The sequence below is a fragment of the Melospiza melodia genome, chromosome 2, assembly GCF_035770615.1.
Source record: "Melospiza melodia melodia isolate bMelMel2 chromosome 2, bMelMel2.pri, whole genome shotgun sequence".
In the NCBI taxonomy this organism is placed as follows: Eukaryota; Metazoa; Chordata; class Aves; order Passeriformes; family Passerellidae; genus Melospiza; species Melospiza melodia.
The window spans coordinates 104,061,691-104,205,869 of NC_086195.1; the positions used below are offsets into that span (position 1 = coordinate 104,061,691).

At 37.6% G+C, this 144,179-nt stretch overlaps 2 protein-coding genes across 5 annotated transcripts in view; one reads left to right on the plus strand and one right to left on the minus strand.

Moving 5' to 3' along the window:
• Positions 1-15,906: 15,906 nt before the first annotated feature.
• Positions 15,907-64,307, minus strand: RBM26 (RNA binding motif protein 26). Of its 3 annotated transcripts, none has more exons than XM_063149509.1 (22): positions 64,168-64,307; positions 53,292-53,410; positions 52,456-52,592; positions 51,454-51,542; positions 50,692-50,903; positions 48,575-48,835; positions 46,196-46,435; positions 44,565-44,705; positions 44,042-44,182; positions 42,904-43,015; positions 41,952-42,111; positions 40,402-40,566; positions 36,680-36,811; positions 35,618-35,689; positions 32,358-32,486; positions 30,133-30,207; positions 29,313-29,483; positions 28,544-28,648; positions 25,880-26,089; positions 24,116-24,202; positions 21,196-21,309; positions 15,907-18,094 (listed from the first exon to the last, which is right to left on the minus strand). In XM_063149509.1, the coding sequence occupies exons 1-22, from the start codon at positions 64,236-64,238 to the stop codon at positions 18,005-18,007; spliced, it is 3,033 nt and encodes a 1,010-aa protein (XP_063005579.1). In that variant the 5' UTR covers positions 64,239-64,307; the 3' UTR covers positions 15,907-18,004. The 3 variants fall into 3 exon arrangements, with proteins under 3 accessions (XP_063005579.1, XP_063005578.1, XP_063005580.1); XM_063149508.1 differs by having other exon boundaries at positions 44,538-44,705; XM_063149510.1 differs by lacking the exon at positions 32,358-32,486 and having other exon boundaries at positions 44,538-44,705.
• Positions 64,308-105,253: 40,946 nt separating this feature from the next.
• The window catches only part of NDFIP2 (Nedd4 family interacting protein 2), a 45,098-nt gene continuing 6,172 nt past the window's right edge, over positions 105,254-144,179 (plus strand). The window contains exons 1-7 of one of the 2 annotated variants that reach the window (XM_063149511.1): positions 105,254-105,401; positions 123,557-123,713; positions 125,053-125,180; positions 128,916-128,975; positions 132,005-132,092; positions 140,489-140,613; positions 143,653-143,719. In XM_063149511.1, the coding sequence (XP_063005581.1) occupies positions 105,366-105,401; positions 123,557-123,713; positions 125,053-125,180; positions 128,916-128,975; positions 132,005-132,092; positions 140,489-140,613; positions 143,653-143,719 (661 nt within the window). In that variant the 5' untranslated portion in view covers positions 105,254-105,365. The remainder of the gene's footprint in view (positions 105,402-123,556; positions 123,714-125,052; positions 125,181-128,915; positions 128,976-132,004; positions 132,093-140,488; positions 140,614-143,652; positions 143,720-144,179) is intronic. The other variant, XM_063149512.1, reaches the window with a different exon arrangement.

Sequence of the window (144,179 nt, forward strand, 5' to 3'; positions counted from 1 at the left end):
GTTTTCCTATTTTGTGTTATTGATGGCAGCTAACTAATCACATTTTTAATGTTGTCTTTGGGGAGGGCTGTTTGAGTGAATGTGCAAACTAAACTACCCAGAATAAATCTACCTTATTAAATGCTTGAAATTATGTGTCTTTTACGATAAAGAAACTCTCGAGCATTGTTACATCTGCTAACCTTCTTTTTTGTAGAAATCAAAAGACTGGGATTAATTAAAATAATACATCAAAACAGGAGTTTGTACAGAATGTGTCTGCATGTGAGAAAGGCCAAGAAAAATTGGTTAATTGGTCTCTTCATCCCTTCTCTCTTTCCCTCCATTGAAATATATTTTAAAATTGCTTTAAAACTAACCTTTGTTAGCTAAATGTTGCCATTATTTATGCTTTTGGAGAATTTACTAGTGAACAAATCAAAATGCAAACCTTGAGACACAGTCTTTCTGCAGTTGTCACAAGAGTTTTTCAAAGCTCCTGCATAGCAAGGAGACTCCCTGAACAAAGCATTTCAGATGTTACTAAATCTGGTTATTTTACTAATATTTTACTGATTATTTTACTGAATTTCTGGAGGTTTCTGTTAAGTGATACATTTAGTAATCTATCTGGTTTTCTAAGGCATACTTGTTTGTATGCCTTTAAATTTGTACAATTTTAGAGAAGACTGGGAGAGGAAGGGACTGATCTGAATGGCACAGACTTTTCTAGAAGATAATGTTTAAAATCCTCTAATACACACAGATAAATATCCTTGACCAATAAATTCAAGATGTTTTATCTCATCATTCTTAACATTTAACAAAAAGATATAATTACTTTGATAGCCTTTACTACTTTGCTAAAAGACTGGTTAAATAATTTTAACCAATGATCAGTAGAAATGCTAATTGCTTTTTCATTACTCTCTTCCAGCAGCAAATACAAGTCTGCTTGATATCTGGATTCTCAACTTTAAAAATAAGGCCTATTGTCTGATTCAAAGATTTGAGCAATGAAGCTGGTTTGGTTTGTTGAGGACCTCTAGAACTGCTAAGTGTAGTACATTTCATTACTGACTCCTACAGAAAAGGCAGAGAACATTTTATAACTTTCCAGGTAGATAGGAAATGAAACTGAGAGCCAATAGTGATAGTTTTAGAAAGCAAGGCAGAGAATTTAATTCAGTTTGCTTTACATATATAACAGTCCAGTGCCTACTTCTGCCCTACTCACCATTTAAATTCAGATTTCATTTGTAACAGATGTTTTATAGAAGGGGTTCCATAAAAATTAAAATTATGCACCACAGTTCTTGATATCAATCCAAAGAGAAAAGATATTCAACACAAGACAAGAGAAGCCTTGTGAAAGCTGTACAGATCTAGCCTTAGTTATCTCTATTTTTGTTAAAATACTCCTCTTGGTGCAATGGACCAGTCGGAAATTATTTTTCTTTTCTTAATGTTAGACCTCAGATTCTACAGTGCTTAGCAATTAATAAATTATCTGGATTTCTTATATCAACTTTGTTTTTACATTAGTATTTTGTTTTGCAGTTCATTTTGCAAGAAATTTGCTTATTGGATGAGGTGATATTTTTAGCAAATTCCTTGAAATTTTGTATGATTTTTTTTGTGTTATTAATATGTACCAACAAAGAACCCTGTAGATAACACTACAGTAGGAAAATTATCCAGCAGAATTTCAGAGCAATGAATATTCTGCCATTTCAATACAATATATATCCTATAAATAGCACTCTAATGGATATGAAATTACAAATACTGTTATGTTGTCGAAACCCTATGGCTTGTGCTATAGAGGAGGTCAGGCAAGATGATCATAATGGTCCCATTTGGCCTTACGATCTATGAATTTCCAAGAGTTATAGGTCTAGTTTAAGTGCACCCTCAGCATGAGTTGCCTTATTATTTAGCAGAAAGGGGGAAAAAGTAACCTTGTTCGTGCTTATTCTGTAATGCAGTAGGTCAACACGCATTTTACCCATAGGGTAAATAAGTTTACTTTTTTATATAAAAATAACAGGCAATTTAATATATGTCTTTCCTTGTATGTGCCCCAGACCAGAGAGATGTGTAACCTGCTAATCATGTCTGTCTGTGCTTATTCTTTTGCATTTAGCTATGGTCAAGAGCTGAGCTCAGGGGAAGATCATCCTTGTATAATAAAATATCTAGGGAAAGATGGACCAGTTGTCTCTCTTACATGCTGATAAAGTTACTTGCAATCTAAAGCAAAACAAAAAGCAAGTTAATGGAAGTTTGTTTATTCTAACATCCAACCTAAGAGACTGAGGCAAGGAGAAACCTTTATTTACCCAAGCAGACCTGGGAAAATGAGAAAATCCCCATGAATTACACAAAGGTACTTAGAGAAGCAGGGAAGACTTTTTTTAATCAAGTATCAATGGATATCTAGCAGAAGGATAAATGAGAAGTGCACATTTTATTACAGCTGAGGGAATATGGCAAAACATCTTTCACTAGTACTTGTTCAAAATTTTAAACACATTTATTTCCCTCACTCTTTCACATTTCTCTCACTTGCCTAGCAAAGCATTTTATGGATAAGGATATTGATGGATATAGAACTTAAAGAAAATCTATAAATTAGTTTCTGAAATGATAAATCAGATATCTATACCAAGAACCAAGTTCGAAGACCTGCATATTCTCATTTACTTAGGAGACAGATTACCGTAATGAAGGAAGTTCAGAACCTAATTTCCCTTTTCAGAAACTGCCTTTAATCCCTACTGTCATAGGTATTTTGACTGTAAAACTCACCCTTAGAGGTGATATTTTGTTTTCTGGCTGTTTCATTTGCTCCCTTCCATTCTCTGTTTCTCACACTACTTCAGAATAAATATAATAATACACATAACTAAGTTCAGAGAAAGGCAGAGGAGGTAAAACAAGGGATGAGGATTATTTTTTTTTAATGAACAAAAAAATTCCAGGATTTAGCAATAAAATTTCTATGCCTCAAGAAGTTCCATCAGAAACAAAGCAAGACATTATTTTGTGTTATTTTCTGGTTAAAAACTGAGAAAGGAATCTTATCCCTACGCATAGTTTTTTATTCTTAATTCAGTTCTACCAGGTTTAACATATCTATGGGATTTTCAGATCAAGTCATTGCATGGTAAGATGAGATAACAGTTTAGCAATAAATATTAGCCCCGCTGCTGAGGAATAGGGGAACAAAATTTTTTATTCTTCTCTTTATATGAAGAAAATTTACTTTAAAAACACAACCTATTCCCTTGAGTAGATAAATTTTCTTCTGCCTCTTTGGTCACAAAGATACCTCAGGATATTTCAGCTATTGGGATGTATTTTGTAAATGGGAGGAAGCTGGGAGGGAATATTAGGCTCACTCTGGAATATCTTGTTGAAGGTTACTCAGAGTAAAAGATGCAACAACATTCTGGAAATTTGCCAGCGATATTTTTGTTCTGGACCAGGAGCTGCTACTTCACTGATTTTCAGAATCAAACCTGTTGGCAGCATAGCTGCAATTTTTCAAGTACAGAATGAAATTTTTTGTTAATTAACGTACATTAATTTCTTGAATTTTTCCTTTTCTCAGTTAGATGCTGTGGGTTTGATATGCTAATGAATAGCCTCTTCCAAACATCTGTATTCCTCTTTTCCAAACATTTTATTTTGCAAATATGATTTATGTATTTAGTGTAACTCATTGGCAAACTTGAGAAAGAGGGCAGGAAAGGAGGTCAACTGTAAAAAGCTGTTAAGGAGGAAGGGGATAAAGTAGACTGATGTGGAGGAAGGATGAGAAAAGGAAACTGATAGTATTCTAGTGATCACAAGCCAAATGTAGGAGCACAGAGTACAGCACAAGTAATTTCTGCTGGTACATTTTTAATTACAATAGAATTCAGTCTCAAAAATGAGGAGAAGGACAGTGTTCTCCAACATACTGATTTGTGAATGCTACAATCTGATATTGCTGCAGTTAAATATACTGAGCTTTGTCAAAGGTCTTCAAGAGTTCAGTCCATTTAGCCTTGTGAAATGAAGGCTGCGACAATGTGACAGCTTTTGACAAACATATCAAGGAAGTAAACATCAGGAAGGGAGAAAAGCCATTTAAAACAAACGACACCTAACTACAGATAACCTGGATGAAAGTCAGTTTAGGTACAAACTTACCAGAGAAACAGTTGGGAATATCTTACAGTTTTAAGATATATCCTTGATCAGTTATAGATTACATTCTATCCTTTCACAGTCACAATAAAATGAAATTAAAAAGGATTTTAAGCAAAATAATTTCAATTTTATTTTCTTCCAACAGTATTTCAGCCATAGATGCTGATAAATACTTTTTTCAATTGAAAACAATTATTTTGATATTTTAGAACTTCTAGAAAAAATATAGATTTTTGTTATACATCTAAATAACAGTTTTTCTTACTAAGTTGTTTTTAGAAGCCTTCAGTGGTCCTGATAGATTTATATTCTCTATGCCCATGTTATCATACACGTTCCTAAATGATGACAGTTATGGGCATTCAGAGTATAACCAGGCAATGACAGTACCAAAGGGATGGATGATTTGGTTTTGTAGATGATTCTGTTATTTTAATAGATAATTGTTTGGCTCTCCCCTAGCAAAAAAGCAACATGATATTCAACTATTTTAATTGGTGATCTCTTGGTATAAATCATAAGAAGCGTTTACAGCTAAGTAAAGAGAAAGTATTCTGAATTAGAAATACAACAGCAGTTGTAAGTACATTGGAAAGCAAAGTCAAACCCCAGAATTTTGAAAAATCACAATAATTTGAACAATACTTCATCCATGATCTTTCAATGGCAGTTCAAAAATGGGTCTTAATTTCAAATGAATACAGAACCTCTGTAATAAGCTGCCATCAAGAACCCAGAAATAAGATTGTGGGATTTTTTACTATTTCAATTTCAGGATAAAGTATTAGCTTTCATTTTGAAATAATATATCTCCCTCCTCTATACAATCAAAAGCAAAGACATTCTCCAGGTTTACAGAAGGACAAGATAAAAATGGCAAAATGCAAAGGCATATACCAGTAATAGACTGCAAAATCAATTTAAGAAGTGCAACTGCAGTTGTCTTTCCCAGGTTTTTAATTATGTGTTTGTTTGCCATGGTGGCCTAATTTAGTCAAGTAGATGAGCCAACATTAAAAGCTGGTAGGAGAGGTAAGTAATCCCCAGGGTGGGCTGCTTGTGTAGAGAGTTTAAAAGCTACATGTACAGAAGCAGAAGCCAAGGCAAATTTGAGAAGGGGGTCCACATGATAAACAGTGAAAAGCCAGCAAATCAAATTTTTCACAATTAGTTGAACAACAACTGTGACAGGTTCAGCGCTTAGCATTTTCATTTGTGTGCTCAAATTTGGTTATCCGTCCTCTTTTATGCAAATGTGATGTGACAGGAGAAGCTGGGAGCACTCAAGCAGGCCGATCACTCACAACAGGAGCTGGGTCTGTACAGCTGAGAGGTCTGGATTAAATGGACTGAGCGCTGATGGATAAATGACATAACCCAGGCTGAAAGCCTCATGAAGTGATTTAGAACTTTCACAAGATGATGCCCAGAATATAAATTGCATTTTATTCTCAAATGTAAAAATAAAGGAGATAAAAATATCAGCTTCTGCTAGTAAATAACCGTACTTATAATCTAGCTAAATCCAACATGTTTGTTGCCTATTACAATAAGGAACTTGGGAAAACTCTAATAGGTATCTCTAATAATTGCTTATACACCAACCTTGTAACTCTACAACTCACAGTGATGTTTTTGTGCTTGCATGGGAGACTTGGAAAGCTGATTAGGCAATTAAATAATTCAGTCTACTTTGACAGATGGGAGCATGGCTGATGAAATACATGCATGGACACAGAAAATATTTTTACAATGTACTTGCAAGTAATTTGGCAGCAGAAATTATCAGGTCAGTGAATTCCATCCTACTGCAGAAAGTATAATACTTAAGGTGATGTATTGTGCCAAAAGCATACTTACACATGAAGGGCTAAAGGAAGAATTATCTGTGTAGAGCTCCCCCTCTGCCAGTATATAGGAAACTGAAATTCTAGAGGAAAGCGTGCCAGAAAAGTATTGCAGCTTGGCCCTTTGACTACACCACTGCATTATTATTAGGTTAATTTTCAAGACTGTTGGTAATACTCAGAGATTGTTCAAGAGACCTTCAAACTTTACTAATGACAGGAAAGTTTGAATAAATCACCTACATGAATTTCAGCTTGAAGATTACTATTAATTTTCTTTAATAAGGTTTTTTCTAATTTTGTATCTCACAAGACCGCTATTTTATACCTTTCATTAAATCCAGTAGTTATGGTCTACAAAATTTAAATTGTTAATTGCATTTATCCATTAGCTAAAGTACTAGAATTTTTATTTTTTTAGTACCCATTCCCTGTTTCAGTTAGTGACATTTATCTCTGGAGAAGATGAATTCCTTGAAGAATATTGTGGACAATTGTCACTGCTTTTGAAAAGAACAGATTTTCCTTAAGGCTCCTTCATCTACCAGTGGAAACAAATCATATTACCTACTGTTAGACTAAGCTTGGCAACTCAATCACACATCTGAATCTTGAAACATTTAGTGAAACAAACAGGTCCAACATATATCATAGGCACCAGAACCCTGTTGTGGGTGCCACAGCTATGTTGCTAGGCCATAGCACCTCAGAGGCCCAGATTAGCTATCCCAAGTCAGACCTTTTCTAGCAGAGAACACGGACATGGTTGTCCTGGTTTGAAACCTAATAGTGTGTGTGAGACTTGTTCCATGCCAGTTGGCCTCAGTGTCAGAGAATGGTCCCAGCCATGTTTAATTTACTAGTATTTATGTAGACCAGGAGGCTGAGTACCAGCATTCCGACAGGGAACAAGACACTGAAATAACCTATGTCTCTAGTGAGTTCTACTAAAAGCAAAAGCCATGAAAACATACTGAAATGTGATAGTGATGGATATGCAGGAACTAAACCACAGCATTATTCCATGACATGAAATTATTTGGAAGCCCCCACAGTCTACCACCTTGCAAGATCTTTAGGCAAGCTACTATAGGCAGAAGTTGGTGTTGCAAGTATGTTCATGGGCTTTTCTCACCAATTATGTGGTTGTTGGGGTGGAAGAAAAATTCAGGAAGTCCCACATCAATCTAAAATACCATTTAAAATTCATGCAGAGGATTCCTAATACATTGTTCCCATAACCACTAACCAATACTAAATAGAGTGGTTAGAGAAGACTATTCATTCTTTGTCCAGACATTTGGAGGAAAACAAACAAAATGCTGAGTTCTTCAAAAGTCAATGTGTTACTTTTGCAAGTAACAGATATACAGTATTTGGGGATATTTTCAAGATTTGAATGTGGATCCATGGAGATAAAAGTAGATAATTACTTTTCATTGTGATTCTGGACTCCGATTATGACTATGAAAATTACAGTCTACCTTTCCTTTCACATAAATATTTTAATTTTGAATGGTTTTGATTATCTGATTTTGATTATCTGATTTTAGAAAGCAGACATCAAAGCACACACAACCTCTCTCAGCTAAGGCAGTACTAGGGATGGCTCCTAACAGTTTTAAGGTCCAGAACAGTTACAAAGCAGTTCAGAGAAAGATGGTCATGACAAGACCATTTGTTCTTTGTGCAACTGGAGAGATATGTGAAAGTAGTTAGGTACTGAAATTCTTTGCACTGCAGAAGTGTCCACTTCAAAGGCTGAATTGACAAGTTTCTGTTAAAGTAACCACAAGAGCTTAGACCAGTACTTTTCATCTTACTCTACAGCCAGGATAATGAAAGAGGATTCCCTTGTTCCATGACAATAACTCAACATTGTACCATTTGTTCACTCAGCCAACAAGTTAAACAGCTTAACAAACAGGAAAGTTCCATTAACTGACTTGTTGATGTTATCCTACCTAACTTGGATGAACAGGTTTGAACACACAAACACCCATTGGCTGGATAAGTAGTCTTTCAAAAGAGTAACTGATTGTTGACACAACCTACTCCACAGGGACTCATAACAAGGAACACTGAATTCTGCAAACACGCTGCCATGCAGAAATAATCACTAAAGTGAGGCTTCTCTTTACTTCTAGGTATCTTGGATGATAGTCTAAAGTGCCAAATGAAAGCTTCTTTGAAAGTACTAGTCAGAATCAGTATTTCCTGGCCCTATTGTCCAGATTTAGCAGTATTTCCCAAATCTTTTACAGCATGGCTTGTCTGCAACAAACTAGGCTACCCACAGGTGCGGCAGAGAGAGGGTAGATTGCAGGAAAGGAAACCTGCAGACAAAAAATTCTTTGGCCAAGAACTTGAAACCTCAGCTTCCATCTGCCTCACTGTAGGAATTTACAAAATTAGAGGGTTTTAAGAAAGCTGCAAAATACAGGCACCAAAGACTGCAGAACTGTAATTAGAGCTAAGCATAGTCATGAGATAGGTCAGCAGAAAAATTATTTAAACTGTAGAAAAGCAAGGACAAATAGAACAATTGTCCTTGTTAGAGAGCTTGTTAAGAATAGCTCTCCAAGCTACAGAAAAGTTTATCTAGCAAGATATTAGGAAGGTTAAAGCTTACTAGTGGAGCTCTGTGCGTTGTGTTTTAAGGCTTACAAGTAGGTATTGTATTCTAAATAAGCAAGCATTGTTTTAACCAAAGGTAGGTGTGCTCATGGTGATTGGATAGAACTACTGTCAATATGCTTTTGCTTTGTGTGATTGGTTAAGAAGCTTATAAAATAAGTTGTAACTTGAAGTTCTTTGTCTGCTGCCTAGAATGTCAGCTGCTGGCATCTTCCCATTGTCATAATCATGTAATGACACTGATGCTGAAAAATAAAACAGCTCAAGGCACGTTCCACAGCAGTCTCGTCCTGTTTGTGGTCTGTAAATAGCCCCCCTGCCGGCGATAAGCACCTCCTTCTAGAATTTTAATATTGGTAGTTTATTTCATTAACACCCAACAAATTTAAACAAAGCCAGCCTTTCTACCATCTAACCTAATTTCAAGTCCTACAGTGCATGGTACAGGCCTACACTTAGTTTTCTTCTCACCTTCTGGGTTCCCTGACTAAGGTACCTAAATGCTGTCAGAATTGCTTTTGTTCCCTGCCAATGGTTTAGCTTTTCTACACAGATCCATTCGAGAAAATGATCTCCTCCTGCTCCAACCTAGCTTCAAGGCTGCTTCACCCAGCAGGCAAAGCTGAGTTCTAGGAAGTGCAAGTGCAAGCACATTGGTTCTGCTGCACCATGGTGAGTAGAGGAGGAAACCCTGCTGCGGCTGGATTAGCACTGCACTAACATAGGGCCACACAGCCTTTTACACAAAGCTACCATACTCACAATAACCTAAATGAAGTTCCTAAAAATCAGACAAAAATCAAGGTTTCTCACAATCTTTTGGAGGTGATCGTTGACTGATCCGAGACTGCCTTCCTCACATCAGAACCACTGAAGGATGTGCCAAAAGGAGTCAGCAAAATCCCAGTTTGTAAGGCTATGGAGAACACAAATGGGTCCAGAGAGTCAGCTCACATGCAGGGCTATGCAGCTTTCAATTCAGTGGATCACGGCTGATGCACAGCATGTTCTGTGCTTGTCCTGAGTCCTGTGCAAAGTTCAAGGCTTCTGTTCTCAACTGCTCTTCTGATCTTCTGTGGAAGCACTTCAGCTTCCACATTCTGCTCACTAAAGTTTTTATTGAATGTTTTGTTCTGGCTCCTGTAAATCAGGGCAAGAGAAGAGACAAACCAAGAGTTGAAGCCAAACACAGGTAACCAAGAAGAGCACAGTGGTGTGGGTTCTTTCAGTGAATGTAGCATGGCTTGAAACAGAATCATGGGATGAAGAGGTCTACTGATATCACCTCCTCACTCCTGTCCCAGCATCCCCCACCAGTAATATCTTTTCAGTCACCAGACAGACTAGGAAGGTAATTCATTTGTACTATCCCGTTTTAAATTACTACATTATCACTTAAGTAACCTGCAGTGTCAAGCACAGAGCACGGGCAGGAATGATCAGCCATGGTCCTCTCTGATCCTGGTGCAGAACAAGGCTATTTATGAGAACATTTTTCACAACTTAGTCCGGGCCATCAAAGAGTTAATACTGCTTTATATAGAAAATTAATTCTTGAAAAACAGAAATTATTTCACAGAAAGATTCAAATGCTAAAAACTAGCTCAGTATTTGTTAATTCAGGGTGACTCCAGAGAGTAATTCATAAGCTTCTAAATTAATATTTTTAAGGAGGTCATAAAATGTGAACTTTAGTAACTGCTACAGCCAATCAAGGTGCCATCAATCTTGCCTTAGACTACTAACACACTAGTAATTACCTACTCAAATTACTTTAAAAGTTTAACAAAAGCTTATCTACAGATAGTATTGTAGCATGATATACTGCCATTTTAAAAATGGTAGTGTACTGAATTCTCCTGGTTAATCTTTATAGTTACTTCAGGTTCAAATTTCTGTAACTTACTCTCTATTTATTCTGTGTTTTCCTGGTAAACTGTCTTCAAAAAATTCAATATATGGTAGATTTGCAGAGAAAAGCCACTAAAGAGCAAAGACCTCAGTCTTTGCTCAAAGACTCAAAGACCCAAAGACCTCAGTCCTTTTTAGTAGAGAAAGGATTACAGAAAACAAGGATGGAAAAGAAATAGTACTTACTTTAAATTCACTTGAAAGGATGTTTGGACACAGCTCAACACAGAAACTGAAGAAATAAATATATTTTAAATTATTTTAATATTCTAGTTATTAGAACATAAATTTAGTGAAGACATGCAAATAATATTGTGAGAATTCACCAGTACAAAACTGCATGTACAAAGAGAACTAACCTATTGAAACTTAACAAGGTCTAATATGACTTACATTCCTTAATTTTCCATTATATATTGACAGGAAAAAGTGCTCTATATCATTCTGTTCTACTGCCAACATCCTTACATTACTTCTAATAGAAAACTTATTTTGTAATTCGGGTCAGGCACCAAGTCTGCTGACCAGCACTTTGCTTATTCCACCATATAGGCTACAGCTATTGCTTTTTGCTCTTTAATCTCACATTTTCAGTAACAGAATACTCTCACAGATAAATTTGGCTACATCACATTAATACATATAAATACACAATACACAGGGAATTGCTTCTGGGAACAAAGAATTCCAAATCCTAAACAATAAAAGTTTTCTAAAGTAAATCATTATCACAAAGCAAGCAGATAGAAAAATATAATTAAAAACTGTATTAAAAATACTCTTTGATTTCCTATTTAATGGGTAGAAAGATCACACAGGGGATGTATGATTTTAAACATTACCCAATATCTCTCTCAGAGCAGCAGTGGATAAATGTTAATAATCTATCAGATCAGAAAGCAAAGAAATATTCATGATAAATAAAACCAAGTAATTTTTACAACCAGAATTCCTCTTCTCTCAATCACTTCTGGTAAGTAAGGTTTCCTTCTTTAGGTGAATTCAAAGACACTGACTCCTTGGAAGTCTTGCAGCATTTTGTGATGTTTATCCACAGGTGCTGATACAGCGGCCCCTTTCAAGAAAAAAGGAGAGAATATAATCATCTCCACATAGCTGATTTTGTGAGTTAGGAGGAGTGTAACAAAATCTGTGGTGCCTCAGCACTTTTTGACATTGCACTAATGACTGAAAGGGAATAGAAAACAACACAGAATGAGTTACATACATGTCCTGCATGGTGTTGGCCTATATATGATTTGTGTGCATGGGCATTGCACTCTGAGCTCCAAGTGCTCCACTGCACACTCAGTGTTCCAATGCATGGGCTACCAGCAGCTTCCTGGTGCACCCAGGCAAGACTGCAGGAGACAGTGAATGGGTGCAGAAGGATCAGCAAGTATTCCACATCACAGCTGAAAAATTGTTTTGGGTAATTACAGCGCACCAGTTGGAGGAGCTACAGTAGTAATTATTTGATGTATTTCAGATGAGTCTACCATAAAGCAAGTATAACTGGCTACAGTGGTGGAGTTTATTCAAACTATGTTAGGCTGGTGATTTCTTTTGTAGTTTGTATGAAAACTCAATGTTTGCCATTTCTGTCCACCTCCACTTTCCAGCAATAAGTTTTAGCTTTCCCTATGCCAGAGCACAAACAAACACATGCTTAAAAGATTAATTCTTACAAAAATCTTTGACAAACAGGATGAAGCTACCCAAAGTTTTCTATAAGTTCAAATGTAGTCTATCAAACCTAATTCAACTCCCAGAGCAGAAAAGGCAAAAGATACATGCCTTTTGCAACACAGAAACATTCTTCTGTTTTATTCAGATTTAAACACCCGGAGTCATGTTTTATCATTGGTACCTAAATCCAGAGAGATACTTTGTTTCAGTTCACACACACAGGATTTCTGCTGACATAGTAGAGATGTATACAGGTTTTTGCAAGAAATGCAAATATTAGCATGAGAACTGAAACAGGAAAAATATCACTGAAGTGTTAAAATGGGAGCACTTCCCAGCTTTTGTTTCACTTGTGTAGCCATAGTGCCCTCTAGCAGCCGAAAGAGAAAATACAAGGCTTTACCTCCAGAAAAAAACCCAAAAAAACCAAAAACCATACACACGAAATCAAAAGTGATTTTGTTTTTTGGGGGTTTTTATCTTTTTTGGGTTTTTTTTGAGCAGAAAAAGGACAGTTTGCAAATGAGAGGAAGAACTTTGCTTCATGTAAAAACAAGGTACTTTAATGGAAAGGACACTTATCTTGGCTTCTATGTAACAGAGCTCTGCAGAACGGGGAAGCTCTATAAAAATGAGGGGTTTTACCCTAAAGGCATTTCTGTGCCTCAGCAGATCTCAGCTACACTATACAAGCACTAGCAACATGCACCTGACTTTAGCAAAAGGATACAGATTCTTACCTGCATAGAGCAACACACATTTCTGCGAAGTCTTTTTTCTCTTTGGCTCAAATATCTTTATTACACAAAATTTTGTGCAAGACAAAGAACAAATTATGACCTTTAAAAGCTAAAAAAGTTGTCATTTCCCTAGAGAGCAAATTATTGCTTAGAGTTCATGGGTCATAGAGCTGGGACATATCCTGTCTGGCTGCAGACTATCACAAAAACATTTTTGAGAAGCTAGTGTTTCTGTTCCTTTCAAACTAGGTTTAAGAAACCGAAGCCATTCTTCAGCAACTAGGAAAAGAACATCTGCACTGCTGAAGTTTTCAGGCTTGTAAACAACATTTCCGATTTCCAGTAATCTTCTGAGCTTGTCAGGAAATTACTTTCTCCTGGGAGAGAAAGTGCTTTTCTCCCTTTTCTTTGCAGATAAAGAGTGTACATTAGATGATATCAGAAAATCTTTTTAAAGAAAATTTTTACCCATCAAATTACTACCAAAAATTTATGTACATCTGCAAGACAGAAAAAAAAAATAGTGTAAAAGAGTAAAAAGGCTATTCTACCCTCTCTGTTTCCAAGAGGTCAAAATGAAAGAAACAGGTCTACTGCAGATGTTTTTCAGAAAAATGAATTTTGAAGAGTATATGTCTCAAACTTTTTTCTTTTATTTGCTGATAAGAAAATATTAAAATCCAGTTCATCAACTAGACCAGACAGATTTGCTAAATATGGTATTCCACTCTTTGGCAGAGAAAGGTGAGAAACTGAATTAATCTGTTCTGCTAACAAAGCAAGAAGAATATTGGAATTCAAGAATTAAAACTATAATATCAAAATTACTACACTATACCACAGGGTCAGATGAGATGATTTTCAAAGACATCAACTGGTCTCAGGATTACAAGCTTACTGCAAGAAGAAGAAAAAAACGTTAATCTTCACTCAAGCCAAGAACAAAGAACAACCATTAAGTTTTAGCATTAACACATATAGAAGGATTTTAAAAATAATTATCTATTAGGAAAAATAGATTGTATGGGTAGTATAGGTGGTATGTCCTTGAAATCCTTCTCATTAGATTTCCCACTAGATCTCAACAGAATTCAAATAAAGATTGAAATCACCGAAGTCTATTTTTGTTGTATTTTTGATGTCCTCAGAGTAAAAACATGGTTCAGAATAAAACATGCAGAGGCATATTTAAATAAAAAAACTTAAAAGACTGCAGTATTTAGAAACCTACGCAACAAGCACACTAGTGCATTTAAAAAGGTCTACACTGACCTCTTTACAGAGTCCACAAAAACTAAAGGTTCATCTGCCCCAAGGATAAGTTTACAGACATATTTGCTCATTATAGAAAGATGAAGTTTTCTTCTTTTATCTTGATCAAGAACTTTTACTTTGTCTGACTTAACAGGTTCATTTGAAAGTAATCAAGTGCTGTAACACCAATACAGTAAGATACAGCTCCAGTCAGACCACTGTGATGAATAATAAAATTTTTTTCAAATATCACTTGTTTTCCCAGAAACCCCTCAAATTTCTGTTATTTGTTCCAGTTGCTCTAATTTTTTTCATTGTAACTTACTGTCTTAGTTGTAATAAATATAAGTAATACAGGATTAAATCTGACTTTATCTTCATTAGTTGCAACATAAAATAAAAAGCAAATTTGAATTAGTCAATGAGGTGTTTCATTGAAGGTCTCTACCCCTTTATATTACTTCGTGTGTTTGTACAACTGTAGTGCATGACTGGTCTTAAGAGAAGGAAAAATATGAACAGTTCTGGCCATAAATATTGTTTCAAAGATTTATTCTTGTTAACCTACTGTTCTGTAGAGATTGTAATATAGTCTGAATTACTGATTCTCTTTACTTCAAATGTTTTGTAGTTCAACCAAATCTAGTTTTAAACAATATTGCCATTGAACTGCATGTCAGCTCACATCTTACCTAAGTCCTTTAGCATCCAAGTGGAAAATCACATACCTTCTTAAATGTTACCTTTTATTCCATGGAAATTTTGAAAAGCTGTATTGAGGAAAACCAAGCCAGCAGGATGTCTGGTTTGTTAACTGAAACAAGGATGCTGCTCCAGGTGACAAAAGATTTCACTATAAGCTATGTTAATAAGGATCTGACTGAACTGAAGTGACAAGCATTGGCTAAGGTAGCAGCAAAAAGATGGAGGGAAGAGCAGGGCTAGTCAAGGAAGACAGAGCAAGCCAACAAGAAATCAAATGAAGAAAATAATTTGACAGTGATAGAAATCTGTATAGAATTCATTCAGACTGTAACTGGGACACTGTATTCTTATACTGAATGTCACACAGCCACAGATTGGTTTTGACTGGGGTTGGTTTTAAAATGAGAATAAGCCAAGCCATTCTGATCCAGGTGTTTTTCAACCACTCAGAATGTCACAAGGTAACAGCAGGGAACAAAATACACAGCAGTAGAAAGTTTGCAGAAGGAAGGTGATAAAAAGAATTTTAAAAGGTTTCCTCCTTTGCAGGGTGTAAAGTTTCAGTGAAATGAATCTTGGATGGATGCATTACTAGGCTGAATTCAAAACAAGCATGCAAACTTGGAACCCAAGTTTTCAAATTATAAGATACAGCAACTTCAGGTGATTTGTAAGAAGCACCTGTGTAGTAAACACACTTATAGTTGGTGGTAGCTTGTGTTGAGTGACTGCATTGAAAAGGCAGGTCTGAACAACAAAACATGCCATACAAACACTTTATGTAGGATGGACAGTGTTTCACTGTGCTGTCCAAGTTCTGTAAGACAACACACAAAAAAATCTCCACATTGTGGATTGTCAATTTGGCCCCCTCCAAATGTACTAAATTAATTAAATAAGTAGGAAAGCTTGCACTTAATTCAGTGAATTAGAACAGCTCATTCAGAGCACTGGATAAAAACTTCCTTAAAATATTTTATTTTGCCTGAAATTCAGTGTAAAAGGAAATCAATATCCCAAATACAATTCCTTACGGCAAAATTTAGAACTTAGTGTAACAAGCACGGCAGTCAATTGTGACATTTCAATGTGAAACTAGGACTGTACAAAAATTTAAGTGCATGTTTTTTGCAACAAGATATGCATACACATTCTGACAGAGGGGAAAATCAAACAAAAAGCTCAACAAAAAAAAACAAACAGGATCCAGTTCTTGAAATCCCTTCAAATAACTGAAAAGCACAAACAAAAATTCTACAGCTGGAGCTCTTGTCTCTAGAATGCTACTACATCTACTTTCCTCCATTCTACTTTGGAATTGGAAAAAAAAAAAAAAAAAAAAAAAGAAGGACATGACTAATACCCATTCTACCCCTCTTTCCAGCAAAAGACAAAAATATGGACTAAAGAAAACACCCTATTAACTGAAGTACTACCACAAAATCACAAAATATTCCAAGTTGGAAGGGACTCACAAGGATTATCGAGTCCAACACTGAAGTGAATGACGGTACAGGCTCATATCCATCTATCTGATAAGTAAGACAGTGGTATTATGATGCACTCGTTAATGAATTAATGAGGGGGAAAAGATTAAATCAAAACAACACCCCACCCACTCCCTTCAGAAAAAAAAAACAAAACCCAAGAATTTAATACTTAACATGGGTTTCCTTTTGAAACCAGTCCAGTAAAATGCCACTAAGTAGAAATAAGACCAAGTCTTCCTGAGAAGTCCTTTACTTGCAAAAGAGTAGGCAGTTCCCCTTCCTAAGAAGCAACTTCAGACCTCACATACCAGAAAGACCAGCTAGAAAGAGCCAATGAAGACTTTCTGTAGAGTACACTAACGTTTCACCTATTTTTGAATGGTGAATATGTGCTATAGTGTGAATACAGGATTTTCCATGTGCTTCATTTGAAATGAAAAAAAGTAATCATAAAAACACAAGAATATTAAAAAATGCATAAGTTGTGTACCCAAATGTTTAGACTATTACCTACTAAGTACTGAGATTCTCCTCACATATTTTTCTACATTGTATTTCAGTACTGCATGTAATTTTTGTGGCATCAAACTTTCTTCTAGAGTTGCCCAGTGCAAGATATATAACAAAAATTCCTTATTGTTGAGGGTACTATTCTATTTAAGATTTGACTTGCATCACTTCAACTTCAGAACATCCAAAAGTTTTTATGAAGAGTACACCATGGGTTAATGTAGATAAAACACGATTGAGATTGGTTTCATATATTCACTATTATTTTAGTGTAAGTGATAGTGATTCAAGCTCCTTTTGTGAACATGGGGGTGGGGGTTGCCATCTGGAATGGTCTTTTCTCTTTTTTTTCTTTTTTTTTTTTTTTTTTTTTCATCATGAAGGACCATTGCCTTAGCTTTTTTGGTTATTGCTTTTTTTTTTCTTTTTCTTTTTTTTTTTTAAGACCATTCCATTTCTTTATTTTTTTAACATCTTAAAGTCATAAGGACTTATATGCAAAGCAGTCATACACTTTATCATTAAAACCCATAGGTAAAATACGTACACAAATCCAACAAAAGGCTAGTACATAGTAAAGCCTAAGCATACTACTATGCAATATTATGAATACATAACTTTAGAGACTTCAGTTTAGTACTGTTATCTATTCATTTCTGAAAACATTCACAAAGATTTTAAATGCAAATTTTCATTCCGTATCTGGAATAGAACAAAAATTATCTATGTTATAACAACTTCTGGTCATTTGTGTTTGACCAATTCAGTAAATTACAAAGAACCCAAAGAATTCTGTAACTTTCTGTAGAACTATGTAATAAAAACATTGCATATGTTCCTAGTATGATGTCTTTAGCAATCATTTACAGAAATGTAACTCAAACATCAATCTCTCAAAATGTATAACCGACCAGCTGCTTTTTAATCTATATCTGAATCCAACTTCATCACAAAACCCCTTTTAATACAAAGATGCAGAAGTACATTAGGTAATACTAATGCAACACAGGCGCAGCTCTAGCATTGTCGTTGATCAGTTGAATCATCTTCTCCATGAACGAGATTCATTCTCCTCTTCCTCTTCATCATCATCTTGAAGCAGTGAGTCATCCACCAAAGATTCTTCCTGAAACTTCAAGAGAAAAATGTGATAACCATTATATCAAAAAATGTTAAAAATCAAAAGGCAAAATACGAACCTCTGGCACTTGCACTTTAATACAGAAGAAAATTTGGTTGTGAATAGGTAAACATTAATGCTTTCAATAAAGTACACTGATATATGTCTTATGTAGATATATTACTAAATGGCAAATGAAACCTTTTTCAATAGACTTCAAGATGACCATGACACATGCACCTCATCCTTAAACAGCTCTTCTGATTCTTCAGCATATCATTCATGTCCAAGCTGCTATATTCCCACGAAACTTAATATGCTATAGTGAAAACTAATGTTTTTTTGCATGTTCACAGTATCTACATCTGTTTACATCCAAGAGCTTAAATGCACATGTTCCACAATATCAAAAAGGCTGAATCTGGGATTTTTTTATTTTGACAGCTTAATCAAGATTGAAATCAATATAAAAATTTAAACTAGGCAGGGAGACAGGTATTCAGAGAAATTCTGAATACCTGTATACACTGTATTAATACACTGTATTAGTATATTCTCAATTCTGTTCCGTAAGATAGTAACTTGACAGACTTCAAAGCCTTTGAATGTAAGTTGATTTAATTTCTGTCTACATATAGACATAAAGGTGTATTTAAACTATCCTGTCTTGGAAATTTTTTGACCATCACCCCCTAACACAGCAAACTCTGCTATTGCTAAAGAAAGGAATAAAACACAAGGATGTCTTTCCCTAGCAAAACTGCCCAGCTGTTAGACAGCTGCTGTGTTCTTATTTATTCTTTGTGTCTAAGGAACGGTAGGTTTTTTGCTACAGTATTTCCAAATTTAGCAAGAGGTGTGAAGGTTGATTTGAAAAATTATGAAGTCTTCTGAGAGAGAAACTACTATCTTCATTAGTCTTGCATATGGAAAGCACAGTTTCAAAAGGAGCTCTGTTAACTCCTTACCTGTCTATCGATGTATGCCTGCATAGTCTGACCCTGACTAAAACACAGAAGCTTTCTGAGGACTTAGATTCTTTCCCGGTATTCCCCGATGTTCATTGAGCTAAAATACAACACTGCAACAGTCAAAGAGGAGTAGTCCTGGGCAGTGCACAGCGCAGAACTCTACAGAGCACAAGAATGAGTGTAGTACAGATGATCAAAAAGCCAGGCTTCCATAGAGGGGAACAACTACAGGGAGATATAGTAACTGAGGGGAACTATGACAGTGTCCCTGCATGTTAAGTATCATGAAGTGAAGAGAGAACATGTAGGTGGCAGATCCAATAGAACAATATTTATTCAGGGTAGACATAGTTGAACACTAGCATTTCTTAATACAGGACATTACAGATGATACTCAGATTCTAAAGAAACCAGCTAAATTAATACAATAAACACATGTCAGGGCCTTTTAACTATGAGGACATCATATCTCTGACTCAAGAGGTCCCTCAACTGCAAACCGCTGACGATTAAAAGTTTATCTCTACTTACACATTTTATACTCTTCTTAGGAGTCAACTGTTGACTCAGCAGAGTCAACTTTTTTGTTAGGCACCCAGGTGTAGAACATAAGGCATCTAGGAATACCAGATGCTTTTATAATTAGCTGCCTAATCACCAGGGATTTTCTAAAGTGCTCAAGTCCAAAAGACTGAAGCAAAACTTTTTCATGCTCTTACAACTGCTGCTATAAAACAAATTAAGTAAGTAGCAAGCAGACAAAACCCATGAAGAGCTAAGGGTTTTCATCCAAGTTCAACTCCTAGGTATTTTCCACAAGAATAATTAGCTAAGGGAGTTAAAAGACAGATCTCTCTGTAGTTCACCTACCAATGAATCTGTACATTCCTTCCTTTACTCTGCTGAAATGTTTGCATATCCCTGCATGCCCTTCCTTCACTACAAAAAAAGTCTCAGTGAAGTGGCTACTAAAAGAGACCTCTCAAAAATGCAGACTCCTTGCATCAACACACCGCTGTTGATCTTCCAAGGCAGTACTTCCCTGAAGGAGATGTGACAAAATACCTACAATGCTCTGAAGATTCCATAATATAGTCTCTTGTTCACTCACAGCTCATCACCATCTGACAACGCTTGAGGTTTGTGTACATGAGGAAAGTAGCACTCAGTAAACTGGAGCGCACAAATGCATCTATCTTCAACTGCCACACAAAAAACAAACTGGCATTTTTGGAGACAGGAAGCCAGCAGACAAAGTGGCTTTCTTTGGGAAAAAAACAGAAAATGAACACCACCAATGTAAGAAAACTAACCAAATTTGGTTGTATCAAAGCAAACCTGTGAAGCTGCTTCTAAGGTAGATCCACCAAAAGGCCACAGGAAAAAGATGCGGACAAAATACTGTCATCAAGTAAGTCAAAGTGCACTTCCACTTCAACTTTTCTGTGCCAATTATGTGGATACAGTTAACTGACAGTAAATAAATTTGGAAAAAGATTGCTTGACTTTATACCCAGGTGACATTTATTTTTCTGAATTCACAAACATAGGTATTTTGAGTGTAATGAGTTAGACTGCATCAATACATATTGCCCCACTATTCCTACCTTAATCAATTAGGATTATTTGGACAAGGCTTTAGTATCTCTTATGGACCATGATGAAGATTAACACTCAGCAAAGGTACTTCAGATCACTTCACTTTCAGTGAAGTCAAAAAATGCTCTGAATTACTCCTTCACCTGTATCCTCTGAGCCATATCCATAAAGTAAAATTAGAGTCTAAAATATGATCCTCTAAGAAATTAGTGCCAAAAGTAGATGGCACAAATCCATGTTTTGGACAAAATCATCAATCTCATGCAAGTTCAAACTTGCGCCTTCCATTTTCTAGCTATATCCTCTAAAATTTTTTGTTATGTAAGAAATTAAATATTTCTGCAAGCACAAGCAAAGTATCTAGACTTCCAACACCCTAAACCCCAAGAAATATACAGAAATCTACTTTCAGATATCAAAACGTGAGTTAGATTAAAAAATACAAGTATGAATCCACAGATAAATTTTAGTTTTGAAAAAGCTGTATTATTTCATCTTAAAAAAGAAAAATTAAAATAAAAAATAAAGAAAAAGCAAGCTTACTTCTTCTTCATCAGGTTCAGCTTCTTCTGTTTCAACAGCTGACATACTAGCAACAGGCTTGTTCCATGCCAACTTTAGCTCTTGTCCTTTGAAACGAGATCCATGAATTGCAGCCTAAAACAAGTTTAACTATCTTAGTTACACATGACTACAAAAGAAAGTCTAAGTTGCAATATGTTCATAGTGAAGTACTGTTAATAGGTTAAATGAAACAACTTGATTCACTGCACATGCAATTCATACATTCTTTGAGGAAAATGATGAAAATACATTCAGAAGAAAATAAGCTTGGAAAACCATAAATCATTTCGTAATGCAGGTAACATACTGAACCAACACCTTCCTGGTTTTTAAGTATTATTTTGCTGGGTTCCTCACCTTTCAAAGACAGACACAAAACTGTTAATGCATAACTTACTGGAAGAAGTAAGACATCCCTACAAATGATTTAACATATTTTTAAGAACCCAACAACCAAACAACTGAAAAAAAAGCCCCTCTGTGATTACAATTTAATCTACTGGAAAACGTTCCTGTAAAGCTGTTGTAATTGAAATGTAAAAATTTTTAACTTATGGGATATTCATGTCTTTCTAAGCACCAGCTGCATTAAGTGTCTGCTTTAGAAATAGTATGTTCAAATTAAAGTAACATGAATGAGCATAAATCAGCGTTAGCAACATTCCGAAATAACCGTCATGGTCACAAAAGATTTATAGTACAATCTGAAAGTACAGCATAATGTGAAATGTAGAAACAATTACATGTTCAATGACATCTGAACATGAATTGTGTGATATTAAAGTCCCCAGGTATAAATTTTAAATCTGTACATATAAATTTATGATAAATTTAAAAGATTCTATGCTTATTAAAATGCAGCTCAGGAGCTTTTTGTCCATGGTCTCATCACAATGTCACACAACTACAATTTTTAAAAGTACTTATAAGAGACATTTAGGTCCAAAAACAACTTGTAATCTTTGGAAGAAATTACTACTACATAAAAATGCAACGTTTTACAACAGGGAATCTTCCTCTTCCTTCTAGGCTATAACATACATGATCATAAAGTCTAGGTCTATTTTCATTTAATAAGGTAAAATATTAGGTGCATTTACTTCACAATTTGCCTCAGCAGATGTTTTTAATGATTACCTTCTACAAATTCCCAAATTACCAGCCTTAATGCATTAGTTGTAAACACAGATATTCCAATGGAAATACATTGAATTGAATATGTAAGAAAATCTTAAAGAAAATACAAATTTTCCTACATTTGATTGAATCTAGTCTTCATAAAATCTTCCTTTAAAAATGAAGGTGAAATTAGACACAAAGTCTAATCAAGCACAAAGCTGACAGTTAAATGTTTTAATGCTCACTAAAACATGGACATCTCAAACACTGATCATGAGTCCTGATCCTGATCCTTGCACTGAATCATACTTCATCTGGGAGAAGTAAAGACTTTATTGGGATAGTCCACAAAAACAAATTATTGTTCTAGGTGACCTATTTTTATTTTCAGGGAAGCAGAACTTTCTCTCCACACTTAAGAGTATTTCTTATGTAAACTACAATGTCAAAGAATATGAAACTGCAAAAGGAAGTACCCAAAACCAGGAAGCACCAGAACTAAAATCCCAAGTTTAATTCAATTCATGTATGAATATACTAATTACAGTAGCTTTTATCTTTGAACAGAACTTCTGTTCACTGTTGAACTGTGTTCCTTCAATACAGCTGTACCATACTAGCTTTCCTCTATCAGTCAGTATCCACCATGTACCATTAATTGTACCTCCTTTTTTATATAAATACTATCTCCATACAGTTAGTGCTCATCATTCCTATAGCTAAGAGTTTGACAAACAAAACTAATTCTGTGTTTTTCTAAAACATCTTTGGCACATGGATATCAAAATATCTAACCATAAATGATACTCTGAGCGTTCAAAGCTATTGTCCCCAGTGGTTAATGTGCATTGTAAATAGCAGTTTTTTCTGTCAATCACCTCACTGGTGTCTCAAGATGAAAAGAGAATAGTCTGGCCAGGTATGAAAACTGTGTTCAGGTAAACTCCACAAGATAAAATTTGTACAAAATATAAACCTAAACTGAAATCTTTTCATACAGCAACACTGCAAATATGAATTCACTCTTGCTGTAGTCCCTACTATTTTCAGGATTACTCCATCCCAACAATGACACAAGGATTTTGAAGGAAAAAAAGCTTTTGTAGAACAAATATGTTCATTAATTTGTTCAGGATCACATAATATACCTATATTATATGCCTATACCATGGACCAAGTAATGCAGCAGTCCTGCTGAGCCAAATGTATAAAGTTCTAATGGTCCAAATGTAATGATAGCAAATTATAATCTAAGTCAACTCTAGATTTTAGTTTCTAAAAGTTACTTCTGCAAACCTATGCTTCTGTAATTCCACAAATTTCTAAAAATACGCTAAAAGGGGGGAAAAAATATCAGATCAAATCCCATTTACAGAACCAGAGGTTTTTAGACAAAGGTAAACCAAACTGATCCCCAAATAAATATATAGGTTGACTCTGCAGGATGTCAGTGAAAATTACAGGTAGACTATGAGGGTACCAAGTCTTCAGGTGAAAAAACCTGCCAATTAAATGAAGATAAACCAAGACATCTAAATATAAATTCCTAAGTGTTTCTCTTAATTTCCCTCTTACATCCTGCACCTTGCTTTGCTATAAACTTAATTTTTTAAGTATTTCAGTGCCATAAGTTCTGACATTTGTGTTTAATTTACACTTTTCAATAGTGTCAATAGTTTTAAAATAGTTAACAGCATTACATTTAATCAAATACAGAAGTGTAACATAAACAGAAAGTATGTGAATGCTGCAGTGTACTATCAAGAAAGACTATACTCACAGCTTCAGCTTCTGCTCTTGTTTTAAAAGTAATCACCGCATGGAGAGAAGAGTCATCTATCTGGCAATCTTCAATTTCACCATATTGCTTTTGAGAAATAAACAACAAAAAAACAGTTTAGTAAAATAGTTCTCCCACCCCTAAAAATACAGTCCTAAATAAAATGTCATTAAAAAACCGCAGAAAACTAGAACAGTGTACACTTCAGTCTAAATGCCAGAGTACTAGATCTAGACAAGAATAGAGTTACTCGTACTTGCACTTCTAAACCATCAAAGTGCTTTTGTCTCTGGATTTCCCAATTCCTATAGGTATGAGGTAAAAATATTATAGAAACAGGCCGCTCTGCTTCGGTATTTCTCTTCTGATTAGAAAGATGGGATCTTGAAATGATTACATAAGTCTATTATGAAATTATTCCACAGAAATATTTCTACAGGAGCTGCAGAAAAAGTTTGAAAACTTTACTGTATTTCAGCTTCTTAATAAAATGACTTAGCTATTAATGGTCACAATGGTACTGCTAACTTTGATACTGCCATCACTGTAAGCTGCAAAGACCAACAAAAGAACACATCTGTGCAAGTGGACTGCATTGCTGACGTGCAGAGGATTGTGGTTTCACATCACAAAATCAGCAATACAGCTCAGAGCATTCCAATGGAATTTTAAGCAAGTTTAAAACATCAAACTAGCAACCTGCAAAACTGAGTAATTAATTTTTTTTCTCAGTTATCCTACTAACACTGAATGGATTTGTCTTTGTTCATGTTACTAAGATTCTTTTTGATTAATATTTTTGCTTGTTAAAGACAATAAGGTTCCTATACAAAGAGAAACAGGTCCTTGTTTGATTTTTTTTTCAAAGCTTCTTGCATGACTGCCTGACAAGAAATATTAAGAACACTGACTGGAGTAGAATTTAGGGACTAACTGGCTCCTAGACTTCTCCCTTCAGAAAGGACCACTGCAATTGAATGCTGGGGAAAAAACCCCAAACAAATAAAGAGGGTTGCACAGATGGAGATTCACATGATATTCTTAGCATTTATTCCACAAAATAAACAAATTTGCTTTTGTTGTACTCTTTTTTTCAATTGGAGGAGAAGTGGTTTTATAAATTTATGTTGAGTTTTCACTATTCCATTTGCAAACAAAAATTTGCTAAAAAATTATGTATGCCAATTTATCATTTTTTAGACTGAAAATAGAAAAGTAGGAAAATATCTGACTTCTTAAGCTCAAGTATATGATCAGACAGAAATATTTCGACGCCTTTTCAAGATGTACACAATTTTTACTCTGACTCTTAAACTCAGAAATTTGGGCAAAGGTATGGAAAACGTTTGAAGAAAATTTCTGTTAAGCACCTGTTAAGGTACTCCAACAAAGACAGACTGACTTCAGGTACTGAAAGTTTGCCAACAAATCTTTGTTCTCACCATCCCTTCAATTATTTTATCTTTTTGTACCTAAAAAAATGTAAAAAATTTACATTTGTAAATAAATGTAAATAAATATTACAAGCCATTTGTCTTTGTAAGAAAAAAAAAGCCTTGTAAATGCTATGTGATTAGAGCTATAACTAGTTGAAGCAATCGTGTATTTTTCCTGTTTTACCTTTTCCTACTGCTTCCTCTGCATATCATGCTAAAGATTCATTCCTAGACAATATTTCCAGATGAAGTGAATCAGGTGAAAATAAGCGATTCAATGGAAAGACGTTATCCAAAGGAGAAAGAAAAGAGCGCAGTTATGACATACCGCAAAATGCGGCAGAAGATCTTCCCTGTCGCTCTCGGTGAAGGCGGAGATCTCCAGCGCCCGGGGCCGATGATCCACCACGGCGTGCACAGGAACGCCCCTGCCCCTGCCGCGGCCCCGGATCCCTCTGCCTCTGCTGCGCGCCGCGCCCCGGCCTCTGGCGTGAACCCCTCTGCCGCGCACTGAGGAGAGAATGCCCCGCTTGGCAGCCTGCGGTGTGCACACGTAACAGTGACGGGTTAAAATTCACACTCTGCATGTTTAGACAGAATTAACAAACACATATATACTGACGTTTCCTAAAAACACATCCCTAAGAAAGCCCCGGAAAGAACAGTTTGCAGGTCTGAAAATAACAGAAGGTGAACATTTAAGTAACATTCAAAAGCTAATTATCTGAGGGTCAATTATTACCAGACCAATAATAGGATGGAAATAGGAAACAAGAACCAGGTATCAAAAGAGCCCTTATCTGTGAAGATTAATTCCTCATAGGAAAAAAACAACTGCTGCATAACTGAAATTTCATTATCAAAATTTCTTGTTATGGGGTCTAGCTACTTAATTAGTCTCTTTATTTTATTCATTTGTCTCTGAAGTTTAAGCAAGATCTTTATTCTGACCAGAATTATTGCAGCTTAAGAGCTTTTGGCCACAGGACTGTGAGATGCAAAACAAAGGCTTCTAAAGGGGCACCTCCAAGGACAAAGTATTCAATGAACACTTGGCTCTAGGTACTCAAAAATTTCCATTTCCACAGTACCTGTGTACCCCTTCTAAAGAACTAGCATAGCCTCTTCAAGAACTATCAAAAGGCTAATGACAGGGACAGCCATTTAAAAAAATAATTTTAAAAAGTTACTTTAAGCTTTGAAAGATCACTTTCAGGTATCTAATTTCAATGTTTACAGCAAGAAAATACACCTTTTTGAACCCGAATACATCTGCCATGGGAATCAAATGTTAAATGAAATCACCACACTTCTAATAAATCCTACAGTGTTTACAAACTCAAGCAGTGATGGCACTACTTTAATCCATGTCAGTGATGCCATCCATGAAGAGATAATTTTCTTATGGCTTTATTCGTTAAATTATTCAGATAATTTTACAATAGTTTGCTTTTTAGTTTTTTATAAGCATAATCCTGAGGCGTTTGGGTTTTTTCAGTTTTGTTCTTTGTTTGGGGTTTTTTAAGCATTTTAAAATGTTTAAGTGAGTAACTCAGGGCATGCTGACTCAACAAACAAGCTGTAAACTACTTAGATTTTTTTTCAGTAAAGTCAGGGTCACCTGGAACAGAAAAACAGGTTATGAGTCAAAGAAACAACACATTAAATATTGTGGGAGTCAAAGCCACGAGCATAATGTGTAAATAAAAGTTTTTAGAAGAATTTTTAAGAATACTTAAAAATCAAACAAACATCAAGGGAAAAAAACCCCATATGCCTCTTGTAATCTGGGCAAGGGATATATTTCATGCTGTTCCCTGAAACATAAGTGTGCATTACTGATGAGCCTGTTTTTCTTCTGTTGGTATTTGCTAAAGGCTTCAGAAAATTCATTTAAATATTACTGTCCTGAAAGAGCTCTTTTTTACCTAACTCAAACTACAAACAGACTTAGATACAGAGTAAGGTTAGTGCACTCAGCTATGATGTAACTTTATCTTAAACGTGTACCCACTTTTCCTAATTTATATGTCATTCAATTCACTTGTTTTATGAGATGCAGAATTTATAAACAAGCTTTCAGTACACTTATACAGCATTACTCACATAAGCTTTTGTACCATCTCTATTCAATTGTCTTGACTTATTAGCAAAACTATTTTCACAATTACCAAAGCTGCACAACAACTTAGTTTTAAAGGATTTAATGCAACTTGGCCACACATATGTGCACTGTATTCATGTGCAGTAATACACAAACTTCATTAAGACAAGAGCGTTTTAAGTGACACAGCAGCCCTGCTTAACAGCAAAAAGAAATAAGATTATCAAGTGATTTCAAGTAGATACTGCAAGAAAGTGCAATGTAACTATAAATACCACTCACAGTACTTATAGTGTCTCAAAACTAGACACACATATAAAGAATTTTGTACAGCCATCTCAATTTTTTTTCAAATTAAATACTTGAAGAAAAAATTGTGTGTTTACACAATGAATACTTCTTCAAACACTTCTGTTAACTTCTGTTAAGTTCTCCTCTTGAAACCAACACTGTAATAATATTATTTTTGGCATCTCGGGCTTTTTGATTAATCTCATTAAAAGGATGCTAACACTTAGGAACAGAAGATTAGGCAGCATTTCTTAACTTGTCTGGGTCAAACACAAAACGACCTTCAGGCAACAATTTAAAAACACTCCACATTCTCAAGAAAGCATTAATACCCACAAATCTATAAACTATCATGTCATCTAAATAGTTACAGAATTTAAACAGATTAGCAATTGCAATTAGAGACAATACTATTTCTCAATTCCACTGCAATAGAGAAAGTGTGTTTTTAAAACATTATTGCTAAATGTCTCCATCTACATGCAACTTAATAGTGCACTCTGGATAAAACAGTTCATGATACAATATGCAAGCTAATAAACATAAAGGAAAATATTAGATTAGAAGTTAATTGCTACAAAAGAAACACAAACATACTTCCAGCTGCAGCTCTGTATATTTTCGCCTTAATTCAGTAACTTCCTCCCCAGCTTGCATCTTCTTGTATAAATCCAGTTCAGTATCTAGTAATTCCTTCTGCATCTAAGAAATTGTTATGGTAAATTATTAGTTCCACAGTTCACATTCTGTACTAAGGAAACAATTGTTAAGTAAAAAGCTGTAACTTGGCAGGTATTCTGCTCATTACACTGGGTTTCCACCTCCAAAAACAAACAAAGCACAAGCTTAGGAGCCTTCATGGCAAGGTGAAACTTCATCTGAGCTTTGTGATGTCAAACCTTTTAGACTACCAAGCAAAGCCAAAGCTAATGGAATTTTTTCTGAAGACACATACAATAAAAATTCAAGATGTTACGGTGATGAGATGAACTAAAATAAGCCAAGGGAAAAGTACTTCTCACAGATAAAATCTAAATATGGGCACCCAGATCAAAAGAAAATTGAGCAGTATAATCTTCAATCTTAAAAGATTACCATATTAACAAATTTCCGTGACACAAAGAGTCACAGGAAATTACATACCAGTACAGTTTGTTTTGTGTATAAAGCCTGACCAGAAGATATTTGTGCTGCCTAACTATACTATGATCCTTTGATAAGAAGGCAAAATTAGTCTCACTTCAAAGAGAACTTAAAAACTAAACCAGTTTGGGTTTTAAAAACTGCTGATGGGACTATTTATTTTTATTCTTCTGAAACAAACATGTGAATTGATCTATTAAAAAGCTGACCAAAACTTGAGTACCTGAGTTTTAGTTTTCATGCTTTTTAAAGGAGGCCCTCCTCCTGGTGATACACCTTTTAATTCATCCTTTAACTTGGTAATGCTATTAGTCAAAATTTCCAGTGTTTTCATGATTTCTGCCTTGTCTTCTGACTTCATGGCTTTATTCTTCTCCAGCTTTGAAATCAGCATCTGTCCAGTTCAGAAAAAGAAAAGTCTTTTTACTCAGCAACTACTAATACAGACCTGTTTTCCAGTGGTCATTATAACCAATGGAAAAAACAAATACTGCATTTCTTTTGCTTTGACCTACAAATCAACACATAGAACTTTTAACAGTTTGTATAAATGGAAATCTTTGTCTGAATCTCTGATTCATTTCCAAATGAACATCTGATATTTCCAATTCACTTGGACAGATTTGCTTAACTTAACACTTGAATTATTTCAAAATTTTATTCAACTTAAACGACACTCTGGCTTTTTTTCTCTTCCTAAGCCTAAGTGCAGTCATGCATCATTTTCTACGTCATTCTCTCCTGCTCTTGTCAAACAGAACTTAGGCCTTCCCTTCTCCCAAACATATCCATGTCACTCCCAAATTAGGCAATATCAATTAAATCTGACATAAATTGAATGAGCTTGTAGGGTTTTATTTAAGTGAACTAATAGGACAAGTTAAATTAAAACTATAAACTTGAAATAGTATGATAATGCCATTCTAAGAGAATGCTTATTTTATACACTTTTTTTTGTTCATTCTTACAAATTCTGAAATATTTTAAACTGAACTGAGATTTTGTAACTGAATTGGTGACTGTCTTTAATACCAGTATTTTACCTTCTGTGTTTCAATGTGCTTCTCCAAGATTTCTTGCTTCTTTTTCCTCACATCTTGTTGAAGTCGCAGTGCTTCCTAGAAGCATAAAAAGATTACAGAAAGTTTCTAGACTTTGAAGCATTAATGCCAGAATAATATACTATGCCTGACAACTACACAACAGTAGCTTACAATAACAGGGGAAAAAACAGTAACAGGAAATGCAAGGTACTGATATTTCCAACTATGTTTTTAGAATATAACACATTACCAAATTAAAGAAAGATCTAATTATCTTTTTTAGTTCGATCTGTGCTGGGAAGACTTTTATTATTGCTCACAAATAAAGTAACACCTTACACAACTCCACTGAAAGCTGAAAGGCAACATATTACACTACCTCAAGAGGTACAGCATGCAAGTTTTAAATGCGTGAGCACAATTATTTTGAAAGCAATTGTAAATCAAGCCCATCAATTAAAACACAGTCTCCAGAACTTTTACAAGTAAAAAAACCCTTTTTCTTTCCCTAAACTTGAAGTGTCACCCAAAGAAAAGTACCTCTTGTGTATAAGCACTCTAACTGGGAATGAACAGTACAGCTACTCCATCTGCGAACCACAGAACCTTGAGCAGGCAATGGGCAAATCAAAATGAACTGAAACTCATCAGTAAGTGACAACACTGCACTCCAAATGAGAAGCAGGATGAGATGCCAGCCCTGCTGTGCTCAGAGCCTACTAATGGTGCTTGTAAGAAAGCTGTTGCTTCTTGTTCTCAGATACAGAAGCCTTAGACGGTAGAAAACCCTTAAGAGCTTTGATATCAACATATTTCATGGAGTAGTAGAGGAGAGGCAGAAGATGATCAGCTGGGATCAATTGCAAGTGGAATATCTTATACAAATATTGTAAATGCACAGCAGGCATAGAAAAAGAAATAGCAGTCAAATTTCTGTATGTCTTCCCAAATACTGACAAATTCTGCTGCATGAAATGTTAGTTTTTCAATACAGTGTGCAATCATTTTTCTGAAGGGAAAGGGAAGGTAAGATAATGGGATGAATGTGAAAAAAAGCTAGGGAGACAGGAGGAAAAGAAGGGAGTCAGTCCCACAAAATAATGTTTTTCCACAAGTATTGCTATATTGTAACAGAAATCTCTGAAGGCAGGAAGGAGCACAAGATCACATGAAAAAGGAGCCAATGGCTTAGGCACAACTTCATTGTCTTCTCTCAAAAAACCCTCTACAACTGTTATGATGAGTCAACAATTTTATTACAAGTTTTTTGCCATTTTACAGGCATTTAGCATCTTAACTTGAAAGGTAAAGGTTCTAATTCTAAAAACATGTGTTAGGGGACAAACATTAAATGAAATCTCAAAATCAGAACTGCTTTCTATAAATTCTGGACCAGTGGCAAAATTCATGTGCAGCTACAAACTGCTAGTTCAAATGACATTAGACATAAATTACAGAAATTTAGTGGTACTTGACCAAAATCTTTAACAATTATACTGATTTCAACACTTACATTTGGATGTAACCTTACTACTGTAATTCGTAATTTGTGGTTAAAAAACAGTAAGGCAAACAATGTCCTGTATTCAGTTTCTCCAAATGATAAGAATAAACCTGAAGAAGGAGCTTTGCTGTGCTCTCCTGAAAATTATAAGCAAGCTAAACTATAACTAAGTGACTTATTAAGTCCAAATACATTTTTATTGCATTTCTCTTCTAACATATGCAAAAAAGAGAAAGCCTAGCACTATGTAAAAATAAAAGTGGGTGCAGAAGAACTATAGCTTAGAAACAACAAAATGCAGTCATAAAATTTTCAGTTCTCTTGAAGAAACCATTTTGGTCACAGGTACAAAATGCACTGAGAATAGAGGCCAGTTCCAGAATAGTTTAAGAGAAAAGAACAGTGACTAAACTATACTCCCTTTCACTCACAACAGACAATTCATACCTCAACGTGTAGATTCTGATTCCAGGAAAAAGTGTTTCACATTTTGAATTTCTACAGTTTTAAACCTGCTTACACTGCCTGAACATACACTGAAAAATAACAAAACAATGCTGAATTTTCTTGTAATATGTGGGGGGGGAAAAAAACATTATAGTGAATTCAATCTTGCGACAAGTTTCATCTACGTTCTTGTGATGAATATACATAGTGCTCTATCTCTAGGCCACAAGTTCCCAACCTAGGTCCATTTTAAAAAGAAGCATATTTAATTTACCTGTTTTTTCTTCTGTGCTTCATTAGAGTCTAGCACGGAAGTGGAAACAACAGGCAAAGATTTCTGTGCTGCCTTCAAAGCAGCAGGGTTGTACACAGTTTTTGTCAAGCCAGTAGAAGTAGATAAAACCTATAGGAGGAAATCATTTTATTTTTTTGCCAGTGAATTTCAATCTTTTAAAAAACCCGCATGAGTGCTTAAAAATATATAAGCGTATTTTCTTTTGTCTCCTTTGATGATACGGAATCTAAAAATTTGGTGTAGCTATTATATTTGGAGTTGTTGAAGCTAAACAATTTCTGAAGAGGCAGCACTACATCAGGTATGTAAGCTATCAACACCAGCTTATAAATCCTCTCCACTGAGATTTCGTATGCACTTCAAGTTTCAAATACATAAATATTTATGTATTTAAGCATAACTAAGGAAACAGAAGATTGAGATTTTTGCAAGAGTAACTGTTGTTTTTGTGTTTTGAAGTCTAAAATACAGTATTTCATGGCTGCATGAACTTTCCAAGAAAAAGTTCAACATAATTTTAGAGACTAAGGTCCGACATAGAGACAACAGTTTCTTTTCATACGCAGTTGGTGCAAAGTAGAGCTTGCACAATCAGCAAGCAGTAGCTCAAGAACAAGGAAGTCTTCAACATTATACAGCACAGGAAGAGATTCCTATGTCTCTCTGTTCTCTTTCCTACTTTTGTAATGAGGTATGAAATTTCTTCATGACTTACTGAGAACACTGAAAACTGCTTTATTATCTCCCTAAAACATACTATGCACTTCTCCACAATATCTGAAGATTTGAACTGCTTTCTGAGCCTGTTCCCTAAAGAGTTTTTTTGGCATGCTACTATTGAAAAATACACAGCTAAGTCGCTGAGATAATGTAGGTATGATCTTGTCCACCTTGTTAGAAAATAGAAAAATTTCTGTAATCAGTATGGTTTCCAAGAGTTTAAATATACTTTCTATCTATGTGGAAAATTAAAAGATGCATGCAGATTCTATTAGTCACCATGCACTCCATAAAATAGCAAAATACCCACCAACAGGAAGGGGAGAAAAAAAGAGACAGACAAGAAACAGAAAGGAAGAAAAGACCAAGAGCTCAAAAGAATTCACAACAGGAACAGTTCATATAAATCCTCTGCACTTCAGTGTGATATTATATTATTTCTTCCCATAGTAAAGTGTTTTCAAGAGTACACAGTGCATAGAAAACAGCAGCAAAAAGAAACCAACACATGTTATGAGTTACTATAGAAGGTGGTACAAAATGCTCTAAGCAGGCCATTACAAAGATGAAGGATTTTTTTTATAAATCTATTAAAGAACATTTAAGTATGCATATCTGAATCATACAGTTTCTATTACAAAGCAGCTTTAGGACAGGCTACAAGACAAACAGAGGATCAAGCAAAGACAAAAATATTGACAATGTAACATTCCTCTCGGCCTGAACTGTCTTCAGGGCAGAGTGTACCACATCTCCTCGTCTCTTTTATGTAGGAGATGTAAGGAGAGAAGCTACAGCACCAACACAGACAAGTCAAAAGCAACACTAAGGTCTTCTAAATTGCTTAATACTATACAAGAGAAGCAATAGTGTGAATAGCGTGCATCTCTTCACAAGTCCACAAATTATAAGTCCCTATACAGATCCTACAAAGTCTCACAATGACTGTTTCAGCACCTTTTCTTCCTGCTCTTTGGGAAGAACAGCCACCTCTCTTCTCACTGCACAGTTCTTGTCAAACATCAGGAGAGCATCTACATCCATCATCTACAACATGACATCTCTATTTTTTGACAGATGTCAATCATTTTACTTCTAATGGTTATAGAATACAATGCCTGCAAACTAAGCAAGGTATTTCTTTGTAAAGAGGCAGTAGTAGGTAAAAATAAGTCAAATCAGGTTCTAGAATCCTACTAAAAATGTCAAAGGAAACTGCTGTTTCACAACACATCCAGTGAACAGCCACTCAGCAAAATCACATCTGTACTATAAGACAACAGAACAGAAAAACATTCTAGCATAAAATTTACTCTTTGTAGAAAAGTGTTTCAGGATAACTCAATTCTTACACAATGAGGAAAAGTATTTCCATTCAAGCTGCAAGATGAAGCAGACTTCCTATTTCTAAAGTACGCATGTACTATGTATGTAAAATGCAGATCAGGAATACTCAGCAAGGTATTTATCTGCAACTAATTTAGAGTACCAAGAGTGGAACTAATCAAACTAACAACAAAATACAGGCAAGAAGCCTTGATCCATGCACTTAGGGGGACTGCTCGGCTTGAAATGAATCAAAGACACATTCTCTAATACAACAACTAATATTATCAACTTCAAGTATTGTTGCCTTTCTACGTTAAGTATCACTCTATGTAAGTGAATTTTACCTGTTAGATGCCACTTAATCCATCAACTGCCATACTGATAAGGGGTGGGAGGGGATGTGTGTGGGGAAATATAGTGGATGCTTCATTTATTTCAGGTCAAGCTAACTCCCAATAGAAAAGATAGATACCTACACAGAGGAATCCTGTTACGAGGCAAAACTTTCTGTGTTTCTGCTACAAGTTTTCTCAAATCAATGTTAAGAACATTGGGGAAGCCTATCCCCTGAAGCGCTAAACAGATCTGGAATCACGCATTACAAACTTTGCTACTATAGTAAACACATCAACCACTTTGTATTCTGAAAATTGGAAACACTGGCCAAAATACACAGCTCATAACCACAATTCAGATGCACCTTTCCCCCCTTACCTTTGTCTTTTCTATACTGATTAATTTCCACCTTTATCTTTTCACAAGTACTGCAAATTGTAAAACCAAATAAAATGGTAAATGTTTACAGCATCATCTTTTAAAGGTCACAGAAGACCAGAAACATTTTATAGAAGTGTGTTCTACAGAGTCATATGTAATGTCAAAAATTTATTTATTTCTTTAATTATTTTTTGTATATTTCTAAACAAGTCAGGATTATGAAACATATCCAATTCTTTGTATGACGGAATAAAAGGAACCTGATAGATTAAACAAAATCCACAAAACAGCGGCTTCTGCCCTTCTTATAATCATTTAGCCATCTGCTGAGTTTTGACTCATTATACTTCCAAATACTAATCCTTCACAAATTGTTTTATTCATAGTTATGAAACAATATCGACACAAGGGGTTTGATAAAAAAAATAACTCTACTGAAAATAATTATGAGAGAATAGGAAACATTTTCTTACCTTTTCAGTTGTTGGAGTAACTGGCTTTGACACAAAACCCAGTCTATCCTTCACAGATAATTTAGTCACATTCTAAGAAAACAAAGCATAATTATAGTTCAAATGTACACTACAAGCACTAGCAATTTAGAAAAAATATTTAATAAAATCATAGACTTTTAAGCAACAATAGAACAAAAATATTCAAATAATTAATAAAATTCATTTTAAATATTTGATTTTTCAGTTAATATACATCTACAATTGGTAAGACAAATACAAAGCCAAATTTGGAATCAAAGATTATCCTACGTATTTTTTGCAAGAAGTTCCAGATATGCTAGCTGGCAGAGGATTATCTGCACAGGCCCTTTTAAATATACTACAGCTCTTGTGTTCTATAATCTGCTATTTGCAGATTACATCTGTATCAAATGCAGAAAGTTGTTTGAATTTAAATTACAAATGTGTTCTGATTTGTGCTGGTCTTCCTTTCCAGAGGTAAAACCAAACCAGCGGCATAATGCTAATAAGGAGTTGTTGCAAATATAATAAAACATTAAAGACTATTTCTAATGGGAGTAACACACCAGATTCTGTCATTATTCACACTGGTACTGTGTTACATTCCTCCTTTTATTAGGGGAAAGGAACAAATTGTAAAAACTCTTCTAGATACAGAGCTTCATTCTCTAATCGTTTTAGGTGTTTAACAGATAAAATACATATATAAAGAAAAAAATTAGCTTTTAGTTCTTTGGATAGAGATTCACTTTATTTTGAAATCTCACACCAGCAATATAACACAACAATCCTGAAACAGTCTGAAAGTCTTTCAGTTTTTCTTTTTAAACTATATAAAAAGCTACAATACTAAAAAATTAAGTACCAGTCTCAGGTAACAAAGCCAAATATCATTGCACTGAGGAAAACTTTAATAGGAAAACACCACTAACAATGTAAGCAAAAGCACTTTGAAGTAGTAAATGTGTACTTGCACCACAGAAGTAACTGGTACATTCCTACACTACAGAACCTATTTCAGAAAGAACAGGCAACTGAATTCCTCCCTAGGATACAAACCTGAGTGACTTCTGCGTTGGCACCCTGTGCTTCTGCAGGTTCGATATTGCTCGCAGGCACCGGGCCGAGCCGCTCCTTCACCGACTGCTTCACTACAGGCAAAGTGGGCTGCTGCACCAAGGGCTGGATCACCTGCAACACCACCCAGCCCCCAAAAGGCACAGCACAAGATTAACAACAGAAGGCTGCTACACGTGTCATTCAGTCAGTACACAATGAAATTACAATGGAATTTATGTTTACACTTCTTCCCTTCTACCATTCACCTGATGGGATAAACAAGCCCTTCATGAAATTTATTATGTTATACTGAATATCTGTGTAGCGTGAGTGGCAATAACATTCATTCTACACTTACAACTTACAGAAGTTACCAAACAACTGATTTACTTCTATTAATTACATTTACTCAGCCTAACTTAAATTCTACCTGCTAGAACAAAATAAAATACAATAAAGAGGTCTTCTGACTCCTCTCACAACTCTTGCACCATCAACTGTTTAGTTATGAAAAAACAGAATACAAACTTGTATCACAAAGACTCTCACTTTTTACAGTGATAGGTCACATTTGTCATCTCCTCTCTGTTTAACTTGGGCAAAATAGAAAAAAAAATATAGAGAAACATGCAGTCATGAGACTGAAGAACAAGAAAAGAGAGCCGATAATCTGTGAATCTACAATGGATATACCCTGACAGCTAACACCTTTCCTTTTTTTTTCTTCGACAAAAACATTCAACGGTTAAGACCAAAAAATATGCTTCCAAGCAAGCTTATTGTCATATTTATAGCTCTCAGAAGGTCACCTAATCCATTTCTCTCCACTGCAGGGCAAAGTCAGTTATGCCATTACTGACAGTATCTATCTATCTATCTCGTTCTTACAAATTTCAGATGAAACAGGTCCTGTCACCTCTCTAGGCAGAAGTGCTTCAGTATGCTTTGGCATTAGAAAATGTTTTTTTAATATTTAACCTAAATCTCTTTGTGCTGCCTTTTAGGCCTACAACTTCCTGTTTTATCTGCCTCAGATGTGGAAAGCGTATTATTTTCTGCTTCTTGGCAGAAGCCTTTTATTTGATGATTTATTATAGTTGACTCCCACCATCTTTAGCTAAGTACTTCCACCTCTCTGGAAATTCTACAGCGAAGAATTTCCAAAGTAATCCTGCTGATAAAATAGCAATGGTTAAGCAATTGTGCTGGACCAGATACTACTGAAGGGACAATTTAAAAGTCAACTGACTTTACACTTGGTGTCTGATAGACAAAACCTGGTTGGAAGTCATTACAATTACAGGTGAAATTAATTGACCCATAATTAATGTAACAGAAATCTTGACCAAAATATAAGTATTTATAGTATATGAAGAAGTAAAAAGTTTCCATACTACTCACAGATATGATACCAAATATTAATTTCAACAAAAAGAGAAGTAAATATTCATGCTCCTGAAATACTTACAAACAAAAAACACCTGTTTACTGACTCAACAATTTGTTAAATGTTATACCTTGGAGGAGAAGAACATAGAAGCATTGTACTTAAAACTTTATTTTCCTGTTAAAAGTTTTTCTTGTTACTGTGTGCCTTCTGTTGCTGATAACAGACTTCAAAATGCAGTCTGCTGACATGTGCTAAATGGCTGTTCTGGGTGAGGCAGGAACATCTAATACTGTCCCCAGGACTAAGGGGAATTCATTCTCAAACCAGCAAAGTTAACTTGCTAAAGGTGGTGTGATTGGAAGCTGTTAGTTAACACTACTAAAAATTATGGGACTACTACAAATAAGACCTACATAGATCGAATGCTTGTTTGGGAATATAGAATTAATCCTCCAATAATACTATGAATAGCATAATCAGCAACTAAGCTGATAGCATAGTCCAAGCTATCCTTTGAGTAAGAAGGAATGTCTATAGGAATGCAAATGACGTACTCCACTGCCCTCTTCTGGCTGAGATGAAAATCAAACTTAGAAAATAAATACCCTTTTTGAGCAGCACGACTTTAGACAAAGAATTAAAGATACTGATAAAATCTAAAGACGATAACAGGGAAGACAGTGAGATAGATGTCATTAAAACCGAATTTTTGAAGATAAAAATCAGGGCATTTCTTACAAAGAAGGAGAGAAAGAAAACTGTTAAAATGCTGTACAGCAGGATTGCCATGGAAAATCAGGTCACTGATTCTAAATGATGATGACACACACCACCAAGAGGAAGTAGGAATTCTCAACTCAGAGCAGCAACTGAAAGAATCCCCTAACTAAAGTCATTCACATATCAAATCAGCATATATAATTAAGTGACTATTTCTTCCACAGAGCCTGTCTTGTATTTTTGAAGTGCAGAATGTGCTGCTCCACACTGATTGATGGCAAATCCAATAGAGCAGGATACACAGACATTTTGAAGGACTTGCTAAACCAGCTGCTAACCGAGAAGACTCAACTCAATAACCCAGAGAGCCATGGCAAACCCAAGGTTCCTCTTCCGCTTGACTACAGCCACTGCTCTAACTGCTGACAAGTCTGATTTGGCCTGACACAGGTTACAAATCTACCCTTCACAACAGCAATTGCTGTTTTATTGTATTTAATGTTGCCAATGCTGCTTCGAACACGACAACTTCCAAATGTGTCTCTGCAATTCAATAAAAAAATGTAGATCAGAGTATTTCAGTTGTAAGGGATCTGCAACAATCATGTAGTCCAACTGTCTGGTCAGGGTTGACCAAAAGTTGAGGGCTGACCAGAAGTTAAAGCACATTGTTAACAGTATTGTCCAAATACCTCTTAAAAACAGTGACAGGCTTGGGGCCATCAGCCACCCCTCTAGAAAACTGGTTTCATTGTCTGACCACTCTCTCAGCAAAGAAATGCTTCATGCCCACTCGGAACCTCTTGTGATACACCTCCAATCCATTCCCAGACATTCTATCCCTGGATATCATAGAGATCAGCAACTACCTCCCTACTTAAAAACATCCCTGATCCCTTCCTAGAAAATCAGTCTCTGTAATGCAGTTCTTTTCCACTGTTGTTTGCAAGTCCTTAGATCTACATGTGTATACACAGAGACACCTATATGTAAACCAAATTGTTCTCTTACTTTGTACAACAATACGCATGCTTAACAGGAAGGGAAAGGGAAAGACCAGAATCTAATGGAAAGAAATGGAGATCTCATGAAAAGAAATATAACTCTGCTGCCTTTCTTATGCTCACCAAAAAAAAATCAAAAAGCCTATACTGATTAAAGCAGAATAGATGTTATTCAGCAGAAAGCTTCACCAAATCTTGCTTGACATGATAACAGAGTGGAATACATGGAAAGTCACAGAAGAGCTTTCCTTAAATACCTTCAGTCTCATCTTGCTAATCAACTGCTGAACGTTGTATATCAGGTTAGAATTTACAACTGAAGAGTGACTTTGGAAATTAATTACATGAAGTAGTCATTATTTCAAAAGGACTTAGTTTACTTGATATAAACAGTCTCTTAAAAATGTTTTGAAGATTCTTTTTTACATAATATGCTAAAACAGAATTAGATCCTCTACCTTCTGTGCAGAAGAGTGACTTTGGAAATTAATTACATGAAGTAGTCATTATTTCAAAAGGACTTAGTTTACTTGATATAAACAGTCGCTTGAAAATGTTTTGAAGATTCTTTTTTACATAATATGCTAAAACAGAATTAGATCCTCTACCTTCTGTGCAGTAGTCTGGATTTGCGGTGCACTGCCTTCTCGATGCCAATAAACTTTAATGAAACGATTATTTAATACTGCTTCGGTACTTGATATAGCTTTCTTTGCTTCCTCATGGGTGGCAAACTGAATAAGGGCACCTTCTGGATCACCCTGATACGCAACCTAAGATTTAAAACAGAAGAACAAAACTTACCATACAGCGGATTCTTATTTGTGTCTAAATTATCATTAAATCATTAGCTTTTAGGCTTAGAAGCTCACAATTTACACCCAAATCCCAATATGTGTCATTAGATACTTCCCATTCATGAGTCCGTTTGAAAGGCCTGGTGTCAAAATCAACCTCGAGTTTATGTTAATAAACTTTAAGAATAGTTTAAAAAACCTCAAACTAACAAAGTAAAGCAAAACCCCCAGTCAACCAGTAACAGTATTTCTGTTTGCAAATATGAGCAGTTGTTTGAAAGACAAAAGGAAACATCAGCAAAATAAATAAAATTACTACGAAAAATGCAAGGGTCAGATAGCAAATGTTGTATCGAATATTAGAGCTAGACAGCAAAGTTCATTTTGATTTCCCTCCTTTGAGCATTAACACATCATTTTAGCTTCCAAAGCCAAGATTATACTCTGCAAGAAGAGCACAGCTTGCAATCTCCATATACATATCTGTCTCTCCATACACACCCATGTTTTACTTGCCTTAATGAATAATATTGCCTGCTAATACACCATATTCTTAGGTAAACTACAGAAAAGCTTAAGAAATAATTAATAGCAATTAAGAGAGAGTTAAAATCCCTCCAGTGTTCAGACAGACACAAAGTGTTTATTCTGTACTGTATCAGTACGTACAAAAATATTGCTGCACTTCTTCATTCCAGCCCTCAGTACAAACAAAAAAGGGTTTAGAAAAATGCATAGTAGCACCTGAAACTTGTTGATAATGAAGCACAGTGAAAGGTCACACTGAGTAGCTCAGAGACTGGGTATGCAATACTGACATTACAGCAGCCTGCAATATGTAACATCAGCCTAAGTCAGGCCTTAGTTCTTTCAATGCTTTCCTCTCTCTTCAGTTGCTTATTGGGTGACTCCAATAAATCACAAAGTGATTTTAAGGGACAAACCGTCATTACCATGGAAAGCAATTATGTCACAGGGACTGCCTTCTGGATGAGAAATGCAGGTTTTCTGTATTTACAATTTATCTCTGAATATACAGAGTGTTTATGAGAGCATATCCAAACTTGATAAAATGTGTGAGAAAAACCCACATGTAATCAATTTTCAATGTTTTAAACAATGTCTCTTAAAAGTCTTATCTCTGAGGAATACATTTGTTCAAAATCTAAAAGATGACTAGAACATTTCATTTCTGCTTCTTTAATGGCAGTATCATTAAAAACAATGAGACCTTGTTTAAGAAACAAGTTAGGAAAATAATTAGGAGTTTCAGGGAACCAGGAAAAAAATGGCATTCTTCTTTCAGCAAGTACCACTACCTTTACATCAAAACATACTGCTTTCTCTTTGTTGACTCTTACCTGCAAGTTGACTAAGTTTCCAAACTTACTGAAGTGCTCGTTAAGTTTGCTGATGTTGTTAAGTTCTGGCGGAACTTTTCTCAATTCAAGTTTTGTATTTTCATTTCCAAACTGCACTTTCTTCTGGAAACCTGGACTATTTGTTCTGTTAAAATTTTGCCTGCAACAAATAAAAAATCAAGCCAGAAATCCATAGCAAACTAGCAAACACAATGTTAAATTGTATATGCTTACACAGAAGCATGTATGTATGAGACACAAAGATCTGCAGACTTAAAAAATAATGCAATTTTAGAAGAGTGAAGGAGAGTACAGGACACACACCCATACAACTGCTATCTTCCCCACTGATAATCTCAGCATACCTCAGCACATAAATCTGTGAAATAATTCGTATTTATTTGCTCATGTCAGTGTAATTGCTGACTTTTACATTACTTCTTTCCAAAAACTGCTTCTTAGCTAGTCCATGAAACTTCCCCACTACTGTTTCAAATAACTATTACTTCAAGGCTTTCCTCACTCCCAGCAATCTCTTAAAACCCCTTCCAACCTTGCACCTTCTGTTTTATTCTCAGTAACATACCTGACAACTCAAATCAAAATAGCAGTGATAAAATTCATATTTCACAACTAAAATCAGTCATCTAACAACCATCACAGTGCAACTTCCCTGTTTCTTATATCGTGCCAACTTTCAAGGAACAGATCTTAGTATCATCCAAAGAAACTTCATCTATCCGTATACTACCTTTGATAGGAGACAGTCAAATAAATACAGCTCACACTTTAGTGTGACTTACTTTAGTACCATTGGTGTACTCAGTTTCATATAATATAAATATAAATTGCTTGCAATTTATATATATACATATATATATGTTTCAGATTACAGTAAAGCAGTTAATGAAATTCCAGCTCTAAAGCCAACACTGTGTTAAGAGTCACTCACTTGTCAAACCAAGTCTTCTTTGTAGGAACTCCACCATCCCCTGCACCAATTGTTCTTTTCCTGGATTCAGCATCTACCACTATTCTCATACTACTTTTATTAGGAGGTTTTTCTGTAAATAGATGAGAAGATTTTACTTTTATATAATTTATTTTCTGTGCATTTGATTGTAAAAAAATATTCTGCTCAGACTGAATTTGCACTGAAAAGCACAATTGTTTATTTTGAAATTACTATGATTATTGTTCTGACTGAATCAAACCTTGGTCACAGACTTCTTAACTATCAATAGATTTTGTGACAGATCAAAGTAGCTAATAGCACTCATTTTGTCACAGTAACATCACACATACAGAAAAACAAAAGAGGTGTGACAGAAGGCATCTGCCTCGAGATGACTGTGCTCTGATTCACAATGATTCACAATGTCCCATGCAATACTCTGAGGCTCACACCACTCCAGCTAACACCTCCATTCTACTATTAGATGGCACACACAAAAATGGTCATGATAGGAAATGCACATTACTCCAGGGCAATAGCACCTAGGAGCAAGATTTATGGATGGACTGGGAAAGGAGTCACTTTTGCTGAAGAACAGGAATCACACTGGGGGACTCCTCACTGAAAATACACCAACAGAAACATAGTAAGATTAAATAGAAATACATACAAATGCAAATAAAATAAAAACCACATTAAAAATGGTTTTATCCCTTTTCCATTGTTATTTTGTGTGCTGCTGCTTCTTCTCAGGATCACAGGAACAGTAAGGTTAAGATTATTCGTGCATAAAACTGCTGCTACCAGATAAAAATGACTCCCTCCTCTATAAGCAAAAAATCATCCTGAGATTCTACTACAGAAACATTAACATTTTTTTCTGATCAAAAGATACACAAAGTGACCAGTTACTACAGCTAGAGGCAAACTGCAATACTCTAGCAAGAGATTTCATTCTACCTGTAAAAATGCACACACAAAGCAATTACAGACATAGTTCCCTATTTAAGTAAACATCTCTTAATTCCAGAAGATTTTAGGAAAATGCTGTATTTTGAAGTATTCTCTGCAAAGTTCCTCAACCTGCATTAATGTAAAAAAATCAGCTAAACTAAGTATAGCTTTGAGAGCATACCTCTGGGTGGTAGATCCATATCACCTGATGTGAGTCCTATCAAATTTGGTCTTTGGGCATGTACTCTATGTCTATACATAGGTCTTGAAGTATTTGTTATACTTGGAGCTTCTGGATTATAGCCATCTGTGTCATACGTTTCTGGTAACAAAGAAATTGTCTAATTAAAATAAATTGCAGTTAAAACCCTTAAGCTTTCAGATATAATATTTAATTTAATTACAATATGAAGTTACAATAAAAGAGTTGTATAACCACTATCATAAACAACCATCATGCAAAGTCTTCTGCTTTAACACAATGAAAATATTACTCTCCAGTCAAAATTCACACTTTATATGCAAATTTTACTTTACGGCTTGAATTAAGTCTGAAAAGAAGAATGTTAATTTACTGTCACAATCTATACGATACAAACTTATTCTCCCAAACTATGACATTATAATCTCTATAAAGTACAGTATAATATGAATCAATGTTATTCTATTTAGCAAACCTTGTGGGCAAAGCCTCAGTACTACACCTGCTGTAAAAAGAGAGGGTGGAGCAGGAGGCGGCTGGTGATGAATACCCGTGGTAACAACGGTAGGAACTGAGCTGGTGGCTGAGTTTGGGGGGGCATCCATGCCAGCAGGCTGCAGTGGTGGAAGGGGAGGGGGTGGTCCTGTCAGAAACAAAGGAAAACGCTGCATTCATGTATTATCCACTACACTTTCATTACACTCCCCTTGTAAGGAAACTGATCTGAAATGCTTTTAAGGTTATTTAAGAAAAAAGAGGCTGAGAGGGCACATCTGTAGACTTGATGCTGTACCACAAATTCACATGAAACCACCCCCAACAGCAAATGACTCACAACTTGGATTAGACAGAAAAGCATTTGAATCATTTAACATTTCTCCAAACACCTTCTTTCTACAAGTAAAATTTAATTGCTAGAGCAGTATTCATCTTCACCAAATGAAGGATTTTAAAATGCTCAATAAAAGCTGATCAAAGAAACAAATTCTATTTTTGAAGTAAAAAAGGTTTTTTTAATATTACAAAAATATGCCATGATGACAACAACTAACTTGATTGAAATTATTTTTCCAAATACTCAAGAAGAAACCTTCAACTCTAAAGGAATTCTTATTAAAATTTAGGGAGCTTTTTTGTTTGGTTGGTTTGACTTTTTTTAAAACAGGTAATGCGAATCCTTCAAAGCTGAGCAGTCAAGCCTGATGTTCAGTTTAATCATTGAAAAGAGCAGGTTTTGGGAAAAGTTATAAAGTGATATATCTGAACTTGTGAACCAGATCTGAAAATAGCATGTAAGGCAGAACTGCCCAAACCAGAGGAAGTTACATTCTATATTAACTGAAATAAATACATTCATTCATATCTTTCTTAAGTATACTATCAACAGGAAATTAAAACAGTTTAAGAAACTTCTAAGCAAGATCAAGTATCAATTACTCCTGAATAATTTTATGAAGTGGGGCACACCCAAGTTAGGAAAAAAAAGAGAGAAAGGAATAATCACATAAAACTAACATAACAGCTTTTAAACCACACAAGGCAACTGAGCACTAAACTTTAACTACTTTGTAAATGACAGCCAGGCTTATAAATTTTCATGTAATTCTTAGTGCTTCACCTGAAGTACTTCCCAGTAAAACAGTAAACAAAGCTGAGACTTTTTCTTAGTTACTTTACAAGTTTAGTTTTAAAATTTATCTTAAATGGTATTTTCAGGTATAAATTTGATGTGGTCATGAATTATCCTTACTTCTATTACTGTGAATGAAACAGTAAGGATCAGTTGTTTCCAGGATTTTCATTTCTTTGACAGTAGTCAATTTTGGACAACTTCTCCTATAATACTCAAGGAACTGAATTTTGCCATGTCAGGCTTTTGCTTAAATACAATGAAAATATTATTCCATATTAAAGGGTAGTCACATTTAGCATGCAGCATTTTACAATCACCAACTCTGCAACAATTATCATCAGACAGAATAATTTTGAGGTAAGCTATCCCATAGTAGAGCACAGTTCAACTTTACATAATACAGCTGGGATTCTTCAAAACAGCTTTTTGTATTGCATACAATTCAAGTAAGATCCAGGCTTTCTTAAAAAAAAACCCTGGGTTTAATCTTTTGTAATTACCTGTTACAGGTGGAAGGCTAGGTGGTAAGGGGCCTGGTGGTGGTACTGGAGGTCTAAGGTTAACAGGAGGAGGACTGAGAATTGGTGGAGGGGGAGGAAGTCCAGGAGGAGGTGGTCCTTCGACAACAGGGGGTTGTGCTGGAAAAGGCAGAATGCCAGGAAGATTCACATCTTCTACCACTACTGGATCGCTTCCATGATCAAAAGGGCACATGTCTCCTCTCATGCAGAAACCCTTCTCTGAAACATCAAAAAGAACTGATGGTAGTATTCAGCTGTAGCTCAATTCAGGGTAGATACAAGATATTCAATGTGTAATGCGGCAGTTTGTAAATTAAGAGCTCCACATACCAGCAGAAGCTTAGATTAGAAAATGAAGTTGTTTAACTTTATTCTAAACACTCAGCACACACAGACATTGCAGAAACTTGCTAGGACAAAAGTGTTTAATTTGTTGTTAAAGAACTAATTCTGCACTGTATTGTAAAAAATGGTGAAAGCAAAGAATGAACTCTAGATGTCATCACATTAACAAAATCAATTTGTTTCTAAGCAAAAAGTGCAGATGCTAGGATTGAGAAACCCCAATTAAAAGTTAGAAGTTAATATTATGAAATTCCAACATGAGCAAATTCACTCACTTTTTTCCTCTTTTGCAATTATTTCAGGACACATTATAAACATTTGCCATAGTTTAATGTGGTTACATAAGAGCAAAATTTGTTATTTACAAATAACATATGCATTTGTAAATAATAAATATATATAAATAAAAATGAATACACATTCACTTTTTTTTTACATACAAGTCAAAAATAGAAGGAGGTCAGAGGAGGGCCACAAAAACTACCAAAAGCCTGAAGCACCTCTCTTATGAGGAAGGGCTGAGAGTTGGAGCTGTTCAGACTGGAGAAAAGAAGGCTCAGAGCAGTGAATTTAAGTACTCACTGCAGCCTTTATACTTCAAATTTTCTGGTGGGACATGAAGTGATAGGACCAGGGGTCACAGTTTTAAACTAAAAAATGGTAGATTCAAAGCAAATACAAGAAAAAGAAATTATTATAATGAAAGGGTGGTTAAACAGTGGAAGAGGTTGCCCAGAAAAGCGGCGGATGCCCCATCCCTGGAAACACTCAAGGTGATACTGGAGTAGGCTCTGAGCAACAAGATCTCGTTGAAGATGACCTTGCCTACTGTAGGGATGCCAGACTAGATGACTTTGATAGGGACTTTCTAGCCCAGATTCTTCTATTATCTGTTTAGCAACAGTGTCCACAGAAACAACACCAAAATACCAGTCAGTGCAATACAGGGAAAAGGCTGAAGCACCTTCTGGTAAATAGGAAGAAAGAGGAGTGCTCACTTCCTCAAAACATGATGTGGGAAAGCAGTATGTATTATCTCATCTTCAAGAACAGTTATAGAGCACATTAAATGGAAATGTTGAACAAAACCAGAATTTCAGCAGAGGGTAAAGTTGAAAATTTGAAAGTGCAGATAGGAAGAACAGTATGATGGAAACATGTAGCCACTGAAGAGAGAAAACTTGAAAACAAAATGACACATTCACAATTCCACTTGCACCATATTGCTATGATGTACACTGGCAAAGCTATTCTTTGTCAGTTTAACTCTGCCAACACTTGAAAGCTCAGTTTCCCAGTTTTTTTTACTTAAAAAAAATTCTAATCAGAGTTCTGAATGTAAACTGGTCTAGAACTTAAACTCCTCATTGTGGTATGCAATAAAAGAACAACAAAATCAGAAGGAACTTTACAGGAAGATTTCAACTCTCCCGAGTTCACAGGTTGACGGGTTGAGTTTAGTTAAGGCATTGCCAGCTGCAGCAGCCTCTTGTGTGTATTTTGGCACAAGACATTTAAAATGAAAGCTTAAGACAGAGATAAGTGAAAACCTAGCCAGTTTTAAGAAACACCTCCACAGAATGAAATGAGCCTGGGAAGTTTCAGCTCTAGACCTTTCTAGTTAAAAATTGTCTGTTAGTTAGGATAGAATGAAATAGGATGAGACCAGTAAGGTGCCAACCATTGTCAAAACCAGCACACACAGTATTTGGTTGGAACATGACCTAAGACAGAAAACCTGGGTAAAAATGGATTTTTTTAATATACTCTTTTTAATTTATACAAAATAGTCTTAGCAAGTAAAAAAATAGACAAACACTAAAAGAGCAAGCTGTCTGAAGTCAGAGTCAGTAACAAGTGGCAACATGGTAAAATTTGCAATCAAGAAGTGTGCAATAGAAAAACCGAACTATACTAGAGAAGATCAGACAAAGAAGGTGAATTACCTCAATCTTTTCAGAAAGGGGACAATCATGGCTGCAGGAGGCAATTAAAAAATTAAAATGTACTTACCATCATAATCTCTACAGCGTTTCTTTGGCAGTGGAGGTCTTCCATAGGAGTTGTGGTCCAGCTGCTCTTCATGGAACTCCGACCAACTTTCAGTAGTGTTATTTCCATGATGAGCAGGAGCAATAACAGTAATAGTACTGCTCAGTGTAGGGACAGGGTAGTGGCCAGATGAAATATTTGTCACAGAAGAAACTGGAGTATAATTGTTCTCTAATGGATCTGTTCTATCCATGTCATATTTTGGCTTTCCTAAATCCCTTTCTGTAACAAAAAAATAAAAATAAAAATTATACTCGATAATTCCTTATCCACCTTTTCACCAGAAGCAGCCACTACTCTCTAAGTATCTTTACTCCACATCAACTTAATACATATACACAATAATTGAAATGTTTTACAGGTTGCCCAAAGTGCCTGTTGAGTCTCCACCCTTGGAGTTATTTATAATTCAGCGGGTCCTAAGCAATCTGCTCCAGTTTATTTGTTTGGATAAAGGGTGTTAGACTACATCACCTTCAGAGTTCTCCACTAACCTCAGCTATTCCCCGATTCTACATTCCAAAGGTTTAATCAGAAAAATAATAATCTCTGAAGTACATAGTCAGTCCCTGGGCAATTTTAATAACAGATATATCCACAGTAGAGCAGATATCCTATTTAACTTCAGGCAGAGTACATGCTCTTTAGTGATGCATGCAAGAACTTCAGATGTAAAGTTTTTTTGAATAAAGGGAAGGAATGGCAAGAAAAGGGTAACCACAGCTTGAAAATACTATAAAAGTTACAAATCTTTAATGTTTCAAGACAATGTTATTGCTGTGTCTTCATTTTGCTGATCTTCATTTTCTGTTGCACTCAAATGCATGTATTTATTGCATGCAAAGCTTTGTCTTAAAAGGTGAAATAATAATGCTTGACAGGTGTGGAACACTCCTGGGCAGATACAGCAAGTAAAATAACCTTTCATTCCGAATACATAAAAACTATTCTCTTCATTTTCTATTATTACCACCAAATAAAAAGTAAGTACCCCATTGAAGACAGACTAATTATGTCATGACATGAGTTAATAGACTTAAGTAACTCCACATTAAAGGAACATTATGAAATATCTTAAAGATGGCTCATCAGTGTGGGTAAAACAAGCTTTTCATGTTCTAAGAAACAAAGCTTTCACTATAAAATATTGTCCATAAGGTGCTGTCATTTCAGTTTGTGTAAATAATCTTTAAATTAAGATTTAATCATGTTGTCATCTTTTAGTTAAACTGCTGCATGTCATTTAATTTGCTTGTTAATAAGTTGTCTGGAAAATATCTGCTCTCATATTTTCCAGAAATCTGCATTTCTAGTTTTAAGGCTGAGTTACCAAGGTCTGTTTTACCAAAAAAAAACCACCAAGGAGAGTGCTACCACACTGTTTTTTACCCGTACATTGTCAAAGAGAGGACAACGATATAAAATTACTCTAACTTTTCAATTACTTTGGTCTTTTCCAATTTACCATTCCAAACTATTGAGGGAAAAAACACTCCTTTCAGCTGAAAAAGTAGTCCCCTTTTCAAAGAAGTTTAATTCTACAAACTACTGTACTGAAGACTTGAGTCCTATGGATATGTGCACATATGCAAGTATTTATTGTAACGATTTCAGCCCCTCACCTATGACACTACAGAGGGGACAAGACCAAAAGAACTGAGCTGTACGGTTCTGTTTGACAAGTCATTTACTGCCAAACCAGCAATTTCTCTGCCAGTTCCACCTTTATAAATCAATAACAATTTCTCTATCGCCCTAAACCAGATTCTGAGTTTCCTAAAACTTAATGAAATGGAAATAACTTGTATTTTTCTGCCTCTCGTGCAACAATGCCTAAAAGTGGCCAGCACAGCCACCTCAATACAAAGATATCAAATAAGAACAGAGGGTAAGGGAGGCAAACAAGCACTGAGAACACAATCACAAAAGCCTCATTTCCACAGAAAACAAAGCTAAATCTGAATAAAGGAACAAGAACAACAGAGAAAATTCTAGTAGATTTTGAACACAGTTTTCAAGTTTAGTTTCTAAATTTTGTAGAAAACATTCACCGTATTTTAGAGACCAACTGTTGGTACCTCTGCTTCGCGTTCTGCTCCGGCTTCTGCTCCGGTCTCGATCGCGGTCGCGCAACCTCTCTTTGCTCCAACTCCTACTTCGACTCCTGCTGTAGCTGCGACTCCTCCCTCTCCGCCTGTTGTATCGATCCCTGTAGGAATCTCTTCTGGGAGGATTTCGGTCATAATCCCTCTTCCGAGAACGTTCCTCTTTTTTCCTTTCATCACGGCTTCTAAACATGAAATATTAGAGGGTAATTACAAGACTTACGAAGCCATAATTTCAAATCTTAACTACTTAAAAACTTCAAGAAATGTCAATGGAAAACTAGAGAAGAGCTACAAATTGTATGAAACTTATGGCTACTCCTTTCTTCTCAGAAGGATTTTAAAATTAATTTTGCTTATTTGTTTTATTTTTACCATACCTAAGATTTTAAAACATATAAAAATTTCTGTTTCTGCCCAGTACTGCATATTCCCCAAGTTGGAAGCACCAAGACTTCTAAATCAAAATTCAAACTCAATATCAAGCAGAACAAATACTGCAATATAAACCAGAAATCTAACACCAGAATTACTCCTAAAACTCCAAGGATAATAGCTGTGCACAACTCGAGACACAGGTTACACTGACACACACTCGCCACTTAACTACATAAGCGTAAAAGCAATAGAAGCCTTCTTTTCAGGCTTATTAGATGACAATATAGAAACAAAGTATTTAATTCAGTAAAAATCTGATTACCGATATAATGCAAGGGGTTAAACAAAATTTTTTACCTCGTGTCTCTGTAGCGAGAACTTGACTGAGGAGGGCTGTGATTTAATCTTCTAGAGAACTTTTTCTCTCGCTCTTCCTCTTTAACAATCTGCATTCAAAGCATATATATTAGGTCAAAATATGAGTACACTAAAATGCAGACTTCTGCATAATCAAATAAAAACCAAAACCTCTGAACACAGAGCAATCAGCAGTAACACTGAAATTAAATATTTTACTATCTAACATAATAAGAGAATCTTCGTAACATGCTTATTTCTATTTCTAGGAATATCCAAATCCCTGTTTGAGATAATATAAAATAATCTTTATAGTGCTGCACTGAAAATACAGCTGCTTTTACTATAGGTAGGCAAAAAACCATATTAAGGCTTTGGGAAGATTTGAGAAAGCATGGATATTCAACAACCAACACCAAAGTCTTTCTTTCATCAGCAGCTTATCTAGTTCAGTTCACACTTAAAACACTTTCACAGAGGCAAACTTGGGCTGCTATTGAAAAGCAAAAACTTACTCTTCTGGCTCAATGAACAACATGAACACATGTGACAAAAGGATATTATCTGCATCAAGCAGCTGAAGGAATGAGAATTGCAATTTAGAATGGCAGCCTGAATTTATGGAGAATGAAGTGCAGCACAACTACAACAGCAATTTTGACCAGAGAACTAATGCAGGTTATACTGCAGCTCCTACACCACTAAATAATCTCATTTACCTTTGCCTCAGCAAAACCACGTTGGTTTACATTTGAAACACCCACTTGTGTTAGAAAAATTGTGCAGCAGTGCTCAATGAACCAAGAACAAATCTTCTGACTTATTTTAATGCTGTCATGTAATTATTAATAATATGATTAATAAACATAAATTATTACTGATATGAACTATAATAAATTGCTAATAACTATTACTAATAAACACTATGAAGTTGAACACATAAGCAAATTACATGAATGAGGAAAAATATGTACATGTAAATAAATTAAAATCAATGCCCACCTCCTCCTTTTTTGTCTCCTTTTCTTGGTGCTGAAAAAATTCTACTTTCAGGCTTCCTGATGACGGCTGTTCTGGTGGAGGTAGGTAGCTTTTTGTATTCACAGCATCAAACAGTTTTTCCACAAATATCTGAGTTTCTAAAAGTAAGGAGTGTACAAATATCCATTATCCAAAACCATGGTTAACATTTGCTTTAAAAATTAATAAATAAATAAACCCAAAAAACCCAGACAAGCAACCAAAACCTACATTCAGCAAAAAAAGACCAAAGAGTATTTTCTTTAAATATTGTGTCCCTAATTTATATTTTAAAAGGACATTTACAGAATCAAAAACCATGTCAATAATGAAAAATGTTTCACAAAAGTTTCCAATTCTTCAATTATTTAATGTCTCTTAATAAAGCATCTGGAAAAATATTTCTGGCATATATATATAGAGAGAGGTTCAGTACTTGCCCAGGAAGTTGTGGATGCCCCAGCCCTGGAAGTATTCAAGACCAGGTGAGACCATGCCCTGATAAACCTGGTCTAGTGTGAGATGTCCCTGCCCAGGACAGGGGGCTGGAACTACAGGATCTTTACGGTCCCCTTCAATCCAAACCATTCTATGATTCTGGGCCTCTGTGAGTACTAACAAAACATATACCTAACATATGCATGCTAACCTATACACCTGGGCTTTTTAAAATTACTTTATGAAAATTGAATTACATTCCACCAAGTAACAAAGCTAATAAAGAGATCAAAGCCCAACTCTGTGGTAAGCAATCGCTTGAATAAATTGAACAAGACAGAATTTTCACTCAATCTTAATTGTCATGACAAAGCCCGTACCTTTCTGAAGAAATACATCCAGCTGATCAACACACAATGCCTTCAGTTCCTTTTCACTTTTGTCCTTCTTTACCAAAGCCAGAACATATTTAGCTAGGGCAGATGGATCTGCATCACATCTGCAAATAGATTAGTTAGAAAAAAAAAGAGCAAATTAATTACAGAAATTAATGTCTGAAACTGGCATGACCAATACATACATAGAGCAAAATAATTTCCTACCAAAGCAATTGAAAAATACTCGGGTGTATTTTTCAAAACAGAGTCCAGATAGATAACAGTTCTAAGTATCACTTTTCCTTTCAAGAGAACAATTGCCTAGAATATTTCCTAACAATACTGCACAGAGAACATCAGAGCTAAGTAGAACAAACTGTTTCATAAGAAACAGCTTCAACTGCCTAACTGTTTTGTATTAAAAACAAAGACAATGAATACTTCCCTAACTCCCCAAAGATGGAGTCAATAATTCTGAATGCAACACTGAGTAACTGTTATCTGGGAAAAGTCAGTCTATCCAATTACAAATTAATAGTGATACAGCAGAAGTGATCTATGCTACCAAAAAAAAAAAAAGTCACACCCCTGAGTACTCTATTAAATACACTTTTGAACGTTCTTATTACTACTTATATATGAACACCACGAAAACTGAAACTGATTTTTTCAGTTTCAAAAGCCTAAATTCATATATTGTAACAGACACTTCTATAAGAGGTACACTGAAAATGGAGAGAAATTTAGGGGATCGTTATCCATTTGGTATCTGAATTCAGAATTCAACGTACAATTAAATACAGAGCACCTCGATGTAGAAGTTGATGGTCTTACGCATATCTACAAAGAACTTGAATGAAGAAAGCCATGTATCCACATTCAGTAGAACACTATTTAATATAAATGGCAGATTTTTTACAATGTTTCACAAACAGCAATCTACAATGAACTTTGTGGTGGTGGTGGTGTAAAGCCTGCCAAAGCAAGTGAGACTACTGCACAAAACCATTCATGTTTCAAAAAGAGTAACTAATGAAATAGTGAGACATTGGTCTTAAACAACTTAATCTCCTTATTTAGCATATACCAAAGAAGACTTCAGGCCCCACAAAACAATGCAAGATTGAATGGATGCATACCGGTCATGTGATACAGACAACTTATTTGGGTGGTCATCAAAGTTTGTACTAATGTTTTAAAGAATAATAATAAGAAAAAAACTTGCACTGATGCATCCTGACTGTACATGCTTTCTAGCAAAAATAACCAATAAGAAAAATTAGGAGGGAGGGAGTTGCAGGGAGTTGCACTGAATTCAGGGAGTTGCACTGAATATGAACATTACACAAATCCTGCTCTAGCATAGAGGTCCAACAGTCATCTAAAGGAAAAAGAAGTTTGAAATCCCTTCCACAATGAGTAAAATATAAATATTGGAGCTTAATTATTAATCTAAATGTTGAACATTGAAATGACATTATTTTGGACACTGGGCAAAAGAACCCAAATCCCTAAGCAAACATATCACACAACCTAATTTCTCTCGCCAGAGAAACTTATCTCCTGCACAGCAAGCAACATCCCCCATGCAAACAGATCTGCTAAGCAAAGGAAGCCAATCTGTCAGCATTACTTATGGACAGCCTGGGCCCAGCACAGAGAGCCCTGAAGTTAAAGGTCAGAGCTCCAAATGTAACCCAGCATCCTTTAGAAAGGAGGCAATACTAGAATTTCATGCTGAAAAAGCAACTTGGGCTGCTAGTGGATGTACCTCTGTATTCCATGTCAGTCTGCATTATTTATAGATACAGGAAATGGGAGTTCATAATCATTGCAAAAGAACCCATGGACACTAAATGAACAAAATATATACTGCTAATCAAAAAACAGACTGCACACTGACTAGAAATTCTTCAGAAATTTTTCAAATCTAGTTTGCCCCATTCAGATCTGACAATTCTTTATCCAGAAGAAAATACAGTCTGAGCACCAAGTCAATGCACAACCTACACAACCTCCTCCTAGTAGGACTCTAACACTGCAAGCACCTGAGCACATCAGCCAAGCAAATTATCTGAGAGCCCAGTGTCAAACAGTATTCATCACAGTCTGTAATGATGGTTACAGCAGCAGGCACTAAGATCAGCATTTCATAACATCAATCCTTGAATTTGAAAAGTCATTAACTTTTATTACTGTTTCTTCACACAACTTCAATGGCGCTTCAGATTTTCAATACTTTCCCAGTTTCAAGCTGAATTGTGCCATGGAAAATTAATGTGCTGTTTTCATCATGATAGGTAGGGAGGGGAGCAGACAATTTTCACATGATTATCCTCAGTTTTTCTTTTTTAATTTCAATTTCCATAAATTTGGTTCTCATTCAATAATATGAACAGTCAGCTGTCGTTCAAAATCCTCTACAACTTACTTAAATGACACACGCACTCAAAATTTAGTGGGGGCAAAAACCCAAGTCAGTCTAGAAGGTAAAAATCTACAGCTCTGAACCACTACAATGCATTTTAATTCTCCAGTTCCTACAGCACTGACTATACAACAACCTCATATTCAGTTTAAAGCAATTCCCCTTTCATGAGCAGGATAAAAACCAGAAAATCTTCTCCGGAAAGCCACCTAGACCATAACAAAATACACAAACCATAAATTATCCCCAAAAAAACAAACCCAAAAGCCCACAAAACCACACAAAACCAACAAACAAAACCCCAAAACCCAAACAAACAGATGATGTTTAAAAATAATGAACAGTTAACGCTTTCATCCTCCCTGCAATGATGACTTTGGAAATCTTAGCAATCCTGCCCACCCCAGGACTTTAAGTCATCCACCCAACTCCAAGATATGCTTACGAAAATATTCTCAATGAAAACGTACTTTTAATTTGCAAAACACAGGATCACTTTCTGCTATGCACTCATGCACATGTTTCAACATTTGTCACCCTGTACAGCCACATATCAACAAAACAAAATTATTGCACTGAATTCTACTATTATTATCATTCAGTGTGTACAGAGGAATTTCTACTACAATGAGAATTTACATGCTTTCAATTTTGGCTACTTAACAAATACCATTTTTAAAAAATACTAACAGGCAAATTATTTCAAATTGACACTAATTAAGCAATAATGAATACAGTGAGTTTTGTGGCAGAGTGAGATAAAGATGCTTTTACAAACCAGCACTAGTATTTTCTGTGCTTTCTTTTGATTTCTTAAAATGAAACTGCAAATGATCTCTACACAGATAGAGGCTGACTTGAAACACAAGTCTCTTCTATATCTATTCTTCAAAGCTTAAAAAAACTCCACAATTAATCTGTTTTCCCCACACTAATGTGAAGACTGTTTCTCTCTATAGTATCTTAAATAAATCTGTCAAGTCTATAGTATGGTCTTTTATGGCTTTTCAAACTTTTGCAATGCTTTTTTTTAAGATGATGTTAAAATTAAATTGCTAGCAACCTCAAGTGGTGGAAGAGAGGACTAACTGGTCTCACAAAGCAAAAAAAAAAAAAATTAAGTTTACAAAACTGTGAATAAAGGAAGTCTGCCTGAAAATTTTTTTATAGCTATCAAGATTTCTAGACATAACCTTTAATAATTTTGTTTGGGGAGAACTTTTTTAAAAAGTAATTCCTATCCATTTTTTCACTCAAACTTAATTCTGAAATGTTCTGTATAAATTCTCCATCCACTGGTTTAGTCAAAATCCGCTGGTTTGGATTATGGGGCCTTGAGTTTTTCTGACAAACAAGATCTTATGTTCTCTAGTTTAACAGTATTTTCTTAGAGAATAGCAGTCTTTGTGTGTGAATAATACGCAATATGCCTGCTCTGTCTCTGTTGTGCATACATGGATTTTTCACTGATTTTTCAGCTAGCTTTGTCAGTTTTTCTAAACCTCTTTGTCTTGCATTTTATGCTCTTATAATCGACTTTGTTTCGTTAACAAGTAATGTGAGAATAAAGAAAACAGTAAAGGCATCCATGCTGATGGCAGCAAATACACAGTGTAGCACAAGGATTTGTCATACAATATATGTATCATGCTATATTCTTGCAGACTGAAAGATAACAGAGAAAGATCCTTAACTGGTATCTCAGAAAAATGAGAACACCACCAACACATTTCAAATACTAAGTTGCTCTAAAAATGAACAAAAAGTTTGTAATTTGATTCTACTGCTCATTGAATAATATACATTTTCAGTCATTAAATGCAGGTTTGAATTTAATATACTTGAATATAGTGTGGTACATCAGTCCTCACCATAAACACAATTTGTACATTACAAGTGTGACAGAACTTTATACATAACTTCATTCTTATGATAACTCATGGCTACTAGAAAAATGGTCACATTCATTGAAGCGTGCAGAAAAACATTTCTCAACTCTGATTTCCCTATCTTCATCCCCTCAACATACTGCAGCCATGCGCTGCAAGCACTAAAACACATCTGTAATCACAAATTTCTCCTCCTGTTTTCACTTGTTTTCTTTAACAAACAAACAAGCACCAGCTGGCACAAGTAATCCGAATTCATTTCCACTGCAGCAAGTACATCCCAGTGTGTGCTACCACTAAACACCACAGCATGTTTTGTTACACCTAGTGAGTATATCCATGCATGTATATTTCTGAGTATATATCATATACTCAGAAATATACATCTATCATTGTTCCTAGCTATGTTAAATGTTCTTACCTCTAGTAATACTTTTTTGCAGTCTGTGCTCTCTAAGTCAGAAAATACACAGTGCCTACTCCTCTCTCTTAAACAAGGGAGACTGCTCATGTAATCCTGCTTTAATAAACACAGTACTGAATATGCAGGTATAGATGGAAGAATTCTCTTGTGAGATCTCTACATGTTCTTCAGAGAATTATACGGATACCTCCAATTGCTATGCAACAGATAGAAGCTTCAAAAAGGAAAGCAATTCCCAATCAAATATTCTGCTCAATCACAGAAGGAACAGTTCAGTAAAGCTCACAGGAAAGTTCAAAAACTTATGTTTCTGACCTCATGTTGTTTTGTGCTCATTATTTGAAATTACTATTTCAAATAAAGATAAACCAGAAAAGATTAAACTGTCAGGGTAAATTTAAGTCCTATTTTTTTTGTTGCAAATAATATTTGAAAAAGGAAAAGTAATTTGGCTGAGTGACCTCTCAGTACAGTATTTACTTCTTATTTGAATACTCTGCAATTCATTAAACACTTTTTAATTTGTTTCCAATACTCACATTTTTTTAAATATAAAATATGTTCTGAGAACCCACTTGACTTTTGAATCACCAGGCAACTACAGACTTTAGCATTAGATGAGAAATGGAGCATATGAGGAATAGATATAAAAGGTGTTAGCAAGAACAAGTTAGTCGTGCAGCTGTACGTTCAAAAGCCCTTATTAACACATACCTTACACTGTATGCACACACTACTGTTTTAAGATGTACAGGAACTACAAAAGGGGATTTTTTTCTTCAGTTTTAAAATTAAATGTACAAACCAAAAAGATGCTGCAGATACTGAAACTAGTTCCCTGACGAGTTTAAACTACCACAACACAGTGAAACCTCAGAAACACGTCTGTAGTCCTCCAGGCAACAAATGGTGCTGCTGTAGAGGAAATGACATGTAGGTGCATGCTATTTGCCATGCTCTGATCCTGTGTTAATAACCTAAATTTCAGAGTGGAGTTTTGTTACCTGAAGACCAACTGCTAAAATACTGCTCAGTTCTTGACATTAACCAAGGTGGACATGGCTGTGTTTGAAGGCAGAGAGAAATGCTTTCTACTTGCAGGGCTGAGTGGGTGCAGAAAGGTGTACGTGGCCTACTGGGCAGCACAGCCAGCTTAATTCAGGCAGTTGCACTACTCTGTGGGTACTAAAAAAAAAATCTATAAAGAGCTATGGTGTAAAGTAATACGGTGCAAACTTGCTTCAGTAAGTAAAATGAATGACAAACTCATTCAGCAAGATCCAGCTTTTATCCTGAGACACTATTGTGGCTGAGGAGGACTACTCTTATGATCCTCCCTTTAACTACCTCTCTAACAGTACTTAAAGCAATAGAAACACATCGAGGAATGCTGCAGCCTCCAGAGCTGCTATTCAAGCTAATGATGCCATTAAATCAGTTCGAAATGATTCTGATACCCAGATCTGACATGTTCGTACAGCTGCAAGCAGTAATTGGCAGCCTAGAATACCACCCCTAGATTCAAGACAGCTCTCATGAGGCAGAACAGCTGTCAGCTTGCTGGTTCTCCAACACCCATTCAGTGCAGAAAGCAAAACTCATCAGTGTCTCTGTGACTCGCAATGCAGTCAAAGGGGTTTCACTTCACTGCAAGAACAAAAAAGGTTTGCTGTAACAGGAGTAATTTTCTCCTTTTTATTTTCTGCTTTCAACTATACCTAATAGTACCAATCTTTTAATACTAATATAATATTTTTACTCAGAAGCTTAGCAGAATCAGCACTCTAAGCTAGGTACCTCGATTTCTCAAACACAGTAGCTCTCTGTGAGTCAGGTGAAAAAACTATCAGGTTTCATAGCAGATGTAGAAAAATAACTAGTGTTAAAAACTACATACCACTGATGTGCACTTGTGCTTTATTTGTCTTACTTACAAATAGCTTCACATGAGGTGTTAACAAAATGAGTGAAATGAAGAGAAATGCTTATTGCCTCTGAACTTCTTAGGAAGTTTCATGGAAAATCAGAGAAATCTCATGGTGGCCCAATAAGTGTTAAAGGTAGGATGATGTGCCACATGAAATAAATGACAAGGTTTTTCATTTAACTTATTTCTATGCTTCCAATGTCCTGGCTTATTAGCATAGTCCTTACAACACTGTTAAAACTTTTTTATTTGCTACCTTTTCTCAGTAACCTGTGAAGCCAAAACAAAGGGCTGAAAAACTTGACAAACAAAGAATAGTGAGAGCATAACACAAGAGGACACAGATCACTGGCCAAAAAATATTCCAATGATAAATATACTCAAAATATTCTTTAAACAATTTTCATTTTATTCCATCTGATGGAAGTCATTACAACACCCCATTCACTTACAGAATTCACCAATGAAAAATATCTTTCCATTTAAATGAGGTATGCCTAAACAGTGCACAATGTTGTTGTAGGCATTTCATCTTTTTTTCAAGTTTGATTTAGCACAGGAACAAACCTTCACAAAAATGTAAATACAGTGAAGTGGAAAAAAATTAGATATGAGAGCCTTAATCAAATTGAAAGCAAAATTCAGCAGGCCACAAATATTTCAATTTAATTTATTTTACACAAAGTAATTAAAACCAAGGAAACTTTCCAGTGTAGAGAATTAGGGCAAGGGGGAAAATATTACAATGTCTTAAAAGCAAAATTGTGAGTGTAGCATTAGTACAAAAAGCTATTTTTTTCACAAGTAGAGATTCAAACAAATTCAAGAAAAAAAATTAAAGAAATCCCTACTTGGAACTTTGCCAAGCCAGATCCTAATATTCCAGCAAGGACTCCATACAGTTTATAGAGTATCTGGAACGGACTTGCAGGAAAGAAACTCATCACAATTGACAGGCTCAGTGAGTGCCTTGTTAGTACAGAAATCAGAAGTGACAGGCAGACGGTTATATTCCAAGTTTAACATTTTCCAACACTTGATAGAAACCATGCCACAAACAAGAAAGTGTGTAACACCAGAAACTTAGTTCATTGCTGTCTGCAAGCAACGAGGATGACTGGTAATAAATGCCTTCTTTACAGAGCTGACTGGAGCTGAATATACAAGATAATTCTAGTCAAACACACAGTAGCCACAGCACAAAAAGCCTCTTGCCAGTTTATTTGTACTGGTACTACCTTTACACGGCTGTATCTGCAATGATTCTGTGCGTATATTTAGCAATTCTGCACCAAGAGTTACTTGGTGCAGAATGACAAAAGCAGCCTTTTCTTGAAGAGGTGTAGAAAGCTCCTACAGACCTATTACCCCTAAACCGAGCTGGACTTGCAAAGGCTCCAGCATGGCAGCATGTGCAATTTCTGCCTCACTGCAACAAGACAAAACTCACATAAGGCCTTTTTGTATGGATGATCACCAAGGCTTTGCCAAAGGCATTAGAGTAGTCCAAAACAAGCAAACAAACCCAACAACCTACACTAACAAAATTCCAAATCTTAAATCCTCCACCATCTCTCCCCTTCAAACATTCTTGTCTACGAACACTGTTTCCCAGAGACTCCACATGAAAGCAGTCCAACAACCAAATCTTGTCCAGTCTATAGAATTACATAACACACTTGTTTCTTTATATTAACAAGTCAGCATTTTTAGAACTGTTTAAAGATGAAATGAGACAATTTTTGTGGCTATTGCGATATTTTAATTCTGAAACATTATGTTTTAGAAGTATGTGCATTATGGCCTTTGGAACAAGTTATACGTGCTGATTAAAAAAGGCTAGCTCCTTGCAAAAGGCAACTTGGAAAGTGCAGCATGTTCTAACTCTTCAGCTCTAGGTAACTAGCACACAAATATAGATCTAGACATGTTTGTATAAAATTTATTTATGGTTCTTCTTAAATGCACTTCTCCCCTTGAAAGGACCGAGACACCACCTCCATAATGACCTAATACAGCGGTGTCCTTCCTAGTGCAGTCAGGAGGTTCAGCCATGTATCCTGCAGCTGAAGGTTTCTGAAAGCCACTACACAACATTTGGCACTTTTGTTTCATTAACAGGAAAAGACTAACCAAAAATCATTTCTGGGCTACAGCAACACCTTCAGAGGATCAGCAGTTAGCACCTCACTGCACCAGTGGTGCAACAGTTACTACTTTAGAAGTAGCTGCACACTGAAATTTTCATGCAGCCAGAAGCCACGGCTGCAGTCACACACTTCAGAGAGCTGACACCAAAAGCACCTCCAGGAGTACCTGACTCCAGGAAAGGGCAATACATCTCCACCAATTCTAAAATCTATTCAACAATGCACTTACACAGGACACGGCAGAAAACTGAATGACAGTCACTGCTGGTTTGTTTCCTCCCAAAGCTAAAAATGCAGAGAACTCATCATCCTCCAGACAAGCATCTCCCTAGCTCTCCACAGTTTTCCAAAACGACAACCACATTTGATCTGCTCACACACCACATTTAACCTAAAAGATACATGCTGGTCCTCTAAGTGGGAAAAAGCAGAAAATTGCACAGATCATGAAAGGCGAAAATCTCAATTTTACCCTTGTAACTGGTGACTATTGCTAACAGAGCTCATGGTTTAATATTCAAACAAAGAAACATGGACCAACCTGCATCTGTTCTAAGCCTCTTAACCAGCACACTCTAAAATACTGGCATCAAACTGCTGATTGCCCTTAACAAAATATTCATACAAGAAAGTACCCAGAAACTAATAGTGAGCATTATGCAGCAGAGGACTAGGGAAGTCTATTACCCCAGAACACAACATATTGCATTATACCAACTCAAGATAAAAAGTAATTCACCTACCCCAAACTACAGCTTTACAAGATGATGCCCTTTCCCCCCCCAAAATAAAAATCTTAAACGTCAAACCTTTTATAAGAAAGACACTCAGTGTAATTTGTTGCAAGCCTAATTCAAAGACCACTGAAAGCAAACTCAGTTCATCTATTTCAGTGTGGTCTTGATTAGACCATATGGAATAAAAGAGAACCACTACCTCCTCCCCACCACCTCAAAAAAAAGCCACAAACAAAAGAACAACCCAAGTGAAGTTCTCCTAAAAATGTCCCAGCATCTTACAACTTTTTCAAGTTATTACAGCATAAGCCCTACAAAGTGTATCTGTACATAGAAATAACTAATGGCTCTGGAAGCAATAAAGAAAATTTTGCTCCCCCATCTGAGCTCGTCAAGAGAAAAAGCTATGGGGGGCAAACACCTCAGCACAAAAGCTAACACCAGACTGAATTCAGGAGTTCTACTTCATTTAACTCAAATCAAACTCCAGCAAATTTAATTCAGACATGTTAAAATAGTGGTCCAGAATGACCACTGGACCAAAAGTGGTCCAGAATGACAAAAAAAAAGTGCGTGCTTTAATCTGTAGACACCATACTTCCAGAAGGTACACCTTTAAAACTAAGTTCACGCTTCAGTTCCACTAAAATACCACTCAGAGAAGGAAGATGTATTTACAGAAGAGCCCCACTTACTCACACGAATGTTATCCTTAGAGGGCACGCACGTATTCACAAACAAGCAAATTATTCTCTGGGGCTCCTACTCCCAAGTCCTCTACTGATGCAAGTTTTATTTGGGGGAAGGGAAACCAGAGATCGTCAAATACTCCAAATAACCAAGAATGATGTGCGACGAGCCTGCAGGGACGAGCCCAGGACCCCGCTGGACGTCCCAGCGGCACCTGAGCCCTCTGGGAGCAGGTCCCGCACGGGGCGGTGGGCCGTGCTCATCCCCGCTCATGCCCGGGGCCGAGCGCGGGGCACGCCGAGCTGCACACGCACACGCGGCGGCTCCCGCTCTCCCCGGGCTACAAAGGGAAGAGGAACGCGGTCGCTAGGGGGGGAAGCTGCATCCTCTGGAGGGAGACGGTCCTACCTCCCGGCCGAGGACGGCGGCGGGAGAGCGGGAGAGCGCAGGAACGACGCGGTCCCTCACACACCGGGAGGCGGCCGGGAAGAAGGGTGCTGAGAGGGCATCTCCCGGGGTGCCCTCCCGGGACTCGCCGGCACCGCGTTTCCCGCCCCTGCGGATCCCCATCTTCTACACGGGGAAGCTTTATTTCGAGGGGGCGAGAGGGCAAAGAAGGGTCGCGGTTACTCACATGGGCTCCAAGGTTTTGCTGAGCCAGGATTTCAGCGCCTCGAAGTTTTCTATGATCATTTTAACCACCATTCAGAGCGGCCCGGGCCCCCCGCCTCCCCGCCAGCAGCAACAGCAGCAGCAGCAGCCCCGGCGGCGGGGTCCGCGCCGCCCGCCGGCCGGCCGGCACCCCGGCTCCCGCCGCGCCTCCCGCACTCCCGGTTGGGCAGAAGCCGCCCGGCAGGGGCCGGAGGCCCAGCGACACGGAGGGGGCGGAACCAGCCGAGCAGCGGCTGCTTTCTGCGGGCCCCGCTCTCGCCGCTCCTCTGCCGGGGAGCGAGTCCCGGGCGCAGCGCGGGTCCCCCCCGCCGGAGGGCGGCGCGGCCGAGTGTGGCGGCGGAGCGGGACGGGCGGTGCGCAGCGGGACGGGACGGGACGGGCGGCCCCCCCGCCGCCCTGAGCCGCAGCGCCCGACACAGCGAGCGCCCGAGCGAGCGGGTAAGATGGCGGCGCCCCGCTGTCGCGAGAGCCCAGAGTCTCGCGAGGCCGGGCGGCGCGCGGGGGCTGCCGGGAGGCGGGGCCGGGCGGGCAGGCCGCGCTGCGGGGGCGGGTGGGGGGTTCTGAGGGGCCGGGGACCCTTCAGAGCCCACGGCGTGAGGGTGCCGTGGCTGGGCGGAACAGTGCTCTAAGGACAAAAGAAATACCATGGTGTATTCCCGACTGGTGTTTGAAATGCGCATGTACTTGTTTTGTTTCTTGGAAACACTGATAGTCTTACCTAATATGATCACAGAACGGGTGAGACTGGAAGGGACCACATTGGGTCACCTGGTCCAGGCTCCCTGCCCTGGCAGGGTCATCCTAGAGCACATTGAACAGGCTTGCTTCCAGATCGTTCTTGAATAACTCCTTTGAGGAACACAACCTTTCTGGACGGTCTGTTCTTGTGCAGGGTCACCTAGACAGTCAAGAAGTTCTTCCTCAGATTCAGGTGGAACTTCTGTGCAGCAGTTTTTGACCATTGCCTCTTGTCTTATTGCCCAGCGCCACTGAACAGAGCCTGGCTCCATGCTCTTGGCACCCTCCCTTCAGATAATTATTGATGAGATCCCCTCTCAGTTGTCTCTTCTTGAGGTTGAACACGCCCAGCTCCCTCAGCCTTTCCTTGGAAGAGAAATGCCCCAGCTCCTTAATCCACAGCATCTGGATCGGTCCAGGAGCTCCATGTCTGTCCTGTACTGGGGAGCCCAGAACTGGACACAGCACTGCAGAGGGGCAGAGTCATCTCCCACAGCCTACTGGCAATGCTGTTCCTGAGGCACCCCAGGATACCATTGGCCTTCCTGGCCACCAGGGCACACTGCTGGCTCATGGACACCTTGTGGTCCATCAGGAACCCCAGGTCTTCCTCAGCAGAGCGCTTTCCAGCAGGTCACCCTCAATCTGTACTGGTGCTTGGGGTTAGTCCTTGTAATAAGCCACAAGGTGGACACAATTGCTGCTCTGGGGTGCAGCAGAGAGCAGCCCCCCAATCTCCCGGGCAGCCAGGAGTTGCTGCAATAGGGAACCACACCCTGGACAAGCAGGAAGGGAGGCACAGCCTTTACCCCCTCGGCTCCCCACATGCAAATTCCCATAAATGTTTGGAACTGACAGGAAAAGGAAAAACATCCATTTTTTTTTTAATTTTTTTTTTTTTTAAGAAGATGTAGGGCCACAATAAAAGTGTTTGAAAACATGGGACTTGGCAGCAAAGTTCTGTGTCTTCCTGACATGGGGGGGGTCCCTGCTCCTCAGGGTGCGCCTGGCGAGAGCCCAGCCCCTGCTGCTGCTCAGACCCCCATGGACCGCAGTGGTGGGAGAATGTAGGACGGCTCCCTGCACACCTTGCCCACCAGTGTGACACCTTCCCCTGGAAAGTTATGTATGTGCTGCTTTCTCTGGTACCCAGGGTTAACCGAGCACTGAAAGAAAACGTTCCCGCTTGATGCCCCTCAGTCAGATTGATCTGCGCTTCCCCAAGATGTGCGTCCCACCTGAGCGCCCGAGCCAGGCGTTCTGCACAGGCAGCGCACAAAGGCGAGTGTTTCACAGAAATCATTCACTCTGCCTTCTTGGGGTGACTCCTGAGCTGCCTGCCTGGCGTTCTCAGAGGGAGAGGAACTTCAGGTCATTCACTGTCACCGAGACAGCTAAATGAGAGCTGGAGGAGGCTAAGGCTGCCTGCACACAATTATTTGTGACTTGATTATGATTTTTGAAAGTTTGTTGAAGACTGGAGAGTGTGGCAAGCCAACCAAATAAGCTGCCAGCTTAGTAGGTACTTTGGTGAGGATTTCCCAATTACAAGATACACTTCAGTTTCCCTGCATAGCAGAGAATGAACAGCACATCCTGTCAGTAGACAGAAAATCACCAGAGCCTGAAATTTTCTGGACACTGTTCCATAAACATGTAAAAAGTCCTTGATTCACAGTCACCAACTTGTACGTTTACTCCCCATGAACATGTAAAAAGGGTCAATAACCTTGGGATTCTGATGGGTCTCTGAAGGGACAGGCACATAGAGATTAGACATTGTGATAAGAATCTTAATTTGTTTCTGGATCTGTCCCCTCAATTCTTTGCAAAAGCCAGTGACTAGTGAAAATAATTTAGACTGCACTCAGACAAGCACTGCAACTACCTTTGATCCTTGGATATACCACAGCCAGCAAAAAAACACAGACTCTAAGGCTTCCCCACATAAATGTATGGATATAATCACAGTAGCAACTTTTCTGATATTTAAATTTTCTAAACTGCTTTTTCAGCCCTTCGGGAGCACAATGCTGTTAGTAAATGAAATTAGTGATCACAAAAAGGTTTTCACAAATACATTTTATGCACTGGGTAAGGCTTGTCTGTATGTGGTAGTTTCTGAACATTTCTGTGTTTATAGAAATGTGCTGTTGTCACGCTTCTGTAGTAATACTCAGAGTAACTGTAATAAATAAATAAATAAATGCTGAATTCCCTGTTCTAGAGTTTGCAGACTTAAAATCCCAAAAGCCTTAGAAATACTTACAGCCCACCTCTTCAGAAGTGACTGCAATGTTTTGTAACATTTTTTGGCCAATGTTCATTTCATTTCACAGCTGGAATTACAAGAATACAAAATAAAATTATTTAATAGATCTGAGGAAATAATTTTCTCTGAAATATAAAGTGTCTATATATAGATATGTATAAGGTGGCTACTATTTAAGATAGAAATACCTTTAGGTTCGTAATAGTTTTTAAAACACACAAAAGGAATCGTTTTTACTTGACTCAAACTTCATTCACATGTGAAATCAGTACTTTAACTAAAACCAAAATCATAAAGATCATGTTTCATTTAAGGCAACATAAGAATCTGGACAAAGGGTCAAAGTAATAATTAACTTCTACAGTGTCATAATTCTGTAAGACAAATAAGTTTTTATTTCTCCTGCAGCTGTTCAATATAAAATTCACAAACTGTTAAAGGGAAAAAAGAACGTAACCTAAATTTCATCCCTAGCTGTACAAAAAAGCCCTGAAGGGGGTAAGAAGGAAAAGAGAACAAGCTGAACAAGTATCCTTAGATTTCAACAATTTAATGCTTTCATTTAAGAAATCAGTTACAGCTGATACATGATAGTGACATCATATGGGTACCAAACATTTATTAGGAACTAAATAACTACCTAATAATTTCAAATCTTTGAAAATTGACATATACTGTGGATTAATATAAATGTTACATTTTAACATCAATAAAACCAAAATATAAATAAACTGTTATGAAAATAAAGTAATACAAGCCTAATTCTCTTAATTCATGCATCACAGACTCCTAACAGCCCTTTTGGCTTATGAAAACTTTGTTAAGTTCTTCAGAGTAGTATAGATGCTTTCATGTGTAATAACTCCCCAAGTTCATAGGTTTGGTGTGCACTTAGATTGAAGTAATCTTATCTAACTCGATGTAGTGACCTTTGATGTCTAGAAACAATGGGTTGTATTTATTCACATTTTTATTGTATCCCCTGCTAACATGAGAGCTGAATGAGGCCAGTGAAGTTGAGAGATCGATCCTTCCTGACATTTCTTGAGCTTTTTTTTTCACTGACTCCTCTCCAAAGCCATTGAACTTTTACCCATAAGCAATCTTTGTCAATGTGTAAAGCTGCAGTTTTTAAGTGTTAAAGATTTTTATTTGAAAGGTGAAATTTTCATAACTTTCCATAGATGTCTTTTTAACCAAGATTTGTCCCTCTCTTTTTAAATACAAAAAGCAGCTGTAGAAGAGAATAACTTTCAGGCACATCATCCAACTTTTTGCCAAACCTATACTACCTTCGTTAGTCCCTGTTTCTGCCATACAGGGAAAAGAAAAAGGTTAATTCTTCTTTTTCATTTGTTTGTCTATGGTTTGGTTGTTTTGGTTTGGGTTTTTTCTTTATTGAGTTTAATTTTCATTTGAAGACAAGCCAGATTGGTCTATGTTACTAAAAAAATTATTGAATCTATGCTTCTAACACTTCACCTTTTTTATTTAGGAAAATGCAATTGCATTTGCAATTGTATTTAAACATTCATCTCTGACTGGAGGTTTTCTTCTAGTGTTAAATGTGATTCTGGTTTTGTGTAGCGAGTATAACACACCAGACTTGGGGTTCCTAGTGTCTGTTTTCTCCCAGGAAAAGTATTTCTGTGAGAAAACAGGGGCTCTTGTTTTCTCCCAGAAAAAGCATTTCAGTATTATAGACCTCAGGTGTATCAGACCTGTTATCAAGGGTTCCTTGTCCCTGGAATTTAACACAAGCCCTAGCATCAACACACAGGCTAAAAAGCAGGGCTGCTGAAACTGGCCAGCATCAAGATGGGTCAATGAGCTAAACCATTTTGTATGTAGCTCAGATTTTTAGTTTGTACTGTCATTTAGTTTTGGGGCTTGCCATTGGTTGCTATCTAGACAAATACCTGTACATGCACTGCCTTTACTCTCTGTAAAAGGATCAAATTATATTTCTCCTGATGCTCCTTGTCTATGGTAAGTTTCATTTCTGGAGGTGTGAATATGAGTTTTGAGAATAATTTCTCAGAATTGATCCAGACCTGAAGACTGCCTCTTCCATCCTTCACAAACAGAAAATGTTTATCAGTTCTTGAGCATCTGAAAGCTGAGGCACTTTTGCCTTTCTCCATGAATACACCTACTAATGCTTCCACAGGTATAACAAAGCAGGTCAGCTTTGTAATGCTTTCACTTGATTGTGGTCCAAAAAGATCAATGTTCATAGGAATGTTTAGTCCTTTGCTTTTTTACTATTGACTCCTGAATAGTGAGTTTAACCAAATAGAACCATTGCTACTTAAAAAGCAGGGTCTGTAGAAGCTCACAGAGCAGATGGTCTGTAAGATGTAAATATCTTCCTCTAACCTTGAAACCAAAACTTTAATTATGAAATAACCTCTGGACATTAGACAACTTCCTTGTCCATAGTCTTTCTATGCAACAGCCTTAAACTTTGGGATTATATTATATATCTCTCTGGCTTTCTCTTGCTGCAGGAAGTGCATAGGTGACATCACTGGAGAAAAGGGATCCACACAGCCCTGCTGAGCAGGGGAGGACTCCAGAGGTGCCTTCCAAACTAAAGCACCCTACAATTCTAGGAAAGGCTTTGTGCAGTGTCCCAAAGCCACAAGTGTTTGAAGTATTCATAGCTGGTGCATGTAGCATTTAGCTTGAGATTGCAAGTCATTGAATAAGCATTGCTTTTTTTTGAAATGACCTAACAGTTGTTTGACAGGTTTTCTTGAAAGCCAAGGTTGCAAGAGAAGTCTGTCAGAAGTCAAACCTACAAATTTTGTGGGTTTAATTATTGTTTAAATACAGAGACCAGAAGTGAGATATTTAGCAGCATACATCACACTTCTGAAGTCACACTATTCTAAGTGTGTATTGTATAACTCTAAATGGCTTTGTGTTTTGAAAAGTAGGAAGTGTTGGTTTTGTAAGTCAAGATGCTGGTGTTTCAGAACCTCATCAACTTGTATTAATGCCAGGATAGCTTGTTGTGAACTTGCTTGTTAACTTGTACCAGCACAGAGGCAGGATTGCTCCACTTTGCCAATGGCAGCAAAATTAACCTTAGCTCCTGCTTGTGCCTATGGGGAAGGATGACTGAAAAAAGGGCCAGGGTGTAATTAATACCTCTTTCCTTTTCTTCCCAGGTTGCAGAGTAGCAGGAAAGGAAATACATAGCTCATAACTCTGCCCCTATGACACCAACCAGCAGAACAACTTCTTCCAGAAATCTTAATGGAGTCTCAAGCTACTGTGTCATTCTGGCTTGCACAAGCAAATGATTACGGTGCAGAGCCACACCTGAATTGATGCCTGCATGTGGAGTAAGAGGCTGCCCACATTCCCCAGTTCCCTTGGCAAAATGCTGTGAAGGAGGGGTTGAGGCTGGAGGCAACTGTGACGCTGCTGATGGTGCTGTGGTCTCAGCTGTCATGTCATGGAGAACATATGCTGTGGTTGGGATTTACTGCTAGGGTAGAGAGGCTGCTTCCCTAGTAATTAACTTGGTCCTTTCCAGATGTTATTTTCTAAGCCCTGTCTGCAGTGTGTCTTAGACACCATCTAATGTTCTGCCCCAGTTTTGGGTCACACTACACAGTATGTGGACAGTTCTTTCCTGGAGTGGCAGATTTTTGCTTAGTGCTGTCTAGTGTATTTTTCTTCCCAAATCTCATGAGGGAAAAAAAAAAAAAAAAGGTAACCTTTCCATTTCAAGTGTTAATAATACCAAAAATGTAGGAGGAAGAAAGCAGGATCTTTATTTTGCCCTTCCTGCTGCCCCTCATGCCCAGCTCACCTTTCTATTAAATTGAACAAGAGGAGCGTTATCATCTTATTGCCAAGTTCCATACCTTCTTGGTGATTTCTCATGGACAGCTCTTCATAGCTTCTTCACAGCTCCAACTCTCTCCTTACCCATCTACCTCACTCTTTTGTGGCACTCATCTTATTGGACACAGCTGTGGCCTATTAAGGGCAGGCCTGTTCCTAATCTTTGGTGATTAGCACAGCTGCAACTCCTCAGGTCTGCACTATTCTCTCACATTCTATCACTAAGAGAAAAGTTGTTTTTTCTAGTTTTTGTTTAGGGTATACCACACTACAGAGAAGGCATTCCTGAGTCACAGTATGAACCTTATTGTCTCTGAGATGGCTCAGCTATCTAAGAGCATAATAAAATTGTAATGAATGAAAAAGAAATCTCAAGTGTCAGAATGTACTTTATCCATTTATTGTGTAACCACTAATTTATTTTTAATTATAAATGAATATATTTTCTTAGTTAAGACTGAAATAACCAGCCATTATTAAAGGCTGCTGAGAAGACACATGACTAGTCCAGCAAGGATGGCTTCATCCTACAGATGAAAGAGCTCTGTGTTGAATGTAGTAGAACCACTCCAAAGAATGTTAAAGGATAACTTCTGTCATATTTGAGGTAGAAGTTGTATTGTTCACAACACCTGTTCTTCTTCATAGTAGACTATACATAAAAATCTATGGTGATGCAATAAAGTGTTGGTCCTATGAGTTTTTCCTATAGAAATAAATTGCACCTGAGAGGATGAAGTTGTCTTCTTTTTATTTCTGGTACTGTTTGGTTTTGGGGAGCTACTGGGTTTACAATTACACAATAAAAAAGGATCTAATTTTAGCATTAAAAAGGTTGTTTAAATCTTCTTTGTGAACAATTTATTAGATAAACTATTATTTTAAATATTTCAGATTGCTCACCATGAAGGTCAGGATATCTGTAACTAACTATTCTTAAAAATTACCTGCAGTATTACAAACTGAGAAAACTGCTGTTGTCCCTTGTGCAAGGCATTTTTATATTTTTTAATTGTCAGATACTGGGCAAATTTTTCAAGAAGCTTGGAAATATTTAAAAATAATTTTAGTTTCTATTTGAAGCAACTTCTGTTTTTCTCATTGAGGAAGCTGAAACAGTGCAGTGCTTCACGTTTTTGTTCTTTCTGTTGTGCACAGGCTTCAGCCCTGATATTATCCTGGTTAGCATTTGCCCAGGTCAATGTTGCTGCAGAGCCAGGAGAGGGAGCACTGACATTGCCGCTTCTTGGTAATGCTTTAGAGGTAATTTGGATTATTTCCACAGGAAAATCACTAAACTTAAGAGGAGGCATTGTGGAATCCTCTTTTTATATTCTATTTCCTCCTAAGTTTTTGAATAATATTTAATTAGGGGAAATTAGAAACCCCTGCAATTTTTATGAATGGCTGGTATAGTATTTTAACATTTTAGAAATTTGAAGGGGTATTTTTGCATTTCATTCTGTAGATACTGAGGAAGGTGAACTTTATCAGAATCCAAATATAGGAGAAAAACTTGATTCACTGCAGTCTAACATTAGAAAGTGTCTTTCAGTGTGTTTTCATAGTTCTAGCCCAACTTCAGATTATATGTTAACTCAGTAATTTTCAGATATTAAAAAGATTATTTTAAAGACAGAAAGGGTACATAAATTCTTTCCAACTTTTTATAACAATTCTTAGAGTTTCCCATACCTCACTTCTGTTATAATTTCCTCAATTTCTCAGTTATAATTTCTCATACCACTTAGATATTCCTGACTTTAGAGACAAAACCATCCAAAAGTGCCTTGTTTCACCCTGATAATAATTTCTACTACTTAATCAATTGATATAGGAGACTTGCACTGCTTTCCTCTAGCAGAACTTGGGTGAAGCTTTTGTAAGAATTCCCTAAATAAAATAAAAATGTATCATCTGTGAGATGGCTTTGTAGTACTGAAAAAATATTCGCTCATGTCTTTGGTTTGAGATCTGTGTCCAAAGAGCATTGACAGCATTACAAGGATGACACCTTGCAAGTCAGGCAATGCCCAAGTGAAGGTTGCCAGTTGTCCTGATGGCCAGCTCTGGCATTCAGGGCCACAAACTCTCTATCCCAGCTGCTCAGGGAGCAGGAGGCTGGCTTCTCCCTCAGAGATACGAGGCAACATGTCAGGTCACTTCGTAGCTCTGTGTGTCTCCCCATGGCTGCTTAAATACTCAACAGATAAGACCTTATCACCTCTTATCTGTGTGTAGAGGACTCATAGGAGAAGTGATGATAGGTGTAGTAACACAAATTATAATCATCTGGCCACACTGATCATGAAATGGTGGAGTTTGAAATTTGCAGTGTAATGAGAGAAAAGGTCAGTGAAGTCACTACCCTGGACTAGAAGAGAGTAAGCCTTTAGTTGCTGAGGGAGCCAGTTTACAGTGCCCTGCCTTTTGAGCATGCAGGGCTTTCTGTGAGAGCAGGTTGATTTTGAAGAACTGCCTTCTGCAAGCCCAGGAGCAGGTAATGCCATGGAATTGTAAGTCAAGCAAGTGGGACAGAGAACCATTTTAGCTGAACTGGGAACTTCTTTTGCTACTTGGGTGGAACAAGAAATTGTATGTTCTCTGGAAGCAAGGTCAGGCTTTGCAGGAGGATCACAGAGCTGTAGTTCTCATGGATAGGGAGAAAACACTAAAGGCTAAGAGCTGAAATTGGTCAGTGATGTGTCAAGACAATAAAAATGGCTTTTTAAATAGCAAGAAGAGGTTTAAGGAAAATACTGAACCAAAACTGATGAAGCTGGTCACCAGACAAACGGTGATGAAGAAAAGGCAGAGGCACTGAATGCTTTTTTTGAGTCAGTCTTTAGTATTACTGATAAACGTTGGGATGCTGAGTCGCTGAGTCACAGGGTTGCAGGAACAGTGGTTCTCCATTTGTGGACACCAGAATTTTAAGGGACCAGCTGTATCAGCAGAGTGTTCACAATTCCATGGGACCTGATGGGATTCATCCCAGAATTCTCAAGGTGCAAGTGGATGTTATGGCAGGACCTCTGTTGACCATCCAGCAAAGGTCTTGGATGTCTGGGGGGGTCCCTACTGATTGGAAATTGGCCAATGTTATTCCCATCCACAAAAAGAGCAAGGGAAGATAGAGGCATTTTATTCTACCCTCAGTTGCTGTAAAAAACACTGTAGAAGATTATACTGGGTACTACTGAAAGGCATTTAAAGAATAATGTAATCATCATTCACAATCTACATGGGCTCACAAGGAGAAATTCCTATTCAGCTATAATTTGAAATTGTTCTATGACAAGGTCATCCACCTCATGGATGAAGAGAATGCAGTGGATGTAGAGTTCTGCATTTTAGTAAGGATTTGGATACCTTCCTGCAGCATCCTTCTGGACAAGTTGTGCAATTTTGGGAGGAGCAGTACATGGGGCGCAGGGTGAAGAGCTCCCTCAATGACAAGGCTCAAAGTATTGTAGTGAATAGGTGTAGAAATTGGTGTAGCAATTGTAGTGAATAGGTGGAGCAATACAAAGTAAATGAAGGTTTCCCATTCTTAACAACTTTTCCAGAGTACATTTATATTTTCTTCTGCAGCCTCTGAGGAAGGTAAAGCTTATCAAAATGGATGAAGTTTATCAAAATTGAGGAATCACGGTGAATGAGAGGACGACAATTATGTTAAATAACATAAATAACATAACAAGAACACAGAATTTTCTCAGAAGATAATAAGAGTGGACTACTTCCTAGAATAATCAATAAGTATACGAGGATTTTCTACCTGCTGTTTATGCAAAGTTCTGAAGGATTTTCAGATATATTTTTATATAAAAGATGCAGCACTTCTGATACAAGAAAACTAGTTTTGTATGGAGTTTTTTGTTGATTTTGTTCAGGGTTTTTTTCCCTTTAGGGAAGGCGGAAGATGACAATCCCTATTTGTACAGTCCCATAAAACACTCCGATCTGGTCCACAATGGTTTGTTTCCTGCATCCAACTTCTGATTCTTAGCTTAATTCCTTTTTTTTCTTACCTTTTCCCATATTGCAACATCGATTCATCGTATGTATCTCCCGTTTGTGTCGCGTGGTGTGACAGAAAAACACCCCTTCCAGAAACTCTCCTCTTTTCCCGCTAGAGGGAGGGCTCTCCCAAAATACTCGTGGGACACCGTTCCACTGACTGAGACTCTTCTACTCCAAACAAACGTTTTTACGAATGTTTACGTCTAATGGTAAGGGCTACCCTGCAATGAAATTATATGTAATGGAATGTAAAGAAATGAAATTTCTGTCAGTTTTTTTGGGGAAAAAAAGAACTGGGTAATGGTATTTGCTCTTCTTTTTTTTTTTTTTTTTCTTTTTTTTTTTTTTTTTTTCTGTTATGTAGGTATGTATTTTCTGGGGTTTAATTTAAAGAAAATAAACAACAACAATCCTATGCACATTCTGAGGAGTAATGCTGACAGAATTTTAGATATATAATTCTTGGAAATGTAAAAATAAACAGAATTTCTACAAAAGTATTTGTGTCTTCATTATCAACCATATTAATATGTGCACAAAATTCTTGGCTCAATAAACCTTGACTGTGTTACAAATCTGACGCCAAGCACTTGTACCAGCACTCAGTAAATATGTTGTTCAACTAAAAATAGAAATTACTGTCAGCAGCAAAGGGTATCCACGAGGGAATGATATATACTATAAATATACTAAGATACATGTGGATTAGTTTAATCTAATGAAGTGTATGTAAACAAACCAACGGAGCACTTCCTTTGAATGGAGGAAGTAGGATGAAAAAAAATGAAGTTCAAGGGAAACTGCTAGATAAACTCCTTAATATTATGCCTTCATTGCAAACAAAAAAGCAACAAAAGGTTTCTTGCAGATTGTGCAACTATTACATTAGGAACTTGTTCATGACTGTCCTTATATAAGGCAATCAATTTTAGGAAGAATTTGAACAGTAATGGGATTTCTTCTATATTTATCTTACATCTATAAATCTCATCCTGTGGTTTCAAGTGTTTAAATTTTCCACCTGAGATACTTGAAAAGGGACAGATATTCAGAGGGTGATTGCTTAGTTTTCTGAATGTGGCTTTTTATCTAAACTGGGCATATTTATAATTCAGGTGAGGTTCCCATTCAAAATAATTGATGGCATTTTAAAATTCAGGCCGCGGAGTTAGAGATATGAGAACATTTAAATAGAATAATTTATTTGTTTTCTATATTCTTTTTATGTTTCCATGTTGATCTGTAATCAGGAAATCATGGTTAGAAATCACTTTGATGTTCATGGTGAGGAATACATTCAGTGCCGGTAGGTCGGGCTGCAGCTGCAGTTGGAGGTGCAGGCTGAGCTCTGGGTGTTGCAGCCCCATCCAAGAGGCTGTGAGCTGCTGACCCTTTGCAGAACAGAGGGTGCAGGGGCCACAGGCCCAGCCAGGTGACCAGGAACTCAGGGACACTCAGCTGGAAGACCCCAGACTGTACCATGCATCAATTGTGAGGGTATGAAAGCCCAGGAGTCCTTTGGTCAGGGTCTGTCCTCAGAGGCACCAGCTTGGCCTGCTATTCTGTGATTGCACCATGATTAAATTATTTTAGGGATCCAGATGTCTGAGGTTCTGCTGTGGAAATCCGGGGGTTGGGCCAGTATGGAAACCTGGTCTGACTGTGTGAGAGTGGGCTGTGTAGGGTGTCAAGACACCTCCAACAACTGTCAGCTCTCTGAAGCTGCCCACTGTGAAGGGACCTCCGTCCCAGCAGTGACAGTCTCAGGTGGTGGAATGTGACAGCCAGAGTGATTCCTAGATGGTCAGACAGAGAAGTTTCCTTAATGCTCAAAGAGCTTTGGCAAAACTCACGCACAAAATTCTATCAGAAGTTTTAAAAAATTGATAATAACGCAGTCACAGGTTACAACAGGACTTCTACAGAAATAATTCCTTTAAATTTATTTGTGATGAAACATAGACACAGACACACAGAATCTGACTCCTGTCAACATTGGTTACAATCTTGTTGGTTTAAAAAACAGCGCTCCTCACTATTTATTCAAGAGGTTGTTGAAAGCCTGTGGGTAGATACCATGTCAAACTAGGAGAAAGTAAGAGGAAGACCCAGCTCTGCTGACTGAGGAGGTCTCAGTTAAGCCATGCGAGGAAAATACCAGCTGGCTTTGAAGTCCCACCAGATTTAAGTGGTTTAAATTAATTCATGTAAGACCCTATTAAAGTCAATTTTTATATGGAGTCAATGGGCAGTTTCAGCTAAATGCATGAAATTACTTTAGAAGTGATAATCTCATTTTTCTTTGGCAAAAGTTATGAAGTTAATAAATTAAACCTTAAGTGGAGTATAGTTAATCTCCCCACACATACACACATAGAAAAACTATTCTAATAAGTGAAATTAAAGAAGTAACAGCATTAAAAAAAAAGCTGCAGACATTTTCTATTGATTTTCTCAAGGTTATAGCCCAAGATTATTTGGGCTAAAGATAGACCAACATCTACGTGGCCAAAATAATCCAATATATATTGGATGATTGTTCTACTACAGCATAATGAACAGGAAGAAAAGACAAAGGACTTTCTTATAGTTAGACAATAAAAAAGCTGTTGGCCAGATATACTCTCTATACTTGGCCTTTTTGCACTGTAATTATGGCATCTTCTACACTTAGAGGTAGAGGTCCTATTTCTTTGTTATTTATTGATCCTCAAATGCATGTTTGTGTTTGTGCAAATACATAGAAAGTAGCTGTGTTCATGCTTAAACATTATCCAAAACATTAGCTACTGATACCTTGAGGCATACACAAAGCAGTGAAGTTCAAGGCCCTCATGGGGGAAGAGAGACAGAGGGTTATAAGGAGAAAGCTGGATGAGGAAGAAGGGTTATTTGCTTCATAACATTGCAAGCACTTCCATGAATATCAGTAGAACAACCTATAATTAAATTATCCATCTGCATCTCCTGGTGCTCGATACACAGCTGTGTGTGCTGCCTGCTTTACAGCTAGGCTCTGTCAGGAAGCAGCAGCCCTGGGATACTCTGCAAGGCCAGTGGGGCTGGCAGCAGGGAGGGATGGAGGGGCTGGCAGGACAGCAATTCCCATCACCCAGACAAGGGAAAAGGGGAGAGGTGGTGATGGGAACCAGGTCAGCCAGCAATCCAGGCAACTAGACATGTCCATGGGGGTGAGGCAGGGGTCTGGGAAGTCAGGGGAAGTGTTGGGGATTGTATCTGTGACAAAATATTAAGGTCAGCTACCACCCAGTGATATCCAGGCAAGCCTATAGTGGTGAGGAAAATCCAAGGTCATGGTTCTGGTATAATGGATAAGTGGATCAGAAAAGGATTCTTGCAACCATTCAAAATAATGATATATGGTTGAGTTTTTGCTTTAGTCAGCATTTCATCTTGAGTATTGAAACACTGTTGTTGCCAGCAACGTGGCAAAATACTACATTGCTGTTTTTCAATTTGACTGTTCCTATTTTTCGAAATACCTACAAAACAGCTGATTTTAAAACAGCTGATGCTGAGAAGTCAGAATGTCAATGCTTAGCAAAAGATTGTAGTAGAAAAGTTTAAAAGCTGAACAGAAAATAGCAATATTAGCCCTATTTTCCAAGTGAGAAGGAGCATTCACCCAAAATTATACAAGAGGAGCTAAACTTTTGTTTCACAATTTCTGTGCAAGACAATTCCTCTGTCCATCATTTGGCTGATGAGTGGTCCAGGTTCCCTGGTTGTGACTATCAGTTGTGTATTCCTAGCTGGAGGTGGCCATGACACAGAACTGGAGTCAGTACTAGGGGATTTCTTTTCTCTGACTATACTGGGTGAACCATTTTCACTGCTTGAGCAGTGTGTGACCATGATAATAATGTTTGCATTATCAAACCCAGGAATATTTTCATATTTCTCAGGGAAGATGCACATACAGCTACAAGGCACAGGCAGATTGTGGCATCAATTTCTTATTCATTTGTGAGGTGAAAGAAAGAGGTACTGAGGCTAGATAAAAATCAGAGACCCACAGTGCCTCCATGTCTGTTCTGTTGCATTCAAGACTGCACAGCATGGGCCTAGCAGCTCAGACAGACCAGACACAGACAGAGACTTAACATGGCTCTTTAGATCTTATCCTAAGCAAAAACACTTCTTGATTTGAGATTTTTCCTGCCACCATTTACTCCTCAAGTCCCTAGTTTTAACCTGTGTTTGGCCCCTTCCTGCTGCACACACTGATTGGTGGGCTACACAGAAAATTTATGATGCTTCATCCCCAGAAGAGTTCAAAGCCAGGCTTAATGGGGCTTTGAGTAACATGATCAGTGAAAGGTGTTCTTGCCCACAGCAGGGGGAGTTGATCCAGATGGTCTTTAAAGATCCCTTCACTCCAAACATTCTATGGTTTTTAAAATACTGCATTCAGTTTTGGACTCCCTGGTACAGGAAATTGAAGTGAGTTCAGTGGAAAACCATCAGAGTGTTTGGGGCCTGTGAAAAGATGCTACGGACAAGAGCTTGTTCAGCCTGAAGAAATTATGGATTTAGTAGAAGCCCTCACCTAAGAGTGCCAGGGGAGAGGTGAGCATGGAGTTGAAGCCTTGTTCTTCCCAGTGGTGCATGGTGAGAAGAGATGACAAGAACAAAGTGAGACAGACTGGGCATAAGAAGAATTCTTTCCACATGAGGACAGTCAGGCAGGGAAGCACGCTGTCCAGCGAGGCTTTGCCATCTCTGGCCTTGAAGGTGGTCAAGACTTGATTGGACACCCACTGAGCAACCTGGTCTGGCTTCAGTGAGCAGGAGGTTGGTCTGGAGACTTATTGAAGTCCTTTACAGCATGAACTAACCCTGTGCCTCTATTAGTCACCTTGGCCTCCCTTTATAATTAACAACATGTCTAGGAAATTATTGCTTGGACCTATTTATTATGGGTATTTATTTTAACTGAGAGGAATGGTGCTATACAACTGTTTCTTCACCATGAAAACAGCTCAGACAGCTAACTCAGATCTAATTATCAAGATGTTAAGTGTCCAAAACTAGGTCAGGTGGATCCCATCTGGGTGTTTGTGCTCCCTGAAGGGCCCAATTAGATTCCAGAGAGGGAAGGAAGGAGTTATTTCTGTACAGCCTTAGAGCAGTTGAAACACTTCCTCCAAGAGAAAGATATCTGAAATCTGGAATGCATTCCTCAAATCCTTATATTTTGATACCAAACTAATAAATGTGTAGAGCATGGAATTTTCCATCTCTGTTAATTCTGATTTTTTCCCTTTTCCATCTCTGGCTCCTTACACCTTGCACAAGGCCATGCTCTCTGTCCCTCTCTTCCATGGATACATGGCTTCTTCCTGAACCGGCCACAGGGCCAGTTCTGTTCCTCAGGAAATGCTATGGCTGCTGCTAAAACTAGCTTCTGTTTGCACAATTTGCAAATTTGCAAAAATTACAAATAGCTGATTTAGCTGCTTCTGCTGGGACTTTGATTTATGGCAAAGGGACACAATCTGATTTTTAAATTGAATTATTTAAAAATATCTTTCTTCATGTAATTTGTCAATAGGCTACAGAAATAACATTCATGCTACCACAGCATCTTGTTCTTTTTACCAGTCCTTTTAACTCAGCATGAACTCCTTAATATATTTTGTAGCTTAATATATAGACATAAAAAACTGTGACATGTTTATTTATGTTGCTAATAAGGTGTTGGCAAACAAACAATACAACTTAGTACATCAATAAATTATCATAGGGATAATACTGTTGATTTTTTCCCTGAAAACTCTATTTAGGTTATTTGTATGAAAAAGGTTAGTAGTTTTCCATCCATTTCAACGTATGGATCTACTACACAGGAGAAAACTATCCCAAAGGTTAAGCTTCCTAGAAGTGGCCTTGCCATTCTTGCCTGTTTTTATTACAAAGAGTCCATATTTCCATGGAGTGTCAATGCCACTTTGATTTCTAGGCTTCTCAAAATCATGCCTTTAGCTTAATAATACTCATGGGTTTTCATGCCTTCTTAGTGTTCAGTGCTTTATGACCTTTGTTTTCATATGTATTCATTTTACCAAGGCACTTTGTGTTGCTCTTCTTCTATCACTTAGCATGTTATTAGCGTTTTCTTTTGTGATCCGAGCAACATCATCTCTGCTCGTAATAATTCAAAGCAAGAATGTGATCCTGCATTTGAAAATTTACATCTTCCTAACACAACTCCTCCTTCTATGTGGTATATTTTGTCTTCAAGCATTAGCACCCTGAGGCACATGTGTGACTGAACCTTGGGAATGTGTACTTCCTTCTGAACTTTGTTTGCATTGCTAATTCACAACAGGGTGCAAGCCAGGATTCCTGAGCTCAGAAATAAGGACTGGCTACCGTTTTTTTATTTTGGCATCTCACTCACAGACATGTATGTTTTCTCCTGTAATTATTGCAAACTGTAGACTTCAGACATATTGATAGATTTATTTTGTACTAGTCTATTACAGAAAACTCTTAACCTAATCCTTTTTATTGTTGTCATTTGACAACATTAATGCTGTTGCAAGGTCTTCATTGGAACATCTGCTGTACACAGGAATCTTTCTTTGCTAACATGCTTCAGTTATTTGCCTGAAGGCCACTGCAGAAGAGTCACATTTTCTCTTTAGGAACTGGAGTTTACTGAGTTTAGGAACTCAGTAAAATTAATTACCATTATGTCACCAGAATTTTTCTTTCAAATATTGGCTCTTGAACATAAGTGGTCTAGGACAGATCTTACTAGCCTAGGTTTACTTTTTTCAGGCTGGTGTTGTTATAATCATCTATTTAGATTAAAAGACTTCTCTTTCTCCTTCATATTTTTCTTGCAGCTGCGATAGGTAAAATTACTGAATGTATTTCCAATAGATATTTGCAGAAAAAAGAGTCAAGACTTACATGTCAGCCTTCTGTTGTCTTTATTCATGATTTTTACTGAACTCAGTCCAATTATTTAGTTTGAGCAGTCTCTAGATATGGAATTCTGCAGTTTATCTTTCCATTAAATTGAACCAGCCAGTACTTTTTTGTTAATATATGCCAAACAACCTCCTACTTTAATGGCAGAAATTAAAATAAATGCTATTAAAATGTGCTTTTATACAAGCTTTCTATGTTTTTCATTGAAGGCCTGATTGTTAAAACTGATATTCATATCTATTTATTAAAGAAGGTATTGCTCAAATATGCAAGCAACTATGCCTATGCCTCACACATAAAAAATACGCTGTGATAAAATAGAAAGTGACCTTTGATTAAGGCATTCTCACTTGAATGCCTGTGACTATTTCAGAGAGAAAGGATGTTTAGAAACACAGATTTCAGACTTGCTAAAGACTAGATAAACAGTAAGCTGGAGTAATTACCTAGATTTTTTTGTGTATCCATGAAGAATGAAAACCCCATACTAGATTCTTGCTCATTTCATTTTTGAGAAAAACAAATGCTAGTGACTGGGTTTGCCACTTAATATTCCATTTTGTGTTCTGATGAATCTAAATAAAAAAAATATTATGGTTATATGAGAATATGTAACCATTTTACGCCCTATTTGTAATAATGCCTTTCTATTTTGCTAGGTGTTACTCTTTTTGTAATTATGTTACTGCTGTCAGTAACAGTAATATGCATTTTGAGTATTACATAATATTTCAAATGGAATTTGGAGTCTCAAAATCCATGTACAGTCCTTTGCACAGCCTGAACATGAAGATGAAAAAATGAGAATCAGGATTTCTGTAGTTCTCATTTCATGAAGTATCTTCTAAAGTCTGATTGTTCGCAGTATAACCTATAAGGAAGTTTTCAATATTATAAATATAAATTATAAAACATATTCAAATTAGATCTTTATATGCTTTGGGAAAAATAATCTCTGGTTCAGTTCTGCTTATTTCACTGTTGTAATGAAAGGATGAATTTTACCCTGCATGTCATTTCAGAGAAAAGAAAAGAAAAGAAAAGAAAAGAAAAGAAAAGAAAAGAAAAGAAAAGAAAAGAAAAGAAAAGAAAAGAAAAGAAAAGAAAAGAAAAGAAAAGAAAAGAAAAGAAAAGAAAAGAAAAGAAAAGGACCAAAAGCCTCTCTGAAGAATGGAGAAAAATACAGTAAATATTTTCCAGTTCCTTTTCCATCTGTGTTTGTACAGCTGATGTATTGAGGCCGCTCAATTGGAGACGTGAGCACAATAGGCAGCCACTCTAATAATTGTACCAGATGCTTAAAAGCTTCTCCTCAAAGTTCTGTTAAGAATTTTTTTTCCTTTCTCTGAAAGATCCTAAGGCTTTCTCAATAGGAAGCAGTGCCTTTTTGCTTACTTATGGAGGAAATTGAAGCCTTAATCTTAGCTTTTGTTACTATTTAGCTGCTCTCTTTTACAGTAGAACTCAAAAACATTGGTTCAACATCTCATGTGTAGATAATTCTCTCCTCAAATCATACCAGAAGTAAACATTTTAGACAAAATACATTGTTTTTAATGGCAAACCAGGAGGAATAGCAGCTCCTTTTATGATTCCTTGTAGTTTTCACTCAAACAGAAGATCAGAAATCTCCTTAATTAAATTTTGATTTAAAATTATTTAATTCAGTTTGAATCAACTTTCAGATTATAGAAGTCAGCTATCACATAATTAGAGTTATGTAAGGTAGACCACTGTTCTCTTTCTCAGGCTTTCTAGATATTGAATAGCAGGAATCTCAAAGCAATCTGAGGTCTGAAAGAATATTGTTTTCTTAAAACATGTCATTAGACTCTGATACAACTCTTTAATGCCCACTGGATAATGGAATTTTCCTCTCTCTAAGTTTCCTTTCATGTAATCCTGATGGCAGCTCTTTTCTGATTAGTCCATCTGTCCTTCCATGGCACAGCCCCATCAGTACATCTCACACCACTCACTCGTGCTGGGCAGTGCCTGGAGATATTTGAGGAGCTAAGGATATATTTCTGCTTAACAGTGAAACACAGCAATTCACAAAAGTAACTTTGCAAGAGTTGTCTTGTCTTTGAAAAGTTCATTACGTTTTACCTTTCAAACCAAATGACTACTTTTTTTTTTTTGCTGAAGCTTAAACAAGCATGAAGAGATGCAAATAGTTGTCTAATCTTTCTTCCTTTTACAATAGCTTTGGCCTTACCACGAATATTTAAAACTTTTTACTTTCAAACCAGCATCACAATCTGTTTTTCCTTTTCTTTATTGATTTATTACCCTGTGAAATGTCCAAGTTTCAACTATTGTGTGACAGAGATCAGGAAAAAAATCACAAACTCATGGAAAATAAGGTGGGGATTGACTCCCAAGAACTACATATACCATTTTTTTACCAATGTGTTTTTTACCATTGTTATTTATTTCCAGCAGAGGTAATCACACTGGTGCCAGCGGACTACTCAGAGTGAGATACTTTTTAATACAGGAGAGAGGATCATAGTCTGCTTGCTTAAAAAATACAATGCAAGGAATGAGACTGAATCCACAAAGGATTGCACAATCAAAGTCTGCTTTTCACAGGTTAATATTTTAATATCCTGTTTGAGGAAATGAGGTGCTGAAAAGCTGGAAAGAACATCCTAGTCTAGTGGGAAAGATATTGTGGAAAGGATGTGGTGGGAAGGTCTTTTCTCACTGATGTCAGTATAAATGCACCAAGTGGATTAGGCTAATCTTTAGCAAACAGGAACAGTGAAATAGTACAAAACCCAGCCAAATGAGAGGCTCTGTTTTCAGAAATCCTGAGCACTGAGGAGTGCTTACTAGCCATGACTGTGCTAGCAATTTCAAAATACTGGAGAGAATCCTCAGGCACTTTAATTTAATGCTTTGTATCATTAAACTGCAACTATGATCCCTAGGAGAAGTGTGGGCTTTGCCCAGCTATCTGACATTTCCTAGGCATGGTATGGGGAACAGCATGGGTAAGGGACCTTTCCCAACAGGCAATTCAGGTCAGGACACCCTGCTCAGGACAGCCTCTCACATAGCTATGGGAGTGAGGGCTGCTCCATGCCAATTGCCTTCAGTGCCAGCAAAGAGTCCTTGGTACATTTGATTTCTTAATATAGCCCAGCAAGCTGATGTGGAAATTTCCAGGTGCCTGATAATTTAGAAAGTTCGATTGCTTGAGTTGAATGTATGGATTTGGGGCCTAATTATAGACTGTTTTAAAAACTACATTGGCCTGAATAACTGGATGAGTACAGGGCAAAGAGTTCTTCCTTAATGCAGGAGGGAACTTGATGGCTAGGAGACATGCCAGATGCCACTTGCCAGCTGGATCACTCCTCCTGAGCACTGCATTGGCTTTCCCCTCCTCTGACTGCTCAGTAAATGTCCAGAAATGCTCCCTCCATTGCCCATTTGTTATAATTTAGGCACACAGAAAGACTTAGGTTACTGTCAGCAAATTGTTGTAAATAAAACAGCAATGCTAATTACTTGACTTGATTTGCTTATCTTCCTTTACTGTCTTTGTTACAGCAATGCACCTTCCAACAAGTCATGCCTAAAAACTAATTGACAAACTAACAAGTTTCAGGCTGGAAATATATCAAATATATCCTCATGTTAAATGCTCAAAGTTGGAAGAAAAAGACACTGCACAGACACTTCACTCTTTGAAGTGCACAGCTTCTTTTGGCTTCAATGAACCATGAAAATATCAAAGGGATGACTTACAACTCAGTATTTTGATGTTCATCAGTCCTCAGATTGCTTTACTAAGAAGAACAGTGGCATCAGTATTGTACAGCAATGTGTTACATGCTTCAACTTAATTTTTTTTTTCTGTTGATATGATTGTCTCAATTAATTAATTCTTTTAAAGAACAGAATTTTCAGTGGCCGTTGTGAGGTGATGATTCTTTAATAACTCAAAGCAGAAAATTTTTCAGGGAAAGTGAAAGAATCAGCTTATTTTCTATGAAAATGACATTTGAGTGTATTCTTTTTTTTGAACCTATTTATGCTTTCAAGGTCTTCTTGAAGAAGGGATTGAAAATTTAAAGGAAAATTATGTTCTATAAATTTACAAAAAAATGAAATTCACTGACCTAAATATAAACTGGTACTTCATTTTATAATATATTGTGTGGAGGGATAGAATAGTGAGAAAATAGGATAGAATGTGAGAAAATAAAGATAGTGCAGAAGGCAATCTCAGACCTGAGGAGTTGCAGCTGTACTAATCACCAAAGATTGGGAACAGGCCTGCCCTTAACAGGCCACAGCTGTGTCCAATGAAGATGAGAGCTACACTCTTTTAGTACTCTACTACTAAAAGAGTGGGTTAGCTGGTTGTGAGGAGAGGGTTTGGGTTTGTTGCCTGTGCTGTGAAGATGGAAGAGTTGGTGCTGTAAGGAGCTGTGCATGAGCAATCACCTGGAAGGTATGGGAGCTTTGCAATGCAATGACAATATTGAATTGTCTTTCTCACTCAAATGTTCTATCTGTAAAAATAACAACAAACAAGGCCTTGTTAAAAATCTTGTATGTGAGAAAGTATTTCACAATTAGTTTTTGGTATTGAAGTTATCTGAAGAATAATTATAAGCATTCTGTTTTGCTCCCCAGGCCATCATTTACTCTGTCCCCAAGTTATTCTTAGTTAATGCTTGTAGTAATTTCAATTGCTTTAACTTACTAATATTTATGTTTACAGGCTGGTGGCTAATGTAATTTGTCAGGTTACAATAAGTTTCTATTTGTTACTGGTATTGATCTCAAATTATTTTGTCCAGTCCAATAACTCTTTTTTTTTCCCCCCACAATCTATCTTATTTCATAACCAAATTATTAGCATATCTAAAAAGATGGTGGAACTCTTCTGTAGTTGTGATGTTCTGAAAGTTTTATCTTGTTATTAAAAAAAATTTCAGTACTCATTTTAAAGAAGCCACTGTATAACCTGGAGTACTCCTAAACTGGTATACTGCAGAGACTTCCTTCTTTATCTATATAGTACATTTTTCACCTTCCAGCACCTAGTTTTATTGTTCAAGTATTTTAAGATTACTAATTTTTCATCCCAACCCAAGGCTATTTTATGAAATGTCACAATATGCCTTCCCCCTTGCAACTGATTTTATAAAATCAATAAATGTAACAGTATTTTCATGTTCTTCTTGAGTAGCTGACAAATATGAAACATTTGATCCCTTAGGAGTAGCTTTATTTTAAGTCTCCTATTGATGTTGCCTTCTCATTGCCTTTGATTTTGGGACTGTGTAGTGAAGATGGTATTAATGATAGAGATGCTAAGATAGTCTTTCAAATTAATCTAATCATACTTTCTCCAAAGTTTTTTGTCTAACTGTTCTTCTGCTCCACTGAGATATCTTCTGACTTCTAAACTTAGCTTGTTAAGTCCTTTTGTTTTGCATTTTATAATTAAGAGATCTACCAGCATGTCATTTTGCTGTTTCCAAGCAGTCTGATTTCCTCTTGTTAATTTAAAAAAATATTTCTGCTATATTACTTTCTAGAAAAAGCTGTTTGCTTATGAGATAATTAAGCAGCTTAAGCAAGCATTCTCTCAATTTTTCTGTAACTGTGTTCTTTAAAATAAAAAGATATCCATTTTCCTTCTCCATCAGATCTTTTCCACTTCAGTGATGGTGTCTGCCATATTTCCCTCTGCCCCATTTCATCCCCTTCAGAGCTATATAGCCAGTGATTCTACCACCAGCTCTTCCCTGGTTTGGAAGTCTGAAAGGGAGAAGGAAGCAGTCTACATGAGTAGGGTGAAGCATATGGATGAAAATCAACTGCTGATTATCTTTTTGAAAAAAAAAATTAGGGGTATCAAATAAAGGTTGTGAGGGTCAAATTTAAAAAACAGGAAACAAAAAATCCAGACAGAAAAGGAAATACTTCACACAATGTAGAAGTTTTTGCCATGCCACACTGGAACATTAAAATGTCACAAGAGTTCAAAAAGCAATGAACAAACATGTTGAAGGAAATTCTGTGGGGACTCTTAGGTACAAAGACAGTGCATACACTTGGCAAGCTACAGGCTGGGCAATTATTCTGTGATGTGTCACTATGTGCTTGTCTTGTTCTTACTTCCCTCTCTGAGCACCTGGCAGATTTTGGGAGCCAGATCGAGGTAGTCAGCTTCCCTTATTAGTAGTCTAACAAAAAAGTGAAGTTGCCACCAGCTAACATTGTAATATTTCAAAGCATCTTATCAACTCATCATTTTGAATATGTAAAACATATCCATAACTTCTACATAACTGATATAGGAAAAAAAAGTCATTGAGTAATGCAAGCTACAGATATCCCTCAAACTTTAAATGCTTGGGAGGTAGAGGCTATTAGGCCACTGTAATTACTGTCCATAGCTTTTACTTCTCATCAATACTTAATTGCAACCCAGTCAGATGCCAGGAAGGAATATTATAGAACCAAATGCAAGATTATTGTACAGCAAGTGCAAGGTGTTGCGCCTGGATCAGGGCAACCTCTGGCAACAACACAGGCTGGGGATGAACAGATGGAGAGCAGCCCTGCTGAGAAGGGCTTGGGGGTGCTGGTGGGTGAGGGGCTGGGCATGACCCAGCCGTGGGCACTCACAGCCCAGAGAGCCAAACGTGTCCTGGGCTGCATCCAGAGCAGCGTGGGCAGCAGGGACAGGGAGGGGATTCTGCCCCTCTGCTCTGCTCTGGTGAGAGCCCACCTGCAGGGCTGCATCAGCTCTGGGGGCCCAGCACAGGGAGGACATGGACCTGTGGGAGTGAGTCTGGAGGAGGGCCAGCAGCGTGATCATATCTCTCACGAGGAAAGGCTGAGACAACTGGGATTTCTCAGCCTGGAGAAAAGCCTCTGCAGGTACCTTATGGCAGCCTTACAGTGCCTAAAGGGGGCCTCAAAGAAGGCTGGAGAGGGTCTTCTTACAAGGACAGGCAGTGAATAGCTTCAAAATGAAAGAGGAAAGGTTTAGGTTAGGTATTTGGAAGCAATGTTTTACTGTGAGGGTAGAGAGGCACTGGAACATGTGCAGAGAAGCTGTGGGCACCCCATCTGTGGAAGGGCTCCAGGCCAGGTTAGATGGAGCTCTGAGCAATTTGGTCTAGTGGAGGTGTCCCAGCCCAGGCCAAGTGGGTTGGAACTATGTTATCTTTAAGGTCTCTTCAACCAAAACCATTCTATGTTTCTATGATACTATATTATTGGGAAAAAAAAAAAAAAAATCCAGGAAAAACCCTGTTTTCCAGCAGAGTCAGATAATGGCTAGAAAAGACACTCTGACATCTCAAGTACTGGCTGTTCTCAGTATTCTTGATCCATTGCTTTGCTTTCTCTAGAATTTACTGTTTGTTTCATTGGTAAAATATGTGTGGAAATTGTGTAAAGATTTTCATGACAGTCCATTTAAGAATAGAAATTAGGCAAGACCTGTGGGGGAAAGACTTTAATTTAATAGATAACTGCTAGATCAGGGAAAAAGGCAGGCATAACTAGTTATTTTTTAAGGATATTCTTTCTATCTACACGCCATTCCTCCTTTAATAGCTGCATAATTTAAAATCCCCATTATTTTCCTGGGCATTTTTCTTATAATAATAGCACATTTTTAATGGACATAGTTGCAGATCTATACAAGATTTTACTCATCTGCTGTGCCTTTATCGTCATCATGTTTCTGTTTCGCTTACTAATGATTTGTTTCTGTGAAAATTTAAACCAGTCTGTCTGTTTTTAAACTTTGAGAAGTTTAAAAAAAATTATTTCAGAAAGATAATGTTATCAATTTTTTAAAAAATGAATTGCTATTGTGAATATATTAATTTCATAAGAGACTGCTGTGTGGGTTTACTGAGCAGAGTGTGCAGAAGGAACACATAATCAGTCAGAAAAATTACAAAAGGTTGGTTCAGTTGCTATTTCAAAGGCCCTCTGGTTTCTGAGGTAGATGACTTCAGACATCTCTAAAAGCTGAGGTATCTCCAAGGTTTGGCCAGTACTATTAGGATGTCTTGATTATCCCAGGGAATTTCTCACATTTGAGTCTCACATAGAGCCTCAAATGATGGGAAAATGGTGGCAGGGGGAGTAGCTTGTTTGTTTCTTTGTTTGTTTGTCTGTTTTTAATCTAGCATTTCCAGTTGATTTGGTAACTTGTGCAGCACAACTAAGCAAAGGGAGACAATGAAAGGAAGTAATTGCAGTCATCCAGCCTTACTTTCCCAGGAACTGGGGCAAATCTAATCACTGCCACAAGTTATTTCACGGCTATGCTTTTTTAAAATCCAGTAGTCTGTGTTCTGTTCCATGGGAAATCAACTCTGTTCCAGAAAATAATATTTAAAAAAAGTTTTGGAGCAATACAGCAGATTGATAACATGTGAATTTATTGCTTTGGGATTTATGAATAATGTTTTTAAAGCTATTTCCTTATTTTGAGCATATGAAAGCAGTTAAGGACATGCAAAGTATCTGGCCCTCACATTCAAAGATGTTTAGTTTAACCTTGCTTAATTTAAACATAGGAAGTTCTACTATTGCGGTACTAACTGTTAGTGCAAAAGGCAGTATTATTTTATTCTAGACTTATTTTAAAACAAATTGTAATGACTCACTGAATCAATTATTCATACTTTGCTGAAGTGACAACATGGGCTTTTTTTCTGTACTAATATACAGGAAAATATAAAATTGTGTTTGTTCCTTAGCTTTGGACACAATGGCATTTTTAAAAAATCAAATACCAATGTGTACTTTGGCACAACATTGTCAGCGTTTGTGCCTCCCTCTGACAAAGTGCAATGCAAGACCTTTCATCCAGCCTCTGTACAGACAAGGACACTGCTTCAGGGGAATGCCAGACAATGAAGTAGCTCTCTGAGGCAGCCAGTGAAAACATAGTTTCCCTTACATTTAGCTGCTAGAATAACTTTGTTTTTATCACTTTTCCTTTATAAGTAGCTAGTTTTGCTCTTGTTCAGGTGAATGAGTGTTTTTGCAGGAAATCTGCTTTTGTTCCACAGAAATTTACAGGAAGGAAGTGGTCCTTTAGGACGAGTTCATTCCTGTGCATTTATGAGTTTTCTATAGCAAGGTTTACAGCAACAGCAATTTCACTACATTTACCTGCAATTCAGAAATAGCCTTAAACTCTCATTGTTGTCAACTGCATGTGTTTATTTGTCTTTAAATTATGATAGACATTTAAGATCCTCCTGTGACCTTAGTAAAATAACTCTGTGTTTTCCTAAAACACCAAACAACTTAAATTTATGTGGTTTTGTATTCATTGCCACCCTCTTGAGGGGATAACTGGTGCTGAGGGGCTGCACATTAGATGCTGCTTCTATTTTGCTCTCATAATGGGCAATTGGTCAGTTTGTACCATTGTCAAATGTGTTACCATGAAAGAAAATTAGATTGCACCTTGGACTTTGGAGTAAAAAGAGGAGGAAATTGTGACAGATTTTTGCATCTACTATAGATTTTTGGATCATATAGAAGCTACTCAGAAGTCACAAGCAGTCATTACACTCATTCTTGCATGCTTCATTTTGTGCAAACAGTGAGTTGTTTAAGATCTGCAGCTTTTCCTGGTTGTCATGGGCATAAATAAATATGTCACAGTCTGGAGGCAGGTACTCCAAACCTTGAACTCTGTATGACATTCAATACAAAGTCAACATACTGTTATTTATTTTTCTGAAGAACCAAATTGGAGCACTTGGCTATGAATATTCCAGCTGTGGTGTATATAGTGCAGTATTTAGGATATATTCCAGTTAGCAATATCCACGGGGATTGTGTTTGTGTCCTAAGTATTGGCAAATTTCTGTACGGAAAATACAAAGAACGAAAGAAACCTAATCACCACACAGTGGTTTGGTTTTTTCCTTACTCATGCTGTTGGGAAATAAGCCAGTCGCTAACTGCTGGGGCCATCCATGGGCTGACTCATTGCCATTTTTGCCTTAGTCATTTGTTTCTGTACAGACAGTATTTTTTTTTTCCTGATAGGAGTATTTAATCTAAATTTTTCAGATTTATGAGCTCTTGTAGCCAGGCTGTGAGATGATGATCACATAAGCCAATTCTAATGGGGTTTACAAATAGAAGCACTGAATGTAATTATGTGCTTTTAGTGGCAACAGTACTACTAGTGAAATGAATTAGCAACTTGATCTATTTGATATATTAATTTGCCACCCAGATTTGGACAAAATAGCCTCTTTATCTTGAAAAATAGAGGATACTGGCACTGATTTCCTGAACTGCACCATGATTATTCTCTCTGTCATACAAATCACTATACTTTTAAGTAACGTATGTGATGTATAATATTTAGAAACAGCGGAGTAACAAGTTACAGCAAATATCCATACTGCTTTGTCATTTGTTAAATCTGAACTTTGCACCCTGGTGATCAGCAGCCTTCTCAGAACTAGAAGAGATTAATTACATGACAGATCCCTAAACTCCCATGAAAAAAATATTTCCTATTTAAGCCATACCTTTCTTTCCCTGGATTAAAAAAAAAAAAAACCTGAAAAGCTGTATTTTTTCCCCTCTTAGCTCTGGTCTTATGGACATCTGGTTCAGATGGAATTAAGGGTCTTCTAGTTCATTCAGACATCTGGTACTAAAAATATTCATGACTTGGTATGATTCCAAGTTTTTTTGTGTCCATTGGCTTCTTTTGCTAAAAGATATATGAGGAGTTTATATGAGAGGAACTTTCCTCCTTGTAAGTGCTTGCTCAGAGTTATGACTGTATCTCTAAAACTGCTGAAGAAGAAAATTGAGATTGTAAAAAAGCATTATAACTAGACTGAGTGAGACAAAAAAGCTCCACCACAAACATTTAGACCATCATTTTCTCCATGACACCAATCCATAATTGCGCATTTGACTGTGATTTCACATAGAGTTCCTTGGTGTTTCATTAATCCTTGTCTAAAGCTACCAGAGAAGCCCTTCTTATAGCCAACTGAGAGAACAGAATTAGTCTTTTACAGTTGAGACAGATTCTCCATCCTGGGAGATATCCAAAATCTGACTGGGTAAGGTCTGAGCAACCTGACCTTACTGGGCCTGCTTTGTGCAGAATTGGCCTAGCTGAGCTTTGCATGTCCCACATAAGCCACATGATTCTGTGACTCTGATTGTTGTATTTAGCCTTCATGAATTGACAGCTAGCACCTGGCATCTCTTCAGCTGTAAATGAGTGTGTCAAAACACACATTCAGTATCCTTTTGACAGCAAACAGGCTATAGCTAGATGCCTGTGTATGTGCTTGACACCGTGCCTCCCATTACAGTCTGTGGACACCAAATCAATAGAGTTGGTAGTTACATCAAGTTTTAAGAATCTAGGCCCACAATATAGGTCCTCCTCAAAATTAATACTGATTTTTTGCATTTAAATTACAGCTTAGGTCATCAATTTGGTGCAATACAACTTTGCAGTTTATGTGGGTCACTTACATTTTATGCAGAATTGGGAATTTACTGCTAGTCTAATTCATGTCTTGATAGTCTAATCAAAGAATTTTTATTAGCCTGAACATAATGATACTATCAATTTTAATTCCAATTATCCAAACATCATGGCTCATCCCTATAATCATAGGGTGAAAATACCTAAACTTTATAGCAGTTGTCTCCTTCTCTGGTATTATGCTCACCCTTCCAGTGTTACTCTGGTGACATAGTGATCCTGTCCTGAAGTTGATGGCTTCTCTCTGGGGGGGTCTGGGTGTGTCATGGCAAGACATCCATGGAAGAGATGTGATGTGGAGGGTTTCTTACTTCTCTTTACCGAAAATATGATGTTGGTATTGATGGTTTTCTCCTCCTCACTCTTGGATCATAATTATGTACTTCTTAACATGATTTACTTGGTTCTTAGTCATTGGTTTGCAGTTCCCTATTACAGCAAAATCTACTATGTACAACGTGTTTTAACATATATCAGATACCTGTTTTTTCCTCTTTTTTTGTCACCCCTAAATCATTTTACCCATCTGCCAAGTTAGCATTCCTTTGGCAGCCAGTAACTGTCTGCTCCCAAGTTGCTTACAACCAGAGGCCTCTGTGTTATCAAGCTGTGTCTCCACTGTTAAGGCTGCAGTTGTCATCCATTGCCTATACATCTTTACCCTGTATTTTTATTGTAGCATCATCATAGATCACTGGAGAAAGACAAATTACATGCTGCATTTACATGGATGTTTATAAAAATATATATTGTAATAAGCCTTATACCATTCAGCTGTACAAAGATAAGCAAAGGTTGAAACAAATCAGGTAACTGTCAGCTGGTTATCAGACAACAGCTGTTACAGCTAAACCTCAACCTTCAGGCAGGTCAAGGCAAGTCCACATGAGTCCTGATATGTCTTAAAATTGTGTTGACAACTTAAAACACACAGAGCCTGCTACTCATACTGGTACTGTATGTGCTGGGCTGTATGACTGAAGGATCTGGACAGATAACTCATCTCTGAGCAAATGCCTCCATTTGAGGCACCCAGTCCTGCCTATAATGTCCTGAAAAAGATTTGAATCCTGGTGATGAATGCTCAGAGTTATGACTGTATCTCTTGATCTTCAAGGAGAGTCAATTATTAACATTTACTTTACCTAGTTCTGATAGTGCTCAGATAAACTAATGTTTCTAAAAGTCATCCTGAAAGGCGCATGCTTGGCAAAGCTGTTTTGATATGCAAATACCATGGTCTTATCTCAGACACTTTATGTCAGCAAGAGCTCATACATCAGAACTGGTATATTCCACATTTGGAACCAAGTTTTCTATCAAGTCTGATGTCCCAAAGAGCCAAACAAACGCCACACTTCCTGCATGACTGGGACCTCTGTCACGGAGTGAAAGTAGTGGAAACCAGCATGTCCTGCCAAGTGGACATTTGTGGGCTGAGGTAAACATTCTGTGTTACTTGTTAACACCTGAGTTGAAGTCCTGTTCCAGTAGCATTTCTTGAGTTCTAACTACAGGCACTATGTGTAGATTTATATTTACTGGGATTCTGGCACAATTCCAGTTGGAAATGCCGGAAAAAGATGCTGTAAAACTCTATGGGTCCCATTCAGCTCTAAAGCCCTGGTTTTGTTTCAATTGAAACATGGTATGCTAAATATCAAAGGCTAGGGAATTTGGTGTAATGCATGCCTGAGGATGTCCCTCAAAAGGAGTTGGGATACGGTCAAGGGAAACTGGACCAAGGAAAGCAGTCTTAGATCTCTAAATATTGGGAGCAAAAGATTATTTCTTAATTCTAGTCAAACTCTCTCAAAGTATCAGCCAGCATCTTAGACAATATGGTTTCTCCCATTTGTTGGTTTCAAAGTTTCCAAAGATTTTTGCAAATGATTTTCCATCTTTTTCTCCTTCTCTGGTGCCTATTCTTCTTTCTGAGACTCAATATTTGAATCTTGCCTGCAGATTTTACAGAGGTTTCCATTTCCAGTTCCCATCATCTTAATAGCAGTGTTGTTAGTACATGACCCAGCACTTCTGGAAGATCTCACTGAAGAGGCTTTCCAAATCACATGGAAATAACCTCACTTAATTGTTACTTAGTGTACTTATGCACTTATGGCTGGAACATGCCATGGTCCTGATCTCTAGTTACTCATTCTCTTTTCTGAGATATGTACCTGGGTTTTGGTCTGTTTTTCAAAATTTCTGCTTTGGCCACATTGCAGAACTAGCATGGTGGTTGATTCCCACAAGGTTCTCATCTCCAAGAGAATATGGCTGGCATGTGGACACATTTCCAGAAGCACAGGAGACTTATCTCCTGTTCAAATTCTTGAACATCCTTTCCCTCTTTCATCTTTCCTCCCTTATTTTGTGGTGAAAAAAATAGCCCCTAAACATCCTTTCCCTCAACTTTCCAGGTAGAAAGGGCCAATCAAATGAGATCTCAAAATGCAATAAAATAAAGTACAATAAAATAAAATAAAACAGCTCCAACATTGAAGTAAAGTACCTTCTGCTATTTTTTTGAAAAACATATCCTTATTAAAGATACATTCTGCACACCCTGTGGGTCACCTGTCACTTCTCTCATCTCATGCACTTCTTTTTTATATCTGAATTAGTTTAGGAGATCTTTGCTCATCCATGAAGGATTCCTGCTGCCTTTGTTTGATCTCTTACTTGTTGGAGTGAAGCTTGCTTAAGCTTGAAGGAGGTGATATTGGATTTTAAACCAGCTCTCCTGGAACCTCCTTCTATCTAGGGTCAAGGGTCATATCCTATGGGATTATTCCAAGAAGTTCTATGAAGAAGTTGGAGTCTGAGCTCCCAAAATGTAGTCTTGTAGTCCTGACTTTTTCCCTTCTCCCTCCTCTCAGGATATTCTTCCCCCTGTATCCTTCAGAATCCTGTTACTCCAGTGGTGATATGCCACTGCAAGTAACGCTGCTCCAACTTTCATATCCCTGACCAATTATTCCTTGTTTATAACTATAAAGTTAAGAAAAGCACCTTTCATTGTTGGCTACTTGAGGAGGCTGAGAGAGTTGGGCACAGAGAAGAAAGGCTGAAGGGAATTCCACCCATGTGTAAAAATACCTGCAGGGAGGGAATGAAGAAAAGGTGGCCACACATTTTCCAGCAGTGCCCAGTGACAAGACCAGGAGTGTGTATCTTAGAATGAGATTAATTGCATCACGAAAGTGCCTTTTTTCCTCCACTAACTATGAAAAATACCCAGATATCTGGATCCAATGCAGACATCTGTGACAGAAACATCTAAATTTAGGTGAGCTAACTGCTCTGTAGTACAATAAATCAGGACAACACAGCTGACAAATATTTCAAGATAAGCGTTCCTCCTTTCAATTAGCACATGTGGGATCAGATCCTTACTGAGCTGCTTGGTTTAGAGCCCTTCTGCATATTACCAGCAGCATTTAAGGCTTTCAATCATAGCACTGCTTTCTTTGTCTCCAAATTGACAGGAATGATGAAATATCATGCCTGAAGCTACCTACACATACCACACAATGGAACAAAAGCTAGCTTCAGTGGAAATCTCCACTGAAGATTATTTCTCAACATTTATTTTTCCTTTCTGCCACTGCAGCCCTGGGTCAAATCAGATGTTGATGGAGACTTCCACTCAGATTCACCAAAGGAAGGATTTTTTCCAGAGCCACATACTTCTTAAAACAAGAGTATGCAAAAGACCTGAGCAACTTTTATGTGTTTGCATATTACTAATTCCTGAGCAGTGACTGAATAAAATTTAGGCAAGTGTATCTGAAATAGCAGTGTGTATTCTGGCAATGGGACACAATGTTGTTTGACTGTCAGCATGCTGGAGCAGTGAAAAAGAGCATTTTTCTCCATGTTTAAGATATTATCTGTTGAGGTAAGTGGTCACATTCATATGCTACCTAAGCTTGTGTGGTAAATAATAGGTAAAATCTATGTACATCAGAAATCCTCTGAAAGTCATTTGAGGAGTCATTTGAACGAAGAAACCGAATGCTTACTCAATAGGAAACTCGAGGCATGGGGCCTTAGCCAGAATTTAGGCTGAGTTAGCACTTGCTGGCTAGGTCTGGTTGATGATCTGGTGGTTAACAACACTTCTATTTTATTCTGCTCTATTTCTGTTTGTGTTCTGCCTTATGTTCAAAGGAGACTAAGCTGGCATTACAAGGAGCCACTTTAACAGCTCAACAGCTCTGAAACCACTGTGTGGTTTTTAATGCAGTTGCATTACAAACACAGAATACAAGGGGGGATGTTCATAATAAAAGAGGTTTATAATTTATGCAGAACTGTATTTTATGTAGAAGAAAATCAATTTGGGCACAAAGCCTGCTCAAGAGCTGGATTTATGGAGAACATAGACAGTGATGAACAACTAAATGTTATTTTAAAAAACTCACTAACAGCGCTGTGCAGGGCAGTGTTACAGCACATCTGATTTGAATAAACAGCATCATTTGGGTAACTGAAGAGATCATTTTCATCTTATAGCTTTTTCAAATAGATCTTTTTATTGTGTTGTAAGCGTCAGGAGAAATACCAACACTTCAGACTTAATGGATCTAGCAGTAAATTATTGTGAATATATATCCAACTTCCTTCTGTTCCTGTAGGACAGAGAATATGCTTTGCAGTTAATACCTACAGCAACATTGGCACTACAAGAGCCAGGAGTTACTTGTGTATCTATTGCTTAGTCTATTTTCTATTTTCTAGTTGTATAAGAAAATGATTTTCAGATAACATCAAGTCCTTAACTGATTGGATTTTGTTTTGCATACAGCCAATTTAATATCAAAGTAGCTTTCAGATAACTGGATTAACAAATATTTGAATATTTTTTTCCTACAGAATATATGCTAAAACTGTTTTCTACTTAAATTCATGCCATATTGATGTTACAAAAAAAGAAAAGTATTGCCAAGATCAGAATAGAAATATCTTGTCCAAATAAGACTTCATAAGAGCATTGGATTTCTTCTTGTAGCATGCATCTATATTGACTTCTGATGCACTAAGCCTACAGCTGTCTGTATTTTCTACCATTTCCTCCTTTTTTTTCCCCCAACAGATTTCAAGGGTTTGGGGATTTCTTTGTTGTTCATTGGTTTCCAGCTGGAGGTCTTTTCTCACATATTTCCCACATTCCTTCACAGTTTGGTGTATATTTACATCCTTTATTCTGTATTTCAAATTTACTGTGATCAGTTTTATCAACTCTGACTGACTTCTGCACATTCTGTTCAACCTCACTTGTTAAATGAAAACTTCAAAGCCATAGAGGGATTTTTTGTTTGCTAAACATTGTGTATTTACATAATAGCACATGTTGGCAACTGTCAACATCAGGTTTTTAACATCAGATCTGTAGCTGAAAACACACTGAAAAGCTAGGCCATATAAATTTTAGAAAATTCTAGTTCTTTCTCAGCTTTTGACATGTGGTGTGTTTAGGTAGTGTCCACCATCAGTGTTCATCACACACAAATATTTAAATTATTATATTCTATTGCAAGGGATTAAAAAATAGTTATAAATTATTTTTTTAAGAGAGAATCTAGTTTTAAAGTGAAAAAGTTCAAACTGGCACACACTCATGTGTCTATTCCTGTGATTCTCCTGCTTTAAACTGATTTCTCTCATGTACATGTGCCTCTCCAGAAAGGTGGGACTTGCCAGGTCCTTTTTTCTCATTGCTAGACCCTCCCCTATCACCTGTGTGAAACACCAGCAGCCTTTGCATTCATTCTTCATTCTCAGTGTGCCATATGGAAATATGACTTTTAAGAAGAATCTACTCCGAGAGACAAGCACACACTGCCTCAGACTTTATTTATGGACCCTGTACCATTTCCTCTAGACTCATAACTTACTGCATGAACTGGCTAAGCAATCATCTTGCAGTGGCAGCTCATTATGCTTTTTTTTCTCCTTGCAAAACCATTGAGCTGTGCTGAAGAAGCTGTACTGCTGCTGACGTGAGCATTGGCTCCCTGAACTTGTCTGAAGACTTATAAGAAGATGGTGTTCCTTCACTTCTGTGGTGTCCTGCTTTAACTGTGCAGCAAAGTCAGCAAAGGTAATTAATGTAGGCTGCAAGGGAGACAACAGAGATGTAGGGATTTATCCATGCTACCAGCTTAGACAAAGTACAGCTGTGCAACACACAGCTGTGTGGAGCTTGTCAGAATACAGCTGAGCTAGTTCAGAACTGTCTCTGTGACTTAGCAGGAAATAGCTGCAGCAGTAAAGAGATCCATGCAGGCTGCAAAATCTGTCCCAGACCAAGGCAAATATTTGAGATATTTCCCAGCCTGAGCTCTGTGTTGCAGTAATGACTTTTAGACCTGGTTTAGACACACCTGCATGGTATTTGGACATATCCAAAGGCCAGGTTTGCAGGACTGTTCGCATGTATAAACACACTGAACACAGATGATGACAGTGCAATTGAAAATCTACATTGGGCTACAAAATCTTAAAAGTAACCCAGTGTTCCTGCTAGTGATGGCTCTGGCATCGCCTATGTTGCCTTAAAAAAAAAGGAGAAGAAAACATGAAGAAAACCAAGCCAAAGTCCTGCTGTTTCTTTCTAAGAAATTCAGTCCCAGTGGTTTGTTTAAGCCAGCTTCCTGCTTAAAGTAACTATCTAACCCCCTACAGGGATCACAAATTTTGTGCAGTTTACATAACCAGGAACATAGAACTAAAACCAAACAGCTTATAAAAGGAGCTTGAAAATACAGAGGAAAACAAATACAGTCAATAAATTCACAGCCTGCTTTAGGATTGGCCCATGAGTAAATTAAGTACATTAATTTCATTAGATTTACATTTGGGAAAAAATATTTATTTCTCACTGACATTATCGATATTAGACATTTAAAAACACATGTTAAAGGCATAAAACAAAGCTATAAAACATGAAATTTTATTTGTTTCCCAGGTTTTGGAAAGGTATGTACAACTTTTATTCTTAAATTTTTAAATTATTTATATGGTACAGCAAGTAAACTACTATAGTAATTGCAATATTTACTTAAAATAGCACAAAATTATGTACTATAAGTGTAATATAAATATTTGTATATAACAAATATAAGTATTTGTTTATGTATCTTTATTAAGATAAAATTGACTTAGCTTTGAAACCTACCTACTCTGTAAGTTCCATAAGAAACCTTAAAAATTTGAATGAAGAAATGAAGATAAACACTGAAGAAGAAACTGGTGAATAAATGTAAAGATAAATACTATGCCTTTTTATTTGCTGGCCATTGATTGAATAATGAAGGAAAAACACGATTAAAATTTCTAACAGTCCTTGCCTTTGTGCAGTTCAGACTTGTCTGAATTCAGATGCCATCCTTCAAGACAACTTTTCACAGAACTGGGCTTGCAAGAGCTGTTGTTACCAAGAATCTTTTCTTGGCTCATTTTCATGGTGGAACAAAGTTTAAACTATTGTAAGTTTTCTGACTAACAGCAATTAAGTTTTCTTTTTTCCTAAAAAAACCTGTCTGAAGCAATACTTCCTTTTAAATGTAAATTTGAAACTATTTTGATTACATGCTATTTAGAGCACTATTTCTGTTTCTTTAAATACAGTTCTTTGACAGAAAAACAATACTTTAAGGATCCAAAATATAGTCCTAACCATTACTGTCATTGCAGGCCTGCTAAAGTTTAAGAAGGTCAAAACAAAAAAGTAAACTTTAAAACTAGCATTCAAGGGTTTTAGTCAATAGGACAGTCCACATAATTTGTTCATCTAAGTAATAAAGTCCTAGCACTTCTGAAAGACACATTTCCTACATTCAATATGTATTCTGTACAAGAGAGTACAGAAGAAATATGGACTCATGGCAGAGAGTCCAGCAAAGAGCCGCAAGCGGGATGAATGGACTGGATCATTTCTGTGAAGAAGGTCATTGAGACGTGGGGCCCTGCAGAAATGCCTCACGAGGGATCCCATCAATTTACACAAATACCTGAAGGGAACTGCTTAGAGATGGAGCCAGGCTCTTCTCAGCAGTGCTCTGTGTCAAAACCAGCACAATGGGCCCACACAGAAACACTGGAGGCTTCCTCTGAACATCAGGAGTTTTTGTTACTGTGAGAGTGACTGAGCACTGACAAGCTGTCACAAAGACTTGTGGAGACTCTGTTCTCAGGGATATTCAAAAACCCTCTGGTCCTGGGCAGCCTGCTCCAGGTATCCCAGCTTGAGCAGATGGCCTCCAGAAGTCTCTTCCAACCCCAACCATTCCGTGGTTCTGTGATTTTAAGGAACCCTAGTGCTTGCCAATTTCTTTGCATTATGGATTAATATTATGCCATGGTAAAAACCTCTGGAATCAGACAATTAAATGAAAATATACAGATAACACTTTTTTGAAAATACACAGATGTGAAAGAAATGCATGATCTGTTTTTTATATTTTGATGTTCCAGAAAGAATGAGAATCAAAAGAAGGCATATTTAAAGCCTAAATCGGTCACATGGCCTGCTTTGTTATAAGTCCCATAACAATACTTATATTCCTGAAGTAAATGAAGTTTGGTCTCTGTATATAAGTTAGACCATCCATCCAAAATTTGTCCCTAATTATGAAACTCCCTCTCCATACACAACTCTATTATCTCTACTGAATCTGCTCCTGCCTCTGCTGACTCTTCTCCCAAGCACGATGGAATGTTTTCCTATTAAATGCACTTTGGTTCTCACCCATTGTCCTTTCTTCCCTTAAAAGACATAAATTGCACGAGTTCAAAACTGAAGGTTTCATCTTAATAAATGGTTACTCAATTTTATTCCAGCATTTGCAGTGTCAAATTCCAGTTTCTAGGATTGTATGGCAGGGCTGAGACACAACACTTAAAAAGCCATGGAGATCAGGTGACAACTTCTTGAGCTGAGATGTCACATGCAGCACTTCAGAAAAAGTTTGCTTTGGAGATAATTGTTGCTGACGGCAGAGAAGATGTTAAACTAATTACACCAATGGTCCAATTTCAATGTCCTGTGAAATCTGGAAATATAATTAAGAGGGTTTGGAAACTGAAACATGCTGCAATACTCTGTACAAACTTTCTTAAACTCAAGATGACCTTTACTAATAACTGTTCCTTAAAGGACAGAATAATTAAACGTTCATTATGTATAATGAAGGAATAGGAGAAAATCCTGTTAGGAAAATAATATTAATTCATTTCTTACCTATAGAATCCCATCCATTTCTAACCAGCTTTGTTTCCTAACTGCTGATGCTTTTGATTTGCAACACAGTTTGTACAAGAAACAAAACAAATGCAACCAACAGGATAGGCCTGCACTTTCCAAACACGTTTTTATTTTCATTTGGATAGCTTTAGTAACTGCTGCAGTAGCCAGGTACGGGCTGCAAGCAAGGTCCCAGGCACACACACAGCGTCTCACGCTTCCACCTCCTCCTCCCCTATAATCCTGCCTATCTTCACTCCCACCCCATCTAGAGACAGAGCTCCAACAATGGAGCTCGCTCCACTTCCCCGCCCTCCCACACGCACGCAGTGGCGCTTCACCCCGCTGCTCAGGGATGGCAGCCTGCACAGGGACACTCACTGCTGCTCAGGGATGGCAGCCTGCACAGGGACACTCACCCTGCTCCCCAGGGATGGCAGCCTGCACAGGGACACTCACACCGCTCCCCGGGATGGCAGCCTGCACAGGGACACTCACTGCTGCTCAGGGATGGCAGCCTGCACAGGGACACTCACCCTGCTGCTCGGGATGGCAGCCTGCACAGGGACACTCACTGCTGCTCAGGGATGGCAGCCTGCACAGGGACACTCACCCTGCTGCTCGGGATGGCAGCCTGCACAGGGACACTCACCCTGCTCCCCAGGGATGGCAGCCTGCACAGGGACACTCACCCTGCTGCTCAGGGATGGCAGCCTGCACAGGGACACTCACCCTGCTGCTCGGGATGGCAGCCTGCACAGGGACACTCACTGCTGCTCAGGGATGGCAGCCTGCACAGGGACACTCACCCTGCTGCTCGGGATGGCAGCCTGCACAGGGACACTCACCCTGCTCCCCAGGGATGGCAGCCTGCACAGGGACACTCACCCTGCTGCTCGGGATGGCAGCCTGCACAGGGACACTCACCCTGCTGCTCGGGATGGCAGCCTGCACAGGGACACTCACCCTGCTGCTCAGGGATGGCAGCCTGCACAGGGACACTCGCCCTGCTCCCCAGGGATGGCAGCCTGCACAGGGACACTCACCCTGCTGCTCAGGGATGGCAGCTTGCACAGGGATACTCACCCTGCTCCCCAGGGATGGCAGCCTGCACAGGGACACTCACTGCTGCTCAGGGATGGCAGCCTGCACAGGGACACTCACCCTGCTCCCCAGGGATGGCAGCCTGCACAGGGACACTCACCCTGCTGCTCGGGATGGCAGCCTGCACAGGGACACTCACCCTGCTGCTCAGGGATGGCAGCCTGCACAGGGATACTCACCCCGCTGCTCAGGGATGGCAGCCTGCACAGGGACACTCACTGCTGCTCAGGGATGGCAGCCTGCACAGGGACACTCACCCTGCTCCCCAGGGATGGCAGCCTGCACAGGGACACTCACCCCTCTGCTCAGGGATGGCAGCCTGCACAGGGACACTCACCCCTCTGCTCAGGGATGGCAGCCAGCTGCCGAAAGGTGCTGATGACCTGAGCTGCAGGATAAGCTCTGCGTGCTGGCCATCAGTGCCAGCCAGAAGCCAGCTTTGCGAGAGCATTTGCCTTGCACATCGGCTACAGAGCAGCACTCGCGAACGCTCCTCTCCGCTGCAGCCGAGAGATGAATCTCCGGCTATTTGAAGTTGCTGCATGCCACAGCTGCACATCTAGCAGTTCGGGAACCTAGAAATGAGCCAGCCTCGTCCCATACACCTTTATGGGTGCAGGCGTTTTTAACTGGTTTTACATCCAGGAGGTCATAAACATCTGTATATTTAATTTTAGGAGGAAGAGAGAGGAGGAAAATCACATTTCCTTGGCACAGAACGGTGCTTTGCCTTCACAAGAGCAGCAGGCAAACGGGCTCAGCATTCTTAATCACTTTAGGTAGATGCCAATTCAAAATCGCTGTCCGGGTCCCCAGTATGTCTTCCATGCCATATTGTACTTCTTCTTGCCCCACGGTGATCAATAGCGATAAATACCCAGGCAAGGCCTGGGCTGGGCACGTAACAGCCTCACTGCTGCCGAGCGAAGAGCGGCGAAAGACGAAGACCCGCTACCGGCAGCCGCGGTAGAAGCGCCCCGAGCTGAGCGCGGCCGGGGCGGCGGCCGAGGGCGGAGGGCACACCCGCCGAGCCCCGGGCCGAGCCAGCCCCCCGGGCCGAGCCAGCCCCCCGGGCCGAGCCAGCCCCCCGGGCCGAGCCAGCCCCCCGGGCCGAGCCAGCCCCCCGGGCCGAGCCAGCCCCCCGGGCCGAGCCAGCCCCCCGGGCCGAGCCAGCGCGGCTCCCGGCGGGGCGGGGCCTGGGCCGCTCCGCCGCCGCGGGGGCGGGCAGGGGGCGGCCGCAGCGGGGCAGGGCCGGGCCGGGCCGGGCGGCGGCGGCGCCGGGCGAACGGGCGGGGGAAGGAAGGAAGGAAGGAAGAAGGGAAGGACGGACCGAGCGACGCGGCGCCAGGTCGGAGGAGCTGCGGCCGCGCCCGTGCGTGTCGGCGGGCGGCCAGGATGGATCACCACCAGCCCGTCAGCCGCTACCAAGTGGTGAGTGCGGCGTCCCCGGCGAGGCCCCGCTCGCCTCCCCCCGCCCCTCGGGCCGCCGCGGCGGGCACGGTGCGACCGGGGCGCCCTTCCCCCGCCCCCGCTTCTCGGCTCCTACGGGCGAGGGTCTGGCAGGGACCAGCACCGGGCCGGGGCCGAGCGCGGGCCGTCCCACGGAGGGGCTCTGACAGCCGGGCCTTGCTCGGGCGGCGGGGGCTGCCTCCCTCGGCCCCCGGCAGCCCCGGCCTCGGAGAGGGCGGCTGCCCGGCCTGCTCGGGAAGCCGCCTTTGCCCGCCCCCCTCTCCCCTCCCGCCGGCTCCGCGGCCGCCGGTCCCGGCCCGGGCTCGGCGGATTTTCCCGGGCGCCTCCCCCGGCTCGGAGCGGGTGGCGGCTCCCGGGAGAGCGCGGCCGGGGAGGAAGGGACACGGGTCCTTGTCTCTGCTCAGTACGTGCCGCGGAGCGAACCGCTGGAATCTTGAGGCTTCTAAAAGCCCGTAGATGTCTGGCACGGGGATGGAGTGCAAGGCCTGTGTGAAGAAGATTAGAGGGAGGGAGGGAAGTGTGAAATGCAGGAAGAAAACTGACCTTCAGTGTGTTTGTGTCTGTGTGTATGCACACGCACTAACAGGCTCTTCTCAAGAACGGTCTGCAGCTTTGGGGATCACTGAGACCAGTTTTTCTTTTGTTCCTGAACTTAATCATGGAAGTAATCATTTAGAATACAAAGATTTTCATCCTGCCCGAATTGATTGTCTTGTCTGTTTCTTGCAGTCATCAGTTTAATGTCATTTACATAAATCTTGCAGTCATTAGCTTAAGGTCAGTTACACTCAAAATATGTAAACTTTCCTGATTATTGGGTGTAAAAATGACTTAGGTGTAGTCAGTCTCCTCAAAAGTTTAAATTTTATCCTTAAACTCCTTGTACTTAATAGCTTTGCTATGAATAGAAAGATAAAGAAGTCTGAAATCTTTGTTATTCTCTATGATTCAAATTTCTACTGCAGTCTTCTAGCTAAATCCTAAATTATTTATCTTAGTGTTTGTGTTTTACAGCTTGAGTAGTGAAAAGAATGTCCGCAGAAGTAATCACACTTATGTCTGTCCATATATAAATAGTGGTATTTATATTCAGATTGTTCCTAGGTTATGATTTAAGAAAAAATAATAGGAAACACTTTTATTATATTTGGAATATTTATTTTGATAGTCTTACAGCACTGTAGATTTTAGTATGCTTTTGGGCACTTAGATACAGGGATTGTCACAGAGGTGATGAACTCACCACACGCCCTGTGACGTATTCCTTTAGGGCGGTAGTTGTTCACCAGCTGCTTTTTTCTGGCACTGTGCTTCCATAACTTGGAATCAGTAGAAGTCCTAAAGTCATTCCTTCTTCTCTGCAACAGAGAAGAAAAATGCTGGCAGAGCATTTTTTTGAGACCCTACAAACACTATCTTCCTTGAGGCCTGAGGTAACCTGGGCATGTTTTAAAAGGCCTTGAAAGAGCATATGTTATTAGAGGTCAGACAGGTAGAAGGGAAATTTTAATTTAATTACTCAAAGGAGTAAAAAAACCCCCAACACATGAAGAAATAATTTGTCTCTGTAATATTTTTATGTTATGCTTGTTAGGAACTTCCAGTGATGGTGCTGATGGCCAGCTTTGGGTAAAAACTATTTGATATGGCCTTCCAAAAGGGCTTAGCTTAATGTTTGTCTGCATGAGTTGGCCTCCTCAGTTTGCTGTGTACATTAAATTGTGAAGTCATTTGTTATAAATCAGTCTGCTGTGCTCCAGAGTTTAAAATACAGCCTTGCTGATTACTGCCCCATAGGAAGGAACATATTGTTTTAGTTTCTTTGTTATATCTGACTGCTGAAGACTGAGATTTTTGTAATGTTGTTTACTTACTGTTTTGGGTCAGAGAAAGAAAGGACCAAGGCAATTGCAGATATACTTAATTAGCAGCAGATTATTCAAGCATGTGATCTCAAGTGTTGTGATGTATTTGCTTACATAATGGCTATGATAGGTACTGAGCAATAGATTATTGCAGATTTTATGGTTGTGTCCTAGTTTTTAAAGACAAAATGTAGGAAAAAAAGATGACTTAATATGGATAATACCACATTTTATAAATGTTTTATGAATTTAGTTTTGTGAGCTCTGGCCAGTTCTGCTGTGTTCACTAATTTTTTATTTGTTTGGGTTGTTTTTTTCTTTCTCCCATGATTAGTAATAAATACTTTTTGGCCCTGCTTGTACCTATTCTGCCTTTACTTCTAGCTAATCAGTTTGAGTCTATTCAGGGCAAGTTCTCTTCTAAATAGAAAGATTTCTAGGTGTGTTTTATTATCAAAAAGTTACTAACTTGTGTTTCCTGGCAGTAGCACTTCAGCGAAGTTGAAGAAGCTATCTTTCTCTTCTTATTTGTGGTTTCTTCACGTTAGTTGAATTAAAATTCTTTAGATTGGCAGGTAGTTTAGTTTTGAGTTTTAGCACAAAAAGCCAGTTCTGTGACATTTTCTTATGAAACAGAAAGTATCTCATCATAAAGCTAACCCTCCGCTTTTCTTATTTTTATCTCTGTTGGAAATAGCTCTAAAGCTTCATTCTGTATCTTGTTGTTTTTGCGTGTCTGCATTTTATTTACAAAGCAGTTCAGAAGTGTTCAAACCGGGCTGCTGTTAAAAGCTGGTGGTTGGAATTACAGCAAAGTGAGTGTTGTGAGCAAAGAGCAGGCAGTACGTCAGCATTACGTAACTCTGTGCCGCGGGCATGTGTGATTTGTATTGCTTTCTGGCCCTCCTGTTTTGTCTCTCTTCGTAGGGCAAAAAGACAAATAATTGATGGGTAAGAATTTGTCATGCTTCCCTGCAGGAGTATGACATTAGAAGTAAATTAGCCAACCTTTGTTGTCTTGCTTTACTTCCTTTTTTCTTTTCCTTAGTCACTTGAATGACTGCATTCCTGTTGATGAATGTGTCTTAAATTTTACATTTGACATTCCTTGCAGGTAAAAGTCAGTTACAGCTGTATCATTTACTTACTGTTGTATTTTTTTCTATTTCTTTCCCTATTCTGCTCTTTGTTGGATAAGGCATCAAGTTTAGGAAAATTATATTAAAAACTCTTCAGTAATCATTCTCCTGATTGTTTTTACCTTCTAATTCTTTGTCATCAGTCCTTAATAGCATTACTATCTTGTCCGAAACGTTTGCTTCTAGTCCAGCCTGTTTGCAGAAAAAGTGATTGGAATGATGCTTTGTGATTCTGTACTGGAACAAAGAGGAGGAAATGCAGCTGTTTTCTTCAGCACGTAAAACTGAGAGAGCAGCTAGGCTTTAAAGCTCAAGGTTGCCTTTTTTACTTAGAAATGTGGCTTTCCAGCTGACTGAGTCATGAGGGAAGACTTCGTGTGCATGTGAGTGATTTAGGCACAGAATTTGTGTTGAAGGCTGCAGGACTTACAAGCTGTACTGCTCATGAATTATAATAACCAGTCTTTCTTGATTAAAGTTTGGGGTCAGGTAGTCTTGAGTCCTTGACTTAGGGTTTAGTCAGAGCTAAACAGGTAAATGCTAAAATGGGAAGGTAACAAATCGATTTGGGTGGGGCCAAAGGCAGCTCTCCACAATGTCACTTCAGCTGTTACTGAACTTGCCATGCCACTGTAGCACTTGGTTTTGGTGGGATTTGTAAGTGATGGTTGAGGTAAGACTGATGGCAGCCTCCTGTTGTATGGCACTATTCAGGGATAACGAAATTGTGGCCTTTTAAAAGAGATCTTAGTCTTGTATAAGTTGTGTGTACTTATAGAAATGGGGCTAAGAGATGAAAATTTGTTCTGTAAACACTATAGCAAAAAACAAACTAAGATAAGGCTTTATTTTCTGTATCTGTTACCTCTATTGTTGCTGACTCTTTACTGTCCCAATGTTACTTAGTTAAAAACCTTGATCAAAGTCATCTTTGTAACTCTCATGAAAGTCAACCTACGCAGGAAATGTTACCAAAGAGAAATCTCTTCCTTCTTTCTCTTCCGGGGACCAAGCCTAATAGTGATTAGCAAATAAACTCCCAAATGTAGGTAATTCTATGGCTTTGATGGAAGACTGCTAGCTTATATCTGTATAACTACTGTGTTTTCTACAGTATTTATTGTCTTAGGAAAATTCTTATGTAATCGGTGTTACTGAACAGCTCAAGCTAGCTTAAGGAAATTCTGCTGCTTTCCACAGATATGGGGTGGTGTCATAACTGGAAGATAAAATTCTGCATCTGGAGCACTAAGTTGATAATACTGAAAAATACTGAGGAAAGATGCATTAACTGATAAGTGTTACAGTTGTTTCCTTGTGATAGTTGCGCAGATATTTTTAGAGGTAGTAGCCTCAATCATAAGAGGATACAGTTTTTCATTGCATTGACGTTTTGCACGTGAAATACCTAGATTAAACTTTTAATGGCTTAAAAAGCAAATGAGACTCTCCTGAAATGAGATAAATTATGCCGTCAGACAATGGTCTGTCCTTGCATCTTAGTAGTTGTTTGGGCTGTAATATTAATCATTTAAATTTTTGAAATTATTTTTGCAGCGCTTACCTGTTAGAAATTTGTCTATTAAACAGTAGTTTCTCTCTTGAATGAACAGCTTTAATATTTTTGTAAACATTTTTTGCTATTTTTTACAGAAGATTCCTGCTACAAACAAGAAAGATTATAACTGTTGAAACATTCACAGATACAGTAGGGATGCAGTTAAGACTTAAAGGACTACATTTTACCTTTTTTTCACTTTTTATTTAAATTTATAAGTACTTTCTCATTTTATATGGACAAGGAAATAAATTTCAAGTCTCTCAGTATGAGGCTTCTAAGTAAAGGTGCTGAGGTACTGAACAAATACAGTATTTTTTGTATACATTTAAAGCAGGGCTGTTTAACTGTTTTGCTGTTACTGTCTGATTTTTTTAATCTCTTGGAGGGCCACAGACATATCACCCTGCTCTGCAGCTGATTCATAGGAGGAAACCCTGGCTCACTGGTGCCCAGGGATATCAGTGGTTACAATAACTTTCTGGGTTTTTATGTGGGCAGTGGCCTTTCATTTTGATGTGGGCATAGAATGACCTAAGCAATTTTGCACACAAATTGGCTTAGTTTCATAAGTTTTACCATACTGAGCAAAAAAAAAAAAAAAAAAAAAAAAAAAAGAGTAAAGGCAGCAAAGTGTACCTGATTGCTCCACTCTGGTTTTTCACCAAAGGTCTTGGTAGGCCAGAGTCTAAGGTCGGGTCTGTGCAAAGGTACAGGAGGAGAGGCTGGGAGCAGGACTGGCCTTTCTAGTGTCAGCGAGATCTTGGTGTGGCTGAGCCCATCTTGTGGAACTGGGGCATTTTTAGGTTCTTGAAAGATGAAACGTGAAAAAAGAGGTACCTGATTTGTGCAGTGACATGAAGTCACATAATTTAAAAAGGCAGCTTCAGGCTGTGGTGTGCCTAGTAAGTCTTCTAATCATATTAGAAAAGTTCATAACATGAATAAAATTACTTCAAATAGTAGGGTTCTGAGCAGGAGTCAGCTGTGTTATGGCCAAACTGGATGTTCTTTCTGTGGTACTTGAAAAAGGAGAAGCTGTAAGCCTTCTCTCGGCTCATTTGTATCTGAAAAATGTAGTAGGGACTGCATCAGGATAACCTCAGAAATCAAGCACTGCATTAACACAAAATGTTAGTAGTAGTCTTCTAGATGGGGAAAATGAGTTAATTTTGACAAATGGCTAATTACAGGCATATTTTGAAATTTTCTGCCCTGTGACAGTGTGGACAAAACAAGGAAGATGTGGCAACCGGTAATGTTGTCACACCTAACTTTGTGAGACCTCAGTGTTCAACTTAGTCATAGATTCCAGTGTTTTCTGAAGTTTCATAGCCTCAAATCTCCCTCTAGATATCTAGCTATTTTGAAAAAGGGAATGAGCATATACCAGTACACTCAAATCAGGGAAGCCATTTTCAAATGAAGAAAAGCAATCCTAAGAGATTGAGTAAAAAAAGAATGAAAAAAATTGGCAGCTTATGAAGTTGGAGAGGCACTGCCAACTTTTCCTACTGAAACTGAACTACTGCAGAGCCAAGGCTGTGGGTTTGAGCTGCCTCAGCCTTGGGTCTCCCACTTCCTGGGCAAGTACTGTCACAAGTAGCTGATTTTAGTAAATTGGGCACCCCCTTCACCAGCTGTGTTTTTTAATGAGAATGACTAACTTTTTCTGGTTTGTGCTTAAGTCTTGTCAGGCACAGAGCATGTCTGATTTACAGTGAAAGTGAAAAATAAATTTCCATTCTAACATGTAACTCCTTATTCCACTTACAATACTTAGGTATTGTTTCCGTTATCGTAGGCTAAGATTAGCCTAAAACTGAGATTGTCTAACTTACTCCTCAACCACTCCATAGCCAAAACATTAGATATTGAGTCATGCCCCCCAGCCTCATCCATGGTTGTGCCTCCAGCTGTGTTTGGAATGCACAGAACAATTTTTAAAAAGTCCTCTGGTCTTTGAGTGGTGTAGATGAAATATCTGCAATAAGCTGTATATTGCTTTTTCTTTGTAAACCCCTCTTTATATTTCTTTAGTTATTAGGTGCTTGGCAGCACCTTCTTACTTATAAAATGTGCATGTCTTGTAAAAAAATGAAGAAAAAGTTGGTCTCCCCACTATTGCAGTGTAACTTAACATATTCACAAACATGATTTGTCCATTTTAGCTTTGAGCAATATTTACCTCTTGAAAGTAATCTTATAAATGTTCACTGATTGTTCTTGTAGGGGAGGTCAGAGTCATGTCCTTGATAAAGATGTATATGTAGCTTCAGCTATTGAACATACTTTTGCTTTTCCCTGATTCATCTGAAAAGATTATGTAGGAAAGGGCCTTGAGGAGAGGTTATGGAAAAGAGGGTACTTATAGTAGCAGTTCTTTCCTTTCTGCAGGAAAGAAGTTTAAGGTTCTTTTGAAGTGGTGCAGGCTGGTGGATAAACATTGCATTGGCAATGGTTAGTTTAATTAATGCTTGTCATCTTTGAGGAATAAGTGATGCCTTTGGTAAAACATTAAACAATTGGATTTGTAGTCTTGGCTGATACTGAGGTCAATTGTCCATTTTGATCGTGGTACTTAGGAATCAATTGTTGTATCTTGAAATTTACCAGAAACAGTTCTTAAGGTATTTTTCAAGAAATGTACCGAAGCATTAAGGCTCTTAATTGAATCTCCAGAGTTGTGGTCATAAAATTGACTTGCATCAAATACATGGAATAAATGGTTAGGAAAAAAGACTTGCATAAGCTGTTTGCTCCTTAAAATCTGTTCCAAATTCCAGAACAAGTGCATAATTCAAAAAAAGGAGCTGGCCACTAAATCCCTGCAGTGCTGGGCCACAGCTGATGTTGAACACTGGAACAATGGCTTATGTTCCATTCTTGTGTGTCTCTTGTGTGCTTTGTTTTGTTTAGCTGCCTTATAATCAACCAACCTGCTGGAAAGTGTCTGCTTTCAGGTGTGTGCATTATCTTGCTGGCAATTGAAAGGTCCAGAGAATTGTCCTTTGTGCCACATATTTTGTTGGATCACTTTGAAATGCTCAGTCAGCACTCTAACAGTAGTGTTGAAAAAATTCCTAACTACCTGTTGAGACCTAAACATGCTTTTTTTTTTTTAAGGAAGGACCCTGAATGTTTATAAGTGTTGCGTGAGTTGCAAATCAAAATGAAAATATTTTCACAAGAGCCTGTTCTTGAAATTCACAGTGTGTTCAGCTGGTGTTGTGTATGTGTGTTTTTTTAAGCTGTCGAAATTTGTCTGTATTATCTCTGTAAGTTGAGAAGCTCACCTACTCCATTTCTGTTACTAAGCAAATGGGTTATACTCGAAAAGTCAAGCATGACTGACCTGCTAATAAGAACAGAGTTTGCTCTTATTGATTAATACTGTCCTCTGATTTATATGTTTTTAATTAATGATTTCATGTTGGGCTACTGAGCCATATTGTTGAGTAGGAAACTCTTTTGCTAGGCTGGCTTTATTTAAGTACACATACTCATATGTAATACATAATATTCCTGGTTTGTCAATAATCTTGAGACTTTTTAAATTCTTCATATTTTTTCTGAAAAATTTTCAACAACACATATGCATGGTACAGGAGACAGACACTTGACTCCTTTTTTCCCTACTTCTTTCGAATCAGAGGCTTGAGGTGAAACTGTATGCTGCTTCTACAGTTCAGTTTCCATAATACATTTCCAGGAGGAAAGTCTTCTTCATCTTTGTTATTCCCTCTTAAAATAAATTTATCATGTTAGCATCCTCCTGCATCGTCTTTAAGAAGTTTTTGTTCTTAAGCTCTCTCATTGTACTTTAACTGAAATATGTATGACATTTAGAGTAATATTCAGCATTTTCAATCAACATTGAATTTTGCAGCCCAAATGAATATAAGCTAAAATGGAAATTGAACTAATTGTTGAATATTGAGTCTGCTCTTGGTGATGTTTCCTGATTTTACAGGCTGTTCCCTCTACTTTTACAGTTTTTATGTATGTTCTGTGTGACTTAAGAGTGACCAGGATCTACTTTCTGTACTGATTCTATAAAGCTGCTGCTGAGTCAAGACATGACCTGTGACTGGTGGTTTGCTGCAGCTGTTGGTTAGTGGCAGCTGCCAGCAAATCCTGATGCAGCACTGTCCATCATTAGGGAGTACAGGGAGAATGAGCAGGAAGTTTTGTATGAGACACAAGACCTGCCCTTGTGTTGGGTACTGTCAACAGTTTTGGTTGCTCTCAAGGGGAGCTACAGAAAGGAAGGGGAAGTGGACTTCTTAAAAGTGTTCTGAAATAAGTGGTGGGAATTGAAGTGACCAACACCTGCAGAGTCACCGAGGCAGTGGGTAAAAGCAGTTGTGGAGCTGTTATTCACCAAATTGTGCAATATTAAAATTGTAGAGTGTTCATTGGGGTTTGATTTAGAAAAGAAAGTACGCAGGAGAAGCAAACACAAGATTATACAGGCAGATGGTACCAGCAGATTCAAGAAAACAAGCTCTCATGCATCAAATCTGTGAGAGATGCAAGTGGAATAGGCAGAGATGTACACTTCACCAGCTGTAATGGAGCTGCTGTGCACACTGGGGAATCTGAGGAAAATGGATGTCAGAGAAGTGATTAAGGCTCATGTGCTGATTGATGATGGTGTTGGAGACAGAACACGCCCTTAGACTGACCTCGGGTCTCCGTAGCGTGCTTCTGTTTTGTTACTGAGTTTCTTCTATCTAGAAAGTGTTCAAGGAGGAAAACTTGATTTTATACTTTGTTTATAGAATTAAACCAGTTCCTCAAGCTATTCTCAAGTTACTATTTGACAAACAGAAGGCTACATGATAGGTGGTAATGTTTTTAGTAGCTTCTACGTTCTAGAGTAGGTCAGAGTTCCAATACCTCATTCTGTACAAGCTTTTGAGTAAGCTTTTAACAACTTCTTTTTCCTAGAATTTTTTTTTATATCATGTGTGAAGATTTGAAAATGTTGGTCCCAGACATTCTTTTCATTAGTATTTAGTCATATCAGCTTTTTGTTGGCACATTTCTCTGTTAATTCCTATAACTATGTAATACAAAGAACACTAGGAAACAATGCCCAGTTTACAATTTTACAATGAATATGAAGCAGGTATCTGTTGGGATCATACAAAAATTCCAGTATTCAAAATTATTGTAGCATTATTCTTTAGTAGACAAGAAACCTTCAAGAAAAGGGGATAGAAATGGATATACTTTGAAGAATAACCATACTTTTAGCATGATTAGTCTTAGAACATTTATTTTTCGAGAAGAGTTCACGCATTCACACCAGATATATTCTCATATTCACTAATGCCTGTACTTTTACTGTTAGTGGGAGTGATTAGAAGGAATGCATCTCAATAAAAGCCATAGGGAATGAATGCAGCTGTGTATGTCGTGCTTCTAAATGTGTAATTAATTGGCTAAATCTGAATTATAATACATTTAAAATGTTATGTGTGAGGTAGTTGTTGGGATGGATGGAGGGACACGTCTGTGCAGATCTATCTACACACACACTATAATGTTTTTATTTTCTTTTCCTTCACAAAGTCCTGATCACCATTGTTTTATTTGGTATGTGGTTTTTTTTTTTTTTTGAATCAGATTTATAAGACTCTTTAAAAAAACCTTGAAAAATTCAATAGCCTAAAGATCCCCAGCTAAAAGAGTACTAAGATAATTTAAGGGTTGCTTAAATACATGTGAAGCACTTTCACTTGCTACAGATTAGTTAATTTTTGCACTGTGGTAGAAGAGCCATTCTTTTGGCAACTTATTTTCCAACAACATTCAGTATAAATCTCTGGCTTCTTTTCATTTCTTTTTCAGTTGAGGTTTGCTTCCAGAGGTTCTGGGTTTCCATGGTATCTAATCCCTGTTTAACAGACACACTTAGTATTTCTACACAGCTGTGGAATGGCAGCAATGGACTTCTGTCAGCTTTCCTGCTTCTAGTGGAGATTTACACCTTTGACCTTCTGACATATTAACTACTGTTGAAAACTTTCTGCAGAGATGCCTCATAAAAAAAAACAAAACCAACCCAACAGAAACAACCAATATGCCAACCCACTTGGTTATCATGAAGGGGGTGCTGCTAGATCTGGGTGTTGGATGGCTGATGCTTGCCAAGTGATGAGATGGTGAGGAAAAGAAAATTATGTGCATCTGTTCTGTGCAGTTAAGAATTCTAATCAGATTTGATCACTTAGTTTTGCATACATAAAAGGAAAAAGTAGCTGAAAATTTCTATACTTCTGCATTTTACTGAAATGCCTTATAAGCTTAATTGCTAAGTAGTTCAGTGTTTATTAATCTTAAGGTTCACCAGTCTTTAGAGGATGGTGTTTTCTCTGGAGGGCTTGTGGCTGTGGCCAGGACTATATTGCAGCAGATCATGCATTTGGTAGAGAACTGGAAATAGTTGCCTCCCTGCTAGCTGGTCTGCATGGGTTCATGGGAAACTGGTGTTAAAACACACATTTGAAGAAAAAAACATGTTGTAAACTACCTTATTTGTGGACAAAAAAACCCTGATAATCTGGAGAAAGCTAGTAAGTTAAAGTACAATGTGGTTTGTTTGGCCTATTTTCTCAGTAATCCTTGTATTCTAGAAAACTGTGAAATATTACTTTCAAAAAGCTGTTGTGGGTATGTTTTTTTTTCCAAATAAACAAGAAAATGAAAACATTTATTTTGCAGAAAGACTTATTTTGTTCTTCTACTCTTAAAATTATTCTCTAAGTGTAATTACAGATTATTTGGTTTAGTTTTGATTTTTCAGTGGCTACTGGTGACCTAAATCAGAGCTGATTGATCTTAGCACTTGCCTTCAGCAAGTTTGCTGGTGACACCAAGCTGTGTGGTGTGGTTGACATGCTGGAGGGAAGGAATGCCACCAGAAGGACCTTGAGAGTTGGGTGGGTGCAAACATGATGAATTTCAACAAGGCCCAGTGTATAAGGCCCTGTGCCTGGGCTGGGGCAATTCCAAGCACAAACACAGGCTGAAGGATGAACAGATGGAGAGCAGCCCTGCAGAGAAGGGCTTGGGGGTGCTGGTGGGTGAGGGGCTGGGCATGACCCAGCCGTGGGCACTCACAGCCCAGAGAGCCAAACGTGTCCTGGGCTGCATCCAGAGCAGCGTGGGCAGCAGGGACAGGGAGGGGATTCTGCCCCTCTGCTCTGCTCTGACCCCACCTGCAGGGCTGCATCAGCTCTGGGGTACCAGCATAGGGAGGACATGGACCTGTGGGAGTGAGTCTGGAGGAGAGACACCAAAATGATCAGAGGGATGGAGCTGCTCTTGTGTGTGGAAAAGCTATGCAAGTTTGGATTGTTCAGTCTGGGGAAGGGAAGGCTCCAGGGAGTCCTTTTGGCAGCCTTACAGTGCCTGAAGGGGCTGTGCAAGAAAGCCAGAGAGGATCTTCTTACAAGGAGATGCAGTGATAGGACAAGGGAGAATGGAGGAGGGTAGGTTTGTGTTAGATATAGGAAGAAATGGTTTCCTGTGAAGGGTGTGAGGCACTGGAACAAGTTGTGTGGAGAAGCTGAGAGCACCCCATGTGAGGAAGTGTTGAAGGCCGGGGTGGAGTGGGCTCTGAGCAGCCTGGCCTAGCGGAAGGTGTCCTTGTCCCTGGTGGGGCAATTTGGAACTACTTTAAGCTCTTTAAGTTCCCTTCCAACACAGACCATTCTGTGATTCTATTCTTGGTGATTATAGTTTAATGATATCGGTTTTATGTGTTTTTCTAAAAATAAAAAAATAGTAGCTGATAGTAAGAGCTATTGATACAATTAGGTGGCATTCAGAAAACAGAAACATCATGAAGTGTTTTTCTAATAGGTTCAGAATCAAATTTTATTTCAAGATCTTTTTTTTTTTGCCTTGAAAATCCCAAGATTAAGATTTTGCTATTTACATATAAATAAATCTAATTTTTAGACTAGTAAAGCTGAAAAATGCAGTATGTGGTTATAAAACAAGCATTAAATTTGCAGCCTGTATTTGTTGAAGTTATTTTTATGTAGCAAGAGATCTCTGCTTTCATGCCTCATTTGTAGAGAGCAGTTTATTGCAGACTTAGAAATCACTACCAGTAGGCAAGTGTAAAAGGACTTGAATTTTTCAGCAATTGAAAGCATCAGTTGAAACACAGATGTGAAAAGCTCCCTGTTAGCTTATTGAAGAGGATAGCTTTTATTTTAACCTGCTGTTTGTTGCACCTATCATATTTATAATGTTATGGTTTCTGTGGAAAATTGTGTGTACCAGTATGGAATATGTCATGAAGCTAATGCAGAAATGTCAGAGTTCTTTTTGTGCACTACACTGGCAATCTTGAGTCTGTCATGCCTTTCCCTCCAATGCTAGAAGCTGCAATAAATGGATATTTTTGGTTGACCTCTTGTCATAATCTGAATAATTGATAAGAAGACCAAAGTAACTTCTACCAAGTGAAGATAAATCTTAGTTGCCAAGAGTGTTTCTTTTTGTGAAGAAAATGCATCAATGGACTGTTTTGCATACAAAGGTTGAGCTTAGATGATCTACTTGGCTGTCTCCATAGTTTTATTTGAAACAAAGTTCTAGGTCCAACATCATGGAATTTCTGTGTATTGTATTAGTTTCAATACAGTTTGGAAGAACCCATGAACTCGTCCTGTAAGGTCAAAACTGGACAAGTCAAAGCTTCATTGAAAATGTAATTTCATTTGAAAGATAGAAAGAAGGATATGTTTAAAGCGCTTTGTAATTTATGATTGCTAATGAGAATTTTGTGTAGCTCTGTAGTGCCCCAGACAGAGCCATCACTGTGAAAATTTACCTAAAAGTCACATTTTGACAAGATGAGCTGGTAATAAAGGTTTTAAAAGAAACAGGAAGGAAAGCTGGCTAGTTGTTTGAGATTTTGTTTTGTTTTTAACTTGTATGGCAGTATCCCCTGCATAATTTTTTGCTACACTAAAGAAATTATGTAAGCAGAGTGAAAAAGAATGTTTATAAGAAAAAGGATTTTAAAAATACGTGCAATATGCTGTTGAAATTGTGTTGCAATAATTTTATAATATACTGATTTCCATAATCATATTTTATAAAAGGAGTTTATAACAGCTTTTGAAATGTAAATTCAGGTAAGAAATTGAGTGGTGTTTGTACACTGTGACTAGAATTAGCTTGTACTACTTCAATGCACTTCATCAGAGATCATCATTCTGATCTTGTGCATTTTTGGTACAGGTGATAACAGACATCTTATTATATCCTTTTCCTCTGTTTTTTTATTTTGTAATTTGATAACTTGCTTACACCACCACTCTTGTACAATCAGTCAGTTCATCAGAAATGAAGCAAACTCTGTTTAGCCTGGAAAGCAAACATCTGTAGGTCAGATCAAGTTGCTATCTGTAGATAGATAAAAAGTGTTAAGTAGATAATGAGATCTTCCACTTTTAGTTTTTATTTTGATAAGCCTAAACACTTGAATCCATCCCCTCAGTAAAAGCTTTTGTTCTAAGCACTTTCTCGTGGGTCGTGTTTCTTTGTAAGCTGTCAGGTGACTTCAGATACTGCATCTGATTACTTAGGAAATAATTATACAAAATAACAGATTTAAGGAAATCAATTGTAGAAGGAATAGTTGTGTACATTGTATAAGAATAATTTCTTTTAAAAATTAATGCAAAAGTAGAAAAGAAATATAAGTGTATTTTATACAATATTTTGGTGCTGAAAAGTCTGGCATTGATTTTAACTTCTGAAATGAAATAGTGAATCACTGTTTTGTAGATCTTTTCTGGAAAGGAAACTGAAGATAGTGTAAGGTAAAAATCATATGAAGGAAACTATTATGTTTTCCTGTGTTGCTCACCCTTTTGTAGCAACCCTGAGACTGAGTCATTGTTGGCAGAACAGCTGTTGCTCCTCAGCCGGTCTTTGAATTCTACATGTCCTATCATAGATGCTTTTTGAGAATATAAGCCTGTAATGTACTGTAGTTTGAGGGCTGCAAAAGCAGGGATTGAAATACTGGCATTAACAGTTTAAGAGTAATGTGTCTAATAGCAAAGTTCTCACTTTTTATAGTGAAGCTTCATGTAGTCAGCCAGATACCCCAAGTACAGACTAAACCATGAAAGAAAAAAATTTCAGTGTCACCCACTTTTGAAATGTGAGGGAGGGAATAGGGGAAGGTACTAATTTACAGTTCTCTGTGGTTTAATAGGTCTTGGTAATTGTTTTGATCATAATGTTCACAACAGCAACTGTATTGCCTACTACCAAATTATGGTTCATTGGAGGCATGGGAGGGGCTGAGATAATGAACTGCAAGTTCTCCTCAGTCCCTTAATTAAAAGTTTGGTGAAACATTCTTACTATTGGAAAAAGAAAATCTTGGATACTATTTATGTACTTTCAATGTAAAACGCTGCTTCAGGTGACATTTGAGTACATAGCATAAGTAATGCCTTGAAACAGACATTTTCTGTTCCTTTTTGGGTGTTTTTAGCTTGGTTTCTATGGCAATGAAGCCTATGAAGAGTGTCAGGCCTCTTCTTCCCCTGTCTCCAAAAATAACTTCTAAATTTACCTCCAGTAGAAGCCAAAATAAAATGTGAAGGGGGAAGCTCAAAGGTAGTCAGATTGCTACTGGTTTCAAGCAAGCTGATGACTCCAGAGAGTCAGTGTGCTGTGACGACAAGGCAGAGTTGCTGCAGGACAAAATGATATAATCACTGCTGTCGGCCCTGCTGGTGTGGGCAGAATTTCCAGTTTACTGGGGCAAGTTCTGCTGCAGTTGGGGGATTTGGTTTTGGTTTTTTGGTTTTTTTTTTTTGCCCTAGTGAAGGAGTCCTCTGAAAGAAACTGAAGTTACTGAGGAGAGAGTAGGATACAGGACACTTGAACAAGAACTAACAAAAGCTAGTTTGTGTTCATGGAACAACTTGTGTTTATTATTCTAGCTGTAAACACTCAAGCTACTTAATCCTGTTATTGTGCGGTTGTTGTTGTTTTATTTGATGGTGCCTTTTTTTTAAATAAAAGGGGTGAAGATTTCTTTTAAGTTGCTGCTTTAGGGTAACCTTGGTGCTTTTCAGAATTTCTGAGAGGCCTCTATGATAAAAGAGAGGATAAATAGAAATATGATTCCTAAGTATAAGTCTTACAAAATAAAGGCACTCTGAGCAGCGCTTAAGGGTATAACATGTCTCTATTATATGGAACCCTTAGGATGGAATTTTTCCATTTCCTAATTGCAGTTGCTATAACCATTGAATGACTCATTAACTTTGTCTTTGAAGGCAAGAAGTCTCATGTATATTTTTCTTGTCTGATCTTCATGTTAACTCCATCATCTACTAAATTACTCCACTGTTAGTGTATTACAGATAATTTGGAGTAAAGCAGCTTTCAAGAAAGCATGTAGAAGTTATAAAATTAAATTTCTGAGGAATGGCAAAGTTTTTTTGTTTTGTTTGTTGGTTTGTTTTTTTTTTTAGGAGTAATATGCTCTTGGACCAATGATGTGCTTGTGGATCTCTGTATCTTCAGAATAGTGACAGCATTTACTGTGATGTAGTAAGGAAAAAAGATGCAATGATTGAAGAGAAAATAGGGCAGGAGAGAAAGAATGGAAGTAACAGAGATCCATTTAAGTTTGCTTTAGTTTTTCCCCTGCCCAAAGACCAGGTTGTTTTGGTGGGGTAGTCAGAACTACACACACATCCCAAATCAGTGTGAGTATGCCAGCCATTAGTGTAAGAACTATACCAGTAGTGTTTTGTTCTTTATACTTTAAATAATCAAATTCCTTTTATTTAAGAATGGGCTTATTTTGGCTATATCCTTTGCAACACTAGATTTTTCTTGTGAATTATTGTACTTAATTTAGAACCATAACATTTATAGCTCTCAGCTTGCTTTTCTGATCTGATCGACCTTTTTACAGTTGTCTGGTTTGTGTTCTCACTTGCTTTCTGTATCCTGGAATATATTAGGTTATTTTGAAGTGCTTTTGTTTTCTTTGGCTTTAACTACTCAAAATGGCTTAAAATATTTCTCATATTGCTGCTACTTCTGGTTCGCTGATTAGGCATTAAATGACCTGATTGCTCAGGACCCAGAAACCCTCAAAAACACCTATCATTTTATTTCAAGGTGACCTCTGAGCATCAGGAAACTTTTTTTTTTCCCCCTTATTTTTAGTAATGTGAAGGTGACTGAGCCTGGAAACATGTTTTCTGTATAGCTCATGTAGTCTCTGTCCTTGAAGGTATTCAAGATATTTGGATGTGCTATCGTACATCCAGCTGTAGATGCTTCTCCTTGAGCAGAGAGGTTGAACTAGATGGGCTCAGAGGTCCCTTTCAACATCAACCATTTTGTGAACTTTGATATAATCTTCATATTAAAGCAATTTTTGTGTCAATGTTACAGTGCTTAATAAGAAATTTAGTGTTCTTCTTAGAAGGCACTTTTCCCAGTAACCTGATTGTACTGTGCCTAATAGAAAATAATTGTAGTTATATTCTTAATATTTGTTACTGAAATAATATTTTGCTGTAGGGTGTTTGTAAAAAGTACCAACTTGAGGTTATAGAATTCTTCTTTTAGATATATTTAACAGTCTTATTTTTTGTTCTGGGTTTTACATGTGGTGCTTCAGCGGCTGCCTTCTAGGAATTTTATCTTGCAGTTCACACTACTGGGAACTAGCACTTCTCTAATTCTAGTACTCTTTCTTTTTAAAAGCTTGATACGTTATAAGAACTATCAAGTTAGCTAAAATAATAAAAAATATCTTCTCTAAGAAAAGATATTAGCAGCTGGATCTGAATTCCACAGTTTCAATCAGCATTCTTCCTTTATCCAAATTCTTATTTCTATGTATGCTTTAGTGGACATGTCTTTTTAAAACTGCATCTTAATCAAGGAAAAATAAAATCAAACCAACAACTTGAAGCTTTGTAGGGAAAGGATTGTTTCTAGAGTGTAAAGAAAAGGACAATATTTTGAAGTCTTAGAATTTGCATGGAGAAGCTCTTTGACAAGATGCAAGAGAATGAAGGTCCCAGTTACAGAAGTAGATGTGTGTCTTAATTCTTTTTCTTCAAGATAAATACAATAAATAATAGTATTTCTCACCTGATATGCTTTAAAATATGCTGATACATTTTATGACTGTACATAAGAATAAAAATTTAATGGTATTAAAATATTAATATAATAGTATTTTGCCATATAGTAAACATGGAAAGCTCCAGATTTTTAAGATTCCCTGAAAATCACTGAGAAGAAGAACATTCCAGGGAAAAAAAAGGCAAGGCATCTAACATAATCTTTTGCTGATTGCCTAAAAGAATTTAGCTGGACTACTTGAAGTGGTCACATGCTGTTTTGTAAATAATTTGTTTTGTTGATGACAGTGATCTTGTCTCTCTTTGAACATGTCTCTGCACGTGTTAGGTTGTCATGGGAAGTATTCCCTGAATGCCTCTGAAATGTGTGTGTTTTTCTCCTAAGCTTCACAATGAGGATGACCCGCCAGAGTCTTCAGCAGCTGAGCAGCCTTCCACGTCTGCAGAGACTCCGCAGGCTGCGCAGCCAGCAGCCTCACCTGAGGCAGAGACTTCCCCTCCTCCTTACTGTAGCATAGCTGTGGAAGCAGCTGCAACCTCAGGTATTTTTCTCAAATAGCAGCTTGTCAGGGATGAGCACGTATGAATCAGCTCTTGGTTCAAAGTGGAATGATGCTGCCATGTAGGTTTTCTTTTCCATGCACACAATTGCAGTAAAAAGTTGTCCTTTGATGTGCAGCCCTTTGGTTTGTTCAGAAGCAGCACTCTTGTAAATTACGCTGATTGTTCCAAATTGCTAGGCAAAATGGATGGTCATTAATTAGCTTAATAGGTTTTATTCAAATCTGCTTATAGTTCATTTCCACATTTAATCTACATCTTTGAGTAGTGCTCCATTATTAGAACTCATTAGCAAGTTTCATTGCCTCTTTATAAAAAACTCTTCAGACTTCTTTAGTGTGTGACATGATTTGGTGAAAATATTGCCATGAAAAGGTTAATTTTGCTTGAAAGGCTCTTGATAAAACTTCTCATGAAAGATGAGTAATGGGTCTCTTTATTCATTTATTCGCTGCTCCTTTTCTTAGGAGATTGTGGCTTTTCTTGGGAATATGGGAGATTTAGCAGCAGGCAACATTGAAGTTCCTGTTTAAGTAAAGTTACATGGATTTGTGTCTCCCATGTGCCAAATAAATATTTTAGGAGTAGCTGCCAACCTAATTTTTTAAAGTGTTTGTTAAAAGAACAGTTTCCTGTCCCTGTTCTTTGAGACAGTGTTTGCAAGTATAATACATAGCTGTGTGGAATTATCCCTATATATAACACCCTTGTGTTGGTGTGCTGACAAATCTGTTGACCATGTGACCTGTGCTGACAAATCTTTATCACGTAAACAGCCTTTTAACGAGCTACTGCTGGGTGTAGGAGGAAGCTCATGGCATATTTTAAGTACTTTTAATTAATATTGTTAATAATTCTATTCTATGTGGTGATGTCTTACTGTTACAACACAGAAAAATGAAGTCCGTGGTCGATTTTGATGGCTATTACTGGACTGAAATAATAGATTGATGCTGATACTTAAAAACTTTTTTAAAAAAAGATTTTTGTGTATATATCTTTCCTATGGTTAGATAAAAAGCATTTGGTTGGAACGCCTGGGGATATAACTAACTAACTATGATTTTTTTCTTCATGAATTTGTTGATTTCTTGCCAGCTTCTGTGTTAAGGTTTCTGCTTTGGGTAGCAGCTCAAAGTACCATCGAACTACTAAAAGTTTTTCTTTTAAAAAGAATTTTAAGAACTTCAAATGCAAATATCCTCAGTTTTAGCCTCTGTAAAAAATATTCTTTAGAGGTAAATAATGATGTGCATGTGAAAGTTAATATTCTTGACACCTTTCTGGTTTAAAAATAAATAACTTCTTTATTTTAAACAGACACACAGAATGAGTTTTATCCTGTGCCACCTCCATACAGTGTAGCTACCTCTCTTCCCACGTACGATGAAGCGGAGAAGGCCAAAGCTGCAGCCATGGCAGCTGCAGCAGCTGAAGTTGCCCAGCGAGTAAGTGATACAGTTCTGCTCTGTTTCGGTTTTGTGAAATGTATTAGGCTACTTATTGGTAACAATTTGGCCCATTTTATGACCCATGACTATAATAATGGTGGATTGAGGATTTAAATATTTTGGATGTTTAGGAATATTTGGCTGTTTATATAGATAGTGTAAGTTACTTGTGAATACTATAAAAAGCACATCATATTCAGTCTTTTGACAGACATAGCTGTCTAAACAGCTTTAAAAGGCAATTTTTACCCTGTTTTACTACTTTATCCAGTATTTTGTCAACTCTTAATCAGGTATCCCCTACTAATATAACTTTGTAGAGTTATCACTAATGTGTACTGTTGTGGATGGTAAAAATGAAAGAATTACCAAATACCTTTAGAGAAGAAGAGAGAATTTCGACAGTCTGGAAGAGATATGACCCAAAATCATGTAGGTAGCTTTTAAAAAGAAAGGTTCCTGTTGTTTGATCTATGGAAACTTAAATACTGAAGTTCAAAGAAATGTTCCGAGTACTTAAAAAAGCCCCTACATGAGTTGTGGTAAACAATTAATAGGCATATATCCAGTGTCTCTAGTTTTGTAAGAGTTAATCTTATGAAGAATATCATCTTCAAAATAGAAGATTAGTATCTGTAGTTAGTGGTAAATATTAGTTTTGTAAGCAAGTTTAATCTTTTCTCTGAAGTTCTGGGTTGTGGAAATTCAGCTACTATTGACCATAATATACTATACCCAAAAAAGCCTTCTTGTGCTTTCACTAAAAACGTCTTCCTTGAGGTCAAATGTGATTATATTTGATATACATTTAAAATCTTAGTGGCTGTGATGTGCTTGTGACTGGGGAAAAACCTTTACTTACCCAGCAGGAGGCAGGTCCTTCCTTGACTGCTTCACAGTGCACAACACTCACTTTGAGATATGCACAGCTGATGTTAAAGTAGGTTTATGTAACATCACCAGTGATGATGTCACACAAAGCTGTTTGATTGAATTCAGTAGGAAACCATGGAGATTTGACTTGCCAAGTTTTAGTAGTGAGGGGATGATCTCCATTGTCACATTTTATCTGCTCTAACAGGAGCATGGATTCTTTATAGTCTGTCCTTACTGCTTGTCACATAAGTAAAACTTTTGCTGAAATACTGGTCTGATTCAAGTCCTTATTCTGAAATTACAAATTTGGAGCATTAAAAACCCAAACTCTAACTTGTAGAGTATCTGTGACACTGCAGACAGGATGTGCATCTCTTGCAAGATTTTTGCTCTCACATCTAGAACCCTATGATGCACAAATTTCAGACATACAAGCAATCTCCCTTGACAACTCAGCCTGAGGTTCAGGCAATTTCCAGAATAAAGCTAAGCAAAACAAATGAAACCCCAAAACAAGAGAGCAAGTATTTTTATTCTTGTCATTTTAAACTTTTATTTACTCTTTCTTAAAAGTTCAGGTCACTGTAACAGAAACATCTTTTGCCCTTCCTCAAGCAGTCTGCCTGCCTCTGGTCAAACCACAAATTTTTGAAAAATTAGTTTCCTCAGTTGATAAATACAGCTTCAAGTTTTGTAAATGCATGGAGATGGTCTTGCATGAGAAAGTTTAGGCTGCTCATAGTTCTGAAGGGGATGGGACTTCAGAGGTGCTGTTCCTGGAGAACGTTCTCAATGTTCTGTATCAGAGTAGAATTACAGAACTAAAAGTAGATACAACTTTTGGCTGCTCTTTCCTGCTTTTGGTGAAAACATTGGACCTGAGAAACAGCAGTTTTTGGTGTTCCCTGAAGCAGATTTATTATTCATGGCCTTTAGTTAGAAGGGAAGGGGAAAGCCACCATATTCAGCTCTCTTCAGTGGTGGGTGGGGGGGAAGAAGGACAATTGGGGCTGACCCTGTGAAACTTAGATGTTGTGGGAAGAGAAGTCGCGTTTTGATTGAGTAGGGAGGTAAGTAGAAGGGAGCAGAGTCTAAGTCAAAATAGGAAAAGGCAAGGATGAATGGAAGGCAATGGTATGGACAGGGTAGAAGGACTTAAATGAGAGACATAAGGGAAAAGGCTTAACTGAGGTGGGAGGAGAAAGGAGCCCAAGTGGGGACAAAATGTAGTACTAGGAAAGGAACTGAAGCTGGTGTGTGAGAAAAGAGGACCAGGGAGGGAAAAGGAGTCTGGAGATAAGAGGCGAGAGAGTTGGATACAGTGATGAAGTGAGAAATCAACTTTTTCACAGTCTGCTTTGCTAGAACACACAGGGGATCTTGAAATTCAAGAACTACGTGACACCACAAGAATTTCACTTATGAAAAATCAGTAGGAACACATCATTCCCCCAGTGCAGAGATGGACTAAAAGATTCTAGACTTAATGGCAATACTAAGTTAGTATCAGAAGTGTATCTGAAAGTCACATTCTTGCTGACTGCTGAAGAGCTCACGTTTATCAGTAATTCTGCTTAGTTTGCTTCTGTTTTTTGGTTTTTTTTTCCCCTCTTTCTTTTTCTTTTTTTAGCAAATGCATGCACACACACAAGCTGTATTTGAGAAACACCATTAAGGTTGCAAAGTTGGGATTTGGGGGAAAAGTAAGAAATGCTGAAGCTGAGTTTCGGCTTTGTACATAATATTAAAATTAAGTGCCAGTGCAGTTTTAATTACTGCTGTTTTAATTATCTTACCACGTGATGCTTCCACAAAATCCCTTCCTTATTTAATACCTCTGGACTTACGCTGAGATAGACTAAGACTGTGTAATAAGGGTGTCTTAATGTGGCAGGTGGCTGGAATAAGAAAGAAGGCTCTTGTTACAGTTTGAGTGGTGCTTTGCCATCTTTAGGGGAAGGATTTAGCTCTGAATACCCATGGAAGAACAGATAAGTAACTTAATTATGTAACAGTAGTGCAAAGTTCAATTGTTTTCTCACTTTCACAAGTGACAGCTGCAGACATTATCTGACCTGCATGTTGCACACTTTGCAAAACAGACAAATGATGTAACATATAGATTTTTCAGTTTTTATTTTCAGCCTTATGAAATTAGTGCTCTTACAAATGTGCTCTGCTGTGTTCTAAGCTTCTGGTTTCTTCCTTGTAAACGAGGATATATTGCCTCTTTACTTCAATAATGTAAACAATGGGAAAAAGTTGAATGTCCTTTTGTTACCTTGAGCAATGTGTGAGGGTGATCACTTTCATGGTGGACTCCAAAGTGTGCAGTGAAGGTTTAAATCTACTCATTAATCAAAAGAGTGGAAAATGACATGGAAGGGCAGCACACTTATTACACAGCTTTCAAGTTTTTGCCCCCAAATCATGTAGGCCATTTCAAAATATCTTTAATGTGATCATATGAAATATTTCATCGTGGGCCTGTGTTAACAGATAATATGAAAATTCCAAACTTAACATTTACTGAAGCTTTCAATAATTTTACAAAATTCTTTGTGTAGCTTGTCTTGCAGGAATAGATTGTGTATAAATGTGTGTTCCTTTCAAATGCTCCCAGAGATCTCATTTTTTCAAAGAAATTGTACTAGCCCTGTGTCACCAGTGGTGATAGCATTAGTTATCCTGGCTTTTTCTTTTCAAATCCTCAAGGTCAGTTTTGAAAGGGCAATTTAAATGGACAAAAATGCTGCTAACAGTTTAATAACTTTGTTTGTATGTTGCAATGAATGGCTTTTACTTAATGCTTTTCAGTTGCATTTGTCTTATGTTTTTCTGTTTTTACATGCTTAGCACGCCCAGTTTAGGGAATCTAGGAGTCTGTTTGATGAAATATTCCTCAGTCGTCCAGAGGTATGGTATAGTTCTCTCTAGTTTAGACTTTGCTATGAATTTTCCTGCTGGCAAACAAATGCTTCTGGGGTTAATTGTGCCTTTTTCCCCCATTATTAATTTCTCCCTATTGGTTTGTATGCTGAAGGTATAATTTATAGGGTTTATTAAGTAATTTGACCCTTTCCTCAGAAGTTTTTCTATGTAAACACTGCATTGTGAAGAGTTATATCACTCTTTACTTTATTAGGGTGGTTGTCTCCCTATATGCCATGCTGGATTGCTGTTTGAAAAAAAAGCTAAAAAACATTGAGGAGAAAAAACAGTTCTCCTCTTGCAGAATACTACAGAGAACACTGAAGTTTATGGGGGTTTAATAGATTCAACTTCAATAGATGCTCTGTACCATTTGATATTCTTTTGTTTAGAGAAATTACTCTGTGTGACATGCCATTTATGTTGATAATATAATTTGCTGTTCAGATGTTTCTCTGGTCATAGGAGCAGTAACCTTTCTGTTCCTACAGATGTCAACTTATTTAGAAAGCAAGGATGCTGTCCATCTTCCTTAACTTGGCTAAATTTGCCAAAAACCAATGGTATACTGAAACAGTGTTACGTATCTTACAGATTTGCGTGTGTTACGTTACATTCTTCTCATTAAAAAGAAAAATAAAGATAAAATATATGACCTCATTGATAAAAATGCCACTATCTAACAGAAGCATTTTGTAAAAATCTGTTTAACTCTAAGCATCAGTGTAGAGGACAGTTGTTCTTCATTGCCCGTTTTCATTCCTCAATACATGGTGGCAAACAATTATATTTTGCAGAAAGACTAGGGTAATTGACACCAACCAGATCAAATGAGAGCACTGAAAGACAGTCAGTATTAGTGGGGCTTGAGCAGTGGTCAGTTAGTGTTTTCTGTCTGCAGGACTGCTCATAAAACCTCAAAATCCCCAATGATGTGTGGATATAGGCTGATTTGATTTCTTAGTATTCTGAGTATTTAATATCTTAAACACTTACAATTTTTGTACACTGGTTTTTGTAGACAGTAAAGAGAACTCACTTTAATCTTTCTTTTTGACATGGAATGTGATAAATTAATACTTGTTCACACTTAGTACAACAGTGCTTTTTGCAAATATCTGCTGTCATGTTCCTGAGCTGTATTTATTGACCTGTGTTTCTCACATGTATAAGCGCCAGAGAAGCCTCAACTAAATTTGTTACTGTCATTGAGCAAAATTTCCTTTTTTCTGAGGCAGCTTTTACATGGAGCATAATTCACTAATTGTTTTGGAAATGCCAGTATGAAGTACAGTAGTTAGCAGACAATTTTTAAAAAGTCCAAAATTATTATTTATGGGTTTTGTAGACCTTGTGAAATTAAAATTGAAATTGCTTTTTTTTGTCCGACTTGAAAAAGGAAGTTTTATGGCATGCATTTCAGAGATAAACACGTTGAAATGCAGCTCTTTTTTTTAATGCTGTTTCAGCCCTTCTTTCCTTCCCATTCCCTTCCTCTCCATCATCAGTCTTGTATCTGCAGCAAAGTTGAGCTGAACAAACTGATGCTTTTTTAGTCACTTAAGATGACTATTTAGGAATGCCTGAAATTATGTGGAGCTGAATTATAGCCCCTTAAAATTCTTGCTTAACTGGCTTTTTGTGCTTCCATTGGAATTGTCTGTGTGAATAGCAGTGTTTTTTAAGTAAGTTATCTGATACAGTGTCTTGGTTAATTAATCTGAAATACAGAGCACAGCTGGAATTTCATAGCCCTATCACTAAGGGTGAAGCTCACTGCTCTGAGTTGGTACAGCAGTCATTCAAGGATGTTTTTAACCTAATTGCTATACCCTGGTGAATTATTTTGCTCTATTTACAAAGGGGAACATGTGACAGAGCTTTAGGTCACTGTGCTTGTTTAATGCCCTTTTAGTCATAAACATTATTTCTGTAGTAAGTGCTTGTGGGTGAAACAGCCAAGAAAATTTCCCTTGATCGCTCTTGATTTCATTTATTTTTATAGGAAATTTCTTATGTCAGTTCCAATACATTATGGTAATAGGAGGAAAAATTAGGAAAAGAATTACCTGTGCTTCTGTTTAGACCATTTTACTGCTACTACTGACAACATTATTTAACTTGTATCATCCTGCATTGTTTTGATGTTACTCATTTAAGTTTAAAAATGGTGTTTAATTGGTGTTAGCACTTCCTAAAGAGCCTGATGAAAACTGTCATTGTGAAAACTTGTGTTTGCTGGAGCAATGTTCCACATGTTCCTAAAACTGCATATATAATACCTGCCAAGTTCTGTTCAAAATCGAGTGCTGAGAAACAAAGCAGATCTCACTTTCATTATTTTAAGGTCCATTTTGACTCAATGGGAGAAATCTTTGGATGGTTTTGACTGACGTCTCTGTTTGCTTTTGTTTTACTTCAAGTGCTGTGCCTTTTGAGTTTGGAAGCCTTTCAGACACTTTTAATGTGCTCGCGCCCTCTAGTGACCCTGGAGGTGTTCTTTGCCTTCCTTATGTTTTTCTGTGGGTTATAAAATTGGTTAGTGCAGTGCTGTTGCATCAGCACTTGAACTTAAGATACTAACCTTATTCTATAACTTTTATTTTATATTAAGGAAATTATTAGAAGACCTTTCCAGCAGGAAAAGTATAGAGCATACTGTGTGATGTCTTTTCAAAAAAATATTTAATAGTTTGGCTACGTATCAAGATAGTTACCTTAAAAAAATGTATGTTGGTTTTCATTGTCAAAGTACTAATCTGGAATAATTCTAGCTTCATTTAAGATGAACAGACAGTATGCACATATCTTCTACAGAAAATTTGGGCTCTGTCAATATAAACAGCAAATAAGATTTGTTTTATACTTAGAAATTATCTTTTTAAAACTTCCTTTATGTGGACATGTTACAGGAATGTAAATTTTCTTCTAGCTTTAGAAGCATGATTAATACTTTATCCTATAGGTAGTTATTCTAAACTTTTCACTAAATTATCACTAACCTGTAAATCCAGGAAGAAGAGTATCCACCACGGGATGATTTCAGTGATGCAGATCAGCTTAGAGTGGGCAATGATGGCATCTTCATGTTGGCATTTTTCAGTAAGTTATCTTGTATCCCAGACCTACTGAGGTATATCTTAATTGTGCCTTTTTCCTATGGAGTATAAAAGAGCTGTGATAAATTGCAATAATGTACTGTAATGAACAGATTTTTCTGCCTGTGCTCAAATATAAACACTTCCTGTTCCAGATACAGCAAATATGTTGCCTTTTTTTTGGTGGCATCTGTCGCAGATAAGGAGACAAAGCAAAGTTATAGTAAATGCTTGAAGGTCTAGCACTGGAAATTCTATCATCTTCTGGTTGGACCACCAACGTGAATTAAAGACCAGATCACACAAATCTGGCAATTGATTTTTAACTGGAAAAAAATTGAGAGAGGTGATGTGCTGAATAAAAGTTGCTGGTGTTAGTGTAGTGAATTAAACAAACATGGATTGATTTTTTGGAACAAATCCAACCCTACTCATTTTCAGGTTGAACTAACCACTGTTTATATAAAAATGCATTGTTTTCAGGTAATCTCTGATTTCAACAAGCCCTCCTGTAGCTCTTTGTCATGTACTGTGTGTACACTGTGCATGTCTTGTAACTTGTGTACTGCATTAAGCAAAGTTAGATTTAGCAGCTAGAAGCTGTTTCTACGAGGAAGCTGCGTTAGTTTTACAAATTGCTTATTTATTCTGAATTTCTGAGGGTTTTGCCCTTTCTGAAATAAATGTTTGGCAACCTGGATGGAAGTTTGGTATTGAGAATATACCAAATGTTCTGCTGAGAATTCATCATGACTAAAGCTGATTGATTATCCACTGAAGCCTCAATTATGTCTTTTACCCTAGGTTTTGTGGAAGTTCTTATGTAGTCTTTTTTGCAATCTCTTTAACAGTTGCAGATGCAGGTTATGATGCTTTCACAGGTTTTTTTATGTTGGTATATGATGTGGTGTTTGCCTCTTGGGATCAAAATATATGTGTCTGCCTCACAAAACAAATCTATAAGGATGTTTATAGAGTAGCAAAGTGAGTTTTGTAGACTGACCTCTTTCTGTAGTTGGAGCATAGAAGGAGTATATTCTTGGGGTCAAAGGGAGGTATGACTTAATTTTTCTTTTCTACTTTATTTTCTTTTCCCTTTTCTATGTTCTGTAACATAACTTTTTGTATTTAACCTATTTAGTTCCTTTATTGTGTGAACTTGTTCTTCCTTTAAAATTCTGGTTCAGGCCTTCATTAGCACTGCACTAGGAGGCCAAGGGAATTGTTTGCTTTAATATGTCTTAAGTCCTTTAAGTCACAGATGTCCAAAATTGCATTCCCAGAACCTGGTGTCCACCTTCAAAAATGCAAGTATGTACTTGGATAAATTGGCAACCTTCTCTTCAAATAGGTATTTAGCTGAGTCTGACTGCACAGAACAGTACTCTTAAACATTGGACAAAAATACTGTGTAGATCATAATTTTTCATGATTGTTCTGAGACTATTTTGTTGTAGACTTTGCTTGCCTATGAAGGAAGTGCATAAAATGAGTGTGTACACATTGTAAGGTATTTATGCAAGTGTGTGTTTAATTGGAATGTGTTGGTTATAATGGATACTGGTTACACAGGGAAATTGATAAACTTTACTTGCTGTTTGTGCTCATAGTATGAGGAGTTCACAAAACCAGTTGTAGATAGTAATAGACCTGAAATGTTAGTTTTTAGTAATTTTTCTTAGGAAATTGGTGAATTAAATGAAAAATGATCTTAACATAATGAGGGTATACTTTGTGTGGGTCGTGTATTCATGCTTGTCCAATAAGGAGATAAAAGACTCCAGGAAGTTGATGTAAGCAGATTTAGGAGAGCAGCAATTAAAATGAAATTTATAATAAGGCTGTCTTTTGGGTTTTTCCCCAGAATGGGACATCTTTAAATGCAAGTAGAGGTGGCAGATCACAGAAAGCCTCAAATAAACTCCCTGGCATAGTTAAAATGTAAGAGAACTGTATCAGGAACTGCTCTCTAGTGAAACAGAAGGAACAAATGTCTTGTTCCAGATATGCTCTCCCACTTCCTCCCTGACTGTCAAGTACAGCACTGGAAGATCTTGGGGATGGAAGCAGGGGCAGATAGCTTTAAGTATAAGTTAGAATTCTTTAATTTCATTTTATGGTAGTGAAGTGTAGCAAAATGAACTTTATGCTGAGCTTACCTGCATATTGCAGTCACTTAGCGATATGCATCCACCATCTAGTGGTAGCTGCCCACGTTGCATAAAATTGCTGTCTCCAGGCCATCTAGTGGCCAGATCTGTTTGTTGGGGGGTTTTGGTAGGTTTAGGAGCCTGCTGCATGCCTGTTATAGACCTGTTTCCCATCTAAGCTATAAAGTGTTGTTCTGTTTAGCAGGATGAAACAGAATAATACAATACAAACACAAGAAGTGAAGTTATTTGCATGAAGAGCTGGATTTTTTGGCTTGATCCAGAAACTTAGTGAAAAACCTTTGAAAAACAGTAAATTTTATTTCTGATATATGGTAAAATCATGTTTCAGGAAATTGGTGCTGCCCTTAGTCTGTGATTATGTTGATAAGCTAAGAATCTTCTCTCCATTGGTCAGGACTGGTGTCTGTCAGTTTCTTATTTTGAGGGAAATGAATATATAAGTGAATATTCATTTTGCTATGAATGCAAAATGGAAAAAAAATTCTATTGGACCACTTCATATGTTTTTTTTCTATTTTGTATTTTTAAGTGCCTTGTAGACCATGGTAGAAATTTTCTAGAATGCCAGAGGAAGTTAGTAGGTGAGTTTCTTGGAGTGTTTTTTTTTTTTTTTTTTTTTTTTGTATGCACAACAAAAAGGAGGAATTTCGGAGCTGTATCTTCCCAATTTGAACACAGCTGTTATTGTGATACAGTAAGTAACTGTCACGGACAAAGGGTTTGGTTTTTCTGCTAATCTTCCTGTAGTGGAAGTCTTTTGAATTATGTCTGATAAACTCATACTGGTATGTTATCTGAAGGAGATCCTTTTGGACGTTATTAAAAAGCTTATATGGTTTTCCTTTATATTTAGGGAATGCTTTAGAACCAACCTTTTTTCTTGTTTGGAAAAAAGGAAGGAATTGTGGAGCTTATCGGAATTCTTTGAAACCATGTAAGGGAGTTTTGGGTTGTCCCTACAGCATAGGAAAAATGAATTTGAACTTCACAGATAGGTTAATAAGGAGATAAAAATGGAGAAAATTGTTCAGTAGTACAAACAAAGCTTAAATTCTCATACATAAATCTGACCTTTTTGAACATCTAGGCTATTTAAGAACTGTATACAACTCACTGCAATAAAACCGGGTTTTATAGGGAAATGCAAATGTACAAAGTGTCCTAGACACTATACTGGAACAGAAAGTTACCATACCAAAGTTTTGTAAATTAATGTTCACACAGTTTTCAAACCTGTTAATTGTCTCAAGCAGTCAATAAACTGCACGCAAGCTGGGATACCTTCTTTGGGGGTTTCAAGGGGGCCCAATTTGGAAGGCAGAGTTGTAGCAAAAGTTCAGGGTGAGCACAGTCTCCTTGTATGTGCTTCCTGAGGCGTGGTAAGCATGGTTGAAGTTCCCATGGGAGGCTTCCTCTGTGTAACTTTAGGAAACCTGACTTCTGCATGTCTGTATCACAAATGTTCTGCAGGTTTCCCTTAGTCATGCAAGAGAAGCTGAGGGGAAGTTACTTCATTAACATTTTAAATGTTGGGAGATAGGGAAACTGTTTTGAGTTCTTATTTCTCTCTGGTTATTAGGGGAGGCTGACTGACCTTCAAACGCAGTCACTTAACTTCTTTCTTACTGCAGAAACAATTTGACTTCCACAGTTTTTCTGTATGCATTAGATATAATACAAAACAATTGGAATGAGGGAGCTTCTAGTTGGGTAGTAAGAAAAACATAGCAACAAGAGTAATGAAGAAGTAGGAATAAATTGTCAAGGAATGTTTCTGAACATTAATTACTTAGGAAACAAGTTATCTGTTTTCTGTGGAAGCTGACAGCCAACACTCTAAGTGATGATCATCAGTCTGTAAGTGAACCCTCAGAATGGAGCAAAGATCTATATCCCAGTTAAAGAATGGAACAAATTGTATGCAGGAGTGGGAAGAACAATTCGTGCCATGAAATCCTGGAAAGAATTATTTATTATTGCAGTATGTTTAGTAAGTCTAGGCCAGGTATAAAGCATTATGCTCTTTGGTGTTTGCTATATATTAAAATAGCAAGTAAATGAACAAACAAATTGTGGAATGAAGACTATAACTGAGCATTAGTTGCTTTTTGTATATGTAGTTGCCATTATAATCTTTTTACAGGCTTGATTCATGGCTAAAATTTGGAACATAAAGCTTCAGATCAGTTTTATTGCCTTCTTTTCATAATACTTAAAAACTTAAGTGAATAATGTGTAGTTGTGGAAAGCTAAGTAAAAAAGATCAGCAGGTGAAGTGCTGGAGCAGTTAAGGAAAAATCACAATGTAATGTGCTTGTCATTATGGTTGTATTTCAATATGTACAACTCAAAAGTCTTGTACTTTGTATTTTGGGGTTATTTTACTGAAAACCTTGAGGAGAAATACAGTATAAATGTAGGGACTGCATTGCATCACAAACACTCTATTAAAAAACACCTTGAGTCCAACCCTCCTTCTCCCAAAAACCCATTTCTTATGTGGGTTATTATCACCCACATAGTTGTTGTCATGAGGAGATAATGCTAAAGCTTATATTCTTCTTATATGAATTGCATTTATATGGACTTATTCCTTTTGTAATCACCTCAGGAATTACAAAATTCAAAAACCATACTTTCATCAGTCCCACTTCTCTGAATGGTCTAGAGTATTAAAAGTAGACACTGAAATGATGATGCCAGTGCAGTCGGCATGAGTTTAGTCTAAATGTCTGAAATATGTTAATGGAAAGTTGGCAGTAATTGAAAGTTGGGCTCAAGTAGGCGTGTAAGCACTTTTGGGATAGAAAACAAATCTTGCAGAGTGGTTTGATTTGCAGAGGAGATCTACAGGATGCACACAGACTCTGGCTGTGTGTAGAAAATGGGCAAGCAGAAGTTAAGAATTCTTTTTTAGGGTCATGATGTGGTTGTAGCAGCTCACCAGATTTTTTCCCCCTCAGTTTTAGGAATGACTTTCCTTATGACAGCCCATTATTAGTGTCATGGCAGGTACATTGTCTGTGCAGGAAAGTCATGGAAGCTGATGTTGTATGAGTATGATGGATGAGATCATCTCGAGCAGCTGAGCAGTGGCATTTACATTGCACAAAGTGGATGCAGAAAAGTAGTGGAGGATAGCATTTATTACAGCAAGGAGCTTGTACAACGACTTAGTTGTCTCTAGTAGCTAGAGAAGGAAGTTGGTAATTCTAGAGAAATTAGTGCATAATTCCTTTAGTGATCACACCCCTCACTGGTCTATTTTCTCCCTCAGCTTGATGGGGGAGCTTGTGCTGTGGCTTCTCTATGACAACATAGGGATGAAAATTATGAAGAACTTTCATTGCAGTAATAAATTGAGACAGGAATTATACAGGAATTTACTGCAGCAACTCTTACCAGATGCAGTGTAAGCTGGTAAAGCTCAGAGCTTGCATGGCTGACAGAAGATACACATGGATGCACATGATGGAAGAAGATACACAGATGGGCAAATGAGGCTGATCTTGATGTAGAGAAAAGCAATTGGAGGGAGTTGCAGTCTGCTCAGAAGATGCATTTTTGAAAGTAAATATTGTATTTCATCACCAGAATGAAACAAGGAAAATGATTTTCAAAGTAGTGGTGGGACATGAGATGTAAGAGAGAAGTAATGGCAAATATGGAAAACGTGTAGACATTATAGTTGCCTTCTTAAGTTTGTTAAAATGATGCAACACCAAGGCAGTTTGGGAGAATCTCCCTGATTGCCTGTGTTTTAGAGCAGTGGAAGTTACATCTTCCTTGTGCTGCTGACACACACAAAAATCTGAAGACACAGATTTTTGCTTAGGTCCTGACTGTACAAGTTTTCTAGCAAATGGTTGCAGATAAAAACTTAAATAATGAGATTTTTCTTCTGTATGTACTTCAGTTTTATTGGAATATGTGAACTTGCATAGTTTACAATTTTTATAACATTGTCTTTTTTGCTTGTATTAGCTACTTATGTAACTTGATAGAACAGCAGACTGATTAGAGAGAAAAAAACCCTACTGTGAACAGGACTGGAACATGCTGATGCCTTTACTTTCAAGAGTTGGGCAAATACCTTGATGTTAAACATCCATCAAATACTTATGCAGTGACTTATGCATTCTATTTTGAATATTCCTTTAGTTCAAGTTGAAAGTAAGGTAAAATGGTTAGTGCTCGTTTTTAATTATAAAAAGCTATTTTTCCCCTCCTGTATTTATGATTGGGAAATCTCTGATTTTTATAATGCATTTACAAATGAGTTGAGGTAATTAAAAAAAAATATATTAAAATTGTACATATTCTGAGAATTTCTCTAGTGCTCATAGACCATTAGAAACATGTGAATCTTGTGGTTTTTTTAAGATACCAGTCTTTAGGTATACCTCACCATAATAAAAGTCACCCTTGGTAGCTTGAGTAGTGGGGAGAAAGAGCAGTGAGCTCTTATGCTGAGGCAGGATCAGAGAATGCATTGAATAAGGAGCTTTTGAAATCTGTTACTGTTAAAAGATGGTGGGTTTGGAGAACTTGCTTAAAATAGGGAAATCAAAACAATTTATCTAGGCTCTCTCAAATGTAAATGTGTCTTAGAAAAATAGATAAATGTTGGGGTCACAATGTTGTTCTGTAGGGGTGGTTTTTAGGAGGAGTTGAATTGGTTTTGTTTGTTTCCTCTGCATATGCCAGTTTGGATCAGCATTTGCTCAAAGTTTTGGGTTTTTTATTTTGTTTCTTGGGGTCCTTTTAGATTTAATTGTATAAAAGTAAGAATTCTTGTTGCCGCCATCTTTTACCCATGCCTCTGAGCAATGCAAGATGTTTTCTCACTTGAACTAAATAACTATTTTGATGTGAAATCCTCCAAAACTTTTGGAACTTCCACGTGTTTAAAGTTCATGGAATCCTGCTGCAGTTTCACAGACTTGATTTTGCATTTGTGAGCGTATCATTGCATCTTCATGTAGATTATTGGAAAAATTTTAATAAGGTTTTAAAGTATAAAAATAATGGGGTTTAATAGATAGTATTTCAAAATGCTTTAATTAAAAAAAAACTATTAAGCAATTTTCTGTTCCTAGTTGTGTGTTCAAACTTTAACTGAAGAGACAGACTCATTTTTCCTCTGATGATTTAATGCCTGAATTTCATGTAGCTAAGTATGGGATTTTAAACACTGAGAATTTGTTGGCAGGGGTTTTGTTCCATGCTGCCCCTCTTTGCTTCCTCTTTAGCCTCCTCTGTGATTCTTATGTTTACTGTGGAGTTCCCTAATGTTTTCAACTTTCCACTGTCATATTCTCTCCAGAATTCCTGAGTTACCTTCCTCTACCAGTTTCTCCAGCTCTTCTGTTTGGCGGCTCTCTTTTTGGATGCCCTCACTGATTTCTAAGCTGGGTCATTCCCCTAATTGTGAATTCTCACAGTCTCATATAATGCATGCAGCCTGAAGTCAATGCAGATGATGATGCTGATTGCCAAGTACATATGCAGATATGAAACTTTAAATTGTTAAACTGGGGGGTTGTGTAAAAGTGTTAATTGAAGCATTAGTGGTAGTTATGCTCAATGTTCTTTTTGTTCATTGATTTTTTTTAACTTGTGTAAAGCTGCCAAGGCTACTTATGTCTTATGAATATAGAGCTAAAAGAGAAGGCATAAATATAGATCTAAGAGACTCATGAAACATCAGCTTCTCAATTTACCTTCATTTCTACACTCAGTTTTTGGAACAAGAGTGGATACTTTTATTCTGTTAGATCAAAAATGGATAAAGCTAAACATTGCAGCCTTTATACATGCACATATGTGTGCATGTAACTATATTTTTGGTTATAAAGGTGCAGAACGGGTTTTTCTTCTTTGTTTTAATCCAAATCTTGTATGTTATAGTCCTTTTTGTGAATTTACTTTTTATGTCAGTATAATCTGGTTAGATGTCTATGGCAGTATAATACTTTCTTTTATGTTGGAATTTTCTCTAGTGTAAAGTCGTAGGTTCCAGCCTGTTTACCATTTGCTTTGTCATTAAGTGACTATACTGGGGGAATGTCTGGGTTCAAAGTCAATCTCTGAAAGCCTGAATTACCGGAAGAGAATTAACTGACTGTGTAAGCATGTCCTTAGTAGTTTAAAAGTGAAATTACTGTGAAGTCTGTTTGCTTAGCTCTACAGATTAACAGAAGCTACTGTTTCTTTTATTTTATAGTGGCATTTATTTTCAACTGGATTGGATTTTGTTTATCCTTCTGTATAACAAATACCATAGCTGGAAGGTATGGTGCAATCTGTGGATTTGGTCTCTCCCTGATCAAATGGATTCTCATTGTACGGGTATGTTTCTTGATTCACACAATACAGACTCTGTACAACAAACACATAATTTATTCAAGGATATAGTAAGGGAATTGAAAACCACTATTTTTTCTTTTTTTTACTTGACATAGCATTTGATGTTCACATTTCTAGTAAAATAAATACCAAATGACTCATTCCTTGTACAAGTATTTAAAAGTCTACAGAAGTGGAGCAAGTACCTAAAATATCACTGGTATTATAGTGTCATGCATGAAAGATTTATAGATGTCTTAGACTGTTGGGAAAGGAATATAAGAAAGCATTTCTTCCTTGTATTTGATTCTTTTATTCCTTGAAAGATACATATGGGACCAAGTCCAACTTAAATATGAAGTTAGTCACATTTTTACAATATTAAGTGCTTGAGTCTTGATGTTTTCACTGCAAAACTCGATACTTTTCCAAAAGGCACAGTAGCTGAATGCAAGTTACTTAGCTAAGTGGATGTTAGATGAAATGTAATGGTGCTTTCTGACCTTGAATTTGGCTTATCTGTGAGACACAACATTTAAAATCCTGTCCCATTTAATGAAGAAAAAGATCTTGGATAACTTACATATCTTTCATATTCTGCCACCAGTAATCTTTTTTTAAATATTTTTTTCTCAGTGTATGTGTTAGTAATTTGACTTAGACTTAGCATGATAGTAAAAAAATTGTTGGAAGATTGCATGGTCCTTCCTGGATATGCACAGCATCCTTAGAACTTTTTTTTTAATTTCCTTTTTGCTCGTTCAGAGCAGGGAAATGCTGCTGGACCAGATGTGATTCTGATGTATTTGTTGGAATTCAGGGGCTGGGATAGAATATATCTTAATAGAGAGAGAAAACATAAATTTTTCAGCTATGCTTTCATTTGGGATATTTTCAGCTTCCCTTAAGGCATACTGAACAGAGGGCAGAAATTGCTCATTGTGTCACTTTTATTATTCCTCTCTGCTGGAAAATGTGCTCAAAACAAATATACAAATTAATATATGCTAAACTTCCTTTAGAACACAGAATTACTGTGTTCTAGACTATAATTAAATTATTGTATGTAATCCATTATTAATTCCGAAATATTAGAGCTGGCCAATTTCAAGACCTCAGGGATGGAGTTTTTCATAATGAAGATCATAATGTTCCCCTATTGTCTCCCTTCCTAGAGACAAGAGCAGAAAGCTCGTGAGGTGTGTGTTGACAGTCATTTTAATGTGCCACACAAGCAGGCCTGTGTGCACCAAATTGTTCTGTCCTTTTCTTTCAAGCTCTTCCTTTTTCACTCAGGGTCAGTAGTACAAAACTTTTTAGTGTCTAAACAGCCTGAATTAATGTGTGCTTGATGTGTATCAGTTTTTACTGGGGAAAAGGAAGGGGGTAGGACGAACAAAAGCACAATTTTGCTATTGGGGAGGTTCTGCAGCCATGGCTGATTCTGCCCAAGGAGAGTAGGAGAGGGGAGCAGTGCACGTGGGCAAGTATTTGATTGTTGGTTTTAGTGAATCTTCTTTTCAATTAAATTAAATTGTAACTATTAGAAAAGTATCTTGATAGGTTTGTGTGTGTATGAATATAGATATATATTTATAAGCACACAAAGATATAATGTTTAGAGAATCGAAAATACTGACTAACAAGTGAGATGGGATCAATGTCAATGTGTTGTCAAAATCCTAGGAATTGCGTATTTATATATGGATAATGTAAAATACCAATTCTTTAGTTCAACTTAGCAATTCTGTTTCTTGCTTTTTTTTCTTTGATTGATGGTCAAAATGAATACTTATACTCTTATATAAGTATACTCTTATATACTCAAAGAGTTCACATAATCTGGCTCAAAGAATTCACATAATCTGGCTTTATTCTGGAGCAAACATGTGGATTAATTGAAGAAAAAACCACCTTTATCTACAGTTCTTTATATGTCTTAGATTTTCATCTGGTTGTATATGAGGCCCAGTATCTTTTGTTTGATTGGGGTTTTTTTTGTTGGATTTCTTTGTTTTGTTGTTTTTGTGGGGATTCTTTTGTTTGTTCAGGGTTTTTTATTTCCCCTCCCATACTTCTTGTTAGATATACTGAAATGTCCTAGAAAGGGCAAATGGGAAGCACTAAGCACAAAAGTCAGGATGCAGTAAACATAATGAATGATGGCAGGGTAGAAGCGTATGGGAAGTGTGCAAAGCTGCTGAGTATGTTATTTTCCTCCTCTGGCAACTCTTCACTCATCTCCCCATTTCTACTTTTTGTGGGGGTTTTGGAGACTTTTGATTAGCCTTTTTATCAGTGAAGCATGAAGTCTGGAGTCTGGTAAAGGCACAGATACCTGTCTCCAGTACGATCACACCCTGCCCTCCAGCTGCCTCCCACATCACCGGGAGGACAAAGCTGTCTGCCTGGTCACTTGCAGGAACAGTTGAAATGGCACTTCAAGGTTCATTTAGTTGCGTTCAGCTCACTGCTGGGAACTGAATGCTGGTTTGAAAATGAAAAGACTTTAATGAGTTGGGGGTCTTTATGGGGCTGGTATTCATGGCAGCGATTAACAGTAGGGGGTATACAGAAGGTCAAAAGCTCCCCTTTTGTAGGGTCAGCAGAACATCCCTGTCTGATAAGATTAAACTAATGTGGCTTTTCGTGTTAATATCTAAAGCAGCAGGCTGCTGTAATGTGTTTGGGATGGCAGGCACTGAGGGGAAAAGGGGAAAATCAACAAGTGGTGACTCATTAGAATAAAAATGACAGATTACTGGCAAATAATACAAGAGTGTTTTCATATATACATATATATTTTACATGGGTACACACATGTATTTTTTAGAGATTTTTCATTACTTTGCTGCAAACCAACAGGTAATAGAAATGTTGTATTTGTGTAATAGACTGCTGTACATATACTAGTTTTGAATTTTAGTAGGATATATTTATTTTAACTTGCTCTTTCCTCCTTGCTTTCTCTATTTGCATAGTGCATTAAATATGTCTTAGTCATCTATCTTACTGCAACTAAGCGTCCTCTATGAATTTCAGTTTTCAGATTATTTTACTGGATATTTCAATGGACAGTACTGGCTTTGGTGGATATTTCTTGTACTTGGTAAGTGGCAGTTGAATTAATTTCTGTTTTGATGTGGAGGTACTCAAAGATGAATCATGTAGCTGTAAATAAGAGTTTTGTAACATGTTTAGCTATGTGCTTTTCCTTAGCTGGTGATAATTTTGTTTTGTTTTTATTTCCATACTATTCATGAGGTTATTGGTAACCATAGTGGTGTTATTGTGTGAACTGTGGACTATTCAAATACCCTTCAGCTCAAAAAATTTTGTTCTGCATAAGGGATTATGTGTAAAACCGAGACTTGTAACTTGTGCTTTTTAAATTGCTTCTACTGTTCTTCTACTTCTAGGGGTGCAGAACTGTGTAATGAAACTTTGGCCTTATGTGATAAGTAGTAGTTACATGTATAAACCTATATGTCAAGTATTAAATTTTAAGAAATGTGTCTGAGCCCAGGAAGGTGGAGTCTGCTGTCTTGTGCACAGGTCACAAAATGTCC

What these genes read in the sequence shown, in the direction of transcription:
- RBM26 (XM_063149508.1), bottom strand. Translation starts at nt 64,238, where the DNA reads ATGGTGGTTAAAATGATCATAGAAAACTTCGAGGCGCTGAAATCCTGG. An exon ending in CCAACGCAGAAGTCACTCAG is followed by an intron (nt 35,690 to 36,679) that starts GTTTGTATCCTA and finishes TTGTTTTCTTAG; the next exon opens with AATGTGACTAAATTATCTGT. An exon ending in ATCTTCTGCCGCATTTTGCG is followed by an intron (nt 24,203 to 25,879) that starts GTATGTCATAAC and finishes ATTTCTCAAAAG; the next exon opens with CAATATGGTGAAATTGAAGA.